A 104,268-nucleotide genomic window follows, 5' to 3' on the forward strand; every position below is an offset into this window, starting at 1 on the left:
CCTCTCCCAGTCCATGCGCATTAGTCTTTCACCAACCATCACATAAAGCTCTTTTGGATTGCCACACCCCAGATGCATGATTCTGCAATTCTTGGCATTGAATGCCAGTTGCCAAAGCTTCGACTACTCTTCAAGCTTTCTTAAATCACGTTTCATTCTCTGTACTCCTTCAGGTATGTCCACTTTGTTGCAGATGTTAGCATCATCTGCGTAGAGACAAACTTCACCTTCTATCCCTTCTGCCAAGTTGCTCACAAAGATATTGAACAGAGCCAGTCCCAAAACCAAACCCTGTGGCACTCCACTTAACACCATTCTCTCTTCAGAGTAGGTTCCATTTACCATTACACACTGTCTCCTGCCAGTTAACAATCCACGCTACTACTTTAGCACCCATTTCCAAGCTTCTCATTTTATTAATGAGTCTCCTAAGTAAGACCGTATGAAAAGCTTTACTAAAATCCAAGTAAATCACATTCCCTGTACATACCCAGATCAGTCTTGTAGGGATCCTTTTCTTCAATTATCTTATTCAGGTATTACGTTGCGAATGGTTCCCTCTTTTGTCCCAAAGTTGGTCTCTGCCTTTCATGTTAATCAGACTATCGAGCTTCCTGCGTTTGCAGACTTGGATGCTTCTACGCAGCATGCTAGGGAGCTTAAACTGTTGGATGTCCGTAGAACCTTGCTTCGCTATCTCAAGGTTACTAATCAGTTCAGGAGGTCTGATAACCCTTTTGTGTTATGGAGCGGTCTCTCCAGCTACTACAGAATGCTACGGCCAGGATCCTCACAAAATCCAACAAGAGGGACCATATAACTCCAATTTTAAAGAATCTACATTGGCTACCAATTAAGTTTAGAATCCTTCATAAACTATGAACAATCACTCACAAAGCCATACACAACATTACTCCTCTGGATCTTACAATACCTTTGCAACTCCACACCTCGGTCCGTCCAATTAGACTGGCCCAGAGAGGCACTCTTCAAGCACCCTCCATCAAGACCTCCCTCAGTAAGAGAGCTATATCCGCCTTGGGCCCCAAGCAATGGAACCTGCTCCCTCCTGAACTGAGGCTGGAACGATGTCCAATCACCTTTAAGAAGAGACTTAAGACTTTGTTATTCGAACAAGCCTTCCCATAACTACTCACTTCAGCCTTGGTTCTTATCCGCATCATGAGTACTCTATCCAACTTGAGGCCTTCATAGTCCTCCCCTATTTAATGTCCCTGCTTTTCACCCAAGTTATACAGACCCAATTCTCTATACTTGCTTCACCCATTTTATGTTTATCCAGGTTACTTCTAACCTGTTCATTGTAAAACAAGACTTTGTCTCTGTTAGTTTTTGCTGGTTGTAATGTAAACCGAAGTGATAATTAATCTTGTTAATTGAACCTCGGTATATACAAAGTTATTTATTTATAAATAAAGAAAGAAAGGTACCAAGACCTCCAAAGCAACGATTGCCAGGTGGCTTAAGAAGGCTATTGGGTCAGCATATATTCTCAAGGGCCGCCAGGTTCCTGATGGTTTGCGAGCTCACTCAACACGGGCTCAGGCCGCTTCATGGACAGAGGCTCAGTTGGTGTCTCCGCAGGAGATTTGCAGAGCAGGGACTTGGAAGTCGCTGCATACCTTTGCAAGGCATTGCCATTTAGATGTGGGATTTTCGGATTCCAGGTCTTTTGGTGAAGGTGTCTTGCGAGCGGGACTCTTCAGGTCCCACCCTCTCTAGAAAGCTTTGGTACATCCCCGGAGTTCTGGATTGATCCAGGTACGTACAGGGAAAAGAAAATTGGTTCTTACCTGATAACTTTTGTTCCTGTAGTATCAACGGATCAGTCCAGATCCCGCCTGGGTTAGAGGGGAGAATCGTCGGGAGAGTCGTCCGCTCAGCTATAATCTTTTCAGCAAACATCTGTTCCTTGTTGTAAACTTTCAGATCTTTTCAAAATTGTTTAACATGGTTTGTTATGTCAGTTTATTGTACATAGTGTGTTTTCAGCTTGGGTACAGATCAATACTGAGCTACTGCAGGTGGCACCAGGGTTTTTAAGCAGTGTCAGCGAGGCTTTTCTCTGTCTCCATCTGCTGACAGGGATGAATAAACCCAGGAGTTCTGGACTGATCCGTTGGTACTACAGGAATTAAAATCATCAGGTAAGAACCAATTTTCTTTTGAGTGCTCTTTCCTCATCCAATTCTCTAGTCACCCAATCAAAAATAAATCAATCAGATTTGTCTGACAGGACCTTCCCTTGGTGAATCCATGCTGCCTCGGGCCCAGCAAGAGCAAGTTTGCTTACTGTAAACGGTGTTTTCCGTGGATAGCAGGATGACTTAGTCATGACTTTGGGGCATGTCCTCCGGTCCTCTAAGTGGCGGAGCTCTCTCAAAGCACACAGAGCTGTGCTCTATGTGCCCGCATGGAAGTATCTCCCGTGTGACTCCCATCCTGCCTCAGTCTGTTTTCGAAGCTCTGGACAGAGTCTGATAGGAGACTTCCAGGGAGGTGGGAGGGAATTATGTGGCTAATTCATCCTGCTATCCACGGAAAACACCGTTTATGATAAGCAAACTTGCTCTTTTCCTAAGATAAATAGGCTGAATTAGCCATGACTTTGGGGAGTCCCAAGCTGGAAGGTTGGAGCGTCGGCGCCCCCTGGAGACGGTGTACCACCTCTTCCAGTTTCTAGTGATGCACTCAACCTGACCCGTGGTTGCAGACAGTCTCTCACTTGTCCTTGACAGAGGATGGGTCGATCTGCTACCCTCTGCGGCCAACTGCTGATCAGCAGCGGTGTAATGTGTCTTTTCTAATATAGCAGGGAATCTACTTTACATACTGTAAGGTCATACTCTGAGGGGGGGGGGGGGTTGGGTAACACGCTTGCACTCAGGTCATGGGAGGTGACATTAGTCCTCATGTCCAGCAATGGATACGGAGGGGAGGGACACAGAGGGGACCTACAAGTCATGGTTCAGGCGATGGACAATACATTGTAATTACCCCGGTTGGGGTTGGGAGCTCTGTAGTGTAGTGCTGGGTGACATATCTGTACCTTACCGATGTTATGCTCATGGGTGATTTGAAAATACTTTCATGGAATGTCAAAGGGCTAAAAAACCTACCCCAAGATATAGGTAGGGCAAAGGTGGATATTCTGCTGTGTCAAGAAACTCCCCTGAAAAAAAAGTTATGAGAAACTCATGGTTTCCCCACAATATCCAACGCAATATTATGCGGCTGCTACCAAAAACAATAAGTATGGAGGTGTGGGGGTGCTCTTTGCCAAAGACCTGATCATTGACGTATTAACTGTGATTAGGGACACTGAGGGCCATTATATTATCATTAAGTTTAAAGTGGGGGTGGCTCTGTACACACTAGTGAATGTTTACGCGCCGAATCAGGGACAGGGGCCCTACTAGCAAAATCTCTCCAGTGGTCTGCAACAATGGGCTGAAGGACACCTTATAAGAGGGGGAGATTTTAATCTCACTAGATACCCATTTCTAGACTCTAGTAGTGGGAAACATGGTTCTAGTAGTGCACATAGAAAGAGCTTCAAGCGATTGCTGAGGGATTGTCAGCTGATTGATGGCTGGCGGCTGTTCCACCCAGGGGAAAAATGTTATACCTTCTACTCTAAAGTCTACCAATCCTATTCTCGGATTGATTATCTCTTAATCTCTTAATAAACCACACTCAGGATACGGGAATTGAGTCATTCACGTGGTCTGACCATGCAGCTATCTGGTTACAGCTTAAGGGAGTGGGAGCCCCCTCCGGAGCACGATACTGGAAATTAAATGAAAGTCTCCTTGATGATGTCCAATTCTGTAAGGATCTGGAGACTGACATTAACCACTATATAAGTGATAACAACACAGGGGATGTGTCTGCTACTGTGGTTTTGTGATAAAATAATTTCTGATATCTGTAGGCTACCTCTTAGTGAATCCCAAGCAGCTACCGATGAGGCTTCGCCGCAGATCGTGTTGGATAGGGCTCACAGAGCCCTATCAAAACCAAGGGGCAATGTACCCAGGGATATTGTGGTGTGTTTCCATAACTGCAATCTAATCTCCGCCCATGACACCGCCTGAGCCCAAGTGGAATGAGCCCTTACCTGAGTAGGCAACAGCATTTCAGCATCCATCAAAATTACATAGCTTTTACTCACAGATATCTGCACAGTGTTGGAGAAGGTGTGGAACATCTGGTACATACTTACATATATGGTGGTCATGCCCAGTAGTGATGAAAATTTGGGACAGCTTCACTCAATTGATGTCAGAAGTGGTGGGTTATCAGGTACTTAAAGACCCGGCTATATTTCGCCTCCATTTTTATGGGGATACACCAACTCGTACAGAGGACTATTTTATACAACAAGCTATTCTAGCGGCCAGAATGGAGCTCGCTTGTCATTGGAAACAAGATCAGGTATAAAGACTCAGAACCAATGTCAGGAAGTATTTCTTCACGGAGAGGGTGGTGGATGCCTGGAATGCCCTTCCGGAGGAAGTGGTGAAGACCAGAACTTTGAAGGAGTTCAAAGGGGCGTGGGATAAGCACTGTGGATCCATAAAGTCAAGAGGCCGTCAATGAAGAGTGGGTGGCTCGCCAGAATGACAGCTACTGCCTGGAAATAATACCCTTATTCAATAAACATACACATGGTTTCTGTGACTCCAACATCGCTCTAAGCTTCAACAACAAGAGGAAATGTGGAAAAAAGAATTTGCAATCACAAAGCGGTGAGTAGCTGGCTTGTTACGGCGGTTATTACCCCAAACCAAATAAGCCTGATACTTCACTTTCAATGCATATCTAGCATAGCTCCCTGCTTCAACGGCAGGGGAGAAGAAAAACTGATACTTCACGCATATCCAGCACAGCTCTCTGCTTCAACGGCAGGGGAGAAGAAAAACTGATACTTCACGCATATCTACCACAGCTCTCTGCTTCAACGGCAGGGGAGAAGAAAAACTGATACTTCACGCATAACCAGCATAGCTCCCTGCTTCAACGGCAGGGGAGAAGAAAAACTGATACTTCACGCATATCTACCACAGCTCTCTGCTTCAACGGCAGGGGAGAAGAAAAACTGATACTTCACGCATATCCAGCATAGCTCCCTGCTTCAACGGCAGGGGAGAAGAAAAACTGATACTTCATGCATATCCAGCACAGCTCCCTGCTTCAACGGCAGGGGAGAAGAAAAACAACCAATAAGGGCTGTATAACATAGTCTGGGTAAAACATAACATGGGTGTAGCTTGTTTATTGCGGCGGTTACTACCCCTAACTAATCAAGCTTGATATTTCACTTGGATGCAGCTCCATCACTGCTCTCTACATTAATGGTGGGGGTGGAAGGGAAACCGAACCAAAGGTTACTAAGAGCCAAGAGAAACAGATACGTATGAGAAAAAAATGTGTGAAGCTTGCTGGGCAGACTGGATGGGCCGTTTGGTCTTCTTCTGCCGTCGTTTCTATATGTAGGTACCCACCATGGCTTTGGTACTGAAAAGGCTGAACACAGTCTGTCACTTGAATAAATTAACCGCAGTCAGACGAAAAAGATTAGCCACTTTTGAGACTCGCTGGAAATGTTGGTTTGTTTGGAAGGAGCGTCATATGACTGCGAGAATCATTAAGCCCTTACTTTGCTACCGTTATGCTTATGTACTCAGCAGCTCTACAATATGATAGTTTAGATGAGCGGGAGATGGCTAGAGATCCGGACTTGTAGGAGGGGGAGGGAAGAATTAAAATGTAGACAAAAATGCTAGAGGTTTTACGTTCAAGGTTTATTGGTCTTTATGATACACTTGTCTTAAATTACAAATTGCTAACATTTTGACAGAAAGTTGTTTTGATTGTTTATACAGCTTGTATGATCCATGCTTACATTTATATTTTACCTGTCTACAGTATGTACATTTGATGACTAAGTCCTCTACAGTGCAATTCTGATAGACAGAGCCTTCGTGACAGGTTAACAATTAGATCAAACAAGACTGTGTTCATACTCGTATTCATCTGTGTTTATATTCTGGGTACAATATGCATTGTTTTGGCATTCATTGTTATCCGACAATCCTGTATTTGGTAATTTTGTAACCATTCTGTTTACTATACTGGAATAACCTCAAAAATATAAATAATTAAAAAAAAAAAATGGCCCACATCAGAATGAGATAAGGAGTCAGCATTCATCTGGTCCCTGAAACAGGCAAGAGCCGCAACCTGTACCTTCAGGGAATTAAGGGCTAAGCCTTTATTACCCATACTGAAAAAATTCCAAAATGAGCAGGATCTTAACACCTCGATCCTCACACCAGGCCTCAAACACTCTCCAAACCCGCACACAGGCTAAGGAGGTGGAGACGTTTCGAGTGCGAAGCAAGGTGGCAATCACCACCAAAGAATACCCGAGCTTCAACAAACGAGCCCTCTCAGGGGCCAAAACGTAGGACAAAACCGAGTTGGATCTTCATGAAGGGCAGGTCCCTGCTGCAACAGATTCTTGTGGGGCGGAAGACAAAGGGGGGGGGGGGGTTTCAACCAGGAGACCATGCAGTTCTGGATACCATGGTTATCTGGGTCAATCTGGTGCTACCTGTGGCCGTCGATCCTGCAAACTATTCTGCCCCAGATGGGCTATGGGGGAAAGGAATAAGGCAGCTTGTCTTCCAATCAGATTTGCAGGGGAGCTTGGATACCTGGGAACCACGAATCTCTCCTGCGACTGAAGAATCGAGGAACTTTCGCATTGCGCAAAGTTGCCAGTAGGTCAAAGAATGGAAGGCATCAGGGATCCACTATCAGCAGAAACGCCTCGTCCGACAATACCCATTCTCCTGAGTTCAGACTCTCTCTGCTGAGAAAGTCCGCTCTTACATTGTCTTTTCCTGCAATGTGAGAGGCCAAGATCACCTGAAGATGTCCTTCCACCCATTCCATAAATTGGACTATTTCCTGTGACATGTTTTCAGCTAATGTTAAATCTCTTTCTTTCTCAAAGGCCTGCTTAAGTATGGTCTCAGTCCTCCTATCATGTACATCCTTCAAGGCCGCTTCTCCCTCCACGGATATAGTCGTCCACTAAGAGTCAGCACAGACAAGTGCATCCACTTTCAGAAAACACAAAACACTCTCTAACCACTGGATCCAGGGCATTCAGACCTTCCAATGTCCGACCCCCTTTAAAATTTGCCTCCAAAGCATCCCATTCAACATTAATCAATTCTTGAATGGCTTCCATAATAAGGAAAAAAGAGGTTTTTCGCCAAGAAACCAAAATGGAATTCTTCTTTGGCTCAGATATGGAATCTGCTCAGGAACACCCAGGGCCGGCAGTTTATCTCTATGAAAGAATAATAACATGGTCCAATTCCGTTCCAGTCCTGGAGGAATTTCCCCATCTTCAAGGTAATCAGGATTAGTGTCATCTTTGCCAGCCGGGTTCCCATTGGGAATACCCACAGCTTCGGCGCTTAAACATAGGACTGGAAGAGGGAGGGGCCTCCGGCAGAGGATCTGATCTAACAGGATTGGTTGAGGCCGAGGACTGCGCCTGAAGGAATGATTGCAATCCTTGAAAAACTCTACCCAAGAAAAGGCAGAAGGATCCAAGCCAAAACCAGGAGCGAGGCCCACGAAGCTGCTATCTCCTGTGGAGGAACCAGTCAAGGAAGTTCCAAGGTCCGGCGTTAGGCCAGACAAATCCTTAACCAGACCATCATCAGGCTGGGAGGAACCAGGCTTAGTAAAATCAGAAGACAATTCTTCCTGAGGCTCTAAACAGCGCTGACACGTTAGAGGGCACTCCAGGCTGAGATGCCTGAATATGATAGGCAACACAAAAAGAAAGAAAGGAGCTTATATTTCTTATTCACAGCCAACGGAGAACGTGCGCCCAGCCAGCTCGCGCAGAAAAATTTCAAGCACACAAATTTTATGCGCACAAAAATTAGGTAAGAGTAAGCACTGCAAAACTACACACAAACTACGCACCACAAGCTGAGCGCACCGCCGATACATTTAAAAAATGTATGCACAGGAGTCACGCCAAAAACTGAACACACAACTTGTATGCAGAGCCGGACGCACTGCATACACTGACGTTCCAGTAGAGGGCAGTCAAACACGCAAAAACGCCACGTGGCGCACAGGAGAAAGTCTAAAAGCAGGTCCTAGCCCACCATGGGAGTGGAAATGAACGTCAGAATGGTGCGCAGAGCACGGAGTCTGGAGGAAGTCCTGCGAAACTCTACACTGTTTCTGCCTTATACTTTTTTTTTTTTTAAACTTACCTGAGCTCAGCCCTTAATGGCTGAGTACAGAGACGGTCTCCAGCTGCGGGGCAAGAGGGCATCTGCTGTCACCGCCACGATCGACTTCCTGCACCCGCTGCCTTTAAGCTGTACAATCAGCTAAATCCACGCAGGTGAAAACCAGCTACCGGACCAAGGCACACATCTGAGGGACCATGGAAATCACCTCAGGAATTCTTAACCGGGGAGGGAGCTTTGGTATCACCACAGGAGAGCGGGGCAATTTTATTTTCCTTAGTTCTCCTTTTTCAAATCGAAGCAATCCCCAAGTAGGGAGATTCACATCCACCATCTGCTGGAGACGGAGAATACTGGCAGGCTGAAGTCACTGCAGGGGTATATTCTGTGAGGTCAGCTTGCTCCGTCTCCATCTGCTGGAATGGGAGCCTAACCCACTGGTCCTGAAACTATTTCTAGTTCTGTTTTACAGAAGCTGCGTTTGTCTGTGTTACCAGTTCTTTTCTCTGCTGGCTGTGACCCATCCATGTCCTGTGCTGCAATTATCAATCCCTCATCTCTGTGTTTAAACTCACCATTCCTGTATCAGACTTTGATTTGTGTTGCATTTCTGAAATAACTCTTTATAGTTCCCACTATATTTGTTTTTGGCAATTAATTGTTCATGTTTACTGGTCTGATTCTTTACAAAGATTTATATCATTTTGCAAATTCCATTGCTTCTTACCCTTATGTACTGGTAGAGTTTCACTTATTCCTTCCCCTCACTGTAATAACTGTCCAAGCTTAAGGACAGAGACCAGTTTTGATCATTCACTTTTGTAATTTAGCACTGGAGTATTTGCATCTGTAAGGTTCACACTACCTTCAGTTTTTCGAAAGTACAATCTCAGTGTACACTGGCTCTTACAGGTTTAATGATGGATATAGAGATTTATTGTTCTTGCATCAAACTATTTAAGAACTTTATCAGACAAGTTTACAATTCCAAAAGCTATAGGACAGTTTGTGAATTACATTTGACTCCTGTGTGGTTTCTCTGGTGGCTTGCAAGTTCTTTATTTGTTCTAAAGCTTTTACCACACAAAATACAAGGAGTTGGTTTCACTCCAGTGTGGATTCTCTGATGCCTCTTGAGATATTTCTTCCAACTAAAACTTTTGCCACACTCACCACATGTAAATGGTTTCTCTCCTGTGTGTATTCTCTGATGCCACTTGAGATATGTCTTACAACTAAACCTTTTGCCACACTCACCACATGTAAATGGTTTCTCTCCTGTGTGGATTCTCTGGTGGCTTGTGAAGGTTCCTTTCTCATTGAAACATTTACCACATTCACTACATGCAAATGGTTTCTCTCCTGTGTGGATTCTCTGGTGACATTTGAAGTTTCCTTTCCGACTGAAACTTTTGCCACACTCACTACATGTAAATGGCTTCTCTCCTGTGTGGATTCTCTGGTGGAGTTTGAGGTTTTCCTTATGTCTGAACCGTTTATCACATTCACTACACTGAAATGGTTTTACTCCAGTGTGGATTGTCTGGTGAACTGAGAGAGTGCGTTTGTGACTGAAACCTTTACCACACTCACCACATGTAAATGGTTTCTCTCCTGTGTGTATTCTCTGATGCCACTTGAAATATGTCTTACAACTAAACCTTTTGCCACACTCACCACATGTAAATGGTTTCTCTCCTGTGTGGATTCTCTGGTGGCTTGTGAAGGTTCCTTTCTCATTGAAACATTTACCACATTCACTACATGCAAATGGTTTCTCTCCTGTGTGGATTCTCTGGTGACATTTGAAGTTTCCTTTCCTATTGAAACTTTTGCCACACTCACTACATGTAAATGGCTTCTCTCCTGTGTGGATTCTCTGGTGGAGTTTGAGGTTTTCCTTATGTCTGAACCGTTTATCACATTCACTACACTGAAATGGTTTTACTCCAGTGTGGATTGTCTGGTGAACTGAGAGAGTGCGTTTGTGACTGAAACCTTTACCACACTCACTACATGTAAATGGTTTTACTCCAGTGTGGACTCTCTGGTGGATTATCAGGTTGTGCTCATTCCTGAAGCTTTGATCACACTCAGTATGTATGAATTGACTTTCTACTTTGGGGAATTTCTTCTGCTGTGGGACATTTGCCTTCTTACTGAAATGTTTTTCAGCCTGAATGCAAGACAATGGTCTTTCATCAGTATATTTTTTTCCAGCTCCTGAAAAGACTTTCCTGCACAATAAGATTTTATTGCATTCATTACTTAAATTTGCCTTCTCTCCTTGTTGGAATTTTAGTTGTCTTTTGAAGTTTTCTTTCTGATAAAAGTTTTTGTTCCCATCAGTACACATGAATAATGTTTTTTCTTTCTGTGTTTTTTGATTTATCAGGTCTTGCTTTTGAATGATGTTTTCTCCACTTTCAGGACTTGATAATGTTCCCTTTTCTGTCTCCATTTTCGGGTGATTTAATAAAGAAAACTCAGAGCTATAAGATTCCCCATCTTGAGGGCAAGGAAAGGGTCTGTGACCCCCGTGGGTTCTTTTGTGTCTTACTAAGGATTCACTGCTAGAAAAGTTTTTCTTACATTCAGTACAAGTGAAAGTGTTCCCTTGAGTGTGGATTCTCTGATGTAACTGCAGGGTTACCTTCTGTTTGAAAGATTTTCCACACCAAGAGCATGGAAAAGGTCTCACTCCTGTGTGGGTTTTCTGGTGCAATACAAAATGACATTTCCTATCAAATGTTCTCCCACAGGTGTGACAGGGAAAGGGTTGCTTCCCCTTCTCCTCTATTTGGTGGAGGTCAGAAGTCATTTGATCACTGTTATTACTCTGGAAGGGTCTCTCTACTCTCAGGTCTTTCTGGTAGAGAGCAGAAGTCATTTGATCACTGTTATTAATCTGAAAGGGTTTCTCTGCCCTCGGGTGTCTTTGGTGCTCAGAGATGTCTGTGACCTCCCTATCACTTCTCTCACATGCAATTACTCCATCCAGTGAATCGCCTGCAGGGTGTCGCTGCTTCTGCTCCAGTTCCTGCTGACTTTGGCTCGTGCCTCCCCCCTCAGTCCTCTGGGAAAGATTCTCATAGGCATTTCTTGATTGTCTTGCTGTAAGTGGCAGTACTGTAGGGTGTTCTTCTCTATTCTCCTCCCTCTTCTCATTGTCTGCTGGATATTAAAAAAAAAAAAAAAAAAGAAGGAATAAATCGTGTGACAGTGACAATGGAAGCTAACGCTACCAATCACCTGGGATCAGACTTCTTGAAAGATCACACAATGACCACATGGGATCCCTGATATTAGAGAATTCTGTGACTTAGCAGAAGCTTTGGGAGACACCTGGAAAACTCCTGTGTGATGTCTTTAGAGAGCTCCTGTGGCTCTCCTTATCATACTGTGTAGGATCTATTTTATTTATTTATGCAATTGTTCAGGGTCGGTTACAAAGATACACGCACATTCAATCACAAATAAAACATAACAACATAAAATGGATAAACTAAAAACATCTTTTCACAAATTTTTCACACTATCGGAATTCCTGTTCTTTAGAATTTGACAATTTTTATAACAGACTGTCCAACCGCCACAATAAGCAAAAAAACAATATCCACAACAACATCAGCAAAAACTGAGTAGTGTCCAATATATAAGAGGAATACCCTCCCCTCTCTCACTCACCCTTTTCCCACCCTGGAACATTAAGTAAGCAATGGAGAAGGTACAGAGAAGGGCGACCAAAATGATAAAGGGGATGGAACAGCTCCCCTATGAGAAAAGACTAAAGAGATTAGGGCTGTTCAGCTTGGAGAAGAGACGGATGAGGGGGGGATATGAGAAGTCTAGATCGGGTAAATGTGCATCAGTTATTTACACTTTCGAATAATAGAAGGACTAGGGAGCATTCCATGAAGTTAGCAAGTAGCACATTTAAGACTAATCGGAGAAAATTCTTTTTCACTCAACGCACAATTAAACTCTGGAATTTGTTGCCAGAGGATGTGGTAAGTGCAGTTAGTGTAGCTGGGTTCAAAAAAGGTTTGGATAAGTTCTTGGCGGAGAAGTTCATTACCTGCTATTAATTAAGTTTACTTAGGGAATAGCTACTGCTATTAATTGCATCAGTAGCATGGGATCTTCTTAGTGTTTGGGTACTTGCCAGGTTCTTGTGGCCTGGTTTGGCCTCTGTTGGAAACAGGATGCTGGGCTTGATGGACCCTTGGTCTGAACCAGCATGGCAATTTATTATGTTCTAAATGATTATTCAAATAATGGAATGAATAAGACAGTAACTAAACTGTTAAACAAATAAATGACTGGAGGCAAGGATAACAATTCAATGATATAAATAAACAATACTCATAACCCGAGAACAGCTAATAAGGAGGGAAAACTCATTCCTTTTCACACAAATCACCCCCATCAAACCTGTCCTGACTTACAGATCGATACAGTAAAGTGCAACCGCGGTTACCCTGCTCCTAACTCGCCTTCTACTCACTTTCCGGCCGCGTTAGCCCTTCCTGCAATACACTATCCCCTTTAACCCATCCCTACCGCCTCTTTAAATCCCCGGGTAACCCCTTCCGCACGCGGCATGTAGATTAAATGTAAACGAGCGAATTAGCTATTCCCTTCCATACAGTGACGCGTGCCCTGACTATCCCTTTTCTACGCCTGGATAAACGCGCGTCCACCCGCCCGCCGGTTGAAACTGACATCTATATATAATATATATATAGATGTCAGTTTCCGAATCCCCCATCTCCACGCGCGTTTATCCGGGCGGCGGCGGGAGCCGGCGGGCGGGTGGGCGCCTGTTCATCCAGGCGGCGGCGGGCGGGTGGGTGCACTTTTATCCAGGCGGCGGGAGCCGGCGGGCAGGCGTTTATCCAGGCGGAAACGGCGGGAGCCAGCGGGCGGGTGCGGGCGTGTGTTCATCCAGGTGGAGGGAGCCGGCGGTGAAAGCGGCCTCCAGCAGCCCCCGCCGGCAGTGAATGAATGCACGCCTGTGTACGCCCGTGCAATTTCAGTGCTCAAGGGGTGACGTCACGACGCTTGACGTCACGGCATGTGACTTCCTTGAGTGCCGAAATTGCACGGTCGTACACAGGCGTGCATTCATTCACTGCCGGCGGGGGCTGCTGGACGCCGCTTTCACCGCCGGCTCCCTGCTTCCGGATAAACGCGCGTCCACCCGCCGCCCAAATAGATATATATCTATATAGATATATATCTATATAGAGATATAGATATATATCTAACAACTTTTGTTTTATTTTTCGCCCTGCGCCTTGCTTCGGGAGGGGGGGGGGGGAACCATCCACTTCCTGGTACCTGTCATTTCAAATGTCAGTTGAAATGACATTTGAAATGACAGATACCAGCGTGTCCATGAAGCGTTAGGCCAGCGCACCCAGGATACTGTATAGCGCTCTATACAGTAAAATGGGTTGCGCGGGCCTAACGCTTCACGGACGCTTCCTAGACGCAGCTTGCATTTGCAAGCTATTTACATATGGGATCGAGCAGTAGGCGAGCTGCACTGTGCGTGCGGCAACCGCGGGTGCGCCCGGCACTGCCGCACTGTTTCTACCGCGGCCTTAGAGTATCGACCTGTTAGAGGTTAATTTTAAAAGACGCGCGTGGATGTCCATGTGCATGCGATTCCTGGCGCACATACATGGACGACTGATGTTGACGCACACATGTTATTAAATCGGCTACCTACTCGCACATGAGCGCCCGATTTTATAATGGTGCATGCATGTGAGTGCAAGTTGGCACTTGTGCGCGCAAGGGGGAGGGGGATTTTCTTTAGAAATGTTGAGCGGTGCGATGGGCCATTTCCCCAGTTCTCTCCCCTAGCTACCCTGCCTGCCTTTCCCCTCTCTTCCCCCGACTCCTAAAACAACCCTAGCTACCCTTTTTTTTCCTACAGAGCAGTAGTAAGTTGAATGTGCTGGCTTGCTGCCAGCAGTGCTGTCCTGGCCCTCCACTTTTTAGTTTGTCGTCTCTTCCACGTGCACCTGGAGATACACGCGTGGCTGCGAGCCTTTGAAAAAGCCCTCGGTGCGCGTGCGGCTCGGCCACGCACATGCTCCCGGTTACCACAACGCCTCAGATTTAGACAGCTTCTTTCCCCTAATCACCATCAGCCTGTTAAAGTGGTATAATCGTCCCATACCCTGCTGGATATCCTTCATAGAAGGAGCTGCCCAATTCCTCCAGAATTTAGCTCTCTCACATCTGGCAGCCAAGCAAAATTGTAGGGCCAGTTACCGATGAGAAGCCTGTAAGTCTCACTCAGATGTGTTAAGCAATCCTCTCTGTGCAACGCATTCTACATCCTCTCCCAGGGTTGCTCTGGTCGGCATAAACAGAGCTTTCCAAAAGCAGGCAATCATGGGACAGCTCCACCAGAGGGGGGAAAAGGAGCCTCCAGCACAAACCTGAACAAGCAGCAAAATATTTATGGGTTCTGAGTGGCGTCAAATACCATCACAATAACACTTTATACCCGGCTTCTAGTAGGGGGGCCGAAATAATTCCTATCCCTACATTCATGAAGGCCAGACCCCACACAGAATCTGAAAAAGTAGCACCAAGGTCACCTTCCCATGCAGGAAGACGCTTTGCCTCTCTTTTAGAGATGTATTCTCTCCCTTCATCTGCCAGGGCCCAGAAAGTCTCCAGAAGGGTTTTCCCCAGCCGTAGTCCCAGGAGAACGTTTTCCCCAGCCGTAGTCCCAGGAGAACGTTTTCTTTAGTCATAAAATGCCGGATTTGTATATGAAAATATTTGCCTTGGGGGGGAGCTGTCGCATCTCATCACAAAACCAATCAAATGGCACAAGTCCTCCTCCATCCAAGACCACCCACTGCCGCCTAATACCAGCTAAGACTGGGGACCCCTAACCCACCTCCAGTTCTGGGGTGGTACATTACTGCTCTGGGGACTCTAGGGGGCCGGCGACTCCAGATAAAATAAAAAATAAAGTACTTGGCTGGAGACCTGAATTGGTAGTGTGTAAAATAAATAGCAGAACCGGGGAAGAATATTCATTCTAACGGAAGCGGGGCAGGTCACATCTATCCCATTTATCCAGGTCCTTTCCAACCACATCTAGGAAGGGGAGATAATTTACTTGGAAGGGAGCTGCATTGGCCTTCCCTATATAAATGAGCCCACTGGAAAGTAATGGTGAGATTACTTACCTGATAATCTCGTTTTCCTTAGTGTAGACAGATGGACTCAGAACAAATGGGTATAGTATGCTCGTGCTAGCAGTTTGAGACGGATCTGACGTCAGCACGGGTATATATACCCCCACAGGAAGCGTAGCAACTCAGTAATCTTCCTTGCAAAAGCTGTTATGGATAGACATGTGCTGACAATCAATGAAATAGTGAAAAACAGGATTCCCCTGACCGATGGATAGTAGCTGGAGACCGCCAGCAGTCCCAACCGGAAGGCGTCGACAACAGGTAGAGTGGACGTACTCATGGAAGAAGTGATAAGGCTTACCTTGAATCGGAGAACCCTATCTAGCCAGGCAGCTGGGCGGGATGCTGAGTCCATCTGTCTACACTAAGGAAAACGAGATTATCAGGTAAGTAATCTCACCATTTCCTGGCGTGTAGCCAGATGGACTCAGAACAAATGGGATGTACAAAAGCTTTACTCCCGGACTGGGCGGGAGGCTGCCTGAGGACCTCGTAAGACTGCCCTCGCAAATGCTGTGTCCTCCCTGGCCTGGACATCCAGACGGTAGAATCTGGAGAAGGTATGGAGGGAGGACCATGTCGCCGCTTTACATATCTCTGCAGGCGACAGCATCCTGGATTCTGCCCAGGATGCCGCTTGTGCTCTGGTCGAATGAGTCTTGACCTGTAGAGGCGGAGACTTCCCGGCCTCTACGTAGGCCGCTCTGATAACTTCTTTAATCCAGCGGGCGATGGTGGGCTGCGAGGCCGCTTCACCTCGTTTCTTCCCGCTGTGCAGGACGAACAGATGGTCCGTCGTACGCACTTCTTGTGTCACTTCCAAATATCTGGGCAGCAATCTGCCAATGTCGAGATGGCGTAACAAACGCCCTTCTTCAGTTTTCTTCAAACCCGCCGTGGTAGGCAAGGATATGGTTTGGTTAAGATGAAACTGTGAAACCACTTTAGGTAAAAAGGAGGGAACCGTACGAAGATGGATAGCCTCAGGAGTGAATCTGAGAAATGGATCACGGCAGGACAGCGCTTGTAGTTCTGAGATGCGGCGTGCTGAACATACAGCCAGTAAGAACACCATCTTCAAAGTGAGAGAACGGAGGGACAGGCCTCGAAGGGGTCTGAAGGCGGATCCCGCGAGGAAATCCAAAACTATGTTGAGGTTCCACAAAGGCACTGGCCACTTCAGTGGTGGACGAATGTGCTTGACTCCTCTCAGGAAGCGAGAAACATCTGGATGTGTGGCAATGGTCTTGCCATCCATCCTGGAACCATAGCAAGACAGCGCAGCCACCTGAACCTTGATGGAGCTGAGAGAGAGACCCTTCTGAAGTCCATCTTGCAGGAAATCCAACACAATAGGGATTGTGGTCGCGTGTGGGCTGGAGCCATGAGAGTCGCACCATGCTTCAAACACTCTCCAGATCCTTACATAGGTGAGGGATGTGGAAAACTTGCGAGCTCGGAGGAGAGTATCTATCACGGGCTTTGAATAACCTCTTTTCTTCAGTCTAGCCCTCTCAATGGCCAGACCGTAAGAGAGAATTGAGCTGGATCCTCGTGGAGGATGGGACCTTGACGCAGAAGGTCCCGGAGAGGAGGCAGGGGAAGGGGCTCCCCTGCCAGTAGTCTTCTCATGTCCGCGTACCAGGGTCTTCTTGGCAAGTCTGGTGCCACTAGAAGAACTAGGCCCCGGTGTTTCTGAATCCTGTGGATGATGGCGCCTAGCAGGGGCCACGGAGGAAAGGCGTATAGCAGGACTCCTGGGGGCCTTGGCTGAACCAGGGCGTCGATCCCGGAGAGAAGGGATCTCGCTTGCGGCTGAAGTATCTGGGTACTTGAGCATTGGACTTGTCCGCTAGTAAGTCCATGGTCGGAATCCCCCAGTGATCCACAATCATCTGGAAGGCTGTGGGGGACAGCTGCCACTCTCCCGGATGTAGGCTTTCTCTGCTGAGGAAGTCTGCCGTGGTGTTGTCCTTTCCGGCAATGTGGACGGCAGAGATGTCCTGAAGATTTGCCTCTGCCCAAGTCATCAACGGGGCTATCTCCAGAGATACCTGTCGGCTTCTGGTTCCGCCCTGACGGTTGATGTATGCCACTGTGGTGGCAGTGTCTGACATCACTCTGACTGCTCTGTTCTTCAGTCTGTGAGCAAATCGAAAGCATGCCAATCGGACTGCCCGAGCCTCTAGACGGTTGATGTTCCACGCTGACTCTTCTCTGTTCCACCGCCCTTGTGCGGTGAGGCCTTCGCAGTGCGCTCCCCAGCCGCTCAGGCTGGCATCTGTGGTAACCAGAGTCCATGCGGGGGGAGGACATCTTCGACCCCCTGCTCGTGTGGTTGGACTGCAACCACCACCGTAACCGGGTCCGTACTCTGGCGGCAGAGGGAGGTGCGTGGAATAGTTCCGGAAGTGGGGGCTCCAGCGAGAGAGCAGGGAGCGTTGCAGAGGCCTCATATGGGCCCTTGCCCAAGGTACCACTTCCAGGGTGGATGCCATGAGGCCGAGAACCTGCAGATAATCCCAAGCTATGGGCCGACTGGCTCCCATCAAGTACCGGATACGCGTCTGAAGTTTTAACCTTCTCTTGGCAGTGAGACTGACTGTGTCTGCCTGGGTGTTGAACTGTACCCCCAGGTATTCCAGCTACTGGGAAGGCTGGAGGCAACTCTTGCTGAGGTTGATTACCCAGCCCAAGCTTTCCAGAAGGGCGATCACTCTGTCGGTTGTCCGATGGCTCTCCTCTCGTGATTTCGCCCTGATCAGCCAATCGTCTAGATAGGGATGGACCAGGATTCCTTCCCGTCTGAGTGCCGCTGCTACCACTACGACCACCTTGGTGAAGGTCCGCGGTGACGTGGCCAACCTGAAGGGCAGAGCCCGGAATTGGAATTGGCGTCCCAAAACCGTGAAGCGTAGGTAGCGCTGATGATCCGGATGGATCGGAATATGCAGGTAGGCCTCTGACAAGTCTAAGGCCGTGAGGAATTCTCCTGGCTGTACTGCGGTCTTGACGGAGCGCAGAGTTTCCATGCGAAACCTCGGAACCCTTAAGTATCGATTGACTGACTTGAGGTCCAGTACAGGCCGAAAGGTGCCCCCTTTCTTGGGTACCATGAAATAAATGGAATAGTGTCCGGAATTCCCTTCCCATGCAGGTACTGGGATGATGGCTTTCAAGGACAGGAGCCTCGCCAGGGTAGCTTCCAAAGCTGCTTTCTTGTGTATGGGACATGAAGATTCCACAAACCTGTCCGGAGGGAGGGGCTGAAAGTCCAGATAATACCCCTCTCGGATGATGGCGAGGACTCACTGGTCCGACGTAATCTCGACCCCCTGGCAGCTCCTGGATAGCCGCTGCCAGGGGGTACATGCCCCTCAGGGCCCGACCCCCTTTGAAGGAGGCCGCTGGCGCAGCCCATTCTAAATCTATCAGTTGCTGTGCCGTTTGCAAGAATGGAAAATGGCGGGCGGTAGGACGAAGACCTTCCAGCAGGGGGTTCTGCGCAGAGGGTACCGTGGCACTAGGACCTGTAATATCCAACTCCGCCAGACACTGAGATACCAGGTCGGAGAGATCCTCCTTCGGGAAGAACCGCCTCATGGTTCTATATGGCTCGATCCCTGAGGGGAGCTCCCCTTCGTCCGGGAGTTCGGACTCGTCCGGTGAAACCTCCTGGTCCGACTGATCCGGACTGTCCAGCGGCGGGAGGTCCTGCTCCCGAAAAGGGCATGAGGGCCCAGGAACAGGATCTGCTGGAGCCGCAACCGCAGCAGCAGCCGCAGTCGCAGCCACAGCAGGAACAGCAGAAACAACAGGAACAGCAGGGCCTGGACGGGAAGCCGTTTGCATCTGTACGAGGCATGAATCCCCTGAAAGAGATCCACCCAGGAATTGGAGGTGGTCTCTAATCGCCGGGGTTCAAGATCCCCCGGGATTCCAGATTGGTCGAGACTGCCCGCTAACTCCGGGGTAGCCACTGGGGAACTGTCAGGAAATCGTGGCTGAGACTGGTCCTGGCCCGAGCGTCCCAAGGCCTCCTCACATTGGGCACATAGGGAGTCTGGGTCTTCACTATGCGTGGCTCTAAGCTGGCATGCGGAGCAGAGGCCGAGGGCTTTAATGCCGGGGGTAGGAGGCGCCCCCGCTGAAGACACTGAGGCGTTCTGTTCCATTGAAAAGTAAGCGCTTGATGATATGCGGCAGCAATACACGCTTAAGCGCACAAAATACGCGTCACCAGTATACGCTTAATATAACAGGCGCACAATAATATGCGGCAGCAATACACGCTTAAGCGCACAAAATACCCGTCACCAGTATACGCTTAATATAACAGGCGCACAATAATACGCGGCAGCAATATACGCTTAATATAACAGGCGCTTGATAATATGCGGCAGCAATATATATATCCAATGATAAGCAATATGCGCCCAGCAACATGCGCTCAGCAACATGCTAGCTATACATATGCGCTTAGTCATAGGCACGCGCTTATCATGGACGCACAATACCTGAACAAGGCCAACAAAATGGCGCCCACCACGGCGTGTCGCCTATAAGCCACGCCGCCGATCCTCCTTCCTCGGAGACCAAAAAGTAAGTGATATACGCCTTACCTGATCCTCGGCACTTCCCGGCTAAAACCCGGGCGGTCTCCGGCTGCGGGGGGAGAGGGCAAGTACCTTCACCGCCGCGTTAGAGGAATGCACCCGCTGCCTCGTCCACGCCGGGACCGAGGCGCCTCACTCGCCCCACTCGAGCCTCGCCCGGGGGCTACGTCCCTGCCGCGATTCGGCCACCGGACCGAGGTCTTAACCTCCGGGGGATCACGGAAATCACCCCGGGAAGCTCCACTGGGGGAGGGACCGATTGGTATCACCGCAGGAGCGCAGGGCTCGATAGTTCAATAGAAATTTTAGTAAGAAGAAAGTAGATTGGAAGACACGCTTCCACGAGCGTGCAGGCTCTCCAAACTGCTTTGGAGACGGAAATTACTGAGTTACTACGCTTCCTGTGGGGGTATATATACCCGTGCTGACGTCAGATCCGTCTCCAACTGCTAGCACGAGCATACTATACCCATTTGTTCTGAGTCCATCTGGCTACACGACAGGAAAAAGTTGTTTTTTAACAATGCGATGTCCTCACTCGTTAAAGATATATCCAGCATTTCTGATTCCTCCACATTGACTTTAAACCCTGACACACTACTAAATGTAGTCATTTCAGTTAGGACACCCCTTAAGGTGTAAGCGTGAATAGGATGTCATCTGCAGACGTGGCCATCTTATAGTTCTCACTCCCCACTGAAATCCCAGATATATTGCCAGCCGAAGGAATCCTGGTCGCAAATGTTCGAGGAAAACTGCAAAGAGGAGAGGAGACAGTGGGCAACCCTGACGTGTGCCCCTCTGTTCTCCAAACCTTCCTGAGTAGCCCCCATTCACTTTAATGTCTACAGATCCAATTCAAAAATCTGGCTCCCAAACTGCATTTTCCCTAATGTTTTAAAGAGAAAGGGCCAGGGCATGATATCAGAAGCTGCCTCAGCATCAATTGAAAGAAGCACAGTCGGGATTGTTCTCTCTGTGCACCACCAAATTAAATCCTGCAATTTTCTAACATTATCTGCGGCCATTCTGCCTGATCATTGTGGATTGAACATAAGAAATTGCCATGCTGGGTCAGACCAAGGGTCCATCAAGCCCAGCATCCTGTTTCCAACAGAGGCCAAACCAGGCCACAAGAACCTGGCAAGTACCCAAACACCTAGAAGATCCCATGCTACTGATGCAATTAATAGCAGTGGCTATTCCCTAAGTAAACTTGATTAATAGCAGTTAATGGACTTCTCTTCCAAGAACTTATCCAAACCTTTTTTGAACCCAGCTACACTAACTGCACTAACCACATCCTCTGGCAACAAATTCCAGAGATTTATTGTGCGTTGAGTGAAAATGAATTTTTTTTCCGATTAGTCTTAAATGTGCTACTTGCTAACTTCATGGAATGCCCCCTAGACCTTCTATTATTCGAAAGTGTAAATAACCGAGTCACATCTACTCGTTCAAGACCTCATGATCTTGAGCTGATCACCTTGTTTAACCTGTCTGCTAAAACTTTGGCTAATATTTTCAAATCAATGTTAAGGGAAATCTGTCGACATGAACCACATAATTCTAGAACCCTCCCTGGTTTTGCAATCACAGATACCCCCGCTGTGTTAGCATCTCGTGAGAGATTACCTCCAATCTTAAATAACTGAACAATTTAGTAAGCAGGCTTAGTAATCTGGAGGCTAAAACATTTATAAAGCTTTGCAGTAAAGCCATCTGGACCAGGGGATTTCCCCATGTTTTTATCACTTGAAGCACCTCTACTGTCTCTGCTTGTCCAACTCGGCCTTGTTCTTCTGACAAAAGCTTTGGCAACTCTATTTCTGCTAAACAGGCATCGATGGAGCTATCATTAATTGAGAGTTCAGAGCTATACAAGTGCTCACAGAATTGCCTAAAATAATTCCTTATATCTGCATTAGAGAAAAGAAGTTCCTCTGATTGAGCCTTAATCTTCACAACCTGGGATTGCATAAACAGACTCTTAAGGCACCTGGCTAACAGCTTACAGGCCTTATTCCCAAACTGAAAAAACGATTGTCTAGTCAGGTCTTATTGGTGGGCAATAACTTCTAATTGCAGGGAATGCAATGTATGACGAGCGGCAGTAGCTTCTTACAGATCTTCAGGGATAGAGATTTTTTATGCACGTCTTCGAGCTCAGTGATTTCTTTAAGTAAGGAGAGCCTGTATTTTACCTTCTCTCTTTTTGTATGACGCCCTCGCAATCAGTCTACCCCCTATCAGCAGCCTTTAAACAGTCCCAGAGGACCACTGAGGAAATTCCTTCCACATCATTAGAAGAAAGATAACCTGGATTGCCAATTCCAGGTTTGCAAGGAAATCATCATCATCTAATAGACGATCATTAAGGCGCCAGGGTCCATCCCCCTTATCTCGGTCTCCAATTTGAAAATCTAACCATACAGGCTCATGATAGATAGTAGTACCCGGTCCTATTTCTGCACTAATTACTGCTGGCATGAATTCTTTTCCCACTAAAAGGAAGTCAATCCGTGAGTATGATGCATGGGATTGAGAATAAAATGAATAATTCCTACCAGTGTGGTGGCGTAGTAGTAGACATAGAGAATATCTAAATATATTGATCTCCCCTAAACAGCTCTATCTTTTATGACAGCTGCGATCCAATAAGCTAGGAGCTGTGCAGGAAGCTGAACCTTCAAATGCTAAGCTCTGTGCCCAGTAGGGGATCTGGGACTACCAGATTGTCTAACCAGCCGCTTCCCCACCTTGCCAGCTCTCTGCCATTTCGAATGAGTACTGCTGGCAGGCTGCTTGGTCGGTGTCGGCGCTGGCAGTCTTTCAGGAACCTAGAAACCTGTTTCCTTAGGGGCTGCCTCAGCCTCGGCAGGAGATCTCGCCCTAGTACCGACGCCATTGACGGAGAATGCAATTCCAAACGGGGAAAGCCACCGATAACGGATTTTCTCCTTCTGCATAACTCTGGTGACTTCCCTTAAGTCCTGCCTTCTGCGAGGCACAGCGGGAGCCAAATCGGGAAGATCGAGAGCGCAGGCCCCTGCCACTCCCATGACATCTTCTTCCTGGCCAAAGAGACTATTTTCTCCTTCAGTGCAAAACTGTGATACCAGACCAACATATCTCGGGTCTCTTAGCAGTTTGGGGGCCCGGAGCTCTATGCGCACGCTCCAATCTTATCTCCGTCTTAGCCGCAGCCCCCGAGGGGTCAGCAAGGATCGCTTTACTGAGAGCAGCGACCACAGAGCTGCTATCTGCACACTCAGGGACTCCTCTGAATGGTAGGTGGCATCGGCCGGGCCCATTCTCCACGTCCTCCCGTTTATCTAATATCACCTGCTCTTCGCTGCCCCATTTTCGCACTGAGCCCTGTTTTCCACTTCCTGCATTCTGCGGCCAATGTCCAAAGCTCCTCCTGAAGCTCTGCCCCCATTTCAACAACTTCTGAATTCATGGCCCTCATATTTTTACGGGGATCACTGAACCAGGAGCAGAACTCTTCGCAGGTCAGCAAAGCTTCACATGATTTTACTGTCTCAGCCGCCTCCTCCGTTTGAACATCCAAGGACTCACGATCCACCTCCATTTCAGCTCCGCTCTCGCCCTCCAACGCTGCCGCCCCATAAGCAAAAGAAAAACACTTCAAGTTTACTGATTTTTTCTTTCCCTCCATCCCAGTTGCTTCCAATAATGATCCAGCTACCGATGAACAGCTATGAAGCTCCGATGGCGAGATAGCAGGGGGGATTATGCTCGATGGGATCGGGAGCTCCTCAGTCACGCTGCCATTAGGTCTGTCGACGTCACTTCCTCTATCCACATTCATCTCAATTATTTTAAATCACACTAGAGAAGCTTTCCATATAAAAGATGCCAAGGAAAAAAAGGACCCCTTACTTGTTAGAAGCAATCAGTGTGGACTAGCAGAGGGAACAGAACCAGCCCTGTCCCTTCAGCCCTCAATAATATCATTGGCTCATAACGTCCTAACTCAGAAGACATCAAACCCTTTATTTCTGAATATCACCATCAGTTTCACCTAAGAGCGACTCTGCACAGGGAGCCAGTGACGATCATTTAACACAGGAGGTTGGGATCCTACCTTCCCCTGCCACTAGTGATGTGATATTTTATCCGAGCAGCAATAAAGCTGTAGCAATACAGGAATGCTGGAGATCTCACAGGTCCCTCCTTTAGGATTCCTGTGGGTCCGATTCCTCTGTCCTTACCTACTACTGATTTATTTAAAAACTTTTATTATTATCTGCTTATAGTACATGTGCCATATTAAGTTCAAAAGAAAATTATTCCTTACCTGCTAATTTTCGTTCCTGTAGTACCATGGATCAGTCCAGACGGTGGGTTATGTCCCCCGTCCAGCAGATGGAGTCAGAACAAACTTCGAGGGGGCGTAACCATATATACCAGTACCCCCTCTGCAGGAGTTCAGTATCGAGTATATCAAAGCCCGAGTAGAACAAGAGCACTCTGGATCAAGTTTGCTTAACCATGCATTGAACGACAACTGTAACATCAACAGTTAACTGAAGGTAACCAACCAACTTGTAGGGAGTTGTGAAATTAGAAAAAGAAAAGAGAACTGCGAGACACAGAAGACTACTATAGAGCGGTAGAGCAGAGCGGAGCAGGACTAAGAACCCAAAAGCGGTGGGCGTCTGGACTGATCCATGGTACTACAGGAACGAAAATTAGCAGGTAAGGAATAATTTTCTTTTCCCTGTACGTACCAGGATCAGTCCAGACGGTGGGATGTACCCAAGCCTCCCTAAATCGGGTGGGGTCCTGCGAGGCCTGCTCGGAGAACCTGCTCGCCAAAATGTCCAGACTCTGAAGAGGCGAGATGCAGGCGATAGTGTCTCGAGAACGTGTGCAGTGATTTCCAGGTTGCTGCACGACAAATCTTCTGGGAGGAAACAGAGCGGGCCTCTGCCCAGGAGGCTGCCTGAGAGTGCGCAGAATGCGCTATGATGCCGCGAGGAGGAGTCCGTCCCGCTCCAATGTAAGAAGCGGCAATACCGTCCTTTAACCACCTAGCAATCATAGTCTTCGAGGCCTGGGAACCCTTCCTGGGACCGGACCAAAGTACGAACAGATGGTCAGAAATCCTGAAATCATTAGTAGCCTCCAGATAGTGAAGCAACTTGCGCTTGACATCCAAAAGCCGGAGGGTCTTCGGCTCGGAGGAAGCGAAGGACGGAAGTTCCACCGTCTGGTTCAAATGGAAAGACGACACCACCTTTGGGAGAAAGGATGGGACGGTGCGGAGGGAAACCCCCGAATCCGTGAACCGAAGATAAGGCTCTCTGCACGACAAAGCTTGAAGTTCCAAAATGCGCCGAGCAGAACAGATGGCCACGAGAAAGACAGCCTTAAGAGTGAGATCCTTAATCGTTGCGCTGCATAGCGGTTCGAAGGGTGGTCCTGACAAGGTGCGAAGCACGAGATTAAGACTCCAGGAGGGACATGGATCCCGCAACGGAGGACGCATTTGCTTGACACCCTTGAGGAAATGTGCGATGTCCGGCTGAAGTAGGAGAGAGCCACCATACTGCAATAGCGAGCCCAGGGCGGCCACCTGAACTCATAACGAATTATAGGCGAGTCCTTTATCCACCCCATCCTGGAGAAACTGTAGAATCTGGGACACCGAAGCCCGCGTGGGCCTCGTGCCCTGGTTGGTGCACCACATCTCGAAGACCTTCCAAACTCGAACCTAGGCCACCGATGTCGAAGTCTTCTGTGCCCGCAGCAGCGTCGAGACTACCACCTCCAGGTAGCCCCGGCGCCGGAGGCGACGCCACTCAAAAACCAAGCCGCAAGACAGAAGAGTTCTGCCTGTTCGAAAAATACCGGGCCCTGATGGAGGAGACAGGGAAGATGTCCTAGTCTTATTGGCCCGTCTATCACCAGCTGTAGCAGGTCCGCAAACCAGGGTCGTCAGGGCCACTCCGGGGCGACGAAGATCACGGTACCCTGATGGCTTTCTATTCTGCGAAGAATTCTGCCCACCAGGGGCCATGGTGGAAAGACGTAGAGCAGGAGATGTGGAGGCCACGGAAGGACCTGGGCATCCACTCCTTCTGCGCCGCGCTCTCTTCTGAGACTGAAGAAGCGGGGGGCCTTGGCGTTGAGAGCGGTCGCCATCAGGTCCAAGTGGGGGACCCCCCACCGGCGAACGAGAAGTTGCATCGCCTCGTCGGAGAGGGACCACTCTCTGGGATCCAGCTGTTGACGACTCAAGAAATCCGCCTGAACGTTGTCCACTCCGGCAATGTGCGAGGCCGCAAGACGGATGAGATGCCGCTCTGCCCACTGCATCAGAAGCCCCGACTCGATCGAGACGTGCGAGCTCCGTGTACCTCCCTGCCAATTGATGTAGGCTACGGTGGTGGCGTTGTCCGAGAGGACCCTGACCTCCCGGTTCCGAAGAAGCGGGAGGTCCTGAGACGTGAGAAGCTGTTGCACCCAGCGAAGACTAGCCCGCTGGGCGAGCGAACTGCACATAACCGCCCGCATTCCCAGGGCGGAAACCTCAAAGACCCGTTTGAGAAAGACTTCCAACTTGCGGTCCTGAGTATCTCGCAAAGCCGCTCCGCCCGTCACCGGAATAGTCGTCCTCTTTGTAACTGCCGACACCGCGGAGTCCACCTTTGGAACCTTGATGAGCTCCAGGAAATCTTCAGGAAGAGGATACAACTTCTCCATGGCTCGAATGACCTTCAGGGAAGCCTCCGGGGTAATCCCATTCCCTGATCAGGAGCTGTAGAAAAGAATCATGGATGGGAAAAGCCCGAGACCTCGGCCGAAGCGCAGCCAAGACCGGGTCCCCCTTCTTGGAGGAGGTGACGACGGCTGGGGTCACTGGAGCTGGCGGGTCCGGCGGTGGGTCCAGATCCAACTCAAGGAGGATCTGTGGTATGAGGTCATCTAGCTCTTCCCTCTGAAAGATGCGGAGCGCATGCGGGTCATCCCCCTCCGGCGGGACGTCCGGCTGCCCTGCATCTGGGGTCTCCGGGACATCCCCCCCCCAGGGCTGAAGTCGCACCCACCGCTCCTGGGGCCAAGCGAACCCGGGTGGGGACTTGGGAGGCCCCCGCGCCCGAACCCGATCCTACCATGTCAGGGGGGGCCTGTGGTGTAGGTGAGAGCGGAGGAACTTTGGCGGTGGTGGGTCCCGCGTGCACCACCCCGGGAGCTTCCAAACTCTGCAAATAGGCTGTATGCATTAACAAAATAAACTCCGGGGAAAATCCTGGCCTGCTCGGGGGGGGGCCCCGGAGGAAGAGAAATCCGATGGCCCCGGGGCCTGTGAGCCTTGCTCCGGGGACAAAATCGGTGGAGAAACCTCATTAAAATCATTTTCCTCCTGCGCTGCATGAGCTTCATCAGCGCGCTGACAATTTAAAATGGCTGCCGTTCCTGCCAAAAATGGCGAAGTGGCCGGCCCGCGACGCCCGGGCAGAGCTGAAATAAATGAAAAATCGCTGAGGGACTGCGAGGTGCCTTCCCCGGCTCGCCGCAGGTTGAGCAGCGCGACGGCCGCGGCATCGGAACCGCCGGTGAAGAGAAAGAAAGCCTCGGGGGGGGGGGGGGGGCCGCCCAAAAAGAAAAAGGAGCTGCCGCGGGGGGCCCCGTCGGCCTGCGCAACCCGCTGTCCCAACGATGGACTAGGTGCCGCGGGGGGAGGGGCCTGCTCGGCCGACGCTACCCGCTCAGGGAGTTCCCCCTCCCTGCCACAGCAGCCCTCGAGGAGCTCGAATCGGGCCGCGGGCGAAAATATCGCAGAGAGGCCGGCCCCACCGGCTTCCACGAGGCACCGGAGCTGAAGCCGCTGAAAAAGGAAAACTTACAAAGGAACAAAACACTCTGTAACTTACCCCCGGCCAGAGAGAAACAAGGTCGCGGGAGACAGATAGAAAAGAGAGAGGCAGAGTAGGAAGCCACGCCTCCCCAAAAATTGAATTAGCTTTTTTTTTTGTTTGTTTTAAAACTTAATCCAAATTGTTAGATAGAAACTAGAGAAAAAGAAGCAGAAGAAAATAATTCCCTGCCAGATTGGGGAAGCACTGATTCCCCTACTCGCATCTGCTGGAGTCAGAAGATACTGAACTCCTGCAGAGGGGGTACTGGTATATATGGTTACGTACCCTCGAAGTTTGTTCTGACTCCATCTGCTGGACGGGGGACATAACCCACCTTCTGGACTGATCCATGGTACGTACAGGGAATAACAAATTAAAATAAAAATAATAAACCACATTTCATATACATACAATAGCACATCTACATCTAAAGCACAGGTCAGTTAAAAATCTCTCACATCCTTAACATGTCCATCTTTTCTATTACATTATGTAAATAAAGTAATTTTCCAACCTTGCTTGTGTCTGTAAAAATGTATTTTATTTTTATTGAGGAAAAATGATCTCGCGTATCAGCACAGAGAGGAGATCTCAGGGATGGGGATAAAAAAAAGAGATGAGAGGAGCAGGCCTGGGGAAGGGAGAGAGCGAGGAGCAGGCCTGGAGAAGGGATAGAGGGAGAGAGCGAGGAGCAGGCCTGGGGAAGGGATAGAGGGAGAGAGCGAGGAGCAGGCCTGGGGAAGGGAGAGAGGGAGAGAGCGAGAGGAGAGAGGGAGAGAGGAGAGGCCTAGTGCACGTATTGGTAAATCCAGGCCTGCACATCTCTGATGTGGAGTTGACCCATTTAGTAAAACATCCCCTGCATCTACTAGAAATAGAGATAATGCAATCCTTACCTAGACAGCTCAGGGACTCATAATTCTCCTTCACATCCCTGTCAGGCTCCTTCTGTCCTTCATCTAAACAACCCCCTTCCTCCTGGGAGAAAGAGACAGCGATGTCCTCAAACGTCACCAGCACCTGAAACACAAACCAGAAACACTCAGGGACACGTGGAGGGGCTCAGCGGCTTTAACCTCTTAACATTTTATCATGGAAGAGAGGACGCCAGGACCCCTCATCCCCAGGAACTGCCAGACTTGTTCCCCTGGAGTTAGTTTCCTTTCTGGATCTCTGGGTTTGCAAGTTTAACTATGAAAAGATTCTCTAATCCCAGAGACCCAGAATATCAAGTCACTGTGCTCTCATCCTCCTGACTGCTCAGCCCCTAACCTTGGGTCATCTTTGATGCCGTTCCCTCCTTCTGCACATCCAAAACACTGCTAAAGTGAGTCAGTTCCTCCTCTATAACACTGCTTAAACGTCTCCCTTCCTCCTCGAGCCTGCCACCAAAACCCTCCTCCCCTCTCTTATCACCTCCTGCTTAGACTTCTGTAACTCGCTCTTTGCTGGCCTCCTGCTGAATCTCAACTTTCAGCTGCATGACTTCTCTTTCTTTAACCTCGCGGTGATCATGTAACCCCTCTTCTTAGGTCGCTACATTGGCTCTCTGTCCACTTCCACCTACAGCTCAAGCTTTTCTCTCTCCCCTACAAATGCACTCACTCTGCAGCTCCTCCCTGCCTTTCTTCTCTTCTCTCTCCCTTCCTCCTCCACCACCACCTTCCGATTCCCTGCTTACTGCCTCGCTTTGCCGAATGCCTGGGCATAGCTAGTTTAAAAACTCTCCTTCTTGAATCATGTTGTTTAATGAAATATTTCCTATTCCCGTGTGCCTCTACAATGGGACTTACTCCAGCACCTGATATTCAAGAACAATGAGATCTTCACATCCAAACACAGTAAGGAACGTTTCCTCTATCAACCTTGTTCCTGTCTCACTAAAATCTACTTTAAGGGACTACCTTGTTCTTTCATTTTTTCTAATTAATATTCGAGCACTTAAAAAAATATCTGTAATTATCTCTGATTTATTGACGGATCATAAGCTGGACTTTTTCACTATAACCGAATCCTGGTTAAAATCTATGGACAATGTCATCATTAACCAATTAGCAGACAATAAGTATGATATATTTTCCATTCCTAGAAAGAAAAGAGGGGGGGGGGGAATTTTGCTTATTATCAAACAATCTTTTTTATTTAAGACAGTACTGGTAGGCCTTCCCCAGCAATGTGAAGTAGCACTTTTTGATTCCACAAAATTCCAGATTTGCCTGTTATATTGCCCACCAGGGCTTTTGGATCACAACATTTAAGAACATAAGAACAAGCCCTACTGGGTCAGACCAAGGGTCCATCTCACTGGCAATATATTATTAATTGCACCACTTTTCTTATTTTTAATATCATGTTACTTTTAGCAATTCATTCATTCATTTATTTATTTATTTATATCCTTTAGATAGGCACCCATTTTTTAATGGATTTATTCTTATTGTTCGTCTCACTGGCAATATATTATTAATTGCACCACTTTTCTAATATTTTTAATATTATGTTTTTTATTTTTCATCCTTTGTTTTGTGGCTTGAACCATATGCCTTTATTAGTATATATTTTTTAGTTTGCTGTCACATGTGTGATATAAAAGTATATTTCCTCATAATAAGGCTGATATGATTTTTCCATTAGAAGCCACATACTGTTTGATTATCGCGTTTTTTTCGCGTTTTTTCAGTGACTAAATCTTGGCATTTAATTGAGTTCTAACAACATATATAATTATTTTTTAGCGTTTTTTATATATGGGATAATTCATGCTGCCCGCTTTTATTTTACTGATCCGATTTTCTTTTTAATTGCCAAATATGTGTCTCTTTTTTTACGTTTTTGATAGTAATAAAGAAATCTTTTAGTACTTATTTTTTGGTTCACATTGAAAGTATACGCCCCCCTTCCTATTCATTAATGTGATCGTTCCTTTTGCTGTCACATCCGGGGTAGTTGAGTACACGCCCCCTTTGACATGATTGATGTGCTGTTCCGCGCGGTTTTCAGCGTTTAAATCTCTGCACCCTCTCAGGTCCGTTCTTTTGAGTTTATGCAATACATTGTGAATATACGAGACTGACAGCAAACAAATGGTTCCGCAAAAACACCGTGGAGATTCGTTTTCTGTTCAGGTGTCAAATCAGTATGTTTGTAGATACGTCTTTTTTTGTTTTGCTTTTTACCGCTTTTTAATAAAGGAATTTTTTAGTATTTAGTTTTCTTTGAATATAGCATGAAATTTATGTTTATATTTTATGTTTATCATATATGTTTTTAAGCAAACGCTCCCTTCGTATTCATTAATTTGTTCTTTTGTTTTGCTATCACATCCGGGGTATTTGAGAACACGCCCCTTTTCCATGATTGATGTGCCTTTTCGCGTGGTTTTCAGCGTTTAAATCTCAGCACTCGGTCAGTTCCGTCCTTTTGAGTCTATCCGCAGACACACTGTGGAAATACGAGACTGACAGAAAACAAATTGATCCGCAAAAACACCGTGAAGTTCTGTGTTTGTCAGCAAACAAATGAATGGGTGAGTTTTTTAGATGGTTTATTATAGTTGTGGTTTGCGAGTGCTCGCTGTGGCGTTAGTGTAGACATTTACAGTAAGCGGGTGATTTCACATTAAAGGTTGCATAGGTCTTTAAAGATAACGGGCCAGTGCACATGTATATAAATAAACTTTTTCTTGTTGTGCCCATCTAAGTGGTGATATTAGTTTTCTTTTTTCTTTTGTCATTTTCTATTTAGTACTTTAGAGTGATCGTACCTTCACTGTGTAATTAATGTTCCTAGATCACTACATTATGCACACACTGCTTTCATATATATTTTTAGTGCCAACATAAATGAGATATACATTTTGCTGACATTATTTTAGTCATGGGACATTTTTTATTTGATGTTTCAAACTCCCCCCCCTTTTTTTTCTAATTTTTTCTAATGTTGTATTATTTACATTTCATCAATATAGGATATTGCCTATGTGAATATTCAAGGAACAATGCTGTTCGTAACACATTTGCACGGAGGTACAAAAATCTTTTTTCAATCTTTTCGTTGTTTATAATGAATCAATAATTTTTATCATACTTTGACCTGTTCAATATTGTGCTTATATAATATTTTTCATTTTGTTACATCTTCCAGACCAGTTGATGCACTATACCATACTCCATCTGTACATGTAAGAATTATATGTCATATAATAATAGGTATGTTATATATTTTATGCTCCCATTCTTTATGTTTATTTATTTATTTATTTAGCATTTTTCTATACCGACTTTCCAATAACAAAATTATTGATCAATTCTGTTTACATTTTAAACAATAACAACAATGACAAGTAAATGTCTTACAATGAACAGGTCGAATTAACTTGGATTAAGATATATGGGGTAATAACATAATTAACATGAGCGGTGCCTAATATAGGCTAGAGGCTGGGTTTTAATGATAGACTGCCAAAGATAATAGTCTGCCAAAGATCATGTGATTTCTAGAGAAGATCTATATAGTTCTCTAGCGTGTTACCACTGAGGGGATATTGGCAGGGATATTTCGCAGGTTGATGTTATGGGAAAGCTTGGTTGAATAACCAAGTCTTGAGTCTTTTTTTAAATGTAGTGGAGCATTGCAGTGATCTGAGCTCTGATGGGAGAGAGTTCCAGAGTTTAGGCCCAGCTGTGGAGAAAGCTCTTTTACTTAATGCTGACTTCATCGGTGGAATTTGAAGGTTGTTTTTGTAGGCTTGTCTCACTGGTCTGGAAGATGTGTGGAGTTGGAGAGGGAATGTGAGCTCGAGTGGTGCCAGGTTGTGTATTGCCTTGTGGGTTAGTGAGAGCACTTTGAATAGTATTCTGAATTTGACGGGAAGCCAGTGTAGGCTTTTTAAGATGGGTGAGATGTGGTCTCTTTTGTTGGACTTGGTTAAGATCCTCGCTGCAGCGTTCTGCAGCATCTGTAACGGTTTTATGGCGTTGGCAGGGAGACCCAGTAGAAGTGAGTTGCAGTAATCTATTTTCGTGAGAATGATTGCTTGTAGCACTAATCGGAAGTCTTTGAAATGTAGGAGTGGTCTCAGTCTTTTTAAGACTTGTAATTTGAAGAATCCATCCTTTACGATGTTATTTATGAGTGATCTATAATTCATTTGGTTATCAAGTATAACTCCTAGATTTCTGACTTGTGGGGTTATTTATTTATTTCGGATTTTTATATACCGACATTCTCAATACAAGTATCGAATCAGGTCGGTTTACATATAACAAAACTTTCGCACAAAAGGCGTTACATGGAACAGCGTTTCTTAACATATAACGTATAACATATTGCATTTAGCATATAACCTATAACATATGGATATTAATAATAGATTAAATTAAATATTACATAGATAATAATAATAATAATAATAGTAACTCGTCAACAGGACGTAGGTGAATGCTCGGCATGATTATAGCGAGAATAAATATCTAGAAAAAAATTAAAGGGTAGACTAAATTGAGATTTGAGGGTACACAGACCATGTTGATGTGCAAAGTATGCGAGAAATCCATGAGTTAAGGAAGACAGATGAATCAGAGAAGAAGTCTTTAAGAAGTCTTTAAGGTGAGAAGTTCAGATCCGACGTAGTTGAGTCTTGAAGGGGGGTAAAGGTGAAACTGGATCTGGTGTTGAGCTATTTTTCTTTTGGCCGGTGTCTAAGTAAACTTGTGATTCTGTATATGTTTGCCTGAAAAGCCACGTTTTTAGATTTTTCTTAAAAGTTAGATGGCAGGTCTCTTGGCGTAGATCTGGCGGTAGTGAGTTCCAGAGTGTGGGTCCGGCTGTTGAGAGTGCTCGTTTTGTTAATGTGGTTTTGATCGGGGGAGCATATAAGGAACCTTTGTAGTTGTGCCTGATGGGTCTTTGAGATGTGTGAAGGCGGAGAAGCGAATTTAGATTTAGGTGGGCGATGCCCATTATGTCCTTGTGGATCATTGATAGAGTCTTGTAGGTGATTCTAGCTTTTATAGGAAGCCAGTGTAGGCTGTGAAGAATAGGTGTTATGTGGGCTCTTTTATTAGTGTTGGTGAGTAGCCTTGCTGCTGCATTCTGCACCATCTGTAATGGTCTGGTGGATAAAGCTGGGAGACCTAGCAGTAGAGAGTTGCAGTAGTCCAGCTTAGACAGAATTAAAGACTGGACTACTAGTCGGAAGTCGCTGAAGTGAAGAAGAGGTTTGAGATTTTCAGCACTTGGAGTTTGTAATAGCATTCTTTAGTTGTGTTGGTTATAAAGGATTTTAGGTTAAATTTGTTGTCAAGACGCACCCCCAGGTCTCTGACGGAGGTGGAGAGGTTAGTGATTGGATTTGAGAATTGAGTTACGCTTTGAAAGTTGGTAAGGGTGTGATTTTCGTCTGGTGAGATGATGAGGATTTCTGTCTTGTTTGGGTTAAGTATGAGGTTCAAGCTGGATAGGAGAGAGTTGATGGTTTGTAAGCAGATATTCCAATGCGCCCAAGTTTTTTGTAGTGATTCTGTGATGGGCATGAGAATCTGAATGTCATCAGCGAAAATATAGTGTTTTAGCTTGAGGTTAGAGAGTAAGTGGCAGAGTGGGAGCAAGTAAATATTGAATAGCGTAGGAGAGAGAGATGATCCTTGTGGTACTCCTCGAGTTGATTTGATGGGTTGCGATTCTTCATTGTTGATTTTTACTTTGTAGAATCTATTTTCCAGGAACGATTGGAACCAGCTATGTGCTTCTCCTTGAATTCCAATGTCGGATAGTCGCTCGAGTAGTATGGTATGGTTAACTGTGTCGAATGCGGCGGATAGGTCAAGAAGAGCAAGGAGGTAAAGTTGTTTTTTTTCCAGATTAAGAAGTATGGTGTCGGATAACGATGTTAGGAGTGCTTCAGTGTTTTGTGATTTCCTGAAGCCGAATTGGAAAGGGGAGAGAATGTTGTTATCCTCCAGGTATTCCGACAATTGTTTGTTGACGAATCTTTCCATCACTCTTGAAATAAGGGGAAGGTTAGCGATAGGTCGGAAATTTGCAGGGTCATCCGTTGAAAGGTTTGGTTTTTTTAGTAACGGTTTCAAAACTGCTATTTTGAGTTGGTCTGGGACCTTTCCTTGTATTAAGGAGCAGTTGATGATGTCTGATATGGGTTTAGAAATGGTGTTTGGGGTCGCTAGGAGAAGATTGGAGGGTATAGTATCCATAGGATGGGAAGATGGTTTGAGCTTCTTGAGGATAAGTTCGATTTCTAATGATGAAGGAGTTTCGAACGATGAAAGGCTGTATTCTTTGATAAATGGTGTGGTTGTCAGCTGTAGTACTGTTTTTTGTTGGGTAAGGATAGGCTTGAGGAGGTTGGTGATCTTTTTGTCAAAGTAAATTGCTAGTTCCTCAGCTTTGTTGGCTGCTAGTTCATCTGGAATGCTAGGAGGAGTAGGTTTTGTTAGGGAAGATACAAATGAGAATAGAGCTTTTGGGTCCAGTGCAAAGTTGTGAATTTTTTTTGCAAAGAAGTCTTTTTTGGCTTTTAGGATGGCTAATCTGTATGTGTTAAGATGGGATTTGTAAATTCGCGTTGTGATGGTGGACGGAGATTTGCGCCAGCTGTTTTCTTTTTTCCGGAGTTCTTGTTTGAGGGTTTTGAGTGTTGGAGTGTACCACGGTTGTCTTTTTGCTTGGGGTGGTTTTAAGGATTTGGTGGTAGCGGGACAGGTAAGATCGGCAATCTTGTTTGTAATATTGAGCCAGGAGGTAATAGCTGAGGATGCATCTGTTAAATCCAGTCGGTCGAGTTCTGTGGAAAGTTCTGTGGAAAGTTATTGTTAGTTGAGTTGACATGATGGTACTTGGAAGTGTGTAGGTTCCGTTTTGGGAAATGAGGAGGTATTCTGTTTTGTTTTGATTAAGGATCAAGTTGAGGTTAGTGAGTAAGTTGTTGATGGCTTGTTGGCAAGAGTTCCAGAAGTCCAGAGTTTTTTGGAGAGATTCAGTAATTGGAATCAGTATCTGAACATCGTCTGCATATAAGTAGTGGACGAGATTCAGGTTGATGAGGAGCTGGCAGAGTGGCAGAAGGTAAATATTGAATAAGGTTGGAGAGAGTGATGATCCTTGTGGGACTCCTAAGTTGCAGGTGACTGGTTGAGATTCTTCCTTGTTGATCTTGACCTTATACTGTCTGTTCTGTAGGAACGATTTGAACCAGTTGAGGGCCTCATCTCTGATGCCAATTTCTGCCAGGCGATCTATTAATGTGTTGTGATTGACCGTGTCAAAAGCTGCTGTTAGATCTAGGAGGATGAGAAGACACGGTTGTCTGTTTTCAAGTTTAAGTAATATAGAGTCCGTTAATGAGATTAGGAGGGTTTCGGTGCTTCGAGATTGGCGGAAACCGAACTGCGATGGGGAAAGAATTTTGTGGTCGTTTAGGTATTCTGTTAGTTGTTTGTTTGCAACTCGTTCCAAGATTTTTGCGATGAATGGTAGATTAGCTATTGGGCGAAAATTGGCTGGGTTTTCAGGAGAAAGATTAGGTTTTTTTATGAGTGGTTTTATGATTGCCATTTTTAGTGGGTCAGGTACAATCCCGTGAGAGAAGGAGCAATTTATGATTTGTGCGATGGGCTTGGATATGATTTAGCACAAGAGATGAGGAGATTGGTGGGTATGGTATCCTGAGGGTGAGAAGAAGGTTTGAGCTTTTTTAGGATATTTTCGATCTCTAAGGATGAGGTCGGTTCGAACTCCTTAAGGCTAGCCTTTTGTGATGAGACTGAAGCTCGAGGTATTACTGGCGTAGTGTAATTATTATTGTTATTATTAATGGACTGAGTTAGTAGATTTGGTATCTTGTTTTTGAAGTAGGTTGCCAGTTCTTCTGCTTTGCTTGCTGCTTTATCATCTGGTATGGATGTTGGTAGGGGTTTAGTGAGGGATGAGACCAGAGAAAAAAGCGCTCTAGGGTCGAAAATGAAGTGGTGGATTTTTTGTGAGTAAAAGTCTCTTTTTGCTTGGAGGATGGATATTCTGTAATGGTGCATCATGGTTTTGAATGCTGTGATGTTGGTGTATGTTGGGTTTTTCCGCCAGTGTTGTTCTTTTTTTCTGAGATCCTGTTTTAAGGATTTTAGTTTTGGTGTGTACCAAGGTTTTCTGTTGTCCTTGTTTGCTTGAGGAGCTTTGGTAATAGTTGGGCATGTAGTATCGGCCACTTTTTTGGTAATGTTGTTCCAGGACAAAATGGCTGAGTCCGCGTTAGTAAGGTCCAGTTGGTTAAGTTCATCCGATAGGCTGTTGCTGAGAATTTCCTGGCTGCACATTTTTTTGAATTGGATTGTGTTATTCTGCTTTTCTGGGAGTGTAGGTAGGTTTATCTTTAGTGTTGTGTTGATCATCTTATGGTCCGACCAGGGAACTGGAAGGCATGTAGGGTGAGAGGAAAGAGTAAGTTCCTGGTTAATGAAAATGAGGTCCAACGTATGACCAGCTTTGTGGGTGGGTTCCTTAATTATTTGTTTGAAACCCATGCAGTTTAGTGTGCTTAGGAGAGTTTCACAGCTGTGAGAATGGGGAGATACATCCACATGGAGGTTGAAGTCCCCCAATAGTATCGCTGGTGTGTCGGCGTTGATGTGTTTTACTATATTTTCGATCAAAGGTGATGGATCGGTTTCGAGGTATCCTGGGGTGGCGTATGTAAGCCCGATTTGAAGGTGAGAGGATTTAAATACGGCAAATTCTAGAGAATGTGAAGATATTGAAGTTTGTAGTGATATTCCTAGTGTTTTTTTTGCTGCCAGAAGAAGACCTCCTCCTCGTTTTTTGAGTCTGGGGATTGAGAATATGTTGTACGAGTGAGTAGGGAGTTGGTTGATTGTAGCGATGTCTTCTGGTTTTAACCAGGTTTCAGTGATTGCAAATATGTCTGTGTTTGCTTCCAGCAGATAGTCATGAAGCAGGTGAGTTTTCTTAGTCAAAGACTGTGCGTTCAGCAGTGATAAGGTGAAAAGTGACAGTCCCAGTAGTTGGTTTAAAGGTGAGATGACAATAGGGATGAGTCTTTTTTGTAAAGAGTGTGGTAAGGCTTGTTTTTTTGCTGATGGTCTCTTGAAGTTGTGGATGATGGGGATGGATGAGATCGCCATGATTGGTTTCGTAACTGAGCGCTGGATGGTTGCTAGTTGAGTGAGCGCTGGATGGTTGCTAGTTGAATGAGCGCTGGAAGGTTGCTAGTTGAATGAGCGCTGGAAGGTTGCTAGTTGAATGAGCGCTGGAAGGTTGCTAGTTGAGTGAGCGCTGGAAGGTTGCTAGTTGAGTGAGCGCTGGATGGTTGCTAGTTGAGTGAGCGCTGGATGGTTGCTAGTTGAGTGATCGCTGGGTGTTGCTAGTTGAGTGATCGCTGGGTGTTTGCTAGTTGAGTGATCGCTGGATGGTTGCTAGTTGAGTGATCGCTGGGTGTTGCTAGTTGAGTGAGCGCTGGATGGTTGCTAGTTGAGTGAGCGCTGGATGGTTGCTAGTTGAGTGATCGCTGGATGGTTGCTAGTTGAGTGAGCGCTGGGTGTTGCTAGTTAAGTGAGCGCTGGGTGTTGCTAGTTGAGTGAGCGCTGGATGGTTGCTAGTTGAGTGAGCGCTGGATGGTTGCTAGTTGAGTGAGCGCTGGATGGTTGCTAGTTGAGTGAGCGCTGGGTGTTGCTAGTTGAGTGAGCGCTGGGTGTTGCTAGTTGAGTGAGCGCTGGGTGTTGCTAGTTGAGTGAGCGCTGGGTGTTGCTAGTTGAGTGAGCGCTGGATGGTTGCTAGTTGAGTGAGCGCTGGATGGTTGCTAGTTGAGTGATCGCTGGATGGTTGCTAGTTGAGTGATCGCTGGGTGTTGCTAGTTGAGTGAGCGCTGGATGGTAAAGTGCAGACTGGGCACTGGGTGAGATCTGGATGGCTGCTTACTAAATGAGCGCTGCCATGGCTCACCGAGATGAGTCGGAGTAAGAAAGAGTTACTGGAATTCTTTGGATAGATTTGGTTTAGGGGCCTCACAATGCAGGCACAGGTGCTGCTGTTCTAAGGCGTGTTAGAGATATTAGTCTTTTGCCTGGGAGAAATAGAGGCTGACTGCTATAGGGATAGGCCCTGGGGCACTCCAAGGGGCTACACTAAGGGGCACACAAAGGGGCAAGCCCCTTTGTCGCGCTCCTTCGGCGCGCGGCACTGGGCTGGATAATGATTTAAAACCCCTCAAGGGCTGGCTCCTATTGGAGGAGCTGTATCGGTGGGCGGGACTTTTATTCGCTCACCTCGGGGCCTCGCGAGAGGCTTGTCCCTGGTCCACCTCCCCACAATTTTATATGTTTTCATTTTTTATGTTACCATTTTATATGTCATTTGTCATGTGTTTTATATTTATTTTATTTTTAGTATTTATTATTTATTTATGATTTTTTATGTGTTGTAGCCCCTGATGCAGCCCCTTTGATAGAGGGCGAAACTCGGCCTGAGTCGGGCGTTTTTAAGATTATAAGTCTCCAATAAAGGATCCACATTTTTTGACAACTTGGCTTCTAATCCTCTTTCTGGGGCTCCCAGGGCCTCCTCACATTGGGCGCATAGGGCGTCTGCTTCCTCGCTCTGTGTGGCTCTGAGGTGGCATGCTGAGCAGAGGCCTAGAGCTTTAATGCCCGATTCTGGAGGTGCCGCTTCTGTGGACGCGTGGGCTCTTATGCGATCCATTGCGTCAGATATATATATGCGCCGGTGCTCTCCCAGTCGAAAATATGCGCTGTGCAGTGTGGCGAAGCTTATGCGCGGAGATTCTTAATGTGCGCCTAAGAATGTGCGCCTGTAACGCGCGCCCAATTATCGGCGCCTATAATACGCGCCCAATTATCGGCGCCTATAATACGTGCCCGATCCTTGGGCGCCTAGCTTAAATATGCGCCCAACTATTTTCGGACGCCTAAGATGGGCGCCTGTTAACTTGGCGCTTAGCTTTGAACACTTGTTCGGGCGGAGGGCAGCGAACAAGGCCAAGATGGCGACGGCGAGCGGACAGGCAAGATGGCAACCTCCTTGGAGGGTCTCCACGTGGGCAGACCCTGCTAATCCTCAATCTTCGGAGACCGGTAAGTAAAGGATGTGCGCCTTACCTTGTCTTCGGCGCTTCCCGGTTGCGACCCGGGCGGTCTCCGGCTGCAGGGGGAGAGGGTGATTACCTTCACCACTGCGCTCGAGGAAGTGCGCCCGCCGCCTCTAAGTCGCGCCCAAACTCGTCTCGCTCGGGGGCTAAGTCCTCGCCGCGAACAGCTCCGGACCGAGGCTGCCTCTATGTCGCGCCCGAGCCCTTCTCACTCGGGGGCTAGGTCCCTGCCGCGAATCGGCCACCGGACCGAGGCTCTTACCTCCGAGGGACCACGGAAATCACCTCGGGAAACTCAACTGGGGGAGGGACCCGAGGGTATCACCGCAGGAGTGTGGGGCTCGTCTTCAGGTAGGGTTTTTCTTTAAAATTTGGAAGAATGCTCAGCGAGCGTGAGATTTATTTATTTATTTAGCATATTTTATATACCGAGGTATAGCAGAGTTGCCTTCACTCCGGTTTACAATTACAACAACCTGATACATTTAAAGTAATTTAACAGCAAAAACTGTAAAAACTGGTATAGAACATTAGAATAAACATATCAAGAAATACAATAAAATAGGTATAAGAAAAAATCTGAGTTCAAAACATGTAGGGTCCAAGGAAACAAACCGGTAGCCGATCCAAGATGGCTGACAGCAAACACAAAAGAGATGGAATCGGTAAAATGGACTTTACTGACTCTTGCCTGCCCGACTCTGGCCGAGTTTCGCTATATAAGCTGCTTCAGGGGCTTTAGAGTCACTCAGAAAGGTTCAACTGAGCATAAACGTCACATCCACTGTAATCTCAAAAAGTAACACAGCGAGTTAACATTTTGTACCTGCAGCACTCCCGCGTTCACTTAGTACCGCTGTGCAAAACAGAGAAAAGAGTTGTCTTATTTGGGTGACAGAGGTTTAATGAGAGTCAAATGTCCAGACTAGATAGATTAGGCAGCGGAAAAGCATGTGCTAAAGGATCTCTGCTTGTGAGGTGAGTCCGTGGAGGAGGCGGCCAGGACGAGTGGTTATGGGAAAGCTTGTCTGAACAGTAGCGTCTTAAGTCTCTTCTTAAAAGTAATGGGGCATTGTTCCTGTCTAAGGTCGGGAGGAAGCAAATTCCACTGTTTGGGGCCTGCGGCAGAAAGAGCTCTTGTACCTAGGGAGGTTTTGATTGTAGGTGCTCTGAGAGTGCCTCTTTGCGCTATGTTCCTTGTAATAATGTTCAATGGTTTATTGTTTACTGTTATTGTTCCATGTTCTATGTAAAAAAACCCAGGTCTAACCTCCCAGACCAGGGCAACCTTTTTCGTTACTTGTAAACCGGACTGATTTGTATTGCATACAGGAATTCCGGTATATAAACATTTAAAATAAATAAATAAAATAATCTAAGAGGGCGGGTGGAGGTATGAAATTGCAGGGGGGGGGGGGGGTCGAAAGGTCCAGCGGGGCGATGCTGAGAATGGCTTTATGGGTGATTGATAAAAGCTTGTAGAGGATTCTGAATTTGACTGGGAGCCAGTGGAGCTTCTTATGTGGTCCCTTTTGTTTGACTTTGTAAGAATCCTTGCAGTTGCATTCTGCAGTAACTGCAGAGGTTTAATGGAGTTGTCAGGAAGGCCGTGGAGAAGCGAATTACAATAGTCGAGTTTTGAAAATATAAATCGCTTGCAAGACAGATCTGAAGTCTTGAAAATGTAGGAGGGGTCTTAGTCTTTTTAAAACTTGAAGCTTGAAGTAGCACTCCTTTATTGTGTTGTTTATGAAGCCTGTGTAGCTAAGTTGATTGTCCATGACTACATAAAGGTTTCTGACTTTGGGAGAGATGGAAGGAAGCGCTGTGGAGAGAGGGTTTAGTGGAAGATTACCGTCTTGTGTGATTAGAAGGAATTCGGTTTTATTGGTGTTGAGTATCAAGTTGAGATTTGAAAGGAGGTTGTTAATGGTGCCGAGGTAGGTGTTCCAATGGTGAATAGTGCTGTCCAGAAATTCGGTTATTGGTAGGAGGATTTGTACGTTGTCTGCATACACGTAATGTGTTAACTTGAGCTCAGAGTGGAGTTTACAAAGCGGGAGTAGAGAGATGTTGAATAAAGTTGGTGATAACGACGATCCTTGAGGGACTCCGAGGGTGGAACTGAAAGGAGAAGATTCTTTGCTATTGATCTTGACTCTGTAATACCTGTTCTGGAGAAAGGATTTAAACCAGTTTAAGGCTGTGTATTTGATGCCGATTTCGGTTAGTCTGTCAATGAGACAATCGTGGTTAACTGTGTCAAATGCAGCGGTTAAATCCAGAAGAATGAGCAGGCAGGGCTGTTTATTTCCCAGGTTCATGAGAATGTTGTCTGAAAGAGATAGTAGGAGAGATTCTGTGTTTCGAGATTTGCGGAAACCAAGTTGAGCTGGGGAGAGGATGTTGTTTTCTTCTAAGAATTCAGAAAGCTGTTTGTTGACTATTCTTTCGAGTATCTTCGCAATGATAGGGAGATTTGCAATGGGGCGAAAGTTTGCTGGGTTATCTGTGGAAAGGTTGGGTTATTTTAGTAAAGGTTTCAAGATGGCAAGTTTTAGAGGGTCCGGGACGAGGCCTTGGGATAAGGAGGCATTGATGATCTGGGCGAAGGGTTTAGCGAAGTTTTTGGCAGTAGCTATCAACAGGTTTACTGGGATCGCGTCCAGAGGGTGAGCAGAAGGCTTTAGTTTTTTTAATGTAGTTTCAATTTCCAAGGCTGATGTGGATTCAAATACCTCTAGTGTGTGTGCCCGTGTGGATGGGACTGCGGGTGGTTGGTGTCGAGAGGCTGAGAGGTGGAGTCCAGATGAGGTTGGGTAGTGGCATTGTTGACTATGTGGGAGGCGAGTAAATTGGGGGTGAAGCAGCGGTTTTAGGTGTTTTATTACTTGTAATTTATGAAAGCCCACTTTTGTTCTTGTAGTAATGTGTTTTTTATAGTTTAGTTCATTGTCTAACCATATGCCTAGGTCTTTTACGTTGTCTTTAAGTTGAATGTGGATGTTGTCAATTTGGAAGGGTGGAGTGGTTTTTGATCCAGAGTTTTTTCTTACGATTAGAATATGTTCAGTTTTGCTCATATTTAAACATAATTTTAGGTTGATTAGCATGTTTTGGATTGCATCAAGGTGTGAGGCTGCTCTTGACATTGCATCTTCTATGGAGGAGGAAATTGGAATGAGGATTTGTATGTCATCAGCGTACATGTAGTATGTGATCCCTAGGCTTGATAGGAGATGGCAGAAAGGTATACGGTAGATATTGAATAGTATGGGTGATAGTGCCGATCCTTGTGGCACTCCTGTTTCGAGGGGATGATTTGTTGTTATAGGAAACTTTGAAATACCTGTTTTTAAGGAAAGATGTAAACCAACTAAGAGTTTTGCCCACGAGCCCAATGGATTCAAGGCTAGAAATAAGCTTTTTGTGGTCCACTGTGTCAAAGGCTGCAAAGAAGTCCAGGAGGATCAGTAGGTACCCTTTTTTGTCGACGAATCCTCTTAGTATGGTGTTAGAAAGGTTGAGTAGGAGGGTTTCTGTACCGTGGTTTTTCCTAAATCCATATTGGGTGGGATAAAGTATTTTGTTGTCGTCAAGGTGTTCGTTAAGTTGTTTCAGTACCGCCTTCTCCGTCAATTTAGCAAAAAGGGGTAGGTTAGAGATTGGGCGGTAATTGTTTAGGTCTTCTGGGTTGAGGTTTTTTTTCTTTAGTAAAGGTGTGATTGTAGCGATTTTTAGCTTGGTAGGAAGCTCGCCTTCAAGTGATTTGTTAATGATTGCTGCGACTGTCGGGGCTATTGGATGAGCAAGTTCCTTTAGTACATGGGTGGGTATGGTGTCCAAGTCATGACGCGCTGGATTGATTTTTCTCATCATTTTTTCTGTTTCCATATTGGAAATAGGTCTGAAGTCAAGCCATGGAGAAATGCTGTTTGTTGATATTTTAGTTTGAATGCTTGATGTGGTGTTGAGGGTATCAGTTATTTTGGAGATTTTGTCCTTAAAGAAGACAGCTATATCTTGGCTTAAATTTTTGGTTACGGTTGCGATGGAGTTGCAGTTATCGGCAATGAGGTTGTTTTTTGAACAAAGATTTGGATTTGTTGGTGGAGATTATTTTTTTACCGTAGTAGTCACGTTTTGTGTTTTGGATTGATTTTTTGTAGGCAGCTAGTTGTGTGCGGTATCTCTGTTGAGATACGAGCAGTTTGCTTTTTAGCCATTCTTTTTCAATTTTCCTGAGGGCCGTTTTCATGTTTTTTAGAGTGGTGTTGAACCAAGGGTTTTGATTTTATTTTTTGTTCTTTAGTCGTTTGACTTTCTCTGGGTTAATGTTGTTAGCGGTTTTTTCAGTGATTAGAGACCAGGATTGGATAGCGTTGTTTATGTTTGATAAATCTAGATTCGCTAGTTGATGTCCCAGCTCTTGAAGGAGGAGGTCAGTTTGAAGTGGAGGACGGTATTTGAAGAATTTTTGTGTGTCATTATTTTTTGTTGGGTTGTTGTAATTCAATTGAGTAATTCAATTGAGATAGCTCCTAACTGCTTTGGAGACGGAAAATACTGAGCTTCTGCACTTCCTGCAGGGGTATATGTACTAGGTGCTGACGTCAGATTGAAATCTGATCAGTCTCCAACTGCTAGCACGAGTACACTATACCCATTGGTCCTGAGTCCATCTGCTACACGCTAGGAAAGCAGTCATTTATTACATCCAGGAACTTTATGTCTCTAGCAAGTCCTGATGTTACATTTACCCAGTCAATATTGGGGTAATTGAAATCTCCCATTATTTTACACTTCCAAATTGGTTTGCTTCTGTGATTTCTCTTAGCATTTCATCATCTGTCTGACCATTTTGTCCAGGTGGACTGTAGTATACTCCTATCACTATACTCTTACCCAACACACATGGGATTTCTACCCATATAGATTCTACTGAGCATTTAGTCTCTTGTATGATCTTTATCCTGTTGGACTCTATACCCTCCCGGACATAAAGTGCCACACCCCCACCAAGTTGATCCTCCCTATCATTGTGATATAATTTGTACCCCGGTATAGCACTGTCCCATTGGTTATCCTCCTTCCACCAACTCTCTGTGATGCCAATTATGTCAATCTCATCATTTGCTGCTATACACTCTAGCTCTCCCATCTTACTTCTTAGACTTCTGGCATTGGCATACAGACATTTCAAAGTGTATTTTTTGTTTGTATTAACCTGTTTTTCAGTTGTTAGGGATAATTCGGAAATCATTAGCTTCGGTGATTTTTTACATATAGGCACATGGACTATGTTTGCTTTTAATGGAACCTCTCTGTTCGGATGCCCTAACTCTCCTGTTTCATTAGTATCCTTCAATGATACATTTCTCCGAACCATGAACTGCTGAGTTATTGTCGGCTTTCCCCCTTGTTCTAGTTTAAAAGCTGCTCTATCTCCTTTTTGAAAGTTAGTGCCAGCAGCCTGGTTCCACCCTGGTTAAGGTGGAGCCCGTCCTTTCGGAAAAGTCTCCCCTTTCCCCAAAGGTTTCCCCAGTTCCTTACAAAGCTGAATCCCTCTTCCCTGCACCATCGTCTCATCCACGCATTGAAACTTTGGAGCTCTGCCTGCCTCAGGGGACCTGCACGTGGAACAGGAAGCATTTCAGAGAATGGCAACCTGGAGGTTATGGATTTCAGCTTCCTACCTAAAATCCTAAATTTGGCTTCCGGAACCTCTCTCCCACATTTTCCTATGTCGCTGGTGCCCACATGTACCACGACAGCCGGCTCCTCCTATCTATATTCCTATCTAGGTGATGCATGAGGTCTGTCACCTTCGCACTAGGCAGGCAAGTTACCAGGCGATCCTCACATCCAACAGCCACCCTGCTATCTACATTTCTAATAATCGAATCACCAACTATGATGGCCGGCCTAACCCTTCCCTCCTGGGCAGTAGCCCTGGGAGACTTGTCCTCAGTGCGAGAGGACAATACATCACCTGGAGAGCAGGTCCTTGCTACAGGATCACTTCCTGCTACACCAGGGTGATGTTCTCCTACTGGGAGACCTTTCTGATCCAAGGCAGCACTGGGGCTGCCAGAATGGATTTGGGACTTGGCTACTATGTCCCTGAAGGTCTCATCAATGTATCTCTCTGTCTGCCTCAGCTCCTCCAAGTCTGCTACTCTAGCCTCCAGAGATCGGACTCGTTCCCCGAGAGCCAGGAGCTCTTTGCACCGAGTGCACACATACAATCTCTCACCGGCGGGTAAAAAATCATGCATGTGACACTCAATGCAAAAGACTGGGAAGCCCCCTCTTGCTGCTGGACTGCTGCCTTCATCTTAGTTTTATTGAGTTCCTAGTTAAGTTTAGGAGACTAAGGAGAAAAGGGAACCATCAGAAGATATTAAAAGTGCAATAAGAGAAGGAAGAAGTGAACCAAGTGAAGACAGAGCATCAAGGAGGAGATGGAGATTAACAGTGTCAAAGCAGGAGATAGATAAAGGAGGATAAGGACCGGGTGAAGGCCTTTGTGTTTAGCAATGAACAGATCATTGGAGACTTTGGCAGGAGCTGTTTCTGGGAAATGTAAAGAAAGAAAACCAGACTGGAGAGGACTGAGAACGGCTTCAGATGAGAGAGTCAAGGTAGAGGTGGTGAACGGGAAGTTCAAATAGTTTGGAAGTGAAAGGGAGGAGGGAGGAGGAAGATGGGCTGATATTTGGCAGGACAGATTAAGTCCAGTGAGGGGTTTTGAGGAGTGATGAGATCACAGCGCCTTTCAAAGCAGCAGGAACAGTAACAGTGGAAAGTGACAGCTTGGGACAGGTTCAGCTCAGGAGCTGGGTGGCAATGGGGAGGAGCAAGTACTGCAGGGGTGGCTAACTCTGGTCCTCGAGAGCCACAAACAGGCCAGGTGTTCAGGATATACACAATGAATATGCATGAGATAGATCTGCATATACCGGATGCAGAGCACCCAAATCTATCCCATGCATATTCATTGTGGATATCCTGAAACCCTGGCTTGTTTGTGGTTCTCGAGGACTGAATTGGCCACCCCTGAAGTAGTGAGTTTGGAGGAGGAGAGAAGATCGGCAGCCTCCGTCACTGTTATTTCAGTAAAGGAATAGAGGGAGACGGATGCTATGGGAACGGGAAAGGAAGGAAGTGGGGGAGAGATGGTTGTAGGGGTGACCTGGCTGAGAACTGAAGTCTAAAAATGACCAAGGTTTAGAAAATTAGTTTTTGGATTCAACTTCTACTTCCTTGAAATTTGTGGATCAGCAACAAAAGACAGAAGATCTTTATACATTTAATTTTCATTAATTTTCATTAGAAAAGAAATGTGGTTAATTGGAGGAAGAGATTACTTAGATATCTGCAAAACCTCCCCTAAATAATTATTTAATCATCTCCCCTGGTGAAATATTATCTCGTGATAATCCTAAAATATTTTTCTTTTGGAAACATTTTCTAACTTCTAAGTTTTCCTTCTGAGTGAAACACTATCTTGAAGGGATGCAGAAGAATTTGGGAATAAATGTCCCACCTTGTTCTCCAGTGCCTGCAGCCGCTTAGCATGAGCAGAGATTTTCTTCTCCTGGGTCACTGAGCACAGCTCCAGCGAGGTGATTTCCCCTTGAATCCTTTCCAACTTGCTGCCAATTGTCGCTTCCAGACGCACCAGAACCATCCACAGAGAGTGCAAAGTTCTGGGCTGCAGTGCATCCGAGAAGGGGGACACAGCCAGCCCTGTAACATTTTCTGATCTTGAGGGTTCAGCCACAGCCTTCACCAAGGAGGGATCGGGGTCTGGAGAAGGCAGAACTCCCAATGCTGTCTTCATAACCTTCCTGTACTGCTCCAGGCGAGGTGTCTGAGCTTCAGACTGCGACCGCTGTACCCCGGCAGGTCTGGACCCCAGCACTGAAGTCCCAGAACCAACAAAACCATCCACTGGTCTGACAGGAACCTCCATAAGAGGTGAGATTTTCCCTTTCTATTCGATATAGTCAGCAGAGACAGGGTGTGCTGAGGACGAGAGAAAAAGAGAATTTGGAGAATTAGCTCACTCCAGTACCAAGCACTTTGGGAAGTAACACAAAATCCTGCCTAACACACACTCAGTAACTTTCTATCAAACCTATCACACCTAAATAGCACAAATATCCAAAACTCACACAGCAAGGAATAGTAACACTGGAAATAAGGCAACACGCCCTAGAGCAGCTATGCAATGAGCTTTGTGTCATACGTGATTTACAAATGTTTTTAAATAAAATTTAAAAATCTACTGGAAAACAAAACAAGCTGGAGTACTGCAGATCCTTACACAAAGACTACACATTAACTGACTCCCTCACCTCAGTCACACATGGGACAGACAGAGCCTCCCTCACCCAATAAGGAATTGAAAAAAGTACAAATTACAAATTAATAACACTAAAGAGAAATCTCAGGTCTCTGTCTGCAAGTAAAACAGGGAGCTTTGAGCGGAGCCTCTCCTGAGCTAACTCCCCTCTCCTCTCCTCACCGGGGTGGGGCTTAGCCCCCTCACTCAGCTCCTATTCAAACCTCCTGGTCCTGTGGGGATTTCTCTTGACAAAACTTTGACCCCTAAACCCTAACATTTTTATGCTCAATTTTCTGAAAGCCAAATTGCTGGGACTCCTGAGAGCAGCCCCTCAGGAGGCCTGAATTCAGGGCGAAGCAAAGCCCTGAGCCCGCTTTGCTCTCCCTGCCTGCGGCTCCTCACACTCCGAGCTGCTGCTTTGCTAGAAAATGTCCCAGGGACACGGGGAAGAGAAGAGGAGGGAAAGGCACCGCTTACCCGGCTCCGGGGCTGAGCTTCCCTGCAATCGCTTATTCCTGCTCAGGAAAAGGAAATTGCTGGGGGAGGAGCTCGCCCTCTGCCTCCCCGCACGCGGCTTCCCCTTCCGCCTTCTGTAGGCTCCGCCCCTTCTGCCGACTTGCAGCCTTTGATTGGCTGCTGCAGCACATGAGTCATCACTGTGACTATTGGCTGGGCTGCGGCTGCTGCGACGTCATCACTCCGCGACTCCTGGCAGCTCTGCCCTGCCGCTAAGAAGAAAGGCGCCGACATGACCGAGGGTTGCCAGCAGTCTGCCTCTAGGGTGGCCAACCCAGCACTACCCCGACCCGCTTCAATGGGTTTTTCCTGCAGAACTGGAAAAGAAATAACCCAATCTGGCAACAACGCTCGAACTACCGTGGGGCCATAATCGTTTGCAAGTGACCATAGCGGGGATTCCCCTCTCAGTCTCTAGAAGTTATACTTTCTGCTAAAGAAAATATGCAAAAAGAAATGAGAAATTCTCACATTAAAAAAATGTAATTTATATTGGACAAAACTACACCTGGCGTTATACTGAAAGGCAAAGAAGAAACATAGAAATGACAGCAGAAAAGGACCAAATGACCCCATCCAGTCTGCCCAGCAAACTTATGCCAGTATCTGCTGCACTGCAGGTTATCCCCATGCTTATCGTTTTCCCAGACCGTAAAAGTCGGGGCCCTCGGATGCTGTTGGAATCCAATTTCCCTTCACTGTGGCCGTGGAAGCAGAGAGCAATGATGGAGTTGCATTAACAGTATCAAGGTTTATTTGTTAAGGGTAGCAACTGCCACACCAGCAAGTTACCTCCATTTACTCCTATGCACTCTTCTTTATTTTCAGCCTCTAGTGTTTAGGGATCTCCTATGTTTATCCCATGCCCCCTTGAATTCTTTCACTGTTTTCATCTTCACCACCTTCTCCGGAAGGGCATTCCAGGCATCCACCACCCTCTCTGTGAAGAAATATTTCCTGACATTGGTTCTGAGTCGTCCTCCCTGGAGTTTCATTTCGTGACCCCTAGTTCTATAGATTTCTTTCCAAGGGAAAAGGTTTGACGATTATGCATCATTAAACCTTTCAGGTATCTTAAGGTCTGTATCCTATCTCCCCTGCACCTCCTTTCTTCCAGAGTATACATACTCAGATCCTTCAGCCTCTCCTCATAAGTCTTTTAGCCTTTTTGAAATACAGGCACCAGTACTGAATGCAGTACTCCAGGTGAGGCCTCATCAAGGACCTGTACAAGGGCATCATCACCTCAGTTTTTCTTACTGGTTATTTCTCTCTCTATGTAGCCCAGCAGTCTTCTGACTTTAACTATGACCTTGTCACATTGCTTCGCTTCCTTCAGATCATCTGGCACTATCACACCAAGGTCCCTTTCCCAGTCCATGCGCATTAGTCTTTCACCGACCATCACATAAAGCTCTTTTGGATTGCCGCACCCCAGATGCATGACTCTGCAATTCTTGGCATTGAATGCCAGTTGCCAAAGCTTCGACTACTCTTCAAGCTTTCTTAAATCACGTTTCATTCTCTGTACTCCTTCAGGTATGTCCACTTTGTTGCAGATGTTAGCAGCATCTGCGTAGAGACAAACTTTACCTTCTATCCCTTCTGCCACGTTGCTCACAAAGATATTGAACAGAGCCGGTCCCAAAACCAATCCCTGTGGCACTCCACTTAACACCATTCTCTCTTCAGAGTAGGTTCCATTTACCATTACACATTGTCTCCTGCCAGTCAACCAGTTTGCAATCCACGCTACTACTTTAGCACCCATTTCCAAGCTTCTCATTTTATTAATGAGTCTCCTAAGTAAGACCGTATGAAAAGCTTTACTAAAATCCAAGTAAATCACATTCCTTGTACACACCCAGATCAGTCTTGTAGGGATCCTTTTCTTCAATTATCTTATTCAGGTATTACATTGCGAATGGTTCCCTCTTTTGTCCCAAAGTTGGTCTCTGCCTTTCATGTTAATCAGACTATCGAGCTTCCGGCGTTTGTAGACTTGGATGCTTCTACGCAGCATGCTAGGGAGCTTAAACTGTTGGATGGCCGTAGAACCTTGCTTCGCTATCTCAAGGTTACTAATCAGTTCAGGAGGTCTGATAACCCTTTTGTGTTATGGAGCGGTCTCTCCAGCTACTACAGAATGCTACGGCCAGGATCCTCACAAAATCCAACAAGAGGGACCATATAACTCCAATTTTAAAGAATCTACATTGGCTACCAATTAAGTTTAGAATCCTTCATAAACTATTAACAATCACTCACAAAGCCATACACATTACTCCTCTGGATCTTACAATACCTTTGCAACTCCACACCTCGGTCCGTCCAATTAGACTGGCCCAGAGAGGCACTCTTCAAGCACCCTCCATCAAGACCTCCCTCAGTAAGAGAGCTATATCCGCCTTGGGCCCCAAGCAATGGAACCTGCTCCCTCCTGAACTGAGGCTGGAACGATGTCCAATCACCTTTAAGAAGAGACTTAAGACTTTGTTATTCGAACAAGCCTTCCCATAACTACTCACTTCAGCCTTGGTTCTTATCCGCATCATGAGTACTCTATCCAACTTGAGGCCTTCATAGTCCTCCCCTATTTAATGTCCCTGCTTTTCACCCAAGTTATACAGACCCAATTCTCTATACGTGCTTCACCCATTTTATGTTTATCCAGGTTACTTCTACCCTGTTCATTGTAAAACAAGACTTTGTCTCTGTTATTTTTTGCTGGTTGTAATGTAAACCGAAGTGATAATTAATCTTGTTAATTGAACCTCGGTATATAAAAAGTTATAAATAAATAAAGAAGGGTACCAAGACCTCCAAAGCAACGATTGCCAGGTGGCTTAAGAAGGCTATTGGGTCAGCATATATTCTCAAGGGCCGCCAGGTTCCTGATGGTTTGCGAGCTCACTCAACACGGGCTCAGGCCGCTTCATGGACAGAGGCTCAGTTGGTGTCTCCGCAGGAGATTTGCAGAGCAGTGACTTGGAAGTCGCTGCATACCTTTGCAAGGCATTGCCATTTAGATTTGGGATTTTCGGATTCCAGGTCTTTTGGTGAAGGTGTCTTGCGAGCGGGACTCTTCAGGTCCCACCCTCTCTAGAAAGCTTTGGTACATCCCCGGAGTTCTGGATTGATCCAGGTACGTACAGGGAAAAGAAAATTGGTTCTTACCTGATAACCTTTGTTCCTGTAGTATCAACGGCTCAGTCCAGATCCCGCCTGGGTTAGAGGGGAGAATCGTCGGGAGAGTCGTCCGCTCAGCTATAATCTTTTCAGCAAACATCTGTTCCTTGTTGTAAACTTTCAGATCTTTTCAAAATTGTTTAACATGGTTTGTTATGTCAGTTTATTGTACATAGTGTGTTTTCAGCTTGGGTACAGATCAATACTGAGCTACTGCAGGTGGCACCAGGGTTTTTAAGCAGTGTCAGCGAGGCTTTTCTCTGTCTCCATCTGCTGACAGGGATGAATAAACCCAGGAGTTCTGGACTGATTCGTTGGTACTACAGGAATTAAAATCATCAGGTAAGAACCAATTTTCTTTTGAGTGCTCTTTCCTGATCCAATTCTGTAGTCACCCAATCAAAAATAAATCAATCAGATTTGTCTGACAGGACCTTCCCCTGGTGAATCCATGCTGCCTCGGGCCCAGCAAGAGCAAGTTTGCTTACTGTAAACGGTGTTTTCCGTGGATAGCAGGATGAATTAGTCATGACTTTGGGGCATGTCCTCCGGTCCTCTAAGTGGCGGAGCTCTCTCAAAGCACACAGAGCTGTGCTCTATGTGCCCGCATGGAAGTATCTCCCGATACTATCCACGGAAAACACCGTTTATGATAAGCAAACTTGCTCTTTTCCAAAGATAAATAGGCTGAATTAGCCATGACTTTGGGGAGTCCCAAGCTGGAAGGTTGGAGCGTTGGCGCCCCCTGGAGACGGTGTACCACCTCTTCCAGTTTCTAGTGATGCACTCAACCTGACCCGTGGTTGCAGACAGTCTCTCACTTGTCCTTGACAGAGGATGGGTCGATCTGCTACCCTCTTCGGCCAACTGCTGATCAGCAGCGGTGTAATGTGTAATGTGTCTTTTCTAATATAGCAGGGAATCTACTTTACATACCGTAAGGTCATACTCTGAGCGGGGGGGGGGGGGGGGGGGGGTTGGGTAACACGCTTGCACTCAGGTCATGGGAGGTGACATTAGTCCTCACGTCCAGCAATGGATACAGAGGGGAGGGGGGAGGGACACAGAGGGGACCTTCAAGTCATGGTTCAGGCGATGGACAATACATTGTAATTACCCCGGTTGGGGTTGGGAGCTCTGTAGTGTAGTGCTGGGTGACATATCTGTACCTTACCGATGTTATGCTCATGGGTGATTTGAAAATACTTTCATGGAATGTCAAAGGGCTAAAAAACCAACCCCAAGATATAGGTAGGGCAAAGGTGGATATTCTGCTGTGTCAAGAAACTCCCCTGAAAAAAAAAGTTATGAGAAACTCATGGTTTCCCCACAATATCCAACGCAATATTATGCGGCTGCTACCAAAAACAATAAGTATGGAGGTGTGGGGGTGCTCTTTGCCAAAGACCTGATCATTGACGTGTTAACTGTGATTAGGGACACTGAGGGCCATTATATTATCATTAAGTTTAAAGTGGGGGCGGCTCTGTACACACTAGTGAATGTTTACGCGCCGAATCAGGGACAGGGGCCCTACTCGCAAAATCTCTCCAGTGTTCTGCAACAATGGGCTGAAGGACACCTTATAAGAGGGGGAGATTTTAATCTCACTAGATACCCATTTCTAGACTCTAGTAGTGGGAAACATGGTTCTAGTAGTGCACATAGAAAGAGCTTCAAGCGATTGCTGAGGGATTGTCAGCTGATTGATGGCTGGCGGCTGTTCCACCCAGGGGAAAAATGTTATACCTTCTACTCTAAAGTCTACCAATCCTATTCTCGGATTGATTATCTCTTAATCTCTTAATAAACCACACTCAGGATACGGGAATTGAGTCATTCACGTGGTCTGACCATGCAGCTATCTGGTTAAAGCTTAAGGGAGTGGGAGCCCCCTCCGGAGCACGATACTGGAAATTAAATGAAAGTCTCCTTGATGATGTCCAATTCTGTAAGGATCTGGAGACTGACATTAACCACTATATAAGTGATAACAACACAGGGGATGTGTCTGCTACTGTGGTTTTGTGATAAAATAATTTCTGATATCTGTAGCCTACCTCTTAGTGAATCCCAAGCAGCTACCGATGAGGCTTCGCCGCAGATCGTGTTGGATAGGGCTCACAGAGCCCTCGGAAAACCAAGGGGCAATGTACCCAGGGATATTGTGGTGTGTTTCCATAACTGCAATCTAATCTCCGCCCATGACACCGCCTGAGCCCAAGTGGAATGAGCCCTTACCTGAGTAGGCAACAGCATTTCAGCATCCATCAAAATTACATAGCTTTTACTCACAGATATCTGCACAGTGTTGGAGGAGGTGTGGAACATCTGGTACATACTTACATATATGGTGGTCATGCCCAGTAGTGATGAAAAGTTGGGACAGCTTCACTCAATTGATGTCAGAAGTGGTGGGTTATCAGGTACTTAAAGACCCGGCTATATTTCGCCTCCATTTTTATGGGGATACACCAACTCGTACAGAGGACTATTTTATACAACAAGCTATTCTAGCGGCCAGAATGGAGCTCGCTTGTCATTGGAAACAAGATTAGGTATAAAGACTCAGAACCAATGTCAGGAAGTATTTCTTCACGGAGAGGGTGGTGGATGCCTGGAATGCCCTTCCGGGGGAAGTGGTGAAGACCAGAACTTTGAAGGAATTCAAAGGGGCGTGGGATAAGCACTGTGGATCCATAAAGTCAAGAGGTCGTCAATGAAGAGTGGGTGGCTCGCCAGAATGACAGCTACTGCCTGGAAATAATACCCTTATTCAACAAACATACACATGGTTTCTGTGACTCCAACATCGCTCTAAGCTTCAACAACAAGAGGAAATGTGGAAAAAAGAATTTGCAATCACAAAGCGGGGAGTAGCTGGCTTGTTACGGCGGTTATTACCCCAAACCAAATAAGCCTGATACTTCACTTTCAATGCATATCCAGCATAGCTCTCTGCTTCAACGGCAGGGGAGAAGAAAAACTGATACTTCACGCATATCCAGCACAGCTCTCTGCTTCAACGGCAGGGGAGAAGAAAAACTGATACTTCACGCATAACCAGCATAGCTCTCTGCTTCAACGGCAGGGGAGAAGAAAAACTGATACTTCACGCATATCCAGCACAGCTCTCTGCTTCAATGGCAGGGGAGAAGAAAAACAACCAGTAAGGGCTGAATAACATAGTCTGGGTAAAACATAACATGGGTGTAGCTTGCTTATTGTGGTGGTTACTACCCCTAACTAATCAAGCTTGATATTTCACTTGGATGCAGCTCCATCACTGCTCTCTGCATTAATGGTGGGGGTGGAAGGGAAACCGAACCAAAGGTTACTAAGAGCCAAGAGAAACAAATACGTATGAGAAAAAAATGTGTGAAGCTTGCTGGGCAGACTGGATGGGCCATTTGGTCTTCTTCTGCCGTCGTTTCTATGTTTCTATATGTAGGTACCCACCATGGCTTTGGATTTGAAAAGGCTGAACACAGTCTGTCACTTGAATAAATTAACCTCAGTCAGACGAAAAAGATTAGCCACTTTTGAGACTCGCTGGAAATGTTGGTTTGTTTGGAAGGAGTGGTCATATGACTGCGAGAATCATTAAGCCCTTACTTTGCTACCGTTATGCTTATGTACTCAGCAGCTCTACAATATGATAGTTTAGATGAGCGGGAGATGGCTAGAGATCCGGACTTGTAGGAGGAGGAGGGGGGAGGGAAGAATTAAAATGTAGACAAAAATGCTAGAGGTTTTACTGTCAAGGTTTATTGGTCTTTATGATACACTTGTATGTACATTTGATGACTAAGTCCTGTACAGTGCAATTCTGATAGATAGAGCCTTCGTGACAGGTTAACAATTAGATCAAACAAGACTGTGTTCATACTCGTATTCATCTGTGTTTATATTCTGGGTACAATATGCATTGTTTTGGCATTCATTGTTATCTGACAATCCTGTATTTGGTAATTTTGTAACCATTCTGTTTACTATACTGGAATAACCTCAAAAATATAAATAATAATAATAAAAAAAAATGGCCCACATCAGAATGAGATAAGGAGTCAGCATTCATCTGGTCCCTGAAACAGGCAAGAGCCGCAACCTGTACCTTCAGGGAATTAAGGGCCAAGCCTTTATTACCCATACTGAAAAAATTCCAAAATGAGCAGGATCTTAACACCTCGATCCTCACACCAGGCCTCAAACACTCTCCAAACCCGCACACAGGCTAAGGAGGTGGAGACGTTTCGAGTGCGGAGCAAGGTGGCAATCACCACCAAAGAATACCCGAGCTTCAACAAATGAGCCCTCTCAGGGGCCAAAACGTAGGACAAAACCGAGTTGGATCTTCATGAAGGGCAGGTCCCTGCTGCAACAGATTCTTGTGGGGCGGAAGACAAAGGGGGGGGGTTTCAACCAGGAGACTATGCAGTTCTGGATACCATGGTTATCTGGGTCAATCTGGTGCTACCTGTGGCCCTCGATCCTGCAAACTATTCTGCCCCAGATGGGCTATGGGGGAAAGGCATAAAAGCAGCTTGTCTTCCAATCAGACTTGCATGGGAGCTTGGATACCTGGGAACCACGAATCTCTCCTACGACTGAAGAATCGAGGAACTTTCGCATTGCGCAAAGTTGCCAGCAGGTCAAAGAACGGAAAGCATCAGGGGATTCACTATCAGCAGAAATGCCTTGTCCGACAATACCCATTCTCCTGAGTTCAGACTCTCTCTGCTGAGAAAGTCCGCTCTTACATTGTCTTTTCCTGCAATGTGAGAGGCCAAGATCACCTGAAGATGTCCTTCCACCCATTCCATAAATTGGACTATTTCCTGTGACATGTTTTCAGCTAATGTTAAATCTCTTTCTTTCTCAAAGGCCTGCTTAAGTATGGTCTCAGTCCTCCTATCATGTACATCCTTGAAAAACTCTACCCAAGAAAAGGCAGAAGGATCCAAGCCAAAACCAGGAGCGAGGCCCACGAAGCTGCTATCTCCTATGGAGGAACCAGTCAACGAAGTTCCAAGGTCCGGCGTTAGGCCAGACAAATCCTTAACCAGACCATCATCAGGCTGGGAGGAACCAGGCTTACTAAAATCAGAAGACAATTCTTCCTGAGGCTCTAAACAGCGCTGATACGTTAGAGGGCACTCCAGGCTGAGATGCCTGAATATGATAGGCAACACAAAAAGAAAGAAAGGAGCTTATATTTCTTATTCACAGCCAACGGAGAACGTGCGCCCAGCCAGCTCGCGCAGAAAAATTTCAAGCACACAAATTTTATGCGCACAAAAATTAGGTAAGAGTAAGCACTGCAAAACTACACACAAACTACGCACCACAAGCTGAGCGCACCGCCGATACATTTAAAAAATGTATGCACAGGAGTCACGCCAAAAACTGAGCACACAACTTGTATGCAGAGCCGGACGCACTGCATACACTGACGTTCCAGTAGAGGGCAGTCAAACACGCAAAAACGCCACGTGGCGCACAGGAGAAAGCCTAACAGTGGGGCCTAGCCCACCATGGCCTCTCAACTCGCCAGGCTGCCCAGTTCCCCTAACCCCCACTGGAGTGGAAATGTACGTGGGAGTGGAAATGAACGTCGGAATGGTGCACGGAGACTGGAGGAAGTGTTGACAAACTCCTCTACACTGTCTCTGCCTTATAATTTTTTTTTTTTAATTACCCGAGTTCAGCCCTTAATGGCTGAGTACAGAGATGGTCTCCAGCTGCGGGGCAAGAGGGCATCTGCTGTCACCGCCACGATAGACTTCCTGCACCCGCTGCCTTTAAGCTGTACAATCAGCTAAGTCCACGCCTGTTAAAACCAGCTACCGGACCAAGGCACAGATCTGAGAGACCATGGAAATTACCTCAGGAATTCTTAACTGAGGAGGGACCTTTGGTATCACCACAGGAGAGCAGGGCAAATTTATTTTCCTTAGTTCTCCTTTTTCAAATCGAAGCAATCCCCAAGTAGGGAGATGCACATCCACCATCTGCTGGAGACTGAGAATACTGGCAGGCTGAGGTCACTGCAGGGGTATATTCTGTGAGGTCAGCTTGCTCCGTCTCCATCTGCTGGCAGGGGAGCATATCCCACTGGTCCTGAATCCATCTGTCTACAAGCTAGGAAACTATTTCTAGTTCTGTTTTACAGAACCTGCGTTTGTCTGTGTTACCAGTTTTTTTTCTCTGCTGGCTGTGAACCATCCACGTCCTGTGCTGCAATTATCAATCCCTCATCTCTGTGTTTAAACTCACCATTCCAGGGCCATTCCTGTATCAGATTTTGATTTGTGTTGCATTTCTGGAATAACTCTTTATATTTCCCACTATATATGTTTTTGGCAATTAATTGTTCATGTTTACTGGTCTGATTTTTTACAAAGATTTCTATCGTTTTGCAAATTCCATTCCTTCTTATCCTTATGTACTGGTAGAGTTTCACTTATTCCTTCCAATCATTGTAATAACTGTCCAAGCTTAAGGATAGAGACAAGTTTTGAGCATTCAATTTTGTACTTTAGCACTGTTGGAGTATTTGCATCTGTAAGGTTCACACTACCTTCAGCTGTTCGAAAGTACAATCTCAGTGTACACAGACTCTTATAGGTTAAATGATGGGATTATGAAGATTTATTCCTCTTGCATCCAACTATTTAAGAACTTTATCAGACCAGTCTACAATTTCAAAAACTATAAGAGATTTTGTTAATTACATTTGACTCCTGTGTGGTTTTTCTGGTGGCTTGCAAGTTCTTTCTTTGTTCTAAAGCTTTTACCACACAAAGTACAAGGAGTTGGTTTCACTCCAGTGTGGATTCTCTGATGCCACTTGAGATATGTCTTCCAACTAAAACTTTTGCCACACTCACCACATGTAAATGGTTTCTCTCCTGTGTGGATTGTCTGGTGGCTTGTGAAGGTTCTTTTCTCATTGAAACATTTACCACATTCACTACATGCAAATGGTTTCTCTCCTGTGTGGATTCTCTGGTGGCTTGTGAAGGTTTTTTTCTCATTGAAACATTTACCACATTCACTACATGCAAATGGTTTCTCTCCTGTGTGGATTCTCTGGTGACATTTGAAGTTTCCTTTCCTATTGAAACTTTTGCCACACTCACTACATGTAAATGGCTTCTCTCCTGTGTGGATTCTCTGGTGGAGTTTGAGGTATCCCTTCTGTCTGAACCGTTTATCACATTCACTACACTGAAATGGTTTTACTCCAGTGTGGATTGTCTGGTGAACTGAGAGAGTGCGTTTGTGACTGAAACTTTTACCACACTCACTACATGTAAATGGTTTTACTCCAGTGTGGACTCTCTGGTGGATTATCAGGTTGTGCTCATTCCTGAAGCTTTGATCACACTCAGTATGTATGAATTGACTTTCTACTTTAGGGAATTTCTTCTGCTGTGGGACATTTGCCTTCCTACTGAAATGTTTTTCAGCCTGAATGCAAGACAATGGTCTTTCATCAGTATATTTTTTTCCAGCTCCTGAAAAGACTTTCCCACACAATAAGATTTTATTGCATTCATTACTTAAATTTGCCTTCTCTCCTTGTTGGAATTTTAGTTGTCTTTTGAAGTTTTCTTTCTGATAAAAGTTTTTGTTCCCATCACTACACATGAATAATGTTTTTTCTTTCTGTGTTTTTTGATTTATCAGGTCTTGCTTTTGAATGATGTTTTCTCCACTTTCAGGACTTGATAATGTTCCCTCTTCTGTCTCCATTTTCGGGTGATTTAATAAAGAGAACTCAGAGCTATAAGATTCCCCATCTTGTGGGCAAGGAAGGGGTCTGTGACCCCCGTGGGTTCTTTTGTGTCTTACTAAGGATTCACTGCTAGAAAAGTTTTTCTTACATTCAGTACAAGTGAAAGTGTTCCCTTGAGTGTGGATTCTCTGATGTAACTGCAGGGTTACTTTCTGTTTGAAAGATTTTCCACACCAAGAGCATGGAAAAGGTCTCACTCCTGTGTGGGTTTTCTGGTGCAATACAAAATGACATTTCCTATCAAATGTTCTCCCACAGGTGTGACAGGGAAAGGGTTGCTTCCCCTTCTCCTCTATTTGGTGGAGGTCAGAAGTCATTTGATCACTGTTATTACTCTGGAAGGGTCTCTCTACTCTCAGGTCTTTCTGGTAGAGAGCAGAAGTCATTTGATCACTGTTATTAATCTGAAAGGGTTTCTCTGCCCTCGGGTGTCTTTGGTGCTCAGAGATGTCTGTGACCTCCCTATCACTTCTCTCACATGCAATTACTCCATCCAGTGAATCGCCTGCAGGGGGTCGCTGCTTCTGCTCCAGTTCCTGCTGACTTTGGCTCGTGCCTCCCCCCTCAGTCCTCTGGGAAAGATTCTCATAGGCATTTCTTGATTGTCTTGCTGTAAGTGGCAGTACTGTAGGGTGTTCTTCTCTATTCTCCTCCCTCTTCTCATTGTCTGCTGGATATTAAAAAAAAAAAAGGAATAAATCGTGTGACAGTGACAATGGAACCTAACGCTACCAATCACCTGGGATCAGACTTCTTGAAGGATCACACAATGACCACATGGGATCCCTGATATTAGAGAATTCTGTGACTTAGCAGAAGCTTTGGGAGACACCTGGAAAACTCCTGTGTGATGTCTTTACAGAGCTCCTGTGGCTCTCCTTATCATACTGTGTAGGATCTATTTTATTTATTTATGCAATTGTTCAGGGTGGGTTACAAAGATACACGCACATTCAATCACAAATAAAACATAACAACATAAAATGGATAAACTAAAAACATCTTTACACAAATTTTTCACACTATATCGGAATTCCTGTTCTTTAGAATTTGACAATTTTTATAACAGACTATCCAACCGCCACAATAAGCAAACAAACAATATCCACAACAACATCAGCAAAAACTGAGTAGTGTCCAATATATAAGAGGAATACCCTCCCCTCTCTCACTCACCCTTTTCCCACCCTGGAACATTAAGTAAGCAATGGAGAAGGTACAGAGAAGGGCGACCAAAATGATAAAGGGGATGGAACAGCTCCCCTATGAGAAAAGACTAAAGAGGTTAGGGCGGTTCAGCTTGGAGAAGAGACGGATGAGGAGGGGGATATGAGAAGTCTAGATCGGGTAAATGTGCATCAGTTATTTACACTTTCGAATAATAGAAGGACTAGGGAGCATTCCATGAAGTTAGCAAGTAGCACATTTAAGACTAATCGGAGAAAATTCTTTTTCACTCAACGCACAATTAAGCTCTGGAATTTGTTGCCAGAGGATGTGGTAAGTGCAGTTAGTGTAGCTGGGTTCAAAAAAGGTTTGGATAACTTCTTGGAGGAGAAGTTCATTACCTGCTATTAATTAAGTTTACTTAGGGAATAGCTACTGCTATTAATTGCATCAGTAGCATGGGATCTTCTTAGTGTTTGGGTACTTGCCAGGTTCTTGTGGCCTGGTTTGGCCTCTGTTGGAAACAGGATGCTGGGCTTGATGGACCCTTGGTCTGACCCAGCAAGGCAATTTCTTATGTTCTAAATGATTATTCAAATAATGGAATGAATAAGACAGTAACTAAACTGTTAAACAGATAAATGACTGGAGGCAAGGATAACAATTCAATGATATAAATAAACAATACTCATAACCCGAGAACAGCTAATAAGGAGGGAAAACTCATTCCTTTTCACACAAATCACCCCCATCAAACCTGTCCTGACTTACAGATCGATACAGTAAAGTGCAACCGCGGTTACCCTGCTCCTAACTCGCCTTCTACTCACTTTCCGGCCGCGTTAGCCCTTCCTGCAATACACTATCCCCTTTAACCCATTCCTACCGCCTCTTTAAATCCCCGGGTAACCCCTTCCGCACGCGGCATGTAGATTAAATGTAAATGAGCGAATTAGCTATTCCCTTCCATACAGTGACGCGTGCCCTGACTATCCCTTTTCTACGCCTGGATAAACGTGCGTCCACCCGCCCGCCGGTTGAAACTGACCTCTAGGTATTTATTTATATATATATATATATATATATATATATATATATATATATATATATATATATATATATATATATCTATCTATCTATCTATCTATATCTATATAGATATCTATCTATATCTATATAGATATAGATCTATATAGATCTATATATATCTATATATATATATCTATATAGATATATATCTATATAGATATAACAACTTTTGTTTTATTTTTCGCCCTGCGCCTTGCTTTGGGAGGGGTGGGGGGGGGAACCATCCACTTCCTGGTACCTGTCATTTCAAATGTCAGTTGAAATGACAGATACCAGCGTGGCCGTGAAGCGTTAGGCCCGAGCACCCAGGTTACTCTATAGGCGCTCTATACAGTAAAATGGGTTGTGCGGGCCTAACGCTTCACGGACGCTTCCTAGACGCAGCTTGCATTTGCAAGCTATTTACATACGGGATCAAGCAGTAGGCGAGCTGCACTGTGCGTGCGGCAACCGCGGGTGCGCCCGGCCCTGCCGCACTGTTTCTACCGCGGTCTTAGAGTATCGACCTGTTAGAGGTTAATTTTAAAAGACACGCGTGGACGTCCATGTGCATGCGATTCCTGGCGCACATACATGGACGACTGATGTTGACGCACGCATGTTATTAAATCGGCTACCTGCTCGCACATGAGCGCCCGATTTTATATTGGTGCATGCATGTGAGTGCGAGTTGGCACTTGTGCGCGCAAGGGGGAGGGGGATTGGGCCATTTCCCCAGTTCTCTCCCCTAGCTACCCTGCCTGCCTTTCCCCTCTCTTCCCCGACTCCTAAAACCACCCTAGCTACCCTTTTCTTTCCTACGGAGCAGTAGTAAGTTGAATGGGCCGGCTTGCTGCCAGCAGTGCTGTCCTGGCCCACCCACGCTCCTCCACTTTTTAGTTTGTCGTCTCTTCCACGTGCACCTGGAGATACACGCGTGGCTGCGAGCCTTTGAAAAAGCCCTCGGTGCGCGTGCGGCTCGGCCACGCACATGTCTCCCGGTTACCACAACGCCTCAGATTTAGACAGCTTCTTTCCCCTAATCACCATCAGCCTGTTAAAGTGGTACAATCGTCCCATACCCTGCTGGATATCCATCATAGATGGCTGCCCAATTCCTCCAGAATTTAGCTCTCTCACATCTGGCAGCCAAGCACAATCGTAGGGCCAGTTGCCGATGAGAAGCCTGTAAGTCTCCCTCAGATGTGTTAAGCAATTCACTCTGTGCAACGCATTCTACATCCTCTCCCAGGGTTGCTCTGGTCGGCATAAACAGAGCTTTCCAAAAGCAGGCAATCATGGGGCAGCTCCACCATAGGAGGGAAAAGGAGCCTCCAGCACAAACCTGAACAAGCAGCAAAATATTTAAGGGTTCTGAGTGGCGTCAAATACCATCACAATAACACTTTATACCCGGCTTCTACTAGGGGGGCCGAAATAATTCCTATCCCTACATTCATGAAGGGCAGACCCCACACAGAATCTGAAAAAGTAGCACCAAGGTCACCTTCCCATGCAGGAAGACGCTTTGGCCTCTCTTTTAGAGATGTATCCTCTCCCTTCATCTGCCAGGGCCCAGAAAGTCTCCAGAAGGGTTTTCCCCAGCCGTAGTCCCAGGAGAACGTTTTCTTTAGTCATAAAATGCCGGATTTGTATATGAAAATATTTGCCTTGGGGGGGAGCTGTCGCATCTCATCACAAAACCAATCAAATGGCACAAGTCCTCCTCCATCCAAGACCACCCACTGCCGCCTAATACCAGCTAAGACTGGGGACCCCTAACCCACCTCCAGTTCTGGGGTGGTACATTACTGCTCTGGGGACTCGAGGGGGCCGGCGACTCCAGATAAAATAAAAAATAAAGTACTTGGCTGGAGACCTGAATTGGTAGTGTGTAAAATAAATAGCAGAACCGGGGAAGAATATTCATTCTAACGGAAGCGGGGCAGGTCACATCTATCCCATTTATCCAGGTCCTTTCCAACCACTTCTAGGAAGGGGAGATAATTTACTTGGAAGGGAGCTGCATTGGCCTTCCCTATATAAATGAGCCCACTGGAAAGTAATGGTGAGATTACTTACCTGATAATCTCGTTTTTCTTAGTGTAGGCAGATGGACTCAGAACAAATGGGTATAGTATGCTCGTGCTAGCAGTTGGAGACGGATCTGACGTCAGCACGGGTATATATACCCCCACAGGAAGCGTAGCAACTCAGTAATCTTCCTTGCAAAAGCTGTTATGGATAGACATGTGCTGACAATCAATGAAATAGTGAAAAACAGGATTCCCCTGACCGATGGATAGTAGCTGGAGACCGCCAGCAGTCCCAACCGGAAGGCGTCGACAACAGGTAGAGTGGACGTACTCATCGAAGAAGTGATAAGGCTTACCTTGAATCGGAGAACCCTATATAGCCAGGCAGCTGGGCGGGATGCTGAGTCCATCTGTCTACACTAAGGAAAACGAGATTATCAGGTAAGTAATCTCACCATTTCCTGTCGTGTAGCCAGATGGACTCAGAACAAATGGGATGTACAAAAGCTTTACGCCCGGACTGGGCGGGAGGCTGCCTGAGGACCTCGTAAGATTGCCCTCGCAAATGCTGTGTCCTCCCTGGCCTGGACATCCAGACGGTAGAATCTGGAGAAGGTATGGAGGGAGGACCATGTCGCCGCTTTACATATCTCTGCAGGCGACAGCATCCTGGATTCTGCCCAGGATGCCGCTTGTGCTCTGGTCGAATGAGCCTTGACCTGTAGAGGCGGAGACTTCCCGGCCTCTACGTAGGCCGCTCTGATAACTTCTTTAATCCAGCGGGCGATGGTGGGCCGCGAGGCCGCTTCACCTCGTTTCTTCCCGCTGTGCAGGACGAACACTTCTTGTGTCACTTCCAAATATCTGGGCAGCAATCTGCCAATGTCGAGATGGCGTAACAAACGCCCTTCTTCAGTTTTCTTCAAACCCGCCGTGGTAGGCAAGGATATGGTTTGGTTAAGATGAAACTGTGAAACCACTTTAGGTAAAAAGGAGGGAACCGTACGAAGATGGATAGCCTCAGGAGTGAATCTGAGAAATCGATCACGGCAGGACAGCGCTTGTAGCTCTGAGATGCAGCGTGCTGAACATACAGCCAGTAAGAACACCATCTTCAAAGTGAGAGAACAGAGGGACAGGCCTCGAAGGGGTCTGAAGGCGGATCCCGCGAGGAAATCCAAAACTATGTTGAGGTTCCACAAAGGCACTGGCCACTTCAGTGGTGGACGAATGTGCTTGACTCCTTTCAGGAAGCGAGAAACATCTGGATGTGTGGCAATGGTCTTGCCATCCCTCCTGGGACCATAGCAAGACAGCGCAGCCACCTGAACCTTGATGGAGCTGAGAGAGAGACCCTTCTGAAGTCCATCTTGCAGGAAATCCAACACAATAGGGATTGTGGTCGCGTGTGGGCTGGAGCCATGAGAGTCGCACCATGCTTCAAACACTCTCCAGATCCTTACATAGGTGAGGGATGTGGAAAACTTGCGAGCTCGGAGGAGAGTATCTATCACGGGCTCTGAATAACCTCTTTTCTTCAGTCTAGCCCTCTCAATGGCCAGACCATAAGAGAGAATTGAGCTGGATCCTCGTGGAGGATGGGACCTTGACGCAGAAGGTCCCGGAGAGGAGGCAGGGGAAGGGGCTCCCCTGCCAGTAGTCTTCTCATGTCCGTGTACCAGGGTCTTCTTGGCCAGTCTGGTGCCAATAGAAGAACTAGGCCCCGGTGTTTCTGAATCTTGTGGATGATGGCGCCTAGCAGGGGCCACGGAGGAAAGGCGTATAGCAGGACCCCTGGGGGCCATGGCTGAACCAGGGCGTCGATCCCTTGAGAGAACGGATCTCGCTTGCGGCTGAAGTATCTGGGTACTTGAGCATTGGACTTGTCCGCTAGTAAGTCCATGGTCAGAATCCCCCAGTGATCCACAATCATCTGGAAGGCTGTGGGGGACAGCTGCCACTCTCCCGGATGTAGGCTCTCTCTGCTGAGGAAGTCTGCCGTGGTGTTGTCCTTTCCGGCAATGTGGACGGCGGAGATGTCCTGAAGATTTGCCTCTGCCCAAGTCATCAACGGGGCTATCTCCAGAGATACCTGTCGGCTTCTGGTTCCGCCCTGACGGTTGATGTATGCCACCGTGGTGGCGTTGTCGGACATCACTCTGACTGCTCTGTTCTTCAGTCTGTGAGCAAATCGAAAGCATGCCAATCGGACTGCCCGAGCCTCTAGACGGTTGATGTTCCACGCTGACTCTTCTCTGTTCCACCGCCCTTGTGCGCTGAGGCCTTCGCAGTGCGCTCCCCAGCCACTCAGGCTGGCATCTGTGGTAACCAGAGTCCATGCGGGGGAGGACATCTTCGACCCCCTGCTCGTGTGGTTGGACTGCAACCACCACCGTAACCGGGTCCGTACTCTGGCAGGCAGAGGGAAGTGCGTGGAATAGTTCTGGAAGCGGGGGCTCCAGCGAGAGAGCAGGGAGCGTTGCAGAGGCCTCATATGGGCCCTTGCCCAAGGTACCACTTCCAGGGTGGATGCCATGAGGCCGAGAACCTGCAGATAATCCCAAGCTATGGGCCGACTGGCTCCCATCAAGTACCGGATACGCGTCTGAAGTTTTAACCTTCTCTTGGCAGTGAGACTGACTGTGTCTGCCTGGGTGTTGAACTGTACCCCCAGGTATTCCAGCGACTGGGAAGGCTGGAGGCAACTCTTGCTGAGGTTGATTACCCAGCCCAAGCTTTCCAGAAGGGCGATCACTCTGTCGGTTGTCCGATGGCTCTCCTCTCGTGATTTCGCCCTGATCAGCCAATCGTCTAGATAGGGATGGACCAGGATTCCTTCCCGCCTGAGTGCCGCTGCTACCACTACGACCACCTTGGTGAAGGTCCGCGGTGACGTGGCCAACCCGAAGGGCAGAGCCCGGAATTGGAAGTGGCGTCCCAAAACCGTGAAGCGTAGGTAGCGCTGATGATCCGGATGGATCGGAATATGCAGGTAGGCCTCTGACAAGTCTAAAGCCGTGAGGAATTCTCCTGGCTGTACTGCGGTCTTGACGAAGCGCAGAGTTTCCATGCGAAACCTCGGGACCCTTAAGTATCGATTGACTGACTTGAGGTCCAGTATGGGCCGAAAGGTGCCCCCTTTCTTGGGTACCATGAAATAAATGGAATAGTGTCCGGAATTCCCTTCCCATGCAGGTACTGGGATGATGGCTTTCAAGGACAGGAGCCTCGCCAGGGTAGCTTCCAAAGCTGCTTTCTTGTGTATGGGACATGAAGATTCTACAAACTTGTCCGGAGGGAGATGATGAAAGTCCAGATAATATCCCTCTCGGATGATGGTGAGGACCCACTGGTCCGACGTAATCTCGACCCATCTGGGGTAGAAGAGGGTTAACCTGCCCCCTAAGGCTCCGTCCCCCAGATGAATCGGCGGATTCTCATTGTGAGGCGCGGCCGGGACCTGAGCCCGGGCCTGCTCCCCTCTTGCGCTGCTTGGTCCGAAAGGACTGATTCCGGGCCTGAGGACGAGGTGTCTGGTAGCGACTCCTGTAGGGAATGAAACGCTGGGAGCTTCTACCCCTGGAGGGCCTTGGGAAGGCGTGCTGGTTCCTTCTGAACCGTTCTTCCGGCAGTCGAGGTACTGGAGAAGCGCCCCATGTGCTGGCCAGTTTCTCAAGGTCGCTGCCAAACAGGAAAGAGCCCTTAAAGGGCAATCTGATGAGGCGTGTCTTTGAAGGAGCATTGGCTGACCATTTCCGGATCCAGAGCTGCCTCCTGGCGGCTACGGAGGATGAGATCCCCTTGGCTGTTGTCCGGACTAGGTCTGATGCCGCATCCGTGAGGAACGAGAGAGCCGACTCCATGTCTGCTGCTGGAGCGTTGTTCCTGACCTGCGACAAACAGGAACGCGTCACCACTGTGCAGCAGGTTGCGAGCCGCAAAGATAAAGCCGCCACCTCGAAAGTCTGTTTCAGAATGGCGTCCAGTCGCCGGTCATGAGGCTCCTTGAGGGCCGCCCCCCCTTCAACTGGAATTGCGCTTGACCACAGCGCTAATCAAGGGGTCCACCTGAGGGCACGCCAGCAGCTCCTGGATAGCCGCTGCCAGGGGGTACATGCCCCTCAGGGCCCGACTCTCTTTGAAGGAGGCCGCTGGCGCAGCCCATTCTAAATCTATCAGTTGCTGTGCCGCTTGCAAGAATGGAAAATGGCGGGCGGTAGGACGAAGACCTTCCAGCAGGGGGTTCTGCGCAGAGGGTACCGTGGCACTAGGACGTGTAATATCCAACTCCGCCAGGCACTGAGATACCAGGTCGGAGAGATCCTCCTTCGGGAAGAACCGCCTCATGGTTCTATATGGCTCGATCCCTGAGGGGAGCTCCCCTTCGTCCGGGAGTTCGGACTCGTCCGGTGAAACCTCCTGGTCCGACTGATCCGGACTGTCCAGCAGCGGGAGGTCCCGCTCCCGAAAAGGGCATGAGGGCCCAGGAACAGGATCTGCTGGAGCCGCAACCGCAGCAGCAGCAGCCGCCGCCGCAGCCACAGCAGGAACAGCAGAAACAACAGGAACAGCAGGGCCTGGACGGGAAGCCGTTTGCATCTGTACGAAGGCATGAATCCCCTGAAAGAGATCCACCCAGGAAATGGAGGCGGTCTCTAATCGCCGGGGTACAAGATCCCCCGGGATTCCAGATTGGTCGAGACTGCCCGCTAACTCCGGGGTAGCCGCTGGGGAACTGTCAGGAAATCGTGGCTGAGACTGGTCCTGGCCCGAGCGTCCCACGGCCTCCTCACATTGGGCACATAGGGAGTCTGGGTCTTCACTGTGCGTGGCTCTAAGCTGGCATGCGGAGCAGAGGCCGAGGGCTTTAATGCCGGGGGCAGGAGGCGCCCCCGCTGAAGACGCTGAGGCGTTCTGTTCCATTGAAAAGTAAGCGCTTGATGATATGCAGCAGCAATACACGCTTAAGCGCACAAGATACGCGTCAGCAATATACGCTTAATATAACAGGGGCACAATAATAAGCGGCAGCAATATACGCTTAAGCGCACAAAATACGCGTCACCAGCATACGCTTAATATAACAGGCGCACAATAATACGCGGCAGCAATATACGCTTAATATAACAGGCGCACAACAATACGCGGCAGCAATATATATATCCAATGATAAGCAATATGCGCCCAGCAATATGCGCTCAGCAACATGTGCTCAGCAACATGCTAGCTATACATATGCGCTTAGTCATAGGCAGGCGCCTATCATGGACGCACAATACCTGAACAAGGCCAACAAAATGGCGCCCACCACGGCGTGTCACCTACAAGCCACACCGCCGATCCTCTGTCCTCGGAGACCAAAAAGTAAGTGATATACGCCTTACCTGACCCTCGGCGCTTCCCGGCTAAAACCCGGGCGGTCTCCGGCTGCGGGGGGAGAGGGCAAGTACCTTCACCGCCGCGTTAGAGGAATGCACCCGCTGCCTCGTCCACGCCGGGACCGAGGCGCCTCACTCTCCCAACCCGAGCCTCGACGGGGGCTACGTCCCTGCCGCGATTCGGCCACCTGACCGAGGTCTTAACCTCCGGGGGATCACGGAAATCACCCCGGGAAGCTCCACTGGGGGAGGGACCGATTGGTATCACCGCAGGAGCGCGGGACTCGACAGTTCAGTAGAAATTTTAGTAAGAAGAAAGTAGATTGGAAAACACGCTTCTACGAGCGTGCAGGCTCTCCAAACTGCTTTGGAGACGGAAATTACTGAGTTGCTACGCTTCCTGTGGGGGTATATATACCCGTGCTGACGTCAGATCCGTCTCCAACTGCTAGCACGAGCATACTATACCCATTTGTTCTGAGTCCATCTGGCTACACGACAGGAAAAAGTTGTTTTTTAACAATGCGATGTCCTCACTTGTTAAAGATATATCCAGCATTTCTGATTCTTCCACATTGACTTTAAACCCTGACACACTACTAAATGTAGTCATTTCAGTTAGGACACCCCTTAAGGTGTAAGCGTGAATAGGATGTCATCTGCAGACGTGGCCATCTTATAGTTCTCACTCCCCACTGAAATCCCAAATATATTGCCAGCCAAAGGAATCCTGGTCGCAAATGTTTGAGGAAAACTGCAAAGAGGAGAGGAGACAGTGGGCAATCCTGATGTGTGCCCCTCTGCTCTCCAAACCTTCCTGAGTAGCCCCCATTCACTTTAATGTCTACAGATCCAATTCAAAAACTGGCTCCCAAACTTGTTCTCTCTGTGCACCACCAAATTAAATCCTGCAATTTTCTAACATTATCTGCGGCCATTCTGCCTGATCATTGTGGATTGAACATAAGAACATGCCATGCTGGGTCAGACCAAGAGTCCATCAAGCCCAGCATCCTGTTTCCAACAGAGGCCAAACCAGGCCACAAGAACCTGGCAAGTACCCAAACACCTAGAAGATCCCATGCTACTGATGCACTGATGCAATTAATAGCAGTGGCTATTCCCTAAGTAAACTTGATTAATAGCAGTTAATGGACTTCTCTTCCAAGAACTTATCCAAACCTTTTTTGAACCCAGCTACACTAACTGCACTAACCACATCCTCTGGCAACAAATTCCAGAGATTTATTGTGCGTTGAGTGAAAATGAATTATCTCCGATTAGTCTTAAATGTGCTACTTGCTAACTTCATGGAATGCCCCCTAGTCCTTCTATTATTCGAAAGTGTAAATAACCGAGTCACATCTACTCGTTCAAGACCTCATGATCTTGAGCTGATCACCTTGTTTAACCTGTCTGCTAAAACTTTGGCTAATATTTTCAAATCAATGTTAAGGGAAATCTGTCGACATGAACCACATAATTCTAGAACCCTCCCTGGTTTTGCAATCACAGATACCCCCGCTGTGTTAGCATCTCGTGAGAGATTACCTCCAATCTTAAATAACTGAACAATTTAGTAAGCAGGCTTAGTAATCTGGAGGCTAAAACATTTATAAAGCTTTGCAGTAAAGCCATCTGGACCAGGGGATTTCCCCATGTTTTTATCACTTGAAGCACCTCTACTGTCTCTGCTTGTCCAACCTGGCCTTGTTCTTCTGACAAAAGCTTTGGCAACTCTATTTCTGCTAAACAGGCATCGATGGAGCTATCATTAATCGAGAGTTCAGAGCTATACAAGTGCTCACAGAATTGCCTAAAATAATTCCTTATATCTGCATTAGAGAAAAGAAGTTCCTCTGATTGAGCCTTAATCTTCACAACCTGGGATTGCATAAACAGACTCTTAAGGCACCTGGCTAACAGCTTACAGGCCTTATTCCCAAACTGAAAAAACGATTGTCTAGTCAGGTCTTATTGGTGGGCAATAACTTCTAATTGCAGGGAATGCAATGTATGACGAGCGGCAGTAGCTTCTTACAGATCTTCAGGGATAGAGATTTTTTATGCAAGTCTTCGAGCTCAGTGATTTCTTTAAGTGAGGAGAGCCTGCATGTCCTACCTCGAGGATATTCCGCTGCATTGTATGACGCCCTCGCAATCAGTCTACCCCTAACAGCAGCCTCTAAACAGTCCCAGAGGACCACTGAGGAAATTCCTTCCACATCATTAGAAGAAAGATAACCTGGATTGCCAATTCCAGGTTTGCAAGGAAATCATCATCATCTAATAGACGATCATTAAGGCGCCAGGGTCCATCCCCCTTATCTCGGTCTCCAATTTGAAAATCTAACCATACAGGCTCATGATAGATAGTAGTACCCGGTCCTATTTCTGCACTAATTACTGCTGGCATGAATTCTTTTCCCACTAAAAGGAAGTCAATCCGTGAGTATGATGCATGGGATTGAGAATAAAATGAATAATTCCTACCAGTGTGGTGGCGTAATAGTAGACATAGAAATATCTAAAAATTTTGATCTCTCCTAAACAGCTCTATCTTTTATGACAGCTGCGATCCAATAAGCTAGGAGTTGTCCAGGAAGCTGAACCTTCAGATGCTAAGCTCTGTGCCCAGTAGGGGATCTGGGACTACCAGATTGTCTAACCAGCCGCTTCCCCACCTTGCCAGCTCTCTGCCATTTCCAATGAGTGCTGCTGGCAGGCTGCTTGGCCAGTGTCGGCGCTGGCAGTCTTTCAGGAACCTAGAAACCTGCTTCCTTAAGGGCTGCCTCAGCCTCGGCAGGAGATCTCGCCCTAGTACCGACGCCATTGACGGAGAACGCAATTCCAAACGGGGAAAGCCACCGATAACGGATTTTCTCCTTCTGCATAACTCTGGTGACTTCCCTTAAGTCCTGCCTTCTGCGAGGCACAGCGGGAGCCAAATCGGGAAGATCGAGAGCGCAGGCCCCTGCCACTCCCATGACATCTTCTTCCTGGCCAAAGAGACTATTTTCTCCTTCAGTGCAAAACTGTGATACCAGACCAACATATCTCGGGGTCTCTTAGCAGTTTGGGGGCCCGGAGCTCTATGCGCACGCTCCAATCTTATCTCCGTCTTAGCCGCAGCCCCCGAGGGGTCAGCAAGGATCGCTTTACTGAGAGCAGCGACCACAGAGCTGCTATCTGCACACTCAGGGACCCCTCTGAATGGTAGGTGGCATCGGCCGGGCCCATTCTCCACGTCCTCCCGTTTATCTAATATCACCTGCTCTTCGCTGCCCCATTTTCGCACTGAGCCCTGTTTTCCACTTCCTGCATTCTGCGGCCAATGTCCAAAGCTCCTCCTGAAGCTCTGCCCCCATTTCAACAACTTCTGAATTCATGGCCCCTCATATTTTTACGGGGATCACTGAACCAGGAGCAGAAACTCTTCGCAGGTCGGCAAAGCTTCACATGATTTTACTGTCTCAGCCGCCTCCTCCGTTTGAACATCCAAGGACTCACGATCCACCTCCATTTCAGCTCCGCTCTCGCCCTCCAACGCTGCCGCCGCATAAGCAAAAGAAAAACACTTCAAGTCTACTGATTTTTTCTTTCCCTCCATCCCAGTTGCTTCCAATAATGATCCAGCTACCGATGAACAGCTATGAAGCTCCGATGGCGAGATAGCAGGGGGGATTATGCTCGATGGGATCGGGAGCTCCTCAGTCACGCTGCCATTAGGTCTGTCAACGTCACTTCCTCTATCCACATTCATCTCAATTATTTTAAATCACACTAGAGAAGCTTTCCATATAAAAGATGCCAAGGAAAAAAAGGACCCCTTGTTAGAAGCAATCAGTGTGGACGAGCAGAGGGAACAGAACCAGCCCTGTCCCTTCAGCCCTCAATAATATCATTGGCTCATAATGTCCTAACTCAGAAGACATCAAACCCTTTATTTCTGAATATCACCATCAGTTTCACCTAAGAGCGACTCTGCACAGGGAGCCAGTGACGATCGTTTAACACAGGAGGTTGGGATTCTACCTTCCCCTGCCACTAGTGATGTGATATTTTATCCGAGCAGCAATAAAGCTGTAGCAATACAGGAACGCTGGAGATCTCACAGGTCCCTCCTTTAGGATTCCTGTGGGTCCGATTCCTCTGTCCTTACCTACTACTGATTTATTTAAAAACTTTTATTATTATCTGCTTATAGTACATGTGCCATATTAAGTTCAAAAGAAAATTATTCCTTACCTGCTAATTTTTGTTCCTGTAGTACCATGGATCAGTCCAGACGGTGGGTTATGTCCCCCGTCCAGCAGATGGAGTCAGAACAAACTTCGAGGGGGCGTAACCATATATACCAGTACCCCCTTCTGCAGGAGTTCAGTATCGAGTATATCAAAGCCCGAGTAGAACAAGAGCACTCTGGATCAAGTTTGCTTAACCATGCATTGAACGACAACTGTAACATCAACAGTTAACTGAAGGTAACCGACCAACTTGTAGGGAGATGTGAAATTAGAAAAAGAAAAGAGAACTGCGAGACACAGAAGACTACTATAGAGCAGTAGAGCAGAGCGGAGCAGAACTAAGAACCCAAAAGCGGTGGGCGTCTGGACTGATCCATGGTACTACAGGAACGAAAATTAGCAGGTAAGGAATAATTTTCTTTTCCCTGTACGTACCAGGATCAGTACAGACGGTGGGATGTACCCAAGCCTCCCTAAATCGGGTGGGGTCCTGCGAGGCCTGCTCGGAGAACCTGCTCGCCAAATGTCCAGACTCTGAAGAGGCGAGATGCAGGCGATAGTGCCTCGAGAACGTGTGCAGTGATTTCCAGGTTGCTGCACGACAAATCTCCTGGGAGGAAACAGAGCGGGCCTCCGCCCAGGAGGCTGCCTGAGAGCGCGTAGAATGCGCTATGATGCCGCGAGGAGGAGTCCGTCCCGCTCCAATGTAAGAAGCGGCAATACCGTCCTTTAACCACCTAGCAATCATAGTCTTCGAGGCCTGGGAACCCTTCCTGGGACCGGACCAAAGTACGAACAGATGGTCAGAAATCCTGAAATCATTAGTAGCCTCCAGATAGTGAAGCAACTTGCGCTTGACATCCAAAAGCCGGAGGGTCTTCGGCTCGGAGGAAGCGAAGGACGGAAGTTCCACCGTCTGGTTCAAATGGAAAGAAGACACCACCTTTGGGAGAAAGGTTGGGACGGTGCGGAGGGAAACCCCCAAATCCGTGAACCGAAGATAAGGCTCTCTGCACGACAAAGCTTGAAGTTCCAAAATGCGCCGAGCAGAACAGATGGCCACGAGAAAGACAGCCTTAAGAGTGAGATCCTTAATCGTTGCGCTGCATAGCGGTTCGAAGGGCGGTCCTGACAAGGTGCGAAGCACGAGATTAAGACTCCAGGAGGGACATGGATCCCGCAACGGAGGACGCATATGCTTGACACCCTTGAGGAAATGTGCGATGTCCGGCTGAAGTAGGAGAGAGCCACCATACTGCAATAGCGAGCCCAGGGCGGCCACCTGAACTCATAACGAATTATAGGCGAGTCCTTTATCCACCCCATCCTGGAGAAACTGTAGAATCTGGGACACCGAAGCCCGCGTGGGCCTCGTGCCCTGGTTGGTGCACCACATCTCGAAGACCTTCCAAACTCGAACCTAGGCCACCGATTTCGAAGTCTTCCGTGCCCGCAGCAGCGTCGAGACTACCATCTCCGGGTAGCCCCGGCGCCGGAGGCGACGCCGCTCAAAAACCAAGCCGCAAGACAGAAGAGTTCTGCCTCTTCGAAAAATACCGGGCCCTGATGGAGGAGACGGGGAAGATGTCCTAGTCTTATTGGCCCGTCTATCACCAGCTGTAGCAGGTCCGCAAACCAGGGTCGTCGGGGCCACTCCGGGGCGACGAAGATCACGGTACCCTGATGGCTTTCTATTCTGCGAAGAATTCTGCCCACCAGGGGCCATGGTGGAAAGACGTAGAGCAGGAGATGTGGAGGCCACAGAAGGACCAGGGCATCCACTCCTTCTGCGCCGCGCTCTCTTCTGCGACTGAAGAAGCGGGGGGCCTTGGTGTTGAAAGCGGTCGCCATCAGGTCCAAGTGGTGGACCCCCCACCGGCGAACGAGAAGTTGCATCGCCTCGTCGGAGAGGGACCACTCTCTGGGTCCAGCTGTTGACGACTCAAGAAATCCGCCTGAACGTTGTCCACTCCGGCAATGTGCGAGGCCGCAAGACGGATGAGATGCCGCTCTGCCCAGTGCATCAGAAGCCCCGACTCGATCGAGACGTGCCGGCTCCGTGTACCTCCCTGCCAATTGATGTAGGCTACGGTGGTGGCGTTGTCCGAGAGGACCCTGACCTCCCGGTTCCGAAGAAGCGGCAGGAAATGTCGTAGCGCTAGACGGGCCGCTCTGGTTTCCAGACGGTTGTTTGGCCACGTCGCCTCCACCACTGACCACGTCCCTTGTGTGGTGCTTCGATCGCAGACGGCTCCCCAGCCGACGAGGCTGGCATCCGTGGTCACCACCACCCAATTGGGGACCTCGAGGGAGATGCCCCGAGCCAGATTCGACGGGTCCAACCACCAACCCAGACTGTCCCTGGCAGTCTGCGGAAGGGGAAGTATCATCTGATAATCTCGCGAGACTGGTTTCCAACGAGAAAGAAGCGCCGCCTGTAAAGGCCGCAGGTGCGCAAACGCCCAGGGCACGAGGTCTATGGTGGAAGCCATCACGCCCAGGAGCTGCAGATAGTCCCAGGAGGTGGGTTCTGGCAATGCAGAGAATCGCCATATGTGGTCCCGCAAGGATTGAGCCTTGTCCGGGCGTAAGAAGACCTTGTCCTGATGCGTGTCGAAGCTCGCCCCCAAGAAGTCCAAGCGCTGCGAAGGAACGAGGGAGCTCTTGGAGAAGTTCACTACCCAACCCGGGGAATGAAGAACCTGGACGACCCTGGCTACCGCTGACTGTCCATGGCTGAAGGACTTCGCACGTATGAGCCAATCGTCCAGATAGGGATGAACAAGAATGCCCTCCTTCCTTAGGGTCGCCGCCACGACCACCATGATCTTGGTGAAAGTTCGAGGAGCGGTCGCCAACCCGAACGGGAGTGCCTTGAACTGAAAATGTTGGCCCAGAATCTTGAAACGGAGGAAACGTCGGTGAGCCGGGAGGATGGGAATGTGTAGGTAGGCCTCCGTCAGATCCAAGAAGGCGAGAAACTCCCCCTGATGCACTGCCGCAATCACCGACTGGAGCGTCTCCATGCGGAACCGGACAACCCGCAGTGACTTGTTGACGTCTTTTAGGTCCAGGATGGGCCGGAAGGATCTGTCCTTCTTGGGCACGACGAAGTAGATGGAATAATGGCCCAAGCCCACCTTGCCTAAGGGGATGGGAGAAATGGCCCCTATGCCCGTAGCCTGTCCAGAGTTTTCTGCACCGCTCTTCTCTTGAGGTCCGAGCCACAGGGGGAGAAGATGAACCTCCCCCTCGGGGGGCGGACAAACTCCAAGGCGTAGCCGTGTTTTATGGTATCCAGAACCCACTGGTCTGAGGTGATACGTACCCACTCCTCGTAGAAACTCGCCACACGACCCCCAATCCTGGGGGTGGAGGAGTGGGCGAGGCTGGCATCATTGAGTGGACTTAGGAGGGGGGTTCCCCGATCCTGACCCGTCTTGCGCAGGCCTGCGCCCACGAAAGGAGCGCGGCCAGGACTGCGATCTGGGAGCGTAAATCCGAGGCCCAGCCTGTCTGTAACTTCTGTAGCGCCGCTGTGCCCTGGCTCTGGTCCGGGAAGAAGCAAAGGCCCTTGAAGGTCGGTGTCTATCCTCAGGGAGACGGTGAACAGCGTTTTCCCCCAGGGACTTGATGATCTGATCCAGATCCTCCCCGAAGGGGAACTTGCCCCTGAAAGGTAGAGAGCCCAGGCTCGACTTGGAGGAGGTATCCGCTGCCCAGTTGCGGAGCCACAACAGACGCTGTGCCGCCACCACCGAAACCATAGATCTTGCCAGGACCCGAAAAAGGTCGTACAAGGCATCCGCCCCATACGCAACGGCAGCCTCTAGACGGTCCGCCTGGGAGGCTTCTTCGGGCGGTAGGTCCTGAGACGTGAGAAGCTGTTGCACCCAGCGAAGACTAGCCCGCTGGGCGAGCGAACTGCACATAACCGCCCGCATTCCCAGGGCGGAAACCTCAAAGACCCGTTTGAGAAAGACTTCCAACTTGCGGTCCTGAGTATCTCGCAAAGCCGCTCCGCCCGTCACCGGAATAGTCGTCCTCTTTGTAACTGCCGACACCGCGGAGTCCACCTTTGGAACCTTGATGAGCTCCAGGAAATCTTCAGGAAGAGGATACAACTTCTCCATGGCTCGAATGACCTTCAGGGAAGCCTCCGGGGTATCCCATTCCCTGATCAGGAGCTGTAGAAAAGAATCATGGATGGGAAAAGCCCGAGACCTCGGCCGAAGCGCAGCCAAGACCGGGTCCCCCTTCTTGGAGGAGGTGACGACGGCTGGGGTCACTGGAGCTGGCGGGTCCGGCGGTGGGTCCAGATCCAACTCAAGGAGGATCTGTGGTATGAGGTCATCTAGCTCTTCCCTCTGAAAGATGCGGAGCGCATGCGGGTCATCCCCCTCCGGCGGGACGTCCGGCTGCCCTGCATCTGGGGTCTCCGGGACATCCCCCCCCAGGGCTGAAGTCGCACCCACCGCTCCTGGGGCCAAGCGAACCCGGGTGGGGACTTGGGAGGCCCCCGCGCCCGAACCCGATCCTACCATGTCAGGGGGGGCCTGTGGTGTAGGTGAGAGCGGAGGAACTTTGGCGGTGGTGGGTCCCGCGTGCACCACCCCGGGAGCTTCCAAACTCTGCAAATAGGCTGTATGCATTAACAAAATAAACTCCGGGGAAAATCCTGGCCTGCTCGGGGGGGGCCCCGGAGGAAGAGAAATCCGATGGCCCCGGGGCCTGTGAGCCTTGCTCCGGGGACAAAATCGGTGGAGAGACCTCATTAAAATCATTTTCCTCCTGCGCTGCATGAGCTTCATCAGCGCGCTGACAATTTAAAATGGCTGCCGTTCCTGCCAAAAATGGCGAACTGGCCGGCCCGCGACGCCCGGGCAGAGCTGAAATAAATGAAAAATCGCTGAGGGACTGCGAGGTGCCTTCCCCGGCTCGCCGCAGGTTGAGCAGCGCGACGGCCGCGGCATCGGAACCGCCGGTGAAGAGAAAGAAAGCCTCGGGGGAGGGGGGGGGGCGCCCAAAAAGAAAAAGGAGCTGCCGCGGGGGGCCCCGTCGGCCTGCGCAACCCGCTGTCCCAACGATGGACTAGGTGCCGCGGGGGGAGGGGCCTGCTCGGCCGACGCTACCCGCTCAGGGAGTTCCCCCTCCCTGCCACAGCAGCCCTCGAGGAGCTCGAATCGGGCCGCGGGCGAAAATATCGCAGAGAGGCCGGCCCCACCGGCTTCCACGAGGCACCGGAGCTGAAGCCGCTGAAAAAGGAAAACTTACAAAGGAACAAAACACTCTGTAACTTACCCCCGGCCAGAGAGAAACAAGGTCGCGGGAGACAGATAGAAAAGAGAGAGGCAGAGTAGGAAGCCACGCCTCCCCAAAAATTGAATTAGCTTTTTTTTTTTGTTTGTTTTAAAACTTAATCCAAATTGTTAGATAGAAACTAGAGAAAAAGAAGCAGAAGAAAATAATTCCCTGCCAGACTGGGGAAGCACTGATTCCCCTACTCGCATCTGCTGGAGTCAGAAGATACTGAACTCCTGCAGAGGGGGTACTGGTATATATGGTTACGCACCCTCGAAGTTTGTTCTGACTCCATCTGCTGGACGGGGGACATAACCCACCGTCTGGACTGATCCTGGTACGTACAGGGAATAACAAATTAAAATAAAAATAATAAACCACATTTCATATACATACAATAGCACATCTACATCTAAAGCACAGGTCAGTTAAAAATCTCTCACATCCTTAACATGTCCATCTTTTCTATTACATTATGTAAATAAAGTAATTTTCCAACCTTGCTTGTGTCTGTAAAAATGTATTTTATTTTTATTGAGGAAAAATGATCTCGCGTATCAGCACAGAGAGGAGATCTCAGGGATGGGGATAAAAAACGAGATGAGAGGAGTAGGCCTGGGGAAGGGAGAGAGCGAGGAGCAGGCCTGGAGAAGGGAGAGAGGGAGAGAGCGAGAAGCAGGCCTGGGGAAGGGAGAGAGGGAGAGGAGAGAGGGAGAGAGAAGAGGCCTAGTGCACGTATTGGTAAATCCAGGCCTGCACATCTCTGATGTAGAGTTGACCCATTTAGTAAAACATCCCCTGCATCTACTAGAAATAGAGATAATGCAATCTTTACCTAGAGAGCTCAGGGACTCATAATTCTCCTTCATATCCCTGTCAGGCTCCTTCTGCCCTTCATCTAAACACCCCCTTTCCTCCTGGGAGAAAGAGACAGTGATGTCCTCAAACGTCACCGGCACCTGAAACACAAACCAGAAACACTCAGGGACACGTGGAGGGGCTCAGCTGGCTTTAACCTCTTAACATTTTATCACGGAAGAGAAGACGCCAGGACCCCTCATCCCCAGGAACTGCCAGACTTGTTCCCCTGGAGTCGGTTTCCTTTCTGGACCTCAGGGTTTGCAAGTTTAACCATGAAAAGATTCTCTAATCCCAGAGACCCAGAATATCAAGTCACTGTGCTCTCATCCTCCTGACTGCTCAGCCCCTAACCTTGGGTCATCTTTGATGTCGTTCCCTCCTCCTGCACATCTAAAACACTGCTAAAGTGAGTCCGTTCCTCCTCTATAACACTGCTTAAATCTCTCCCTTCCTCCTCGAGCCTGCCACCAAAACCCTCCTCCCCTCTCTTATCTCCTCCTGCTTAGACTTCTGTAACTCGCTCTTTGCTGGCCTCCCGCTGAAATCGTTTTTCTCCCCTGCAATCTCTTCCACATTCAGCTTCATGACTTCTCTTTCTTTAACCTCGCTGTGATCTTCTCAGGTCGCTACACTGGCTCTCTGTCCACTTCCACCTACAGCTCAAGCTTCTCTGCCTCCCCTGCAAATGCACTCACTCTGCAGCTCCTCCCTGCCTTTCTTCTCTTCTCTCTCCCTTCCTCCTCCACCGCCACCTTCTGATTCCCTTCTTACTGCCTCGCTTTGCCGAATGCCTTCTTGAATCATGTTGTTTAATGAAATATTTCCTATTCCCGTATGCCTCTACAATGGGACTTACTCCAGCACCCGATATTCAAGAACAATGAGATCTTCACATCCAAACACAGTAAGAAAAGTTTCCTCTATCAACCTTGTTCCTGTCTCACTAAAATCTACTTTAACGGACTACCTTGTTCTTTCATTTTTTCTAATTAATATTCGAGCACTTACAAAAATATCTGTAATTATCTCTGATTTATTGACGGACCATAAGCTGGACTTTTTCACTATAACCGAATCCTGGTTAAAATCTACGGACAATGTCATCATTAACCAATTAGCAGACAATAAGTATGATATATTTTCCGTTCCTAGAAAAGAAAAAAAGAGGGGGAGGAATTTTGCTTATTATCAAACAATCTTTTTTATTTAAGACAGTACTGGTAGGCCTTCCCCTGCAATATGAAGTAGCACTTTTTGATTCCCCAAAATTCCAGATTTACCTGTTATATTGCCCACCAGGGCTTTTGGATCACAACATTTAAGAACATAAGAACCTGCCATACTGGGTCAGACCAAGGGTCCATCAAGCCCAGCATCCTGTTTCCAACAGTGGCCAATCCAGGCCACAAGAACCTGGCAAGTATCCAAACACTAAGTCTATTTCATGTAACCATTGCTAATGGCAGTGGCTATTTTCTAAGTCAACTTAATCAATAGCAGGTAACGGACTTCTCCTCCAACAACTTATCCAATCCTTTTTTAAACACAGCTATACTATCTGCACTAACCACATCCTCTGGCAACAAATTCCAGAGTTTAATTGTGCGTTGAGTAAAAAAGAACTTTCTCCGATTAGTTTTAAATGTGCTACATGCTAACTTCATGGAGTGCCCCCTAGTCTTTCTACTATCCGAAAGAGTAAATAACCGATTCACATCTACTCGTTCTAGACCTCTCATGATTTTAAACACCTCTATCATATCCCCCCTCAGCCGTCTCTTCTCCAAGCTGAAAAGTCCTAACCTCTTTAGTCTTTCCTCATAGGGGAGCTGTTCCATTCCCCTTATCTCCGTGAATTTAATTTTTTACTACCAAGTTAAACTTAAAAAAAAAACAGTGATCATTTTAGGTGATTTTAATGTACATATTGTTGCGACCGTCGCTGCCAGACATCTCCACTCCGCCCACCTTCCCATTTGGCGACTCCCTCTGGGTCTGATGGACGCTGGCTGCCGCAGCGTCTTCATGCCGTCTTCCTCCGGCGTTCCCGGACCAGCCGGACGCTGTAGATCTGCCATGTTGCCTGATGACCTTGGGCGTGCGCGCTCTGACTGAAGTACCAGCAAGGGCGCGAACCTCAGGGGCGTCCCCCTGAGATGACTTCATCCGTTTCCAATATTTAAAGGTCTCTACTTCGCTATTTAATCGAGTTAGCAAGGGATGGGGATTGCTTCGGCTACGCTACCCAAGCTACTCTGCCTCCTCGGACTTACCAGAGGTACCCGCTCCTCAGGGGCCTCGCTCTTTTCTTTACTTTCAGATTACAGACAGGAACCAGTACTCGCTCCTCGAGGACCCATGTTCCTGGACACTCTGAAGATTCTCTACTGCCTGGAAGCTATCGCTGCTACAAACAAGTGTGAGTTACCATCGCTCTCTCAGAGCTTTCCCTGGAACCAGGTACTCGCTCCTCGAGGGCCTAAACCTTTCCAGCTCCTGAGACTCCTTGAGACCTTATGTGAGTTTTTGTCATCTAGTTCTGTTCATGAATGCTGTCTACTCTGCCTACTCACTTTCTACAGTTTCTCAACAGCTCAGCCATCCTGGATCGCGGTTCCAGTGCCTTAGGGACTACAGCCCTGTCGGGCATATCAGCTCACTACTGCCACCTCTGGTGGTTTCTAAAACCTGTTTAATAAAAGAACTAATGTGTGTCTGTCTCCATACTCAAGCCTAGCTGGTGGTCCCCTCTCGGGATACTCTCCCGGGGGCGTAGTCATCTGCCACCAGCCCAGGGATCCACCATCTACTATATCATATCTACAGACTGCCAACTCCATACCTGATATATCTACAGATTGTTAACTCCTCCTTCTTAGGAGCCTATGTTAGCAGAATTCACATCAGGTTGCTAACTCCTCCTTCTAGGAGCCAATATTAACAGAATTAATAAACATATGAATGTTACTCCACTCTCAACAACCTGTCAAATTCTAATAGAAGCAATGAATGCATTTGGTTTCTCTTTTCTGATAAATCAACCTACTCACAAAGCGGGTCATATGTTAGATATGATCTTTACAAATCAAGCCTCTTTGTATAATTCCACGATAAAATGCCAACAGGTCCCTTGGTCTGACCACTCATTATTACAAGCAGATGTTATATTTGAGAATAAAATTAAGAATGAAACTAGGGAGGAAAAACACACTCTCCTTTCATCCCCCATTTATAATAGACGAATTACAGAAAGAATTAGAGAACCAACTAGTTAGAATCAATAACTTAGACTGTAATAATGCCCTTGCTGAATGGAACGAAATTACTACTGAAACCGCAAATAAAATTAACCCCGAGAAAACTAAGGTTATTTCAAATAAAATAATAAAATCTAATCCATGGTTTAACAAAGAGTTAAAAGAAGCTAAATTCGGTTTATGTAAAAAAGAAAGAATCTGGCGAAAGAAAAAAAACACTAGAATCATTAACATCCTATAGAAAACATTTAGCTTTTTACAAAATCCTAATTAACAGAACAAAAAAAAGATTTACAGCAATAAAATTATTAGCTATGCAAATAATCCAAAAACACTTTTCCAGATTGTTAAGCAGCTAACAAATGATCCCTCAGTTGCAACTAATATGAAAAATAAAGAGCTTAGCCAACAACTGGCGATATTCTTTAAAAGTAAAATAGATAAAACAAAGACTGAACTCGATAATACACCTACTCAGGAAATCAAATTAACACCGAAAGATACAGTCTGGTCCAGCTTTGAGGAAGTTTCTTCAAATGAAAATGAAATGTTAGACAACAAACTTAATCCTGCTAACCACCCAAATGATTTAATTTCCATTTTGGTTCTAAAACAAATATCTACGCTAATAGCCTCTTATATAGCTGATACAACTAATACATCTCTGCATGAAGGTATCTTGCCAGACCAATTTAAACAGGCTATCATTAAACCTATTCTCAAAAAGAGTAATCTGGACTCAATGGTCCTGAATGTTTAGCGGCCAATTTCCAATCTTTCATATATTGCTAAAGTAATTGGAAAAAGTGGTACTAAAACAATTCATGGAACATATAGAAACTAATGACATCTTATACTCGACAGTTCGGATTTCGTAAAAATTTCAGTACTGAAACTCTCCTTTTATCTTTATCTGATACAATCCTAAAAGGTTTTGATCAGGGACAAAACTATCTATTAATTCTTCTTGACCTGTCAGCAGCTTATGACACAGTTAATCACAACATCTTGCTAAATAGACCCTCAGAAATTGGTCTTAAAGATAAAACATTAAAATGGTTCTCCTCCTAAGTAATAGATCATATCAGGTTTTCATTAATAATATATATACTAAAATGTATCCACTTGAAACAGGAGTACCCCAGGGATCCTCCCTATCGGCTACTTTGTTCAATGTATACATGTTACCTCTTTGTCAACTGCTTTCGTGTCTACAGCTCAATTATTATATCTATGCAGACGATATTCAAATCATTATACCAATAAATGACTCCATCGAAAAAAACTTTAAAATTACCAATATTTATCTAAATATTGTATGACAACTGTTAACACAAATGAAACTCAAGTCTCAATTTTGAAAAAACTGAACTCATGCTGTTAGAACGTAAATTGACTCCATCCAACCAACACAAAGTTTTCAATATGGAAAATGTCACTATTACCTTAGGGAACAAAGTTAGAGACGTAGGCGTACTCACTCTACGTAGAGAACTCACTCTAAAAAAGCACCTTTCCATAAAGATACAAGAAGGGTACCATAAACTTCTTGTATCTTTATGGAAAGATACAAGAAGTTTATGGTACCCTTAGACACCTACGTGTCTAAGGGTACCATAAACTTCTTGTTTATGGTACCATGGTAAGGGTACCATGATTCAACAGAGGCTTAGACACCTAAAGCCTCTGTTGAATCATGACGAATTTAGAATTGTTCTTCAAGCATTATTATTGGAGAAATTACTTACCTGATAATTTCGATTTCCTTAGATTTATTTATTTATTTAGCATATTTTATATACCGAGGTATAGCAGAGTTGCCTTCACTCCAGTTTACAATTACAACAACCTGATACATTTAAAGTAATTTAACAGCAAAAACTGTAAAAACTGGTATAGAACATTAGCATAAACATATCAAGAAATACAATAGTTCAAATCATGTAGGGGACATCTGCTATAGAACAAAAAGGGAAGGATTCTGGGAGTCAGAAAGAAAGTTAGTCATAGGTGGGAGATTGTATGTCGGTTGGAGGGACACACAGAGGGCGAGATCTGTGGATTTATCCTTTATAATCTTTGAGATTGCTGTCTGTGAGAGTTTGGCTGAGTAGCCAGGCTTTAAGATCTTTTTTAAAAGATTGTATGTTTTCTTGAGTGGTCAAGTGATGAGGTAACGAATTCCATAACTTCGGGCCAATGATGGAAATGGCTCTGTTTCTTGTGGAGGATAGTTTGGCATGTGGAAGTGAATGAATCACTAGTTGGAGTTTACTTCTTGTTCTTGTCGTGTGAGGTGATCTATGAATATGTATGAAGTTATCCAGGGCTGTGTAGTCTGCTTTATAAATTGCTTTATGAAGAATTGTGAGAACTTTGAATTCTATTCTTTTCTCTATCGGTAGCCACTGTAAATTGTTGAGGACGGGGGTTATGTGGTCAGATTTTCTTTTACCCGTCAGGACTCTGGCAGCAGCATTCTGCAGTAACTGCAAAGGTTTTAAGGATGTTTTAGGTAAACCAATCAGGAGAGAGTTGCAATAGTCCAAATTGGTAAAGATGAGGGCTTGTAGGGCGGTTTTGAAATCATTTATTTATTTATAACTTTTCTATACCGAAGTTCAAATAACAGAGTTAATTATCACTCCGGTTTACATTGCAACATTCAACATACGGTGACAAAAAGTAACTGTCTTACATAGAACAGGAGGAGAAAACTTGGATGCAACTTAAAACGGGGGGAAAAATTGACAAATCGAACTGTTAAGAGCAAAACAGAGAAAAGAGTTGTCTTATTTGGGTGACAGAGGTTTAATGAGAGTCAAATGTCCAGACTAGATAGATTAGGCAGCGGAAAAGCATGTGCTAAAGGATCTCTGCTTGTGAGGTGAGTCCGTGGAGGAGGCGGCCAGGACGAGTGGTTATGGGAAAGCTTGTCTGAACAGTAGCGTCTTAAGTCTCTTCTTAAAAGTAATGTGGCATTGTTCCTGTCTAAGGTCGGAGGAAGCAAATTCCACTGTTTGGGGCCTGCGGCAGAAAGAGCTCTTCTACCTAGGGAGGTTTTGATTGTAGGTGCTCTGAGAGTGCCTCTTTGCGCTAATCTAAGAGGGCGGGTGGAGGTATGAAATTGCAGGGGGGGGGGGGGGGGTCGAAAGGTCCAGCGGGGCGATGCTGAGAATGGCTTTATGGGTGATTGATAAAAGCTTGTAGAGGATTCTGAATTTGACTGGGAGCCAGTGGAGCTTTTTAAGGATGGGTGTTATGTGGTCCCTTTTGTTTGACTTTGTAAGAATCCTTGCAGTTGCATTCTGCAGTAACTGGAGAGGTTTAATGGAGTTGTCAGGAAGGCCGCAGAGAAGCAAATTACAATAGTCGAGTTTTGAAAATATAAATCGCTTGCAAGACAGATCTGAAGTCTTGAAAATGTAGGAGGGGTCTTAGTCTTTTTAAAACTTGAAGCTTGAAGTAGCACTCCTTTATTGTGTTGTTTATGAAGCCTGTGTAGCTAAGTTGATTGTCCATGACTACATAAAGGTTTCTGACTTTGGGAGAGATGGAAGGAAGCACTGTGGAGAGAGGGTTGTTTAGTGGAAGATTACCGTCTTGTGTGATTAGAAGGAATTCGGTTTTATTGGCGTTGAGTATCAAGTTGAGATTTGAAAGGAGGTTGTTAATGGCGCCGAGGTAGGTGTTCCAATGGTGAATAGTGCTGTCCAGAAATTCGGTTATTGGTAGGAGGATTTGTACGTTGTCTGTATACATGTAATGTGTTAACTTGAGCTCAGAGAGGAGTTTACAAAGTGGGAGTAGATAGATGTTGAATAAAGTTGGTGATAACGACGATCCTTGAGGGACTCCGAGGGTGGAACTGAAAGGAGAAGATTCTTTGCTATTGATCTTGACTCTGTAATACCTGTTCTGGAGAAAGGATTTAAACCAGTTTAAGGCTGTGTTTTTGATGCCGATTTCGGTTAGTCTGTCAATGAGACAATCGTGGTTAACTGTGTCAAATGCAGCGGTTAAATCCAGAAGAATGAGCAGGCAGGGCTGTTTATGTCCCAGGTTCATGAGAATGTTGTCTGAAAGAGATAGGAGAGATTCTGTGTTTCGAGATTTGCGGAAACCAAGTTGAGCTGGGGAGAGGATGTTGTTTTCTTCTAAGAATTCAGAGAGCTGTTTGTTGACTATTCTTTCGAGTATCTTCGCAATGATAGGGAGATTTGCAATGGGGCGAATGTTTGCTGGGTTATCTGTGGAAAGGTTGGGTTTTTTTAGTAAAGGTTTCAAGATGGCAAGTTTTAGAGGGTCCGGGACGAGGCCTTGGGATAAGGAGGCATTGATGATCTGGGCGAAGGGTTTAGCAAAGTTTTTGGCAGTAGCTATCAACAGATTTACTGGGATCGCGTCCAGAGGGTGAGCAGAAGGCTTTAGTTTTTTTAATGTAGTTTCAATTTCCAAGGCTGATGTGGATTCAAATACCTCTAGTGTGTGTGCCCGTGTGGATGGGACTGCGGGTGGTTGGTTGTGGTTGGAGTCGAGAGGCTGAGAGGTGGAGTCCAGATGAGGTCGGGTAGTGGCATTGTTGACTATGTGGGAGGCGAGTAAATTGGGGGTGAAGCAGCGGTTTTAGGTGTTTTATTACTTGTAATATATGAAAGCCCTCTTTTGTTCTTGTAGTAATGTGTTTTTTATAGTTTAGTTCATTGTCTAACCATATGCCTAGGTCTTTTACATTGTCTTTAAGTTGAATGTGGATGTTGTCAATTTGGAAGGGTAGAGTGGTTTTTGATCCAGAGTTTTTTCTTACGAGTAGAATACATTCAGTTTTGCTCATATTTAAACAAAATTTTAGGTTGATTAGCATGTTTCGGATTGCATCAAGGTGTGAGGCTGCTCTTGACATTGCATCTTCTATGGAGGAAATTATTGGAATGAGGATTTGTATGTCATCAGCGTACATGTAGTACGTGATGCCTAGGCTTGATAGGAGATGGCATAAAGGTATAAGGTAGATATTGAATAGTATGGGTGATAGTGCCGATCCTTGTGGCACTCCTGTTTCGAGGGGGATAGCGTTGGATGATTTGTTGTTGTTGTAGGAAACTTTGAAATACCTGTTTTTAAGGAAAGTTTTGCCCGTGAGCCCAATGGATTCAAGGCTAGAAATAAGCTTTTTGTGGTCCACTGTGTCAAAGGCTGCAGAGAGGTCCAGGAGGATCAGTAGGTACCCTTTTTTGTTGTCGAATCCTCTTAGTATGGTGTTAGAAAGGTTGAGTAGGAGGGTTTCTGTACTGTGGTTTTTCCTAAATCCATATTGGGTGGGATAAAGTATTTTGTTCTTGTCAAGGTGTTCGTTAAGTTGTTTCAGGACCGTCTTCTCCGTCAATTTAGCAAAAAGGGGTAGGTTAGAGATTGGGCGGTAATTGTTTAGGTCTTCTGGGTTGAGGTTTTTTTTTCTTTAGTAAAGGTGTGATTGTAGCGATTTTTAGCTTGGTAGGAAGCTCGCCTTCCTCAAGTGATTTGTTAATGATTGCTGCGACTGTCGGGGCTATTGGATGAGCAATTTCCTTTAGTACACGGGTGGGTATGGTGTCCAAGTCATGACGCGCTGGGTTGATTTTTCTCATCATTTTTTCTGTTTCCATATTGGAAATAGGTCTGTAGTCAAGCCATGGAGAAATGCTGTTTGTTGATATTTTAGTTTGAATGCTTGATGTGGTGTTGAGGGTATCAGTTATTTTGGAGATTTTGTCCTTAAAGAAGATAGCTAAATCTTGGCTTACATTTTTGGTTATGGTTGCGTTGGAGTTGCAGTTATCGGCAATGAGGTTGTTTACTATGTTGAACAAAGATTTGGATTTGTTGGTGGAGTTTATTATTTTTTTACCGTAGTCGTCACGTTTTGTGTTTTGGATTGATTTTTTGTAGGCAGCTGGTTGTGTGCGGTATCTCTGTTGAGATACAGGCAGTTTGCTTTTTAGCCATTCTTTTTCAATTTTCCTGAGGGCCGTTTTCATGTTTTTTAGAGTGGTGTTGAACCAAGGGTTTTGATTTTCTTTTTTGTTCTTTAGTCGTTTGACTTTCTCTGGGTTAATGTTGTTAGCGGTTTTTTCAGTGATTAGAGACCAGGATTGGATAGCGTTGTTTATGTTTGATAAATCTAGATTCGCTAGTTGATGTCCCAGCTCTTGAAGGAGGAGGTCAGTTTGAAATGGAGGACGGTATTTGAAGAATTTTTGTGTGTCATTATTTTTTGTTGGGTTGTTGTAATTCAATTGAGTAATTCAATTGAGATAGCTCCTAACTGCTTTGGAGACGGAAAATACTGAGCTTCTGCACTTCCTGCAGAGGTATATGTACTAGGTGCTGATGTCAGATTGAAATCTGATCCATCTCCAACTGCTAGCACGAGTACACTATACCCATTGGTCCTGAGTCCATCTGCTACACGCTAGGAAAGCAGTCATTTATTACATCCAGGAACTTTATGTCTCAAGCAAGTCCTGATGTTACATTTATCCAGTCAATATTGGGGTAATTGAAATCTCCCATTATTTTACACTTCCAAATTGGTTTGCTTCTGTGATTTCTCTTAGCATTTCATCATCTGTCTGACCATTTTGTCCAGGTGGACTGTAGTATACTCCTATCACTATACTCTTATCCAACACACATGGGATTTCTACCCATATAGATTCTACTGAGCATTTAGTCTCTTGTATGATCTTTATCCTGTTGGACTCTATACCCTCCCGGACATGCGGGGAAGATAATACTCCACCAAAGACGCTTATCGGACAAGGCCATGTCACACTATTGATTTAGTCCGCCCTCTTCTCTCTTGGACTTTCCCCCAAGTCTCTTGGCTCCCTGCCATCCAGCATGACCATCCCACCCTACACAGGCTTCCAGACCTGGTGCTTAACTACTGAATCTGCATCTAGTCCCCTATCTAATTAACTCTATAATTAACGCTGTAAATTAATGGATCACACATGTTTTTCCTATGTACTCTTGAATCCTGTTTGCTTAGACAGGGAACTTTTTTTTTTCACCGAGCATTCATCAGTTCCTAATTCCCTGTAATTAATTGATTTGAATGTACCCTTAGTTGAATTGTAGCCAAGTTGTTCGGTTAGAAAAGTTATTAAGTTTCTTGTACCTTTGTGTTCCTTGTATCACCCCCTAGCGACTGTTTAGTTCTATGTAAACCGGTGTGATGCGTATGCTATACAGGAATGTCGGCCTATAAAAACTAATAAATAAATAAATAATAAAGTGCCACACCCCCGCCAAGTTGATCCTCCCTATCATTGCGATATAATTTGTACCCTGATATAGCACTGTCCCATTGGTTATCCTCCTTCCACCAACTCTCTGTGATGCCAATTATGTCAATCTCATCATTTGCTGCTATACACTCTAATTCTCCCATCTTACTTCTTAGACTTCTGGCATTGGCATACAGACATTTCAAAGTGTATTTTTTGTTTGTATTAACCTGTTTTTCAGTTGTTAGGGATAATTCGGAAATCATTAGCTTCGGTGATTTTTTACATATAGGCACATGGACAATGTTTGCTTTTAATGGAACCTCTCTGTTCGGATGCCCTAACTCTCCTGTTTCATTAGTATCCTTCAAGGATACATTTCTCCGAACCATGCACTGCTGAGTTACTGTCGGCTTTCCCCCTTGTTCTAGTTTAAAAGCTGCTCTATCTCCTTTTTGAAAGTTAGTGCCAGCAGCTTGGTTCCACTCTGGTTAAGGTGGATCCCATCCTTTCGGAAAAGTCTCCCCTTTCCCCAAAGGTTTCCCCAGTTCCTTACAAAGCTGAATCCCTCTTCCCTGCACCATCGTCTCATCCACGCATTGAAACTTTGGAGCTCTGCCTGCCTCTGGGGACCTGCACGTGGAACAGGAAGCATTTCAGAGAATGGCAACCTGGAGGTTCTGGATTTCAGCTTCCTACCTAAAATCCTAAATTTGGCTTCCGGAACCTCTCTCCCACATTTTCCTATGTCGCTGGTGCCCACATGTAACATGACAGCCGGCTCCTCCCCAGCACTATCTATATTCCTATCTAGGTGATGCATGAGGTCTGTCACCTTCGCACCAGGCAGGCAAGTTTCCAGGCGATCCTCACATCCAACAGCCACCCTGCATTCTATCTACATTTCTAATAATTGGATCACCAACTATGATGGCCGGCCTAACCCTTCCCTCCTGGGCAGTAGCCCTGGGAGACTTGTCCTCAGTGCGAGAGGACAATACATCACCTGGAGAGCAGGTCCTTGCTACAGGATCACTTCCTGCTACACCAGGGTGATGTTCTCCTACTGGGAGACCTTTCTGATCCAAGGCAGCACTGGGGCTGCCAGACTGGATCTGGGACTTGGCTACTATGTCCCTGAAGGTCTCATCAATGTATCTCTCTGTCTGCCTCAGCTCCTCCAAGTCTGCTACTCTAGCCTCCAGAGATCGGACTCGTTCCCTGAAAGCCTGGAGCTCTTTGCACCGAGTGCACACATACAAATCTCTCACCGGTGGGTAAAAAATCATACATGTGACACTCAATGCAAAAGACTGGGAAGCCCCCTCTTGCTGCTGGACTGCTGCCTTCATCTTAGTTTTATTGAGTTCCTAGTTAAGTTTAGGAGACTAAGGGGAAAAGGGAACCATCAGAAGATATTAAAAGTGCAATAAGAGAAGGAAGAAGTGAACCAAGTGAGGACAGAGCATCAAGGAGGAGATGGAGATTAACAGTGTCAAAGCAGGAGATAGATAAAGGAGGGTAAGGACTGGGTGAAGACCTTTGTGTTTAGCAATGAACAGATCATTGGAGACTTTGGCAGGAGCTGTTTCTGGGAAATGTAAAGAAAGAAAACCAGACTGGAGAGGACTGAGAACGGCTTCAGATGAGAGAGTCAAGGTAGAGGTGGTGAACGGGAAGTTCAAATAGTTTGGAAGTGAAAGGGAGGAGGAAGATGGGACAATGTTTGGCAGGACAGGTAAGGAGCAGTGAGGGTTTTTGAGGAGTGGGGAGATCACAGCGTGTTACAAAGGAGCAGGAACAATAACAGAGGAAAGTGACAGATTGAGGATGGGACAGATACAGCTCAGGAGCTGGGTGGCAATGGGGTTAGAGGAGCAAGTACTGCAGGGTGGCTAACTCTGGTCCTCGAGAGCCACAAACAGGTCAGGTGTTCAGGACATACACAATGAATATGCATGAGATAGATCTGCATACAATGGATGCAGTGCATACAAATCTATCCCATGCATATTCATTGTGGATATCCTGAAACCCTGGCTTGTTTGTGATTCTCGAGGACTGAATTGACCACCCCTGAAGTAGTGAGTTTGGAGGAGGAGAGAAGATGGGCAGCCTCCGTCACTGTGATTTCAGTAAAGGAATAGAGGGTGGCGGGTGCTATGGGAATGGGAGATGAAAGAAGTGGGGGAGAGATGGCTGTAAAGGTGACCTAGCTGAGAACTGAAGTCTAAAAATGACCAAGGTTTAGAAAATTAGTTTTTGGATTCAACTTCTACTTTATACATTTAATTTTCATTAGAAAAGAAATGTGGTTAATTGGAGGAAGAGATTACTTAGATATCTGCAAAACCTCCCCTAAATAATTAGTCATCTCCCCTGGTGAAATATTATCTCTTGGGAAAGTTGATAATCCTAAAATATTTTTCTTTTGGAAACATTTTCTAACTTCTAAGTTTTCCTTCTGAGTGAAACACTATCTTGAAGGGATGCAGAAGAATTTGGGAATAAATGTCCCACCTTGTTCTCCAGCGCCTGCAGCCGTTTCGCATGAGCAGAGATTTTCTTCTCCTGGGTCACTGAGCACAGCTCCAATGAGGAGATTTCCCCTTGAATCCTTTCCAACTTGCTGCTAAATGTCGCTTCCAGACGCACCAGAACCATCCACAGAGAGTGCAAGGTTTTGGGCTGCAGTGCATCCGAGAAGGGGGACACAGCCAACTTTGTAACATTTTCTGATCTTGAGGGCTCAGCCAGAGGCTTCACCAAGGAGGGATCGGGCTCTGGAGAAGGCAGAACTCCCAATGCTGTCTTCATAACCTTCCTGTACTGCTCCGGGCGAGGTGTCTGAGCTACAGACTGTGACCGCTGTACCCCGGCAGGTCTGGATCCCAACACTGAAGTCCCAGAACCAACAAAACTATCCACTGGTCTGACAGGAACCTCCGTAAGAAGTGAGATTTTCCCTTTCTATTTGATATAGTCAGCAGAGACAGGGTGCGCTGAGGACGAGAGAAAAAGAGAATTTGGAGAATTAGCTCACTCCAGTACCAAGCACTTTGGGAAGTAACACAAAATCCTGCCTAACACACACTCAGCATCTTTCTATCAAACCCATCACACCTAAACAGCACAAATATCCAAAACTCACACAGCAAGAAACAGTAACACGGGAAATAAGGCAACACGCCCTAGACCAGCTATGCAATAAGCTTTAGTCATACGTGATTTACAAATGTTTTTAAATAAAATTTAAAAATGTACTGGAAAAAAAACAAGCTGGACTGCTGCAGATCCTTATAGAAAGGACAGACAGACCCTCCCTCACCCAATAAGGAACTTAAAAAAAGTAATAAAAATTACAAATTAATAACACTAAAGAGAAATCTCAGGTCTCTGTATGGAAGTAAAACAGGGAGCTTTGCGCGGAGCCTCTCCTGGGCTAACTCCCCCCTCCTCTCCTCACCGGGGTGGGGCTCAGCCCCCTCACTCACCTCCTATTCAAACCTCCTGGTCCTGTGGGGATTTCTCTTGACAAAACTTTGCCCCCTAAATCCTAACATTTTTATGCTCAATTTTCTGAAAGCCAAATTGCTGGGAATCCTGAGAGCAGCCCCTCAGGAGGCCTGAATTCAGGGCGAAGCAAAGCCCTGAGCCCGCTTTGCTCTCCCTGCCTGCGGCTCCTCACACTCCGAGCTGCTGCTTTGCTAGAAAATGTCCCAGGGACACGGAGAAGAGAAGAGGAGGGAAAGGCAGCGCTTACCCGGCTCCGGGGCTGAGCTTCCCTGCAATCGCTTATTCCTGCTCAGGAAAAGGAAATTGCTGGGGGAGGAGCTCGCCCTCTGCCTCCCCGCACGCGGCTTCCCCTTCCGCCTTCTGTAGGCTGCAGTCTCCGCCCCCTTCTGCCGACCTACAGCTTCTGATTGGCTGCTGCTGCAGATGAGTCATCACTGCGACTCCTGGCTACGCTGCGGCTGCTGCGACGTCATCACTCCGCGACTCCTGGCAGGTCTGCCCTGCCGCTAAGAAGAAAGGCGCCGACATGACCGAGGGTTGCCAGCAGTCTGCCTCTAGGGTGGCCAACCCAGCACTACCCCGACCCGCTTCAATGGGTTTTTCCTGCAGAACTGGAAAAGAAATAACCCAATCTGGCAACAACGCTCGAAGTACCGTGGGGCCATAATCGTTTGCAAGTGACCATAGCCGGGATCCCCCTCTCAGTCTCTAGAAGTTATACTTTCTGCTAAAGAAAATATGCAAAATGAAATGAGAAATTCTCACATTAAAAAAATGTAATTTATATTGGACAAAACTACACCTGGCGTTATACTGAAAGGCAAAGAAGCAACATAGAAATGACAGCAGAAAAGGACCAAATGACCCCACCCAGTCTGCCCAGCAAACTTATGCCAGTATCTGCTGCACTGCAGGTTATCCCCATGCTTATCGGTTTCCCAGACCGTAAAAGTCGGGGCCCTCGGATGCTGTTGGAATCCAGTTTCCCTTCACGGTGGCCGTGGAAGCAGAGAGCAATGATGGAGTTGCATTAACAGTATCAAGGCTTATTTGTTAAGGGTAGCAGCTGCCACACCAGCAAGTTACCTCCATTTACTCCTATGCACTCTTCTTTATTTTCAGCCTCTAGTGTTTAGGGATCTCCTATGTTTTGAATTCCTTCACTGTTTTCATCTTCACTACCTTCTCCGGAAGGGCATTCCAGGCATCCACCACCCTCTCTGTGAAGAAATATTTCCTGATATTGATTCTGATTCATCCTCCCTGGAGTTTCATTTCGTGACCCCTAGTTCTATAGATTTCTTTCCAAGGGAAAAGGTTTGACGATTGTGCATCATTAAACCTTTCAGGTATCTTAAGGTCTGTATCCTATCTCCCCTACACCTCCATATTACCCCTAAGTCCAGAATAAGAGCCCGGACTCTGCTTTGTTTATACTAATAATTTCTCCTCTATCTCAAGCCTTTCCTTCCTTCCAGCAGTCTATGCTTCCAAGTTTAATTTCCCTGTTAAATGTAACTTTGCCTTTTCATGTTCAACCTATTGTTTTTGGTTACTGTTCTTGGTTCAGTTCCCCAATTCGATGTAAACCGATCTGATATGGTCTCTACCATGAAGGTCGGTATAGAAAAGTGTTAAATAAATAAATAAATTTATTCCAGGGTATACATAATCAGATCATTCAGCCTCTCCTAAGTCTTTTAGCCTTTTTGAAATACAGGCACCAGTGCTGAACACAGTACTCCAGGTGAGGCCTCATCAAGGACCTGTACAAGGGCATCATCACCTCAATTTTTCTTACTGGTTATTTCTCTCTCTATGTAGCCCAGCAGTCTTCTGACTTTAACTATGACCTTGTCACATTGCTTCGCTGCCTTCAGATCATCTGGCACTATCACACCAAGGTCCCTCTCCCAGTCCATGCGCATTAGTCTTTCACCAACCATCACATAAAGCTCTTTTGGATTGCCGCACCCCAGATGCATGACTCTGCAATTCTTGGCATTGAATGCCAGTTGCCAAAGCTTCGACTACTCTTCAAGCTTTCTTAAATCACATTTCATTCTCTGTACTCCTTCAGGTATGTCCACTTTGTTGCAGATGTTAGCATCATCTGCGTAGAGACAAACTTCACCTTCTATCCCTTCTGCCAAGTTGCTCACAAAGATATTGAACAGAGCCAGTCCCAAAACCAATCCCTGTGGCACTCCACTTAACACCATTCTCTCTTCAGAGTAGGTTCCATTTACCATTACACACTGTCTCCTGCCATTTAACAATCCACACTACTACTTTAGCACCCATTTCCAAGCTTCTCATTTTATTAATGAGTCTCCTAAGTAAGACCGTATGAAAAGCTTTACTAAAATCCAAGTAAATCACATTCCCTGTACATACCCAGATCAGTCTTGTAGGGATCCTTTTCTTCAATTATCTTATTCAGGTATTACGTTGCGAATGGTTCCCTCTTTTGTCCCAAAGTTGGTCTCTGCCTTTCATGTTAATCAGACTATCGAGCTTCCTGCGTTTGCAGACTTGGATGCTTCTACGCAGCCTGCTAGGGAGCTTAAACTGTTGGATGGCCGTAGAACCTTGCTTCGCTATCTCAAGGTTACTAATCAGTTCAGGAGGTCTGATAACCCTTTTGTGTTATGGAGCGGTCTAAAGAAGGGTACCAAGACCTCCAAAGCAACGATTGCCAGGTGGCTTAAGAAGGCTATTGGGTCAGCATATATTCTCAAGGGCCGCCAGGTTCCTGATGGTTTGCGAGCTCACTCAACACGGGCTCAGGCCGCTTCATGGGCAGAGGCTCAGTTGGTGTCTCCGCAGGAGATTTGCAGAGCAGTGACTTGGAAGTCGCTGCATACCTTTGCAAGGCATTGCCATTTAGATGTGGGATTTTCGGATTCCAGGTCTTTTGAAGGTGTCTTGCGAGCGGGACTCTTCAGGTCCCACCCTCTCTAGAAAGCTTTGGTACATCCCGGATTGATCCAGGTACGTACAGGGAAAAGAAAATTGGTTCTTACCTGATAACTTTTGTTCCTGTAGTATCAACTGATCAGTCCAGATCCCGCCTGGGTTAGAGGGGAGAATCGTCGGGAGAGTCATCCGCTCAGCTATAATCTTTTCAGCAAACATCTGTTCCTTGTTGTAAACTTTCAGATCTTTTCAAAATTGTTTAACATGGTTTGTTATGTCAGTTTATTGTACATAGTGTGTTTTCAGCTTGGGTACAGATCAATACTGAGCTACTGCAGGTGGCACCAGGGTTTTTAAGCAGTGTCAGCGAGGCTTTTCTCTGTCTCCATCTGCTGACAGGGATGAATAAACCCAGGAGTTCTGGACTGATCCGTTGGTACTACAGGAATTAAAATCATCAGGTAAGAACCAATTTTCTTTTGAGTGCTCTTTCCTGATCCAATTCTCTAGTCACCCAATCAAAAATAAATCAATCAGATTTGTCTGACAGGACCTTCCCCTGGTGAATCCATGCTGCCTCGGGCCCAGCAAGAGCAAGTTTGCTTACTGTAAACGGTGTTTTCCGTGGATAGCAGGATGACTTAGTCATGACTTTGGGGCATGTCCTCCGGTCCTCTAAGTGGCGGAGCTCTCTCAAAGCACACAGAGCTGTGCTCTATGTGCCCGCATGGAAGTATCTCCCGTGTGACTCCCATCCTGCCTCAGTCTGTTTTCGAAGCTCTGGACAGAGTCTGATAGGAGACTTCCAGGGAGGTGGGAGGGAATTATGTGGCTAATTCATCCTGCTATCCACGGAAAACACTGTTTATGATAAGCAAACTTGCTCTTTTCCTAAGATAAATAGGCTGAATTAGCCATGACATTGGGGAGTCCCAAGCTGGAAGGTTGGAGCGTTGGCGCCCCCTGGAGACGGTGTACCACCTCTTCCAGTTTCTAGTGACGCACTCAACCTGACCCGTGGTTGCAGACAGTCTCTCACTTCTCCTTGACAGAGGATGGGTCGATCTGCTACCCTCTGCGGCCAACTGCTGATCAGCAGCGGGGTAATGTGTAATGTGTCTTTTCTAATATAGCGGGGAATCTACTTTACATACCGTAAGGTCATACTCTGAGCGGGGGGGGGGGGGGTTGGGTAACACGCTTGCACTCAGGTCATGGGAGGTGACATTAGTCCTCATGTCCAGCAATGGATACAGAGGGAAGGGGAGGGGACCTACAAGTCATGGTTCAGGCGATGGACAATACATTGTAATTACCCCGGTTGGGGTTGGGAGCTCTGTAGTGTAGTGCTGGGTGACATATCTGTACCTTACCGATGTTATGCTCATGGGTGATTTGAAAATACTTTCATGGAATGTCAAAGGGCTAAAAAACCTACCCCAAGATATAGGTAGGGCAAAGGTGGATATTCTGCTGTGTCAAGAAACTCCCCTGAAAAAAAAGTTATGAGAAACTCATGGTTTCCCCACAATATCCAACGCAATATTATGCGGCTGCTACCAAAAACAATAAGTATGGAGGTGTGGGGGTGCTCTTTGCCAAAGACCTGATCATTGACGTGTTAACTGTGATTAGGGACACTGAGGGCCATTATATTATCATTAAGTTTAAAGTGGGGGCGGCTCTGTACACACTAGAGAATGTTTACGCGCCGAATCAGGGACAGGGGCCCTACTAGCAAAATCTCTCCAGTGTTCTGCAACAATGGGCTGAAGGACACCTTATAAGAGGGGGAGATTTTAATCTCACTAGATACCCATTTCTAGACTCTAGTAGTGGGAAACATGGTTCTAGTAGTGCACATAGAAAGAGCTTCAAGCGATTGCTGAGGGATTGTCAGCTGATTGATGGCTGGCAGCTGTTCCACCCAGGGGAAAAATGTTATACCTTCTACTCTAAAGTCTACCAATTCTATTCTCGGATTGATTATCTCTTAGTTGCTAAAGTGCTAATAAACCACACTCAGGATACGGGAATTGAGTCATTCACGTGGTCTGACCATGCAGCTATCTGGTTACAGCTTAAGGGAGTGGGAGCCCACTCCGGAGCACGATACTGGAAATTAAATGAAAGTCTCCTTGATGATGTCCAATTCTGTAAGGATCTGGAGACTGACATTAACCACTATATAAGTGATAACAACACAGGGGCTGTGTCTGCTACTGTGGTTTTGTGATAAAATAATTTCTGATATCTGTAGGCTACCTCTTAGTGAATCCCAAGCAGCTACCGATGAGGCTTCGCCGCAGATCGTGTTGGATAGGGCTCACAGAGCCCTCGCAAAACCAAGGGGCAATGTACCCAGGGATATTGTGGTGTGTTTCCATAACTGCAATCTAATCTCCGCTCATGACACTGCCTGAGCCCAAGTGGAATGAGCCCTTACCTGAGTAGGCAACAGCATTTCAGCATCCATCAAAATTACATAGCTTTTACTCACAGATATCTGCACAGTGTTGGAGAAGGTGTGGAACATCTGGTACATACTTACATATATGGTGGTCATGCCCAGTAGTGATGAAAAGTTGGGACAGCTTCACTCAATTGATGTCAGAAGTGGTGGGTTATCAGGTACTTAAAGACCCGGCTATATTTCGCCTCCATTTTTATGGGGATACACCAACTCGTACAGAGGACTATTTTATACAACAAGCTATTCTAGCGGCCAGAATGGAGCTCGCTTGTCATTGGAAACAAGATCAGGTATAAAGACTCAGAACCAATGTCAGGAAGTATTTCTTCATGGAGAGGGTGGTGGATGCCTGGAATGCCCTTCCGGGGGAAGTGGTGAAGACCAGAACGTTGAAGGACTTCAAAGGGGCGTGGGATAAACACTGTGGATCCATAAAGTCAAGAGGCCGCCAATGAAGAGTGGCTGGCTCGCCAGAATGACAGCTACTGCCTGGAAATAATACCCTTATTCAACAAACATACACATGGTTACTGTGACTCCAACACCGCTCTAAGCTTCAACAACAAGAGGAAATGTGGAAAAAAGAATTTGCAATCACAAAGCGGGGAGTAGCTGGCTTGTTACGGCGGTTATTACCCCAAACCAAATATGCCTGATACTTCACTTTCAATGCATATCCAGCACAGCTCCCTGCTTCAATGGCAGGGGAGAAGAAAACCAACCAATAAGGGCTGAATAACATAGTCTGGGTAAAACAAATAACATGGGTGTAGCTTGTTTATTGCGGCGGTTACTACCCCTAACTAATCAAGCTTTATTTCACTTGGATGCAGCTCCATCACTGCTCTCTGCATTAATGGTGGGGGTGGAAGGGAAACAGAACCAAAGGTTACTAAGAGCCAAGAGAAACAGATATGTATGAGAAAAAATGTGTGAAGCTTGCTGGGCAGACTGGATGGGCTGTTTGGTCTTCTTCTGCCGTCATTTCTATGTTTCTATATGTAGGTACCCACCATGGCTTTGGTATTGAAAAGGCTGAACACAGTCTGTCACTTGAATAAATTAACCGCAGTCAGACGAAAAAGATTAGCCACTTTTGAGACTCGCTGGAAATGTTGGTTTGTTTGGAAGGAGCGGTCATATGACTGCGAGAATCATTAAGCCCTTACTTTGCTACCGTTATGTACTCAGCAGCTCTACAATATGATAGTTTAGATGAGAGGGAGATGGCTAGAGATCCGGACTTGTAGGAGGAGGGGGGAGGGAAGAATTAAAATGTAGACAAAAATGCTAGAGGTTTTACTTTCAAGGTTTATTGGTCTTTATGATACACTTGTCTTATATATATATATATATATATAATACCAGCCTAAACCTGGTATTAAATTCCGGCAAAACTGAACTCCTGCTCATCGCTTCAGAAAACAGCACCATCACCTCTGCACAACAAGCCACGCCAACAATCACACAAGTGAGAGACCTAGGAGTCTTAATTGATAATCGCCTGAACTTCAAAGCCACTATTAACAAAACCACCAAAGACTGTTTCTACCAACTACAAGTGCTGAAAAGAATTAGACCACTTTTCCATGCCCAAGATTTCAGATCCATTCTACAAGCAATCATTTTTTCAAAATTAGACTACTGTAACACCATCCTACTTGGCCTTCCCGCTTCATACACCAAACCGCTTCAGATGGTGCAAAACGCAGCTGCACGAATTCTGACAAATACCAGGAGAAGGGACCACATAACCCCCATTCTAAAGAGCCTCCATTGGCTACCTATACACTTTAGAATAATATACAAGGCCATTCTTACCACTTACAAAAACATCAACCAACTGGCTCCCATTGAACTACAGATCCCTCTCCAACTACACAATTCGTCAAGACCGACAAGAGATGCATACAGGGGATCGCTACAGGTACCACCGTCCAAATCCACCAGACACTGCACACTAAGAGACCGGGCTTTCTCTACAGCCATTCCACCGTTATGGAACTCCATCCCCTCAAATCTAAGAACAGAACCATGCATCTCAACTTTCAAAAAAAGACTAAAGACCTGGATATTCACACAAGCTTTCCCGGACGCCAATTGATAGAACACCGCCAAGCCACCCCTAATCTCCAACTATACCATGGTTAACTAATCTCCAACATGGTTAACTAATCTCCAACTCGGTTAACTAATCTCCAAATACACCATGGTCATCCTTATCTTCTATCGTTTACCTGTGTGAATTTCAATAACCTTTCCTTTCTCTTCCTTCTCAGCCAAGTTCTTATCACCCTGTTATATGTAACTGCCTTTTCAACACCATTGTTATAGTTATGTTTACTATGCACCCCTGTTTTATGTGAACCAGCACGATGTGACTGCTGTCTCGAATGCCGGTATATAAAAATCTGAAATAAATAAATAAAATAAATATTACAAATTGCTAACATTTTGACAGAAAGTTGTTTTGATTGTTTATACAGCTTGTATGATCCATGCTTACATTTATATTTTACCTGTCTACAGTATGTACATTTGATGACTAAGTCCTGTACAGTGCAATTCTGATAGACAGAGCCTTCGTGACAGGTTAACAATTAGATCAAACAAGACTGTGTTCATACTCGTATTCATCTGTGTTTATATTCTGGGTACAATATGCATTGTTTTGGCATTCATTGTTATCTGACAATCCTGTATTTGGTAATTTTGTAACCATTCTGTTTACTATACTGGAATAACCTCAAAAAATATAAATAATTTAAAAAAAAAAAAATGGCCCACATCAGAATGAGATAAGGAGTCAGCATTCATCTGGTCCCTGAAACAGGCAAGAGCCGCAACCTGTACCTTCAGGGAATTAAGGGCTAAGCCTTTATTTACCCATGCTGCAAAAATTCCAAAATGAGCAGGATCTTAACACCTCGATCCTCACACCAGGCCTCAAACACTCTCCAAACCCGCACACAGGCTAAGGAGGTGGAGACGTTTCGAGTGCGGAGCAAGGTGGCAATCACCACCAAAGAATACCCGAGCTTCAACAAACGAGCCCTCTCAGGGGCCAAAACGTAGGACAAAACAGAGTTGGATCTTCATGAAGGGCAGGTCCCTGCTGCAACAGATTCTTGTTGGGCGGAAGACAAAGGGGGGGAGTTTCAACCAGGAGACTATGCAGTTCTGGATACCATGGTTTTCTGGGTCAATCTGGTGCCACCTGTGGCCCTCGATCCTGCAAACTATTCTGCCCCAGATGGGCTATGGGGGAAAGGAATAAGGCAGCTTGTCTTCCAATCAGACTTGCATGGGAGCTTGGATACCTGGGAACCACGAATCTCTCCTGCGACTGAAGAATCGAGGAACTTTCGCATTGTGCAAAGTTGCCAGCAGGTCAAAGAACGGAAAGCATCAGGGGATTCACTATCAGCAGAAATGCCTTGTCCGACAATACCCATTCTCCTGAGTCCAGACTCTCTCTGCTGAGAAAGTCCGCTCTTACATTGTCTTTTCCTGCAATGTGAGAGGCCAAGATCACCTGAAGATGTCCTTCCACCCATTCCATAAATTGGACTATTTCCTGTGACATGTTTTCAGCTAATGTTAAATCTCTTTCTTTCTCAAAGGCCTGCTTAAGTATGGTCTCAGTCCTCCTATCATGTACATCCTTCAAGGCCGCTTCTCCCTCCACGGATATAGTCGTCCACTAAGAGTCAGCACAGACAAGTGCATCCACTTTCAGAAAACACAAAACACTCTCTAACCACTGGATCCAGGGCGTTCAGACCTTCCAATGTCCGACCCCCTTTAAAATTTGCCTCCAAAGTGTCCCATTCAACATTCATCAATTCTTGAATGGCTTCCATAATAAGGAAAAAAAAGAGGCTTTTCGCCAAGAAACCAAAATGGAATTCTTCTTTGGCTCAGATATGGAATCTGCTCAGGAACACCCAGGGCCGGCAGTTTATCTCTATGAAAGAACCATAACATGGTCCAATTCAGTTCCAGTCCTGGAGGAATTTCCCCATCTTCAAGGTAATCAGGATTAGTGTCATCTTTGCCAGCCGGGTTCCCATTGGGAATACCCACAGCTTCGGCGGTTAAACATAGGACTGGAAGAGGGAGGGGCCTCCGGCAGAGGATCTGATCTAACAGGATTGGTTGAGGCAGAGGACTGCGCCTGAAGGAATGATTGCAATCCTTGAAAAACTCTACCCAAGAAAAGGCAGAAGGATCCAAGCCAAAACCAGGAGCGAGGCCCACGAAGCTGCTATCTCCTGTGGAGGAACCAGTCAACGAAGTTCCAAGGTCCGGCGTTAGGCCAGACAAATCCTTAACCAGACCATCATCAGGCTGGGAGGAACCAGGCTTAGTAAAATCAGAAGACAATTCTTCCTGAGTCTCTAAACAGCGCTGACACGTTAGAGGGCACTCCAGGCTGAGATGCCTGAATATGATAGGCAACACAAAAAGAAAGAAAGGAGCTTATATTTCTTATTCACAGCCAACGGCGAACGTGCGCCCAGCCAGCTCGCGCAGAAAAATTTCAAGCATACAAATTTTATGCGCACAAAAATTAGGTAAGAGTAAGCACTACAAAACTACACACAAACTACGCACCACAAGCTGAGCGCACCGCCGATACATTTAAAAAATGTATCCACAGGAGTCACGCCAAAACCTGAGCACACAACTTGTATGCAGAGCCGGATGCACTGCATACACTGACGTTC

The 104,268-nt window shown here is 46.5% G+C and overlaps 2 protein-coding genes across 2 annotated transcripts; both read right to left on the reverse strand.

Moving 5' to 3' along the window:
- Positions 1–9,228: 9,228 nt before the first annotated feature.
- Positions 9,229–49,119, reverse strand: LOC115086118 (zinc finger protein 420-like). The gene is made up of 4 exons (XM_029592639.1): positions 49,016–49,119; positions 47,735–48,216; positions 28,952–29,075; positions 9,229–11,489 (listed from the first exon to the last, which is right to left on the reverse strand). The coding sequence occupies exons 2-4, from the start codon at positions 48,161–48,163 to the stop codon at positions 9,310–9,312; spliced, it is 2,733 nt and encodes a 910-aa protein (XP_029448499.1). The 5' UTR covers positions 48,164–48,216; positions 49,016–49,119; the 3' UTR covers positions 9,229–9,309.
- A 9,172-nt stretch (positions 49,120–58,291) lies between these two features.
- On the reverse strand, positions 58,292–80,131 carry LOC115083534 (gastrula zinc finger protein XlCGF57.1-like). The gene is made up of 2 exons (XM_029587416.1): positions 80,077–80,131; positions 58,292–60,714 (listed from the first exon to the last, which is right to left on the reverse strand). The coding sequence occupies exons 1-2, from the start codon at positions 80,108–80,110 to the stop codon at positions 58,970–58,972; spliced, it is 1,779 nt and encodes a 592-aa protein (XP_029443276.1). The 5' UTR covers positions 80,111–80,131; the 3' UTR covers positions 58,292–58,969.
- Positions 80,132–104,268: the final 24,137 nt, after the last annotated feature.

The sequence above is a fragment of the Rhinatrema bivittatum genome, chromosome 2, assembly GCF_901001135.1.
Source record: "Rhinatrema bivittatum chromosome 2, aRhiBiv1.1, whole genome shotgun sequence".
Lineage (NCBI taxonomy): Eukaryota > Metazoa > Chordata > Amphibia > Gymnophiona > Rhinatrematidae > Rhinatrema > Rhinatrema bivittatum.

Bases quoted from the DNA above. Each gene is read 5' to 3' on its own strand.
- LOC115086118 (XM_029592639.1), bottom strand. From the start codon at position 48,163: ATGGAGGTTCCTGTCAGACCAGTGGATGGTTTTGTTGGTTCTGGGACT. The intron at 29,076-47,734 runs GTGGGACATTTA...TTTGTGTTTCAG, and splicing joins TGCAGGCACTGGAGAACAAG to GTGCTGGTGACGTTTGAGGA. The intron at 11,490-28,951 runs GTAAGGATTGCA...TTTAATATCCAG, and splicing joins TGAGTCCCTGAGCTGTCTAG to CAGACAATGAGAAGAGGGAG.
- LOC115083534 (XM_029587416.1), bottom strand. From the start codon at position 80,110: ATGAAGGAGAATTATGAGTCCCTGAGCTCTCTAG. The intron at 60,715-80,076 runs GTAAAGATTGCA...TTTAATATCCAG, and splicing joins TGAGTCCCTGAGCTCTCTAG to CAGACAATGAGAAGAGGGAG.